Source organism: Doryrhamphus excisus, linkage group LG1, assembly GCF_037039965.1.
Source record: "Doryrhamphus excisus strain RoL-2023G ecotype Guam linkage group LG1, RoL_Dexc_Guam_v1.1, whole genome shotgun sequence".
NCBI classification, from domain to species: domain Eukaryota; kingdom Metazoa; phylum Chordata; class Actinopteri; order Syngnathiformes; family Syngnathidae; genus Doryrhamphus; species Doryrhamphus excisus.
The window spans coordinates 10,287,354-10,407,264 of record NC_136357.1 but is presented as its reverse complement, the minus strand read 5'-3'; the positions used below and the strand labels follow the sequence as shown (position 1 = coordinate 10,407,264).

The 119,911-nt window shown below is 41.0% G+C and overlaps 2 protein-coding genes across 12 annotated transcripts; both read right to left on the bottom strand.

Moving 5' to 3' along the window:
- Positions 1–270: 270 nt before the first annotated feature.
- mctp2a (multiple C2 domains, transmembrane 2a) lies at positions 271–41,549 on the bottom strand. Of its 2 annotated transcripts, XM_058075921.2 has the most exons (24): positions 41,489–41,549; positions 40,258–41,187; positions 39,470–39,529; positions 39,274–39,382; positions 36,474–36,616; positions 36,325–36,401; positions 35,765–35,879; positions 35,644–35,667; positions 31,286–31,456; positions 30,501–30,631; positions 30,226–30,412; positions 29,937–30,030; positions 29,756–29,858; positions 29,585–29,687; positions 29,388–29,489; positions 29,239–29,313; positions 28,967–29,086; positions 17,019–17,138; positions 14,830–14,871; positions 7,529–7,638; positions 7,338–7,447; positions 4,117–4,214; positions 877–929; positions 271–711 (listed from the first exon to the last, which is right to left on the bottom strand). In XM_058075921.2, the coding sequence occupies exons 2-24, from the start codon at positions 41,173–41,175 to the stop codon at positions 648–650; spliced, it is 3,129 nt and encodes a 1,042-aa protein (XP_057931904.2). In that variant the 5' UTR covers positions 41,176–41,187; positions 41,489–41,549; the 3' UTR covers positions 271–647. The 2 variants fall into 2 exon arrangements, with proteins under 2 accessions (XP_057931904.2, XP_078646021.1); XM_078789895.1 differs by lacking the exon at positions 17,019–17,138.
- Positions 41,550–44,918: 3,369 nt separating this feature from the next.
- mef2aa (myocyte enhancer factor 2aa) lies at positions 44,919–114,620 on the bottom strand. 10 transcript variants are annotated; one of them, XM_078789874.1, is made up of 13 exons: positions 110,650–110,823; positions 97,473–97,532; positions 89,850–90,053; positions 79,998–80,201; positions 62,702–62,833; positions 62,499–62,633; positions 60,875–61,073; positions 59,563–59,619; positions 54,204–54,388; positions 51,186–51,209; positions 49,377–49,506; positions 49,146–49,269; positions 44,919–48,288 (listed from the first exon to the last, which is right to left on the bottom strand). In XM_078789874.1, the coding sequence occupies exons 3-13, from the start codon at positions 89,901–89,903 to the stop codon at positions 47,943–47,945; spliced, it is 1,590 nt and encodes a 529-aa protein (XP_078646000.1). In that variant the 5' UTR covers positions 89,904–90,053; positions 97,473–97,532; positions 110,650–110,823; the 3' UTR covers positions 44,919–47,942. The 10 variants fall into 10 exon arrangements, with proteins under 10 accessions (XP_078646000.1, XP_057930696.2, XP_057930695.2 ...); XM_058074713.2 differs by lacking the exons at positions 97,473–97,532; positions 110,650–110,823 and adding an exon at positions 114,241–114,620; XM_058074712.2 differs by lacking the exon at positions 97,473–97,532.
- Positions 114,621–119,911: the final 5,291 nt, after the last annotated feature.

Below are 119,911 nucleotides of genomic sequence, written 5' to 3'. Positions count from 1 at the left end.
CTGTCAAAAAGAGATAGCCCGGGGCTCCACCGGGTCCCCCCCGAGCCAATCAAAGTCTTCACAAAGCACAGATGGATGCTCTTTCACCACTGTGCTACTGCTGAGGAGGGGGCTGATGTGCTGTCCCCCCCCACCACCACCCCATCAGATATAACCAAACGCACCATCTCACAGGGGGGGCAACGCTAAGATCAGCACTGAGTATGTTTATTTTATATTGTCATTTTTCTCTCTGATAGAAAAAATTGGTGTGACAATTTAGGACAAAAAAAATCAATTTAATATCAAACACAAAAACAAAATAAAACATATACAGCAAAAACAGTTTACAAGTGCATAATACTACATTTAAAAATCCTTACCAAAAAAGGACGGTAGTGCAAAAAATACATTCTTCGTGATTATAAAGGCGCCGCCATCTATGCCAACTTTTGGCTTATTATGATAACAGCACATGGATCAAAAGGAAAATATTGCCACAGTTTGTTTTCCATGAATTGTTAAGCTGGCATTAAATTTACCTTGGGGCAAATATCTGAAGCAAAAAAGCAAGCAAACCGGAGGAGATCTAAGGTAAGCCGATGCGCCTCATTCCTCCTCTAAATTACATCTAAAGATGAAGGCAAAGCCTCGCACTGCTTTTTTCTTTACCTCCCGGCTGCTGATTGACGGGGCCATGCACTGCCCTCCTCCTGCTGCTGCTCACACCTCCTGTCAGCCAGGGAGGCAAACACACGAGTCAGAGGGCGACTCCAAGGGTAGGGTGGCTGAGTTGGGGCACTACGGTGGGGGGCACGGGGTCGTGGGTTTGTCAGGTGGACAGGCTCAGACCCTGCCCAGGAAAGGGAGGCCAGCATCTTATCCGACTAAGCTTACTTTTTCTTGCGTGGCTGGCTCTGGCTGGGTGCTCTCAGTGCGCTGTACTGCACCTGTAAAAACAAACAGGAGTTTGGTGGGAGGCAGGTAATCCGAGCTCAGCGGAGCGCACGGTAATAGCTCCCTTGAGGAGAGCCAGTGCAGGGGAAAAAGCGAGGCGGCCTCGCATGTAATGAATCATTTTTTAAACACGGGAGCAGAGGGAATTAATCACACAGAGGAAGGATTGGAAGAGTCAAGGGTTTTGTACCAATGTTGCCCCCACACCTCCTCCTCCTCCTCACTCTGCACCCCGATCACAATATTGAAAACAGACATCAACTGCTGAGATGACCTGCCAGGCCAGGAAGGGATTTGCAAGCCGCAACTTTGCGGTCCCAATCCTGGCGAACTTTGCTCGAGTCCATGCAAACTTAAAGTCACTGTATTACTCCAGAGTTTCACACTTTGGATTTGACTTTGTTCTTAAACAGATGTTTGTGCCACATACAAATGTGCAACTTTCCAAATTGCATAGTTGCCAGCATTAAAATATTGGATTTGTATTTGTGAATTTATTAAGATTAAGTGAGCATTTTATTTTAATTAACAATTGCTCATTAATTTTTGAATGACAATTTTTTAGAACAAATATTTAAAATATTTTCTATTACTAAGAACTTTCCATCACTTCTATCACTACTGCAGTATTTTTCAGAAGCAGTTTACGACAGCAGGGCTGCACGGTGGCCGAGTTGTTGAGTCACAACTAGGAGACTCAGGTTCGATTCCACCCTCGGGCATCTCTGTGTGGACTTGGCATGTTCTCCCCCGTTTCCTCCCACATTCCAAAAACATGTTAATTGGCGACTCCAAATTGTCCATAGGTATGAATGAGAGTGTGAATGGTTGTTTGTCTATATGTTCCCTGTGATTGGCTGCCGACCAGTCCAGTGTGCACACTGCCTCTCACCCAAAGACAGCTGGGATAGGCTCCAGCACGCCTGCATCCCTCATTAGGATAAGCGGCATAGAAAATGAATTAATGAGTTTACAACAGCATTTTCTACCACATACTAAGAAATGGAACAATGTTCGATTGCAACAGTCCAGTTGTAATCGAATACCCTGAGCATACCTGAGCATGGCCTGGATGAATAAGAATATTCACAGTCATGGCACAATAAACATTTCACAACTCCCCTTTCATTGTTTTGTGACTTAGTTAAATAAAAACTTTTGTTTATTCAGTCATATATTTTTATGGTACTTTTCTTAATATGTTGAAATCTTGTCTTGTCTCGTTCTTGTGGAACCAATTTTGTGCATTGTCCCATCTTGTGAGTTGTGTGTCTACTGACACCCGTATTCATTACACAAGATGTGACCTGAGATTAGTTTTAGGGCAGAGTTGTTGCCTATATTGGCATGTGATTGATATCGTTATTGGACAATATGCTGGGATAGCATACATTGGTAAAAAATCAATATCAAGTGTTTCAATTTGTACATGTAATTCCTTTCCGAACTCTTATTCTATTGTACATGGGGGCGGTTACCATTAAGAAATGGAAGAAACAATTGTATTATATGACATGAATATATGTATTTTGAGCAGGGGAGTCCAATGTCCAGCCAGAGCGAAGAAGCTTAAATGTAATTAATACATAAAAATACAGTACATAAAAATATAAAAGTGGCCTCCCGCAGCCTTTGATTTTCAGTATGCAGCAAGGAATTCTGAACATGTGTCCAAAGGACCTTTTTTTGGAATGCCAAAGAACTACTTTTCATTCACTTGAGACGTGTTTGATTTAGTGGAAAAGTGTTCCTTCAGTTGGTTACACTTGAAACTACTTGAGAAAGTCATTCAAGTTGCCTTTTTGACAAATTCTTTTATGCGCTAAAGAAATTAAACCAAAATTAGTATTTTCTTGAGATTCATAGAATTCGATTCAATTGTGTAGATATTTCCTCAATCCAAAGGCAATGTGATCACAGGGCGAAGTGAAAAGGAGCGGGCTAAAATGTGCTAACTTGCTTTTGAAGTGTCGCGAGTGTGCGGCAAATCTGTTGAATAAAAGCTTGGGACTTATGCTAATGAGACGGGCACACCACTATTAGAAACAGGAGATGGAGTGTGGGAACAAAGTGGCAGCCTGGTGCATCACAACATGAAACTGTGCTCAGAACTGACAGATGCTTCTCATTTCAGTGTTGTCAGAAGTCCTCGTTTGAGGACGACTTTGTAGATTTGCACGGCCGCTAATTGCCAAGTCACATTTGCAAGAAGGACAGGAGTCTGTTTGCAGCCTTTGTGGTGTTTTTTTGTTTTGTTTTTTGCATCCGCACCTATCTGACGATTGTTCAACAAAAACAAAATATGTGCTTTTTTACTTGGGGTCTCCTGGGTATATGATGTTATTTTTTTCCCAAAGCAGCAATGAAACATACTTGGGATGAATGTTAAGGATGTTTTGTTTTGTCTTTTTTATGACTTGGAGCTGTTTTCAAGATGTACTTTCTCCTCTGCAGCACAGTAAAGTCCTGTTTCTTTCTGTGGTGTTTCAAAGCCCAAACATTGCATCCCGACGGGGAGGACGATGGACAAAGGGTTCGGAATCAAAATGCATCCGCCACCTTGTTTTGCCAACTCAAGTCGTCCAAATCTCAAACATGACAGACTCCCGGTGACATCACAGAGAAGTCAGCCTTTGTGTGCCGCAAGAGGACATCAAGAGTGCGGTGTCGGAACAGACACGGGCGAGAGAGTCTCTCTGCCTCCATATTGTCAGGAGTTCCGCGGGGGTGAGCTACCTACCTGGGAGATGAAGGCAGCTGTGTGGCACTTCATTTCCTGGCAGAGTAAATCTCTCCAGTCAGAGGAGCGCTTACTTACGGCACCCTGACAGCCTGGCCCAGCTCCGTGATGTCAAAGTCAATGACATTTCGGCCATGGTTAATGTGGAATCATCGTCACTACATTCATCGATTCTAACACCCTGCAGCCACTAAGGCCACGTCACAGTTTTCACTTGGCCACTTGAGTGCCGCAGCTCCTCGGCCAGATGGAGTAAATTGGTGGGGCTGCTGTCGACATCGGTGAGGCTGAGGATAATTGGGCGGAGGCGCTGGTCCATTAATAATCACACAAAAGCCAGTGAACATATTTCCAGCACACTTGGGAATTTTCGTACAGCAAATAATACAAACGTCTTGAGGGAGTTGCATCCCTTTATGTATGTAAAAATGGGCCCTTACCTTCTGAACATCAGAAGGCATCCTCTTGAGGAAATCCAGCACCTCATTATTGTCAATTGCATATGGGTTGCGCAGCTTCTTGGTAAATTTGTTAACGCCTGTGAAAACAAGAACACATTCCTAAATGGCTGAACAACATGCTTTTTCTCAGTGTATACAGTGTTATAAATACATACACTCAACAAAAATATATAAGCAACACTTTTGTTTTTGCTACCGTTTGAACACCAAGATCGTAACCTTTTTCTGTGTACACAAAAGGCCCATTTCTCTCTCAAATATTGTTCACAAATCTGTCTGAATCTGTGTTAGTGAGCATTCATAACTTATAGGTGTGGCATATCAAGATGCTTAGGGCCGTACAGTCGTTCCTTGTTTATTATGTTTATCATGTTTAACTGTTTATAGACCCAACTGGGGTAAGTGAATTTCCACAAAATAGGATTCAGTGTTAATAAATGGAATATTTGTGTACTGAGAGCATAGAAAACATTTTTATGACTGTAAATATGTTTGTTATTATTTGAGCCATCCATCCATTTTCTTATCCTAATGAGGGTCGTGGACATGCTGGAGCCTATCACAGCCGGTCACGACTCGCCAGCCAATCACAGGGCACATATAGACCATTCATATAGACAAACAACCATTCACACTCACATTCATACCTATGGACAATTTGGAGTCGCCAATTAACCTAGCATGTTTTTGGAATGTGGGCCATGTAGACATGAAATAACACTCCTATAGTAACCTTGACTCTCCTATTGTAAGGATTACAATCCCTATATGTAAGGATTAATAAATGTCTTGTGGCATAGCTGGTGCCTTGTGGCCAAAATACTATATGTAGTGTAAGTTGTATTTCAATATTTTTAAACTAATAATGGGCCATAGTCATAGTCAGTTTTTAACAAAGTTGTATGACTTCCCCATCAGCAGTCAACGACGACTTTCCCGTTTGTCCCGTGAGATGAGGTCTGGTCAGATTTCGGGGACATGGAAAGTAGTTCCGGTTAGTTGATGGGGCCACTTAGGTCAAAACTTTGGTTTCTCAAAACAACAAGTGTTCAAAAGAGTAATACATTTCCGTTGGTATCACTGCCCTCTACTGTCAGCTGTTGGCCACATTTCCATCATCTGTTTCACATTGTTTACTGCTAGGATAGTGAAAGTAAACATGTCTGACTACAAAACAAGTGATCGAAGAATTCCTTTTAGCACAAAGCAAAAGGGATACCTAACTTTGTCAGATGGAGTTACAACGGGCAGAGAGTGAGAGGAGGGACTATACTTTTTTCCATCTTATTTTGATTGCTTTCCAAAGGAGTATAACTACTTACCTGGAACAGCAGCGTGTAGGAAGGTAATCCCCCCCCCCGCCCCAAACAAACCGGAACTATTTTCCTTATCACTGAAATCTGACCAGAACACGGCTCACTGGACAGCATGGGGGAAAAGTCACTGTTGATGCAATAGACGTCCTAGAACAGATCACCTAAATTCCCATCACTTTATATGAACAAATTAGAGGTTCCAGTTTGTAATCTTATCACCGCCAGTACATGTCATCAACAAACTCCGTCCTTGTAGTGTACATATTTATAAGCATAATATAAAAACAGTGTATTGATTACATTTTTCAGACAAGCAACCCTCTGCTTATTCCAGTTTTATCATTTTCCAAGCGCATCTCTGTTTACGCTACACATGGCAATCCACAGTAAGCAAAAAATAAACCACATATCTCAAGGGTTTGGTAATGGGACCATTATACCCACAGCTTGCAACATGCACACAAAGAACCTGAGGACCCCAAAAATGTGCATGCAACTTGAAAGGGTTGCCTTGCAACCAAGGCGATGGGGGTTAACTGGGGGAGGCAGAGCAGTGTCTGAGTCTGCGTGTTTTTGTTTGATATGATAGAATTTTGCTATTGATCGGAAGTAGAACAAGCAGTTGTGGGCTTACAAGTTGGTGCAGGAGAGAGCCTGTTAAGGGTTACACATCTCCCTGACCATTGAGATGTCTATTCTGTATAGCTGCACTAGATAATGAGAGGCTAGACCAGGAACCTGAAGACCGCCCAAGGACATCTTGTGTTATATACAGCTCTACCGCTCGCCTTTGATTTCCCACAAACCCCGGGCCTTAGCCTATGCTGGGCTCCACCGTAGCCAGCCCACACGAAGCCCAGAACACCTCTGCAGACGACTGATCTCATACATGCGCTTGAGTGTCAGGTGTATGGTTGAGAACTTATAACAACTACACGTTATTAAAAGAAGGATGTAAAACTAGATACGCTCAGTAAAGATAAACAAGGACATTAAACACAGGAGGAGTTTGTTTTATAATATAATCTATTATGCTAGCTGATAACTATTTTATGTTGTGGTATGTGGAAACTAAAAATGTTTAAAGATAAACAAAGTTAACTTAGCAGTAACCAATGCCGCTTATTGTCACTAAGGTCGCGGGTATGCTGGAGCCAATCCCAACTGACTTCCGGGTTCTGGGTACACCCTGGACTGGTCAGTTTTAAAAATCTAATTTTCTTTATTTTTCTCAAGTTGCTCCCCTAAAGTGTTATAGTGTTTCCCAGGGAAGAGATACCTGACTGCTGATGTAGCGTATTCCAATAAACTATACATTTATATCACTGGAGAAAATTGAGAAAAGGTTACTACACTACCTTTGGACATTGGAACTTTTTGACAAAATGTAAAATTATTCAAATCTAACAATTTCTTGAAATATTTTTTTCACTTACAAATGAAACAAATGAAAACTCAGTTGACCTCAATATTTGTTATTGAATAATTGTGTAGTATTACTAGAAAAGAATGGCTCAGTTATAGTGTCAGTCGAGTGTGTAGAGTGTGTTTGTACAGGACTGTGCAAAAGTACTTTGTTGTGTTAACAATCTGCACTATAATCACAGCAGTCATTTTGACATGGTATAACAATAAATACAGTAAATAAAAAGACTCAGTAGGATTATGGCAAATACAAAACATTGTAGAGGTGTGTGGACCATGGGCCAAGGAACAAGCCCTTACAGTTGGTGAGGATCTGGATAAAGGTACAAATGCAGGGAAATGTTTTGCCTGTGTACTAATAAGTGACATTTAACAGATTTATTTGGTCATTGTATAACTGTTAAAACAGCAAATGTAATTGTGCCTTAGCCCATGTGCCTTTTTTACAGTACAACTTACCCCATATAAGCACTATATATCGCAGTGGGATGAAATACAATAGTGACGCGGCTGCAAACAGCACCAAGCAGGCTAGACAAGACATGAACGGAACAGACCAGTTGAATATGCTGTGAAGGAAGAATAAATAGCATTTGAGGTTGATATTGTCAAAACATTCTTCATGAATAACAATAAAAGGCTCAATTTACTTCTTTACTCGCTCCCCGATGTTTGCAATCTCTTCCAAAATGTTCTGAACGGCCAAGACCACTTCCTGCACCATGTGGATCTTCTCCATTATACCCTTTTTACCCGGTTCCTAAAAACAAAAACAAGAAATGCTATGATGAGGTAAACGATTGGGGTCATAGTCAGGCTGCATAGACAAAGACCTAAAATCCCATGTTTTTAGTGTATTTATAGCATATTGTACTTCCACATGAAGACTTCCGCAGTGTCCCTGAATACATCATGTAAATCGTGCCTGGCCAGCAAGGAGAACAAAGTGCTGAGAAAGGAGACGATTATGTAGGTGTCCGTTTGTGTGCCTTATACAAACCAAAGTGAGTTTAATGATGTTGTACATTTAGTGACAATGCTATTTTGACAGTCCTAGTTATTATATGACAATAATTATTATACACCAATACGATAATTTATATGTACAATGGACATGATGAGCAAACTCCACTACAGATGATGCTTCCGAGTCTGACACAGACAGATGATGCTTTTGAGTCAGAGGGACATACCATTCCAGCAGCTTCCATAAGCCGTGTGCCAATGTTTCTTTTTTTCATACAAATCTCCTCATCCCTTGTTTAATAACTTAAAAGTATCATAACACTCCCGTCGCATGAGAGATATGCTTTAGCCTTTGTCCAGTACCAGCCGCATCCATATGAATCGTGTCGCAGACGTTATTTACACACTGACATAATAATTGAGTGTGGCAAGGCAATAAGTCAACATGTGTGGGGGGTTGGAGGGTTTGTCTTTGTGATCACTTCAAGGCAAGAAATAACGACCAGTGTGAAGCCTTCCAGAAGGAGAGGAGTACACCGAGATAACTCGCAGCAACGCACACTAAAGAGCCTGAAAAGGCTGACATCAAAAGGAGGAAATAATGACAGGAATGATGACAGAGAGAGAGAAAGAGAGAGGGCGAGAGTATAAGGAGGGTAGCAGTGATGGAGGCTGGAGGATGTCTACAGTATACGTATGTTTATGATACAAGACATGTAAATTGACAGGGTCCAGGCAGGACGCCGCTATCAGACTCAATGAAGCCGCCCATGGGAACACAGTGTCTGAAGGAGGCAGAGACTCCCCACTGTCATGTCCAAGCAGGAAGAGAGCCATTCCCACACTAACACATCCTCCCCCGCCGGGCCTGGGATTGCAGCTAGACACTGGAGGCTCGCCACTGTCCAAAAATGGCAAAACGCATCACAAATGCGCTTTGTTTTGGATGAGTATCTCACATTCCCATCAATGGCACTCAGTGTATTTATTACCTTAAGACCAGTTTCCCAAATACTGTGCAGTCTGGTTCCCTGGTATAATATTTATTTTGTAAAGAGTACCAAATAAGCTAAATTACTACTACAGCAATTGTACCTAAACCACTGTACCTAAGGGAAATGTACTGTAGCTAAAAAATGGGAGTTTGACAAAGAGTTGTAACTAGAGTCATTCTGTTTATTGGTCATGTTCAAGGTGGTGGTTATTATTATAGGATAAGCGGTATCAAAAAAAATTATGAATTTTTTTATGTATTCCCATACAGTATCAGCATTTGGGAGCAAACATGAAGTGAAAGAAAATATATAAAAATACAATATAGTAGTCGATAGGTGTGAATTTCCATTGGAGGTGAATAAAGTATCTATTTGTGCAGCATGTGAGTCAGGGATGTTCAAAACAAGCATTAAGCTTTCAAAAACTGGGGGATTTCTAACAGTATATTACTTTTCAAGTCACCAACCACCAGCACAAGCCTGGACTTTACCTTTCAGAGAGTTTGTGTGCAGAACAAATTAGCACATTAGCACATTAGCTCTACAAGGTAATCAAATCATGCAGGTCAAAATGTATGAACGTAGAATGTAATTCATTCTTACTAAAAGAAAATAATAAGGAACTGATCTGCCAACCTTGAAAATAAACAGTATACAGTACAGTATATCATTTAGGTATATCTTTTATCATTCAACCATCATCATATCATTACCAATACAGTATTTAAAAGTTCTATTGTGACCCCTGAATTGATTAATTCTATTTCCAGTATTTCCTGTGGAGGAATTTATTATACAATTCTTCATTTCTTTTCATGTTTACTCTTCAACTTGTGACCCAATTACATAATTTAGGAGATGCGACACATAAATTACTTCCAATTTCAAATTTAGCAAGAAATACAACTCTGACAGACGGAGGGAAAAAAGGAGACACATTGGCTTTCATACTTGAAAGAAAGAAAACAGACAAATATATGCACTCTGAAGTATAAATAAATAGGCAGTGGACTGAAGATTATGATTATTATTTTTTTTTAAGTAAAATAAATCACAAACTGCTTCATTTCCTTGGTGACTAGGTATTTGCTGTATTTCTTTCCTGCTTCTATGGGTTACTACAGGAAAAAAACATACATAATAAAAGATTTGAAAAAAAACAAACCCTGGTGAACCATATTATCATCCATCTATTTTCTATGCCGCTTGTCGTCATTAGGGTCACAGGGGTATGCTGGAGCTATACTGACCTCACTGACTTTGGGCGAGAGGCAGAGTACACTCTGTACTGGTCCACTATAAGGTAAAATTATAAAAGGCTTGTGATCATGGAGACCCAATTTGATCCTCTGAACAGAAGCAACCACTCTAATTTAGACTCACTTTAATTACAATAAATGGTGCCAGATATGACTATAGGATTGCTGACAATAATTAGGAGTACATGCAAATGAAGACACAGCTATTTTGCAGGCTCCTCATCTCCTAAAGCAGCTAAAATGAGTGAAAATGTGCAGCAGTTCTGCAAGTATTGAATACTGCAGATGATGACAAGGACAGTCTGGCTGTGGTGCTCTAATGATGATTGTAGACTCTGGGCTGAGGGTGGAGCAACCCCCTGGCCCAGTCTAGCACCCCGACAACAACCCCCCCCCCCCCCCATCTCACTCCCCTCTGGGAGCAACTGGAGCCGAGACCAGCTCCGTAGGGCCGGGGGGCACGAATGAGCAGTTTCATCTTCCTTGTTCATTTCTATTGGAGATCTATGGACTTGTTTTGCCTCTCTGTTTCTTTCTGTTATGAATAAATACTGTCTGTGTGCACAATTGACATACCTAAGGCCAAAGGGAAGTCACTTTGCCCACACATAATTTGTAAGCTGATTCTTCCCACCCCGAGGACAGATTTGTTCACAGGCAGAGGATCTGTTCTATATTATCCTTCTGTAACACTGTGTTGCCTTTCGTCTCCCTTCAACATCATGCCTTCTCCGACTGCGGTTCACATATTTTCTTCCTCAAGGGGGAAAAAGAGGGAATAAAAAACATATTTGAGTGGTAATCGTAAACTCCTTACAGGGCTTGTATCCCGATGTGAAAGGGGGACTTTGAAGCCATCCAACTTAAAACCGATCACTCTTTAACCCCAAATATTTTAACGCAGACTTTGATAGGAGGTGTAAAGCTACACTTGCTTGATCTAACCGCATGATATCACGCTCTAGTGACAGCAGAGACCATAACACAACTTTCAAATAAGCCACTTTAAATTAAAGCTGACAGCTTAAAACAAACACGAGCGAATGCTTAATTAGTAAATGAAAGGAGATATTTCATTTTTCCCTTGGAGTGTGAAAGGGCTTAAGAGGCTCACGGAAAACATTTCAGAGAGCTTTAAGATGAGAGGGAGAATCTTGCATAGGCATTTCTTAAACTAAACTACAAAGTCCTTGATCAGAAATTGAGGTTCAAGGTGAAGATACGTAATAGTCTCTGAAGCATTGATATTACATTAATTGTGCTGCACTAAATGCTAGACAAACTATTTTTAGTGCCATGTTCTGGTTACTTTTTCTTCCACTGTGTATGTGCAGACATATCATGTGAGTTTCATCATCCTTGCTGACAGAATTTGGTGTCTGTGCCTGCATGTGTTTTTTTTTTCCCCCTCAAAGCCCCGGCGGTCATCACAACAGAATATATTGAGTGCATTATGGATATGAATCCTGGGTCTAGACATGCAGCACAAGGGTCAGCGCTCGCAGGCTTTGCGTTAGTTCCACACTTCATTGCCATAAAGCAATAATACACATCCCTGTTAACTGTCCCTTCCTTATAGAAAACTGGGGGATGAGTGTAATTGAATATGGTGTGCTTTTGGGTAGAGGCGCATATAATTTTTCCGTTTTAAGTTTTCAGAGACACTAATAAAGATGGTTTATGATTTTTTTCCACCAAGCTCGCAAGTCCTTTGGGCAAAATGTACAAGTTGCTCAGTTAGGTTGTTAATTTGTTGTGATAGTAAATATCATCCTCTACTATATTCTTTAGACAATAATGATACAAGATATAGCTACTCATTTATTCCTAAAAAAAAAAAAAAATCCTTAAACACCAAAAGAAAAGAATTGAATTTCGGCTTTTAAGGCCCTGTTTAGCCTATTCTGTATAAATGGCACTGAACCAAAAACGAGTGGAACAAAGACAATGTAGACAATTCCTGCTGTCCGAAAACTACTGTCTACAACACAGCAAAGGTCAATAATTGTTTGATTGTGTACAGGTTTGTCAAGCTTACTGTCATTCGTATTCAAATATCACATCACTTTTATTTTGCTATATATTGTTTACTCCTTCATGAATCACCAACCTATCATGGTGGCCAGAAAAGCCACATGGGATCTCCCACCAACGGTGCAAGCATAATTGTCCGATTCAATGTACAGTGGAAGGAGGGCACCTGGGCAACCTGGTCTTTGGTGGCTAAATCTGGTTCTTGGGACATTGAACTTCAGTTCTCGGGTAGGAACAGAGCCTGTGCAAGAGGTTGGGGCATTCTGACTAGACATTGTCAGACTCACCTCAACCCACAGTGAACGGCCTGCCTGATCTGAATCTGTGCGATATATGTTATTGGACTCCTGTGCGAAAAACACTATGTTCCAACATAAAAATGCCCACAAGAGCACTTGACACCAGGACACCCTATAGCAGAGGTAGGGAACCTATGGCTCGGGAGCCAGGTAGGGCTCTTTTGATGACTGTATCTGGCTCTCGAGCATTTCTTACCACAATAAAAATGTATTTTTGCTAACATTTTAAAGTAAACCTCACAGAAATGACTGTTAAAAATAATATTAAAAATCAACAACTTTTTTATGCATTTTAATTCGTCCATCTATTTTCTACTGCAATACGGCCGACCATATCCATCTTTCCTGATATTTTCCAGGTCAAACACCAAAACTCTATTATTACTGGGTAATGCGGTAGTCTACCTCGGTCATTGAGATGTCAACATGTAAATATAAACTTTTCTCCTTTAGTCAAATAGTCACCTAGCTAAAGCTGCAGAACCAAGCCTTCTGGCAAAGATGGCCAAAAGAATGAAATATACTGAGTATGGTGCAAAATTATGCAGCAGCAGAAGTTGTATTAATGGCAACAAGTATTTGATTTATTATTAGACACTGCGCTGCTCACGAAAGTGTGCTGGCCACACCCCATTGGCGTGGGGTAGTGTGCCTGGTCTACGCAATTAGAGCCCATTATCTAAAACTGTTGGTCTTACATAAAAATGCACACATTTTATTGCATTCAATGTTTAAAAAAATGTATATGGCTCTCACAGATACACATTTTAAAATATCTGGCCTTCATGGCTCTCTTAGCCAAAAAGGTTCCCGGCCCCTGCCCTATAGGCTGCAGGTCTATGATCAACTTTATAGTTGCATCATCAGACCTGCATGTTCTGGACACAGGTGAAGAGATGGGATGAGCTGGCAACTAATCGATGGTGGGGGGTGATGCTGGACAGACATGGGAGACCCAAATATGCAGTGAAGATGTGCTGGGAACGTCTGGCAAAGTCTCCTGTTGGTCGAGTCTTTAACTATCACCTTAGGCAGTGGTTCGCCTGCATCCCAAGGGAGGACAAGGATATCGGGTTCAAATAGGCCGAATTCCATGCCTCCATTGCTGAGGCAGCCGATCGAAACTGTGGCCTCAAAGTGCCAGTAGTGGAGGTAAGCCCTGAACCCATGCCACACCAGAGGTCAGGGCTGCCGCCAAGCTGAAGAAGGAGTCCTATTGAGCATGTTGAAGTTGAAGTTGTTGGGGACAGTACCTGTGTCGTGATACGTTGTGCAATAAATTACGTTGCGCCGAGCCGATGCAGGGAGGAAACAATGCTCGTTATCTAGTTCGCTGACAACAAAGATTATTTTGCTAGGTACTTTGATTTTAAACAAGAGTTGTTCACAATGTGAACTCTTCACATGGGAAAAAATTTTGTTCCTGTGGTGCATGGATCGTATGTTTGATACATCCAAAGTTAAATGTCCATTCATCCCTTTCATTTACCATTTATTTGAATTTTGCATTGTGCATGTAAATCTATAACTGCTGTTTTTCGGGTTAACATTTTGTCTGGAACGTGTTAACTGCATTTACATTGAAACACTGTCAAACAGTTTTTAGGCTGAGCCTTTGGAACAAATTCATTAATGAAAATCAATTACACTATCACATAAATTCATTCATTCATTCATTTTCTACCACTTTTTCCTCACGAGAGTCACGGGGGTGCTGGAGCCTATCCCAGCTGTCTTCGGGCGAGAGGCAGGGTACACCCTGGACTGGTCGCCATATAGACACACAACCATTCACACTCACATTCATTCCTATGGACAATTTGGAGTCCCCAATTAACCTAGCATGTTTTTGGAATGTGGGAGGAAACCGGAGTACCCGGAGAAAACCCACGCATGCATGAGGAGAACATGCAAACTCCACACAGAGATGGCCAAGGGTGGAATTGAACCCTGGTCTCCTAGCTGTGAGGTCTGCGTGCTAACCACTCGACCGTCGTGCCGCCCCCCCCTTTAACAAATAACAAATAAACAACAAAAACCGAGGTAATGTATTTACCCAGGTCCCATTCATATCATGAAGGGTGTGTCTGGAAGATTAAACAGTTTTTAAGTGTTTCTTTGCAAAACCAATGAATGGCCTTGCATGCACAATAAAGTGTTTTTAGTTGTTTTGGGGGCTTTGTGACATGAATATTGTTTTGAAAAAAAAATCCCTTTTTAACGATGTTGTTGTGTCAACAGACCTCGGGATAGTACGATAAGAATAATGTCCAAAAACTGAGAAAATAGTCTGGCTTTCAGGATAAACATTGAACAGACAAAAGAGATTTTAAAAGGCAGTACTTCCTACCAAAACACATTATCCCCTAAAACGTTAGACAGGGACAAGATAAAATACCTTCTCGTCGTCCTCTTCATCCTCACCTATGCTCATGTTCACCTAAGAGAAAATAAAAGGGTAGAGAAACATTCAACCGAATGGTGTATGTGGGCATTGGAGCATTTTTAACAAACACCTAGTAATGAAATTTTCTTTGAGTACATTCACCCCTATTGGGACATGGTTGTTTCCATAGAGACTGCATCACAGGGGTGACCTCGCACAAAAGGCGAGGTGAGAGAGGGCCTTCTTCACAAGAGCATGTCACACAAAAGCAATCTCATTTCTCCCCAACGCAAGCACACAGAAAAACATGAAGAAAACCACACACATACACACACACACACACACCACACATTTAATTTGGATGTTGTTGCCTATATCACTTTATATCAAGTCAGCCCTGACCCCACTGTGGCGCACACTGTGACATTGCCTGGGAACAGAGCTTTTGTCATTGCCAGCCAGAGGGTCACAAAAAGGGGGTGAGAGGGAGTCTCTGCACTGTGGAGGGTGAGCCCGGGCTTTAACATTGCCCAGGGATACAACTTCTGCCTGCAACCATACACAGACTCTTTGAAGAGGGGCATCACTTTGGGGAGAATGTGTGAGCCAGGCCAGGCTTGTGGCTGTACGGTGAGAAAGGGCGGGGGGTGGCAGTCGGAAGTGCGAACAGCATTAACCTTCATAGGCCCATGGAGGGCAAACATCAACTCCATAACAGTGGGCATTGTAGAGATAATGTTTTAGGCTACGTTGACACAACAACAAACTAGTGAAGAGCTTTTTTTGTACAGATGTCAAAATGATCACACAGACCAGACAAAATGTTTAAAAACATGGTGTCATGGCAAGACATTTTGTAAATGTCATTTTGTAAAGAAACGATGCGCACAAATTTTAAATATCCTTTGTTTACGCATACTTGGAAGTGATATGTAAATAAAGACTTCAGCAAGTAATGACTCCACTAGAGCACTGTAAATGTACATTTTGCTGGAGAAGCCTTTAGTGATGGTCATGAAAAATGACTTCCATGATGGACTGTGATGAAAATAAATCAAGGTTGCCCAAAGTCTGGCTTGGGTGCCATTTGTTGCCCGCAAGGCACTTTCTGTTTTGTCACCTGTAACACAAAGCTCAGATTTATGCCGTTTTTTTTTTCATTTATGCTCATATTCAGCTAATGACCATTTCTATGGACAGTTTTTAATCACACAAGGCCAATCCGTACCCAGTTCACACCTAAATCCCAGCACATTTGATTAGAGTGAGTGCACCGATTCGTGCCCAGCCATGGCCCACTTTAGGCAGGACAGGGCCAAGGACAAAGTCAGAGAAATGTAACATAACCAAGTCATACATGTAGAATAACAGGAATATGATTGCTCCTCACAGGTTACCCATGATAACAAACACAACCCAATCCACAATGTTTATGTGTGTGTCTATATGTATATATATATATATATACATACATAATATACATAATATATATATATATATATATATATATATATGAAATACAAAGACTCAAAATGATCCAAAAGTCCAAACCATAGGATGTGGAAATAAAGACCTGTTATGTAATTAATGCAGTCGCTCCTCTTGCAAGTAATTCACAATAGGTGGCACCTTCAACATTAGGAATAATCTGAATAACTCAAAATAAAACTGGAAATAATTTGCAGAGTTACAGAAATTGCAATAAAAGAGCAGAATTGAAGTGATGGGAGAAGTAAACTCGTCCATTCCAACAGGTGTTACTCAATGATTTATTCTGGTTTATGTTCAAAATGTACTTAAAAATGCCTGTTCTCTGTTCCAACAGAAACACAGATGAGTGATGACAATTTTTTATTTCTTTTAGTGCTTTTTCTCTGTTCATCAACTTACATAAGCCACCCTGCAAGCTTATTTTGAACTAGTTGCACTTCGTATGTTTTTGTGTGCCAACCACATGGAATTACTGACATCCCACACACATGATTGACACTTTCCCTACCCACACTATAATTTGAATAAATTGCCTCACACGTCTTTAGTCCTCTTTTTTTTTTTTTTTTTTTTTTTTTTTACATCGGACATTCGCATTGCCCTTATAAAGCTTAAATTACTACTTTATGGATATTAATGATAAGCTCACTATAGATTTGTGTATTATAAGTGGTATGAATTGGGCAAACTACAGAGTCAGTTTCACTCACCAGGTCCGGGTTTGACTTGCCGTTCCTTCCACTGAGCTGGAAGTAGTTCCAGCCAATAAGCAGGAGCAGGAAAAGGGGAAGCATGAAGAGCTCCCAGTGCCAAACTGTCACCACAAAGATCTGAGGAGACATGACATGACAGATTAAATGTGATACAGCTCATCACAGTCAAGTACCCTCAAATCCCAGCGGTCCTGTACCCAAAACAATCTATGAAATTGATTTAAGCACATTCTAAATCTCTTGAAAAGCACTACAGTCTGTAAAGCCTTTTGAGAGTTTGGCGAAAGATTATGTCTGAAATTTCAGGGACAACTTTTAATATCTTGAAAATCCTATTTATACACACACAGCAATAGCATTCCCTTCTTGCTGAACAGAAAGTATGACAGATAGGCGCGGTTTACTGTCTTTTTAACTAGCACATCAAATCCTCTTAGAATCAGAGGCGTTGAAGAGCTCTGACGAGGCACATATGGCAAACCGGAGGAGCATTTGCAACGTTTACCCCCTCCGTGGCGATGATACTGACCCCTGGTAGAAATAAGACAGATCATACTGAATGAGTAATCCCTTATAATTCTGTAAAGGAGTGGCGCTAAGCATGCTGCACAACACCGCTGCACTTCACAGCAGAGAACTAATTGGATGGCTGCTTTAAGCCCATTTAGTGACAATCTAATGAGGGTTGCCTCCAACCAAAATTCTCAGCAATGTGTGAAGATGATCACACCCAACGCTAGACAGGGACGAGATGGGAAAAAATATCCTACACATTAAGGTGAAGTCTATATCAGAGTGATGATGCTCCAACTTGTATACTGCAGATACAAATATATATTTGACTATTATTGCATTTTAACATGCATTTGCAATTGTGAACATTCATCCCTTTACTATACCGCTTATGCTCCAAAGGTCGCGAGGTATGCTGGAGCCTATCCCAGCTGTCTTCAGGCGAGAGGCGGGGTACACCCTGGACTGGTCGGCAGCCAATCATAGGGCATATATAGACAAACAACCATTCACACTCACATTCATACCTATGGACAATCTGGAGTCAGCAATTAACCTAGCATGCTTTTGGAATGTGGGAGGAAACCTGAGTCCCCGTAAAAAACACACGCGGAGAACATGCACGCGGAGAATCAAACCCAAGTCTTCCTGATCTCATGTGTGGCCTACATGGTAACTACTCGTTCACACTCATATTCATACCTATGGACAATTTGGAGTCACCAATTAACCTTTTGGAATGTGGGAGGAAACCGGAGTACCCGGAGGAAACCCATGCACGCACGGGGAGAACATGCAAACTCCACACAGAGATGGGGGGGGGGTATCTCCTAGCTGTGTGGCCTCTGCGCTAATCACTCGGCCAAATGTGAACATATTGAACACAACATAAATATAAATATTGCTTTTCCGCCAATACTTAATGAATTGAACTGAATTATGTAAGCTCACATACATGGAAAAAAATGGATTCCCATTGAAGCCAATCAGACTGTGAACTATGAATGATAATACAGTAATACGGAACCTGGCATTGCACGAGGCGTTATTAGAACCACACATTAAGTACTTCATGCACACCATAACCCTTGCTATCCAACCTACAGTACCTCGGTGTTCCCACTGTCAGCGTCAGTGTGGTGATGTGTGGTTGCTTTTTACATTAGAGCAGTGGCTTCAAACTGGGGGGGGATTCAAGTGTGACAAACATGCAAATACAGTCAACAAGGCAGACAGATTACTTCCCTGTTTGACATGGTTGCATGAATCACCAGCTTCACACAGCTCATTAAAAACAATGAAAGAATAAAGCCTCAAGGATCATTTACACACAACCACAGTTCAAATACTGCATAGTATAAATATAAGGAAAATAGCCTTTTGAAGATATTGGATTTTTGTAGTGTTCAAAGTAAAATGAAAACATTGTGGAACACATTACTGTCAACTGAGTGAGTAATATATTTATCGATATATTACTATATATATTTACAGTCTTCTTTCTCTTTTGGCTTTTACCTTCAGGGGTAAGCAATGCAAGCAATTCACACCGAGTTGGGAGCTCTTTTTAAACTTTATTGCCAACCTTAACACAAACAGTAGTACTCAATTTCTCTGTTGTTGTACACACCAACACACAAAACAACAATTTCCCATTATCAAGAGTAATCCACTGTCAAATAAATAAAAAAAAATAAATGTAAAAATATAGGGTACTACAACAGCTACTACATTTGTTTTTGTAGAAAAACCTTTTAGAAATAAGAATATATAAAATCAATACAAGAATAACTTTTTACATTTAATTAAGGGCAAATGGGAATAAGACAGTGTTATGATTACTAGTGAAACATTTGCAAAGATAAGTTTATTTCTAAGCCTCTATGTTAAACCCACGCAATCCTAGCACAGTGCATGCAAGGCTCAAAGAGCTGGAGGCTGCTCCAAGTACGAACAATATGTTTGCGTTAAACAGGATGTGAACCACTGCGCTTCAGGCCTCAATAGTGGGGCATGTAAACAGCAGATTGTTTGTGTCACACTATAACCACGCATGAGTGTGTGCACGTTTGCTCCTGGGGGGTCAGTCTACCTACTGCCACACCAATGAGTAATGCAGACAAATGCCCCGAGCTGTACCACTTACGGCACATACGGCATATACTGCACTTACGGCAACAAAGTAGCACAAGAGAAGGGTTAAAAAAAAAAGGTAAACAATGAATATGCATGATGTACAGAGGTAGCTGCAGCACATCCTCGTCTACGTTATGAATAACCTACGTCATTGTGTTGTCACCTCAGCTCCCATGAGGCGCTTCGAGAGCGATGCTCCCCTCACCCCTGAGGAATTCAGCTGGCTGGTGGACAGGTAGCTTGTCATATTGCACGTATTCTCAGAAAAAAAAGGAAAAGAAGAGGGAGGAAATGTGCAGAGAAACTGACACAAGCCCAGCAGGAATGTTGAACTTTCTTGCCCTCCCTACGAAAGCTGCTACATTAACCACTAAAAGTCTAATTGCCTGGTCTCCGTCTTCCTGCGCAAGTCAACAGAGGGAGCCAATTCATTTCCGCCCGAGGGAGTCGGCACAGCGAATCTGTCACAGGTATTCATAATCGCCCACTAATGCAAATTTCTGCTCGCCGTATTCTGGCTCAGTGGACAAGATAAAAGCCTACAGAAATACAATGCCTGGTGTCTAAAAGTGAATGCCTAAATGAGGGTAGAAACCAAAACTGTCAGAAATATCTTCTCAATTCCTCCCTCACGGTATGTCAGCCCATGTGTTCAGCATTTACACTTTTTTTTCACATCTAAAGACGACGCACAAAGTGAAACATCTGGAAAAAAAAACTCTTGGATTCTTTCACTAGGTTATACCAAAGTAATGAGCGGAGGCATAACAGTACTTCCCCCTTTCTCGTCACATCCTCTTCTTGCTAGAGAGGAGATTGGACTAATTCCCCAACTAAATTACTTACGTTTTATTAGCAACCAGCTGAGTGATTGCTGGACATATTGGACAAAGTGCACCTTAATCCGCATTTTTAATTGCCATCAAACATGATTTGGGGTTGCCTGCGCTTTTTTTACTCTTTTTCCTTCCATCAACAAATTACATCAGGTAGTAAGTAAACCTCGACCTTTCTAAACATGACAGATATTTCAAAAAAATGTATTTCAGTAAAATAATGCATAATGCAATTCACAAAAAACGCTCGGAGAAAAATGATGTACCTACGCACACAGCAGAACTGGATAACAAATGGCTTGTAATTGAACAAGTGTTAGTCTATATGTTAGGGGGAGGAGTGACTGTAATGCTGGAAAACCTCCCTTGACAAACACCATTTAGCTGAAAAATAGCAGTATGATTACACACAGGGTGCCGAGGGAAGCGAGAAACAATACATAAATAAAACTATTAGCACACATTGGTGTGTATATGATGGAGATGTACTCTGCTTAGCCACCTGTAAGCACTTGCAGAAGAGGCCAAGCCTGGGCAGATCTGCCAGCAGGGTTAAGAACAGCCTGACAGATTTGTTTTATAGTGCCATTAATATGATTCCACTAAATGCACCATGGAGCCACCTCCCCTTTTTCGGCCGGGGCAGCATCCGGCACCTAATAATAAACCACTCAGCGATTAAAAGTGTGAATAAAACAACTTAAAGCTGAGCAAGCACGGCAGCTCCTGCCCCCCCCCCACACTCTCCCAGGAGGGTGGATAAGAGATCGTAGCTGCAACAAAGGGACAAAGACATCCTCCGTAAGAGATTGTGACATCCTCTAAATTGATTAACAAGAGAAAGAGGAGGGAGGGAAGCTACCAGTTTAGCCACCCAAACTAGTGACTGGCAGGCGTAGAACCAGACTTGGCAAAGGCTTCCTTTTACACGGCTGACTAGAAGCAGTCACAGTAAAGGCAATAACATGCATATTGATATCAAGCGGATGAGACAAATGATAGCAACGTCAAAATACACTTAAAATATCTGCATTATGCACATGCGTAATCAAATATTTCAGTGGCACCCTGGCCAGGGCAGTGTAAAAAAAAAGAATGCTGCCTATGTGTAGGTACTTTGGATATACATCAAAACCACATTTCCTTTTGCATCGATTTTGAAAAAAATGTTTGCAGGAAAACTTGCGTCAAACAACCTTGAAATACACACACTAAAAATATTGTGCACAGTTTTTAGGTTTTGTTTTAGGTTAAAATTTGTCTTTCCAGGAGAGCCGTCCTTTTCTCGCTTCGCTGTCTGCATGTGGACAGAACCAACAAGCAATAAAATCAACCCACCAATATTCCACCATCTGGGACAATCTGAAAGCCAGAACAAGAGTGGGACATCATCGGTGTGAAAAGGAATAGCGGGAAGCTGGAACAAGGGTTTGCAGTTTAAAGGAAAGGAGGAAAACTGCCCTTTTTGGGGAATTTTGACATAATCTACAATCCGTATGTGAAACAAGAACACGCGTCTTTCTCTTTTCTGTGTGTTGTAAAGATATAAAAACAGATAAAAAAGAGGCAGCTTAATGCAATGGGAGACACACACATTACACCTATAAAGTCCGCTATTGAAAGACTGCCAAAAACCTGCCACAAGGTTTTAAGGTTTTATTTTGCCATACTTTGGCTAATATGAGCATTACCAAAACATTCTTCCTAGTCGCATTGATTTCACATAGTGTACAAATACTGCATACTATAACAAAATTACTGACACAAGAGTACACACTCTGGTAAAAAGTGTAAAGCGTACAAAACTGGATTTAAAAAAATGACAATGGAAAAAGTATCAAAACAAATTAAACTGAATTTGGGGGAAAAAATGAAAGGTATTTCATAGAGCCCTATAAATGGTTATTCTGCAAGGGCTCAGATGAGCGGATTTTGCTTCATTTCTGTGTTAAAGATGTAAGGGATGCTTGTAGTGTAGTTTTTCTTCAATTGAAATTTTGTGAACTCCAAGATTGGCGGGCAACAATTGAAAATAAATGATAAATAAATAAATGAGAACATCAACAATCAGTTTCTTTACAGATTTTTTGAATGTGTAAGAAGCTGTGACATCTTGGCTGTGATTTCATTTCTTCTTGTGCAATTCCACGCTGCTTGGAAAGCTAAACAAAGCGAGAAGAGCGTCGAGTGGCATTACGAGGGTCAGTCAGGGGCGGCGTGGCCGGGTGCCAGATTACGTGACTATATAGTGAAAGACTAACAAGGGTGTGTGAGGAAGTGGTGTAGATACAACTATATGTGTATGTGGATTGCATGGTGTTTGACAGAGTCAATAATACTTAATTAAATCACAAATCAAGTGAAATGCAAAAAGAAACAAATTAATAATGAATAAAATCAGCATGAACAGTAGCAGCTCTCAAAACAGATTCAATGGTGGAGGACTGGTGCCGGGGAAAGGAGAGCAGCGGGCTCTCGAGCAGCTGTAAACGCAGAGCAATGAGACATGTAATGTGTGTTGAGCTCGGGCCAACGCGGGGACAGGCTTTCGGAGGGGGGGTTGTCGGAGGCAGAGGAAGCGCAGATAAGATTTCTCTTCGGGGCAGGGTAGAGTGTGTGGGCAGCCATGCCGCTCTGAGCAAATTATTTCTGAATAAATATTTCACATACACCCAAGCTCAATTCGTATCGACTGAGGAGGAGGAGAAGGGAGAAAAACATATACAGTCGTAGAGAGACTAGTATATGAGACGAAGAAGAGGGCAGCTGCACTTGATGAGGAACAATTTAGAAATGAAAATTAATGAATGGGCTAATTTTGTATCAAATGGAAGGTTACTTTTCCTGCTAAATATGTTTCTTGTTGCATATCATGTTTAAATAAATGTCAACACAATCAATCCATGCCACATACCAAAAAAAGACAACAAACCAATTTGTCTGCAGAGAAGATAAGAAAATGCTCATAAGGACGTCTGCACGTCTCTTTATTGACACAATGAAGACAAGCAGACTTGCAAGGCAAAGCATTAGCATGTGCTCCCAAGGGCCAGATCTGGTAGTTGCCCCACCACCACCCCCCTGCCTGTCTGACACATGCCAGGGCCACAGAAGCATCAGTGTGCGCGCATGCAGCAGCGAGAGGGCCAGTCAGCAGGGGGCCCCTGTGGTGCCTGTCAGTGGTGGCTACACTGACCCTGCACTCCAGCACTGGCCACTAGTGTTTAATCCGTGTCGGGGACGTTAACACTGAGCGACCTCGCGGGTGACAGATCTGCCATGTGAGCCTTTTCCCCTGAAGGGGGAGAGGGAATGCTGGTGGTGGTAGTGGGTAGGGAGGGAGTGGCATGGACTAGCTGTCAGCTCGACTCACACGCACGTTAACACACCAGGGCATAGAGCGACCACAGCTAACACCTCCCATCCCTGAGCAGCCGCACACTGGGGGCAGTGGGGGGCGAGTCAGCGTTTCATCTGCCTGGGGAGAGACGTCCACTGTGACCAGTAAGGTGGCGAGTAAGTCATTAAAATACGACACATGAAGGGGGGGTTAAACATGGAGCATTCCTCGGTGATGGGGGGTACTTGTATAAAATTAAAACAACAAGAGGCTCTACTTTCTCTAGTGGGAGTGATAAAATCACTGTATTTCCTCAAATAGCGTCCCATGGTCCAATAGACTCTGCACCTCAAACAGACACTCCTTTTGTCATTTTTACGGGTGGTGCTGGTAGACGGCTGCAATTAACTTACTAAATGTTGCAGCAGACGTCTTTACCTCAACACACAATGCCTGCAGAGAGGAGGTGGCATCTGTAAAACTGACGTTCATGGTGCAAGTGCAACATAGAACACAATAACACCCTAATTTTTCCAGTTATTTTTGCAATTCAAGTTGTTCAAGTCCAATGAATAGTTTGAAATTGTGCAAAGGTAAGTGGTGAACTTCCAGAGGTTGAAAAAAGTGGGGAAAAAATCTTTCCCTACTCCTCCTCTGGAGTATTTTTTGGGGGGGAGGCATTCCAAAATTTTTACTGCAGAAATTAAAAATGATGTTACCTTTAAGCATAACTGAAGCTAACTTAGCAGGTTTGAAAAATGTTTTCTTCTTCATTTTTCTCAAGCTGCTGCACCTCTCCTGATGTTGTGCCACACTTGAGATCACAGTGATAGTAAAAATAAATTAAAATCAATTTAAAATTGCAATTAAGATTTGAGTCCTAACATGTGAATACTGAGATGGCACGAGCCCGAAAGGCGAGGAAAAACTCCGCCAATAAGGGGATGTGTTTCAAGGTTACATGCTGCATTCATCCAACCTCAAGAGCCAACACCTGACACCGTCGTGGAGGGTGGCGCCATCATAATGCTACCTTAAATCAGGAGTCGCTCACAGCCTGTCGTTAAATAATTAATAATTGCAGGCCCATGAATGCATACACTTCACCGTCACGGCCATCGTTTGTTCCCACTAGACATGTTCCCACCACGCAGGCTGTGAGAACTCCCACAGCCAGGGAGAAGAGAGAGTAGAGCGTAACCCCCACGGGAGTGAAGAGAGGGGCTCCTTTGAGGCCTCCAACTTTTTCAAAGAGAGAGAAAACAGACGCAAAGCAGAAACAAGGAGACGATTAACAGGCGTGCACGGTTCCCCTTCACAATGCAGCCGCACACAAACGGGCCCGACCTCAAGACTCACAAAAGCCTCTAGTTTTCAGGGACAGTGTTGACAAGAACAATTATGACAACTCTGATTACGTCTTTGATCTGGGCTGGGCTGGTGTGCTGGTTAATGGCTGCGGCTGCCAAGGTTCTGCACAGGTGGTCACCCGAGACCCCGGGAGCCCGAGCTGACCCTGCCCTTGCCTCATCGTGATTATATGGGCCCCTAGTTGCAGCTGCCAAGTGTGTTTACAGCTGCATCGCATCAAACATTCATCAAATGCCATCTTTACAGTGTGTGATGTGAGGCAATCAGCATTTCACAGGGTGTCAAAGTGACGTCTAAAACGGTCACTATGGCTGGCAGGGTCAAAGAGAAAACTCACAGAAGGTACACAGGTTTCTTTCCTGGCACATGAGGTACCTCACATGTTTAAATATTAATTCCACTTAAATACTTTAGGCGGTCTAATGACAGCTTAGCTCAAAAATCAGCTTTCATGTGTAAATGATCCCTTTTTCTCGTTTTAACTCTCACGCATTTCATCTCAATCAAAATTGTTCTCAACTTTAACTTCTGAAGCAGATTAATTTGCTTGGCTAATACATGCTAATTTAAGATTTCGTTTTTTTCATCATTTTGAAGAAGTAACTTGTGTGTTGTGGTGGTGATGTTTGGAATAGAACATCTTCCAGTGCAACTTGTTCTTAAGAAAGAGTCCTATTGGGGGGGGGAAAGTGTCATATTCCTATTTCTAGTGGTGCTATAGCTCCATCTACAGGCCGAAAACTCACATGCATGCAAAGAACTCTGTGTGACCCCTCTACAGTCGCTGCTGATGCATAGCACATTCATCTCACTCAGTCTTAGTGGGAAAAGCACATCTAAAGGATGTTATTTTATGAAGATTTTAGCTGTCATACTTCCTCACTCGGAAGAGGAGAACATGCTGTTGTTTGACTCTTGAAAAGCGCAAATTCGAGGCTCATTACTGCAGCATAAACAAACCGAGGGAGGAGGGGGGAAATAAAATTTTCTTCTTTGTATTTCTGTCCACTTATGAAAATGTTTAGGACCTTGCAGACTTTTTTTATGCATGAGAACTTTTTTTTTTTTTACCCCTGCAACATTACCTCATTAGCAAGCAGTGGGAAACTGAAAATTACTTTATTACAAACTTGAGACTACTTGAAAACAATATGAAAAACTCCACTAGCACATAGTATTATATCCAAGGAAACTCCTAAGATACAAGTTATTTGACAAAGTGACCAAATGGAATTTTCTCCTTTTCAAATTCCCATATTTGGATACCGGGAGTGATCACTCATGCAATAATTTGAATACCTTACACACCACACAGCAACGAGCACTTCATAATGCATACATGAATCTGCATAAACAGGATAAAAATGGAGGCTGCATGCTGTGCAGAGGTCAGAAAATTGCCCTGTGGGACTGAGTGATATAATGGCTAAGTATTCCTGGTAAAGCACTACGCGTTGAGCATCCCGCAGTCCCAGCAGAGGCTTCAGCAGTGGTAATGCATTACAGGATGTATGTGGTGTAAAAAAGGACTATAGCGCTGGTCTGTCGGCTTGATAAATAATGTATTGTAATGTATATTAAAGCGAGACCACAACCGCAGTGTTTCCTACCGGCGTACCCTGAGAAGCCGCCACGGAAAGGAACAGACACTAGTGGTATAATTATGCACATCGCAGAGGCAAGGAGAGGCCATCTGTCAATGTCTGAATCAGTTACCTTATTACCACTGCCTAAAGATATAAAGATAGGAGTGGGAGCTGCTTTCATTAAAACACACGGCCGTGTACTACTCTAGACAGATTCCAACACTAACTTAATTGCGAATGATGACTTGGAGGGCGGGTCACTGTGTGGAGGCCGGCCTCCGACTAGGCGGGGGCACCCAGAGAGGATAGTGTCATGGCACACTAAGGCCTAATCATTATCCTGAAAGCTTTGAGGGTTTTTCCCACAATATATTTTATGCATGTTTGGTAAAATAAAGTCGGACACTGATATTGATAAGACTGATAAGACTTTCTGCAATATTTCCGGGTGTTTGTGGAAATTATTGTCCATTCATTACAAGTGAAAATTTGTAAGGTCAGACGTCATTGATGGACCTGAGAGAAGACAATCTCAAGATGTTTTCTGGGATTAAGGCAAAGACGAAGTTCCAAATCTTTTCCACCAAGGGCTGCACACCATTCATTCATTCAATTTCTACCGCTTTTTCCTCACGAGGGTCGCGGGGGTGCTGGAGCCTATCCCAGCTGTCTTTGGGCGAGAGGCGGGGTACACCCTGGACTGGTCGCCAGCCAATCACAGGGCACATATAGACAAACAACCATTCACACTCACATTCATACCTATGGACAATTTGGAGTGGCCAATTAACCTAGCATGTTTTTGGAATGTGGGAGGAAACCGGAGTACCTGGAGAAAACCCACGCATGCACGGGGAGAACATGCAAACTCCACACAGAGATGGCCAAGGGTGGAATTGAACCCTGGTCTTCTAGCTGTGAGGTCTGCACACTAACCACTAGACCGCCGGGCTGCACACCAAAAATCATATATTTTAAAAACAGGAACAAGGAAATACAGCTGGAATAGGTGCAGATTCTGGAAGATCTACAAGATTTTCTATGCGGGTTATTGTGTGTAGCTGCTCTGTAGGAGTCCACAACTCAATACAAAGGGTCAAAAAATGAGCACAATAGGTATCCTTGAATTAAGAGTCTACGTATGTCCAGCTTGTATGAGTATTGCTAACTGTAGGTGGGGTAAAAGGTGGCGATTACAGTGTGCCAACACGTGCACAATTTAATTATACATGAGAGCATGAACGCCTCATGCTGCTGACCTGCCAGCCGATCCACATCCCTGCCTGCCTGTCTTTTGTTGCCTTCTTATATCGCAAACACATCTTCCTCCTTCAGTGTGCAAACTTTCTTTCCCAGACACAATGCCTCAATGCCTCCCACTCGATCCTTCTTATACAAACTCCCCGCATTGTTCTCTGCCTTCCTGTCTGTGCGTCCGCCCGCCTTCCGGTGCGTCTTGCTGCTCTAAAGGCTATGCATGATGGCCATAGCCGAGGGGGATTCGCTCCTCAGGATCAGTGTGAAGGGCTTATAGAATACACCAGGTACGCATGTCATCCAGAGACAGAGCAGACAGAAGAAAGGTGGTGAAAGGAGAGTTCTTCACAAATGCCCCATCTGTGACCGCCTCATCACCCTGACACCGCACTGGCAAGTGTACTCTTAATCATGACATTACGTGTGCTGCACCAAGGGGGATTCACAGGGGTGATTCAAGATTATTTTAGCTTAGCACCTCAGATCGCATAGCCTCATTAAAAACCGCTAAACACAGACATTTAAACATAAGTTCAAATCTCAGAGGCAGGCTGTCACTCCTCCAACGCAGCCAAGCTGAGATGGTGATCCTCCTTACACCATCCCTGGGGTTAGCAGGCTTTGCTCAGAAGTCAGACGCACAAATGCACAAACCTCGCCCCCTTCAAATTCACTCTAAAGTCATCAGAGCTGAAGGAAAGCCAAGCGGGGTGTGATTGAAGGATAAAGCACATCCATAGTCATACACGTGGGACCAAAACAGAAGGCGACCATTGTTTTTCATACGCCAAAAAAAAGGTGGGCAATGAGAGAACATGGCGAAACCACAGATTTTCTACAGCAAAGTGAAAAAATGCTACACCATGAGGTTCAAAGACAGTTCATTAACATGAGGCAATGACTTACCAAAAAGGCTATTAGACTCCGTAGGGTGTTCTCCCACTGAAAACAGCTTTTAATGTACTGTAATGTACATAGAACTGCTGTGCTGATTTTTCGAACTCTATATATGTTCTGGGCAAGAACCTAAAGGGGAACATTGGAAAAGAATGGTTTGTGTCATTAGATAGATGACGTGATGATGACTACTGATTAATACGGCAATTGAAATTTTGTGAAATTAAGCAATTTGAGTCTTGTTAGGAGTTTTACATAAAAACAGACAGTTACTGTGATACCTTTTTTGAGAACTTCACATTTTCCTCTGTAAATTTTTCCTCCTTTGGTTGAAAGGTTTGAATACCAGCCCGGACCTTGTAGAAGACAAAAAAACTATCATTTGCATGAAGTTATGTAAAACAACTTTCCAAATGTTTTTTGCTCTTACTTTGTTATATATAACCTCCAGCACCAGTGTGACAGTTCCTTTAGCTGCTCCACTCAAGTCCTCTTTCTTGAGGAATAGACAAATCTGCTGCTCGTTCTGAACCTTGTCAGACAATAATGAATACAATATAATACTATAAATACTTTATGTGGTTACATTTGGTATGACAAAACAAGTTAATTGTAATTGGAATTTACAGTCAGTAATGGAATGGCCACTTTGCCCAAAAAGTTTGGTGCTTTGTCTCCATTTTCATCCAGGATAGTCAGCTCAATCACATCATGAATGTCCTTAACTGGGCTGCAAAATGAGAGAAGCGCAAATGTTGATATATAAACCACACTAAAAGTCTTACAATATGTCCTTACAATGTGAGTGCTTTGTTCCACTCCGGATTGACAGTCTTGTAGACAGTATTGGTTTGAAGTTTACTGTTTCCAAGCTCAATGACACAAAATGGGTTGCTTTTTCCTGCAAATGACAAATTGTGTGTTCATTGCAAAGAAAAATGTGATTCTGAGAGTGAAGTGATGCACAGGCTCTAGTTACCATTGAGGTCTGAAGCAGGAAGCTCATTTGCTCTTAAAACTTTGACCTGAAGGAAACCAATTTCCCTTACATATTTATAGGAGTTCTTTAAGCTCTGAGGAGAAAATGGATTATGATTAATATCTGGAAATGTAAAACAAAAACAAGCAAGTGTTGCCTCAAGATTTGATCAATCCATGCAATCAATTCTCACATATGGACATAATTCCTAATGATCAATTACTATTTCCATCCCCACACTGAATTATACGACATTTGCTCTGACATTGGTGAAAATATTAATACTCACAAATTTCTCCACCACGCCGTCTCTCTCATCAACCTTCTCTAAAGGAGCCATTTCAATGTCAGAAACGGAGACCCCCCAGCACGGTCGCAGGGTGACCAAAAACACCAGCCTGCCCTTTCCCGGATCCAGCACATGAGTGTAGAGCTGCCGCTCATTAAAGGTAAGTCTGGATATGTCAACCTCAAACCTGCAACACAAAAGGGGAAATGGTTCCAATACCAACTCAAAGGGCTGCAGAGGGGCTGCATTCACATTACCCACCAGGAAATACTCACATTCCCCATGATTCCTCACCCTTCCTGCCTCTCTTCGAATACACCTCCACTTGCAGAGGTTCCTGGTTATCCGCAAACTGATTGAAGTCAAACTGCTCTCTCCACTGGGGATTGGCCTGAATGCAAAGGTTCTGAATACAATAAAAACACAGATTCACCTCATGGAAACACACACGCTAATGTGCATTTGACACATTATCAAACCGAACAGCACCTGAATGACATGTGAATTAAGCCATCATGCAGGACAACCGCAGAGACGCAAGAGAGGAAAAACCAAAGGTGCTTCTGCGCTTGTTTTTGTGTGTGCTTATACACTTCAGTAGCCACACTGGGATTGTAAACACTGACAGCTCCCAATTATAATCAGCTTTGTTCAGCAAACAAACAAACAAACAAGCTCAAAGGGGTGTACAAAGAAATGACACGACAACACGAGACAAGCGCAACACAGAATCCTCGGTTGAGAAGGGGAGGCAAACAAGTCCAGGTAGATGAACAGGGCCACGCTGGGTATGCAAATGAAGGCAATGAAGCCCAGCAGCCGAGACACCGGGAGAAAAGTGAGTGGCAGCCTCGCCTGGTCTAATGAGCTGCCTGTACCATGGCCCAGTGAGCCAAGGTGGAGGTGTGGCACTGACAGGAACCCGCTGAGGAGGAGAAGCTCCGGAAGAAAGACATGAAGTATAAAGAGCGTGTCATGAAGACACAAAAAGAGAGCGTGAGAAATAAGGAGCGAAAAGGCAGGAAAAAGGACTATGAGACTATGAGAAAGAAAGTCTAACCTTGCTTTTGTACTTCTGATCACCAAGACGAAAGCGGACATAGATGTCACCGTGGCCATACTGGGGGAGATCTTGTCCTTCCACCAGGGTGATGGCGAGAACCCCCGTCCACATACGGCTTTTCAGATGACTCCTCTGCATCTCGGCTGGGCTCTGGTACTGTGTGGCCTTCTGTTGAAGCATAGTCATTCCCCAAGCGTGAGAACAGTAATGTACTACAGTAGAACCTCAAAATAACTTTGAAACTACGAATCAGTTAATTGCCCATTAAGAACCGCGGTGAATAGAAATTACTTGCAATACAGGTAAAACTAAGCTAAAAAAAAGAAAAATGTGAACATGACCAAGACACTGTGAATATAACATTCAATGGTATGAAAATGTTTGGACACCCCTGATAATTTTCAAGATTTTAGAAATTCCTGGTTGTTGGAATCAGACATTTCAGTTAAATATATCATACAGCAGACGAACACAGTGATAGACGACAAGTGAAATTAAGTTTATGGGATTTACAGAAAGTGTGCAATAATTATTTAAAAAAAGGTAGGCAAGTCCCTAAATTTGGGCACCATTGTTGTTTTACTGATTTGAATACCTTCTAATTATTGAAACCCAAAATTTGTTTTTCGTAAGCTCACTGCCCTTGGCCTACATATGACCTGAGAGCAACGATTGTTCAACATCATGGTTTAGGGGCAGGATAAAAGAACGAGGTCAGAAATTTCAGCTGTTAGGTTCCACTCTGAGGAGCATAGTGAGGAAATCAAAAACCACGGGCAAGGCGAAGGATGGTCCGAACACTCAAAAACTCAACCCGCAGCATGATCTTGATGCAGATGGCATGACTGTGCATCATTCAACGATTCAGCTATTCTGGGATAGTCATGCGGAAGAAGCCTTTTCTGCACACATGCCACAAACTGAGTGACTTGAGGTATGCTAAAGCACATTTGGACAAGCCAGCTTCATTTTGGAATAAGGTGCTGTGGACTGATGAAACTAAAATAGAGTTATTTGGACATAACACGGGGCGGTATGCATGGTGGATGAAGAACACAGCATTCCAAGATAAACACTTGCTACCCACGGTAACATTTGGTGGTTCCATCATGGAGTGGGGCTGTGTGGCCAGTGCAGCTACTGGAGATCTTGTTCAAGTTGAAAGTCGCATGGATTCCAGTCAGTATCAGTAGATTCTTGCCAACAGTGTTCAAAAATCAGTGACAAAGTTGAAGTTGCGCTGGGGCTGGAGCCTATCCAACAAGTCAATGACTCTAAACAATGCTCAAATTATACTAAGGCACACATGCAGAGGAATAAGTACAACGTTCCGGAATGGCCAGCTCAGTCCCAGGACCGGATGTTGAAAATCTGTGATGTAAAGCGGGCTGCTCGGAAACCATCAAAACTGACTTAAACTCATTGGAAGTGAAAGAACGTTATTTTTTTCTGCAAAAGGAGGATCTACTAAATATCGATGATTTTCTGTTGGGGTGCATCTGCCTAATCCAATAAACTTTATTTCACTTCTCATCTATCACTATGTTCGTCTGATATATGATATATTTAACTGAAATGGCTGATCTCAACAACCACTGATTGCTTGAAAATTATCTTTTTCATACCACTGTATCACCAAAGTGGAAAGCGGTCTCTTACCTTGACAATATCAACCATACTGAAAGGACATTACACTGGAGTTACTGTAAGACTGTATGTGTATGGGTTTTAAGTTTTAAGATTAAGAGGTTACCTTTTTTATACTGGTATGACAGGTAAGAATATTAAAATGTCACCTATACAGTTAATGGAGGTTTTATGATGGCAAAAATTTGACTTTGGTTTTTATTTCCATTTTTATGGGATGAAATGGAGATCGATTATCACCCTATAACAGACTGTGATCACCCCAATGCTCACTCCCCTCTGTGTGTACATGCTCCTGTCTCAACCTGACACCTCCTCATGTTCATAAAGCGTCTTTAAGTAAGACGAGGGTTTACACTATAAAACACATTTCTGTTGGAGGACATTAACACATCTTTTTCTGACAGGCAAGCCACACCACAGAGGTTGGCAGAGGGAGAGAGAGACAGAGAGAGAGAGAGAGAGGAAGAGCGGGACGACAGCAAGCAGCCAGATGTCCCAGGCTGTGACAGTCCCACTCATCACTGGATTCCAGGCTGAGTGTTGGGAGTCAGGACACTTGGCACACTGCACTGGAGACAGCAGGCAGCAGTGAGTAATGATGCAAACTGCACAGCTCTCTCATCAGCATATTATGCAAAATGCAGTATGTATAGCCAGCATTACAGTGTGTTGTATGCTGGTATCTCCTATATACAGTACTCTCTATATGTTTGTGGAACCAGCATTTCCACTTTTGTTCAGGTAGTCACATGACCTTTCATTTCTGTCTTTGGAAAGGGACGATTTTCAATATGGATAAATGAAGAAACGTGTGATTATATGTGATTTGCATGGCAGTTATGAATTATAAAATATTACTTTAAACATACATACAGTTAAGAAAGATTTTCTAACATGCTCAACTGACATCACAGACTGGATCGTGTTCCGCTGTAAAGCATCCACTTTAACAAAATGTCCACTTTGGGTTTTTTACAAATGAAAAGGACCATATTGTCTCGTGCATTATTTTGGAGAACATGACAGAAAGAGAGGACAAGCCCAGCAAATGGACTTCTCCTGCCCTGTGCCACAGAGGGAGTGAGACAGAGCGGGCTTGATATGGTCCCTGTTAGAGTTCCCATGAGGCCGTGCGGAGATAGTCCAGAGCTGTAAAAACAAACAGTTGAGAGAGGTTGTGTCGGGCTGACAGTAATTAAAGAGCAGGGCTATCATCTGCTCTAACCTCTTTGATTGCCCAGATCCTTGGGCTGCCCCAGCTGACGCGACTTCAAACCGCCACGCGACTCCCTTGGCATTGCAGCCCCTCCCCTCACCACTACAAAGGTCACAACCCACATTGCCACCCAATCCGGAGGGGATCAAAGCCCATCTCTGGGACTTGAATTAACATGGCATAGCACAGGCCCAGCCCTATAAATACCCCCCTCCCCAAAACCCCCCAAAGAAGAAGAACAGAGGGAATGGAGGATATTAAACAGGCCTCAGCCAAGTCATCCCTGGTGTTTATCTTGGACACGTTTCTATCTCAGCGGCCAATAAAACAATTCCACTTAACTGTAAGTGGCCCCCGAAGAGAATCTATTCCTGTTCCTAAAAAGGGCCGCGCGATGGCTTCCATATGGTGGGACAGCATAGGGACAACCACAACGAGCTCAGACCAGGGTCCATTTGGCTGCTGCCTCGACACTGTCCGTCCACAGCTGTGATATTACCTCCTAACATCTGGGTTATTGCCCACTTTGCCTGGGAATTATCAGCTGTGCCGATCTTAGGCATCTTGCTCTGGCAGCATGCCTCCGACAGTACAACCTCCCTTCCCATTTTGAAACACCATCACGCAGTGGAGCTTTTACTCAGCCACTTGTCATCTCATGTCTCTGTGGTGGCAACACACAGGGAGAAAAACGATGTTTGGAAAGAGGGGGAACCGAGCTGTAAAAGCACAGATTCAGCACTTCCAGGATAGGTGTTAAATGTAATACGATATTGTCAAAAATGAAATGGGGACGAGGTGGTGGTGGGCATTGTTACATTGTCAAATTAGCACCACGACTTAGGCAGCAGAGTCCCATCACACATTTTTGTCTCCCTTTGAGTATCTTTAACCATCTGTAGTGCATGAAAATGGCTTCATTCTTTTGTCATCTCATTTCAAATTGAGATTGTCTGCTGGACCATCAAGAGACTGAACAGTGGCAGATGTAGAGACTACATAGGTGTGAATATAAACCCACTCAACTGCAGTGCCAGTCCCAAACAGCCGCCCAACTATTTCACTCTGAATCTAATTACAGCAGCAATATACTGAAACCCACTTGAGAATCGAAGGAACTTTGTTTACAACAAAACCAATTACTGCCCTGTAATACAGAGTTCTTTTTATTACTACACGTTTGGTCAACATAGTATTATGATTTTAGTTGTGATAAAAATCTTATATTGTATTTTTCTCTCTCTCTGCATTTCTCAGGGAAAATGATACTGCTGAAAATAGTATGCATTGCTAATAAGGATTCGCCAAAGCAATAGAATCCAAGGTTATACACAAGTGTGGAGGTCCACCTTGTTCTTTGTTGTATTATAGCACAGTGAGCTACTGCCCCCTAGCGTTCTTCTCTTAAACATATACAGTGCACTTCATACAGTTTAGTCAACACAGCATTTAATATATTTCAGTAATGCAAGTATAAGAAAATATTTACCTTATTCTTCTTTACTGGCCATCTCTATTAGATAAAAGAAAGACAATCACAGGGTTCAGTAAAATGGCCAGGAAGAGGTTTCTGGATCACCATATTCTTGTCATATCAAATAAATACTTACTGAATTTCGTTTGATGGTAGCATCCCGAAACATTAGACATACATCGACATTAATTACTCCCATGTTTTCCTCTTTGCTTTTAGGATCACTGAGACGCAACTCCATTTCATAGTTCCTGAAATAAAGAGATGACATTTGTTGACCTCTTGCACACTATCAATGGTTTGCAGCCTTTGATATACCCTGGACCCCAAGAATAGGGTTATTATGTTCTCAAACAATCTGAAAAAGTACAGCAATATCTCATTTACAGATATAACAAGCACTGGGGGACAGTCAATTGTTGCTATCCAGTGAAAACCCACTTTATTATTGAGCATTTTCCCATGAGATTATGAAGAGTATAGCTAAACAACCATTAAAAAGCAGTTTTATACATGTCACCTTTCTAATGAGTGGGCAAGCCATTGTTATGTTTCAGGTGCTAAAGTTGTCTAATAAGTAGATTTTTTTTTCTTGCTTCTGACAAAATGAAAATGTGACAAAATTGGAAACTCAAAATGTACTAAAAAAGAAAAACAAAGAAGGAAATAGATGAAGAAAAAAAGGATGCTACTTACTTGTAAAGTTCAAGATCTTTCAGTGCAATAGTGCTTGAACCCATGAATTCATCTGAGGTTCGATTTTTATCGTAGACCTGTAAGAAAAAAAATATATATTTTGAAGATGTTCTCGTTTGTGAAATAAATGCAAAAGAGTTTTGGCATACCCGAACTTCCACAACATGCTCTCTGTCCCTCAGAGGATAGGAGAAGAACTCGTTCCACCTGGGATTCAAGTTCTTATACACCACTTTGCTCTTGTAGAACTGCTTTCCTTCCAGTTTGAACTTCACATAAGGATCACTTGTACCTTCAAAATAAAATAACAAGCCACATATTAGTATAATGCACATAACGGGCGAAAGGTTGTTCATTTTTATTGGCTTGTAAAATACTGTCAGTAAGGTTTGTCGCAGTAAATGACCAATTGCTGTCTTCTATCTTATCAGATTCTTTATGTGTTGGTCTTATGGCAATACATGATATGTGTTTGGACCAGAGCTATATTTCTAATTTGTCTTGAGCTGACATAGTTTGGGATATTACAGATACTTTATTCTGGAATTGCAGTTATCTCATGCAGAACATGTTCTTCCACAACGACTTCATGAGGAGTAGGAGGAGGAGGAGTACCACACACATGGCGATGTAACCGTTTAATTGTGAAAGAGGCGGAGCACTCGCCAGCATGAGACAACCAGAAAGCAAAAATCTCGAAGCAACCAGTGTTAATCTCCCAAGCCTGTTAAGAAAGTCTGCTCGCAAGTGGGGTGAGGGTATGAGACTTCTTTGTTTCTGCAATTGCATGCAGACTGGCCAAAAAAAAAAAAGAAAGAAAGCCATTTTCATGCCTTCATTTGTGTAGGGGGGATAAAGGGGTGCTTGAGAGAGCCCGCAGGGATGCTTGAATCACATGACAAAGGCCCTGTGGGGATGGGCTGTCAGGCCTGTCAGCTCCCCACTCCAAATGAACATCTCGCAAAAGCAGGCAGGACCCACAGCAGCTCCACCCTGCCAGCCTGTGACAGGGAAACCTCCAGGCAACTTGACAGGAGGAGAATGTGGCAGCTCGATAGGAGAAAAGCTCTGGCACAAGTGAGAACGGTGACGATGGAAATTAATGGGAGAGGGTGAGAGGAAAAAAAAAAAACACAACAAGAACAAAACCTAAAGAGTGGAGGGGGGGCGGTGGTGGCATGGACCCTTTTTTAGAATATGTAATGACAATGTATGCCCTTGGTCAGCCTTTGGCACAGTGATTGTTGGGCAAACAAGGGTGAGGCATGGAACGTGTGTGGGTTGCATCATCGTGGCGCCATCTTCTCAGGGACGGTAAGGTCCTTACTAAACTCCCAATGCCCTTTGCTATTACTCAGAAGAATACAAAAGACAATGTCATATCAATTCATATCAGTGCATGAAATAAAATCACAATCCTGATTTCCTCTCTAAAAGACTCCACCCTGTTTGTCCTGTTAAAGGAAAACTGCACTTTTTTTTCAAATGTTCATTATTCCATTATTCACAATCCCCATGTACTAGACAAGAACACACATCTTTCTCTTTTGTGCGTTCTAGAGATGTACAAGCACATAAAAAGTGACAGCTCATAAGTGTATATAATGGAATATACTGTACCTATGCAGCCAACAAAGAACACTGTTAAAACACCCCCGAAAACAAGGTTTTATGCTTTTATCCAGATATACATGCTGAATAGATGATTCATGGATTATCCCATTAATCAACAACTATTTTGGTAAGTTTCATTTAAACTGTATAGTAATATAAATTGAAATATCCTGCTTTCAACCTCTCAAATGTGACCCAAAAGCAGACGTATTATATTTGTGTTTCAGGCAACAAGATCGTCACACACCTCAGCTGAAGTTTGGAAAAGAGCAATTGACATTTTTGCCTCTTTCTGATATCTTGCAAAGCAAAGCACTGCAGAGATGTGTGCACAGAGCATATATAAGAACATTCCATGCAACGGATGGGATTTATCCATTTGTACTTGTGCATAGAAAAATGCCTACATTTATGCAAAACTTTTCCCAATGGTACACACACCTTGTGGTAGAAGAGTTTAACTACAAATAGCTATGACTGTGCTTGTCCCGCACAGGCCATATCATCTTGCTTCACAACTTGGCACTGCCCTCGCTCCAGAGCAGACAAATAACCAGTCGCACTCACATTCATACCTATGGACAATTGGGAGTGGCCAATTAATTACTCTTACTGTAAATTGTGACACACTTAGCATTCTGTGTTATCTGAAAGGTGCTGTGAAAATAAATGTATATACTTTTTACAATTACACAGTGTTCAAGTCTAAATAACTATACATTTGCTGATTGTAGTTCCGATTAATACCTCTTGGGGTCGCTGCTTTTTACAACATCCCTTTCACAAGATTTCTGTAAAAGGGATCAAGAACCAGGATGTAAAGCAGACCATGACAAGTGATTGAAGTTACAAATTATCTGCCTCAGCCCAAAACAAACATCAAATTTGTATTAGTTGGAGATTATTCATACAATATTATGGAAGGCGAAAAGACAAAAAATATGACTTCAATGTCCGGGTGAACTGATTTCCTTATCACCTTATTTGTTCTCATACTGGTCTGACTGCATACTTCTGAAATGTGTCTGACTGCACACCACCATACCACAAGTATTACCTCAACAAATTTGCATCTTGCTTTCAACACATATGTCCCACTTTTGAATACAGATAAATGTGGTTCAAAAGTATGACAAAGTATAATTTTTGTATGAACATGTAGCTATTGTACAGTCCAAAATCAACCCATGAATGAGAATACAAGGAAATCACCTCACTTGAAAAAGACAATTAAGACAATTAAAGAAAATTAGGGAAACACTAAACATAATTTAGTCACAAGCCAGGAATAATGAAAAGGACAGTCTTTGCAACACATGCAGAGTATTGACCTACCGGAACGTTTGTCTCGGATCACCAGGTTCTGTCCTTGCTTTAAACTGATGCAAAGTAGGTACCTCTGGAGTGGGGCTGGTCCTTGGACCTCTGACCCTGCTGTCAGAACCTGCATTTGGGGATCATTTGCTTTTACATGGTGTCAACAACACGGTATTAAGTGAATGCCAAATCTAAGCAAAGAGTGGGACCTCACAGAGCATTCAGGTGGATCTGGTAGAATTTGCTCAAAGAAGTCACATGGTTCACTGGACATCTATATTGAGAGAAAAACAAATTGTTTCAGCCAACACAAACCCACTCCTAAAAAGTGATTTAACTAAATAGAGCTATTTATTTTTTCTGATTCATGGCATAGATCTGTACTTGCAGCTAGTGAAGGTTAGGTGGGTCTCATCTGCCAGTCCAGTATCCTTTTAAATCATTTCGGGTCACTGAGATTTGTTTAAAATGCCATCTTTTTGTTTGTTTGCTACAAACAGCAAATACCCTAAACACAGTTTAGATTATGTCAATACAACAAAGTTCTCCCAAAGCTTTCCCATGAGTCTTTACACTACATTGTATCGCTGTGGAGAAGCACACATCTCTGCAAACTGCATCCAAGATAAATGATGACACAGTAGTCTTAGTTTTGAGATTATAGCTAGATAATGTTGCTCATACAAAGGGTTCGAAGAGGATAAGAACAGACAGCTGGTCATTCATTTTCCCAAATGTTTTACAGGATGTGTCACTCACTTTGTGCTCTCAAACAATATCAACAATTTCCCCAAAAAACATCAATTTCCTTGTTTTTTTTTTTGTTATTCATTCATTCATTTCCATCCTTACGAGGGTCGCGAAAGGTGCTGGACCCTATCCCAGCTGTCTTCAGGCGAGAGGCAGGGTACACTCTGGACTGGTCGTCAGCCAATCACAGGGCACATTTAGACAAACAACCATGTATGATATATATCCAGTATTTATATAAACAATACTTGCCTCCATTTCTTCCATAGTCCCTCCTTCTAGTGAAGATTCCTCAATATTATAGTCACTTGTAATGGACGATAGGGTGGGTTCCTGATCCAGTGCCTCGATGTCTGTCAACCATGGAATAGCGATCTGGTCCTCGCTCGACCAACAGTATTCTGAGCTGCCATCCGTGCTGTCCAGTGGTTTACCGAGGTTGTCTAACATCACAGGTACCTTTTCTCTGAAAGGTGATGGACTCCCTTTCCGAGACAGGGGCCTGTCCTGCTTGAAGTGAACGACCCTCGCATGGGCACTTTGTTCTCCCAGAGAGTTTGCTCTTGCAAGCACTTCTGCTACAGCTCCTGGATTCGTGACAGCCTCAGGTGTCCAAGGTCTTTCGCCAAAATCTGTTGCAGAATCCGGTCTTGGTGAACTAATTTGCAAATTGGAAAAACTGGAACTTTGTGCAAGAACAGGATCGAAAGTAAAAGTAGGTCCTTTTTGGGGGGCTTTTTTGTCTACTTGTAAGATTCCTCCACTCACGTTCAGCTTTTTCTCTGAGCTGGACATGACCAAGTCAATTATTTCCTCATTGAAAGTTGTCGGTGAATATGCTCGATTGGAGGCTGCATCTTGGACATCTGTGGAAACTCTGACATTCATTGCCGACCCATCAGGGATCGAGCCACTTGCAGTAGAATCATTATCACTCAACATGGGGGAATTGGTGTAAAATACGGCCTCGGAGGCTGTCGATGGCACAGCGTTCTCCGGTGGAAAACCTTCTCCTGCTGCAATCCTTAAATCTGGTACAGATATACTGCGCCTGTAGGCAAGTTTCTTTCTCTGTTTGTCAGCTGCCTTTTTGCCTGGCTTCATCAGATTGACAAACTTATTTTTCACTCGGATATTGTCCAATAAGTTCTTCTTCTTCTTGGCTTCCATTTTTAGGGCTTCCTTTGGCAAAAAAAAACATGAATTAGTTATTAATGTGCACAAACATGCAAAGACGTGGTCTATATAATTACCAAGTTGTAGAAAACTACCAGTTATATGATTCAGATGATATTTTTAGCTGGTCTACATAAAAAGCATTGGAGGCCTTTTAGTCAAACCCAACAAAAATCTAGGTTAACCTACAATGGTAAAATTGTAAACAAAATATAGCGATAACATAGGTAGGCTTAAAAACAATCACGTTCAAGTCTTTAGCATAGTATTTCCCATTAACTGAATCATCGCAGTTCAAAAAACATACCTGCCCAGTTAAATTCTGCTACTACTACTTCCACAGACCAGTGAGTTCTGAGAGAGGCCGCCTAACCATTATGGCAAAAACATGTCACTCGACACACCTTCCCGATTGGAGGGTGGCCATTGGCGGAGTAACCTGACTGGAGTGAAACTAGCTATACCTGTCCTGCAAGGCGGGGTTCAACAACTGTGAGAATGAAACAGTCGCACTCCACAGCTGAGTCAGTCTGAAGGTTGAATTCCATCAAGACAATGATTCTATGACAATATAAAGAGGAACACATAATCAGTTTTTGAAAGAATGCAAATTGAAACATTCAATTCCGGACAATTACCACTAACACTATTAAGAACTGTACAGAAACATTTCTGTTGTAAAAGGTGCAACCAATATTACTATTATTATTATGAACCACTGCTAATAATTATACATTGAAGCAATAAGGTGTACCCACTAGGGTGGTTACGAGACACCCAACTCACTAGACGAGATGATACACGAACTGAGTGTGAACAGGACAACATTTTAACATTAACTTTAAGAAAAGTACAATGAAACAATGACTTTTTTTAATTCAGCGTCACAAAAGGGTTTGAAGTGCTTACTGTCCCACAGATTGTCGCTAAACAATATTATTGTTTACTCGAGATGCGCCATTCAAGGTGTTATGCTGAAGATTCCAATACAAGATGTTTTCCTTGTTGTGGGCCATAGTCCCAGTCAGAGTGCTAACGGCATTACCCACCACATCAATCATGATGGGCAGCTGCTGGCACAATGGACTGCTGTCTTCAGAATTCTGCGATACACCAGGTCTGTCCTGAATCCAGACAACAGACCTGTTATTATAGTAGTTAGGTAGATGTCTTCGATGTTCTCAATGGAAAAAAATCACCAGGCACAAGATGCTCCGCTTCACCCAAATGCCCATCATGTAACTGGCTATGAAAGTTTCGTCAGTGCAGAGAAGTTTCCTTGAACTCAAGCTTTTCGATGAAAGTATTTTTTGTCAATTGCGTGGCGAGACCAGTTGATCAATACCATACCAAGGCTCTTAAAAGTATGAGACAGGACTAAACGAGACGCAAGCAGGGAAGATCACCTTCGTCGAGAGTCTGCTGCAATCAGTCTGTGAGCATGATTATATGTTATTGTAATGCCCATTCACTTCAAATGGTCAAAGGTCATTAAGGACCATCACTGGGTCCAGACCCGGACCGAGGTCCACCATTTGATGATAGCTTCACCAAAGTTTCACAGTCTTCTTTTTTTATTGGCAATAGTGAGCAGCCAGGACGCATTTCTTCTGGTGGGCAAAGTGGGCATTGATGTGAACAATTCTGGACAAATCGCAATATCAGTCCTGATTCCCATCGATGCCCAACACAAGTCATAAGATATACTGCTTACAATATTTACAATACATCCAAGTTTCTGTGCGACATTTTGCCTGAAAATGTTTGAAGTTCAAATTGAGTGAGATTCAAATGTATTCACTTCTAGGGGAGCTTGAAATGTATTTTAGGGGCAATAGTTGTCGCCTGTATACTTGAAATGTGATTGTGCAGCCAATTGTGGATTTTTTTCTGATAGTAATTTCTTATTAGCCGAAAAATAAATAATACTATAATTCCACAAGAAAAAAAATGACCCTCCAAAATACCACTGATGGATTCAGCAACATGACTGAGGCATTTGAAATGTTGGCAAGTCTCATCAGCTGATCTCATCCTCCATTTCCAGCTCACATCAGGCCTTCCATCACATCAAACTCACATTCCTATCACGCATCCCCATACTCGTTTACGGCGCAGCGCGCTTTAGCCGAGGCACGTCACCAGTGTGCATTTGTATTTGCAAAGTATAAACTATGTCTTCCTGTCCACACAAAAGTTAATGCCACTGGTGTTCAACTGTGTCTCTCCTGGGTCTATGCCGCCTAACAGTGGAGACTGTATGACAACAGATGCGTTTGAGTCTGGGACCAATCTTGTTCAATATTTACCCGGGTCTTAGAGGGAGATCAGGCCCACACGAAAGAACCCCGACTTGGCTCCTGGTTGAAAGGCGGGATTGGAGGGGATTGTGAACAGGGCAAGCCCCTACGGCAGGTGGCCTGTAGCTCCCCTTCTCACACAAGTCAAACAAACCCAAAGCCTGCTTGGTTACTCTACACATGCACACTGGACCTCTTCCCACCTGCTGCACAGCTGCTCTGGAGGACGGTGAGCCAGGAACATGCACGTGCGGACATGAACTGTGATACATTCACACCTGATAGAAACAAAAAGAAAGTTGTTGTAACGTTCATTATGTTGGATACAAGATGCATTTAACTCACCAGAGGTGTCAAAATTCACTTTTTAGCCAACAGTGCCGGTCAAAACGAGGCGGTGTGTCACTGAAATTATCGTTAAGTGGCAATGTTACAAAACCCGTATTTCACATATTGCATTGTGGTTACTTTGGGTGAAAACGAATACACAGCGTGCTGCTGCACTGCCGTGTGAGGCATATACATGAAAACTTGTATACATGAATACTTTCACCTCTGGACTTTTGCATTATCAAAAAAAAATGTAAATGGATACTCTGTTGACTTTTAAAACAGATGTTCACAGTTATTGTATATTTTGCAGAACGGTGGTTGCGTGTAGGCCACAGAAAATGGATGGATGGTTGTACTTGCCAAGGTCAATGGGTCAATCACAGCTTTTGGCTTGACTCATGTTCAACTAGGACCAAATGCATTGTTTTCTGGTATAAAACTTATTTAATATTTGGGGTAGAGAGGTCCTGCTTTATCAGCTTGATTTTACACATTTCTGAAATTGTGTAACATTGCTAATTAAAAATGTAATCACCTTTGCTGTGAAGACATGAATGAAAAACGTGGGATATGTTTACTTACCGTTTTAAAACGTACATCAATTGCCACCGTATTTGTGGTGGTCCTGTGACAATGCTGTTGAATGTAAAGCACATGCAGTATATTATACTGACTAAATAAATAGTTTTAAGGCTTATAACTCCACTGAAGGTTTGCTAGTGACAAGACATGTACAGTACATGTGTATTATTCTTCTTCGTCGTCGTCGATGTCAAGCAAAAAGCTTAAATTGGTACATATTATTTATGCTGCCAAAGCGCCACTTGCCGGCCGGATGCTGGAACTACAACAAGTTACTTTTGGAATTCACCATTCATGACTTTGAATCTTTTTCTGCTTTGTCAACCGGATTATTTTAGCCTTACTATATTGTAGAGTACTTTCTAGTACTACCAACATATATTTTTACATGATTATTTCTATTTTAGTGTGTTTTGAAATTGCATATGACATGCCCTTAAAATCCATGAAAGTTTGGATTTTTTTTTCTTCCTTAATAACAAGCTTTATTTTAAAAGTGCATTTTGTGTTCACTGCTGTTTTCATTGAGTAATATTTAATTTTTTTGATTATCCGAAACATTTAAGTGCGACAAACATGCAAAAAAATAAGATATCAGAAAATAATCAAACACTTTTTCACACAAGTGTCCATCCAATGGAATATCAACGGCATTAATACACAAAATGATGGCTCTGGGGTTAATGAATTCATGGGCAGAGTCAAAAATGACTGAAAGATCAAGTCCATACACTGATGTGTTTAATCAAGTTTGCTACTGTGTGTGACTTCACAAGAGAACACATGTCTATGTCAGAGTTGTTTACTTCTTTCTTCTTTTTTGTATACAGAGTAAAGAGAGATAACGTAAATTACACATTAAAAGCCAATATTTGTACTTTTCTGAAAAATACAAATTTTGTACAACAATATCTAGCATAGTATCTTAATTGCTCCATAAAAAGTTCACTTGAATATTTAATATATGCTGAAAAATAAAATAGCACATTCGAGGGAATTAAAACGCAGATTAACTTAAAATCACCTTTTCAGCATTTTTTTCTTCTTCAACAAAACAAATAACTCCATTGTTGGCAACAAAGTCCAGCTTGTGCCGCCAAACGGTCTGAGCAGTCAAACCGAAAAAACAGCTTTGGAGTGAAAGTGAACTATCGACTACAAACACTTAGCAAACACATACTGTTCTGTTTATAAAAGCCATGAAGCGAAGCATGTGAACAAAAGTCCTTAACTACATTTCCTTTCCACATTCATCAGTTGTTTCCTGGCTGATCTAAAGAGGAGGAGGAGAGGGCATCACTGTGCATTGGCCGTGCGCTTCTTCTTCTGTGATCAAAGGAGGTGAGTGGTGTCATATTTCTTTGGGATAAGGCATTTCCTATGTGTGCATATAGAAACTACAAAATTCCCTGACATGTCATCAAGTGTGCTCAACTACGTACGAGGTGATGCTGTTTTGTTATAGTCACTTTGTTATTGCTTTAAAAAAATTACCTGCTGTTCTGTATTGGATTCTGTGGTTTATATTGTGTAAAGAATATCTATTAGGGTACAGTGGAACCTTCAAGTGGAACAAACAAATATTTTTTGGAAAATTTGCTGTCGTTTCTGCTCAGTGACTCCTTTTTTTTTGTTGGCTTTTTTGTGTTTAGGGTATCATTGATGGCAAGTGTGATGATTACCATAAACTGAAAATGGTAAAGGGCACAGGAAAGTGCAAAAGGTCTGTAATTCCAACAAAACCACTAGGAGGTGACTGTATCATTTGCTTCCTTCAGCATTCCATGTTGGCCAGGGTGAGTAATTTTACTGTATTTTACTTTTATTATACATTAGTTGACTTCTTTTTATACTTGGGTGCCTAAAATGTGATGCTGACACTCAAGATTTCCAATAAATATCCTCAATCATTTGTTCCAAATGACAAAAAATGACTGTCAGCTTCCTAAAGACTGACATAAAAATATTATACATTCATATTTTTTCATACACTTTAAACTCTTTCAATGCCTGATTGTTGCTACTGTATAACGCCACAGTTTAAGATTAAAAATTTAAACAAAATCCATGCGAAAAAAATTCAGGTGCTCAAAACAAGAAATGTTTGCTTCCCGCAAAACACTCTAAATATATACAAAATATTACTTTGTACTATTTTCAGTCATTTTAAGTCAGTTTTACTTTTTTGATTTTATGAAATATACATGTATACGGTATATTGTCACCAGGAACCTAATAAAAAAACAACAAATATATATATATATTCATATTATTTCCCCCTTTTAACAAGACTATTTAAAAAAAAATGTATGACTTCTGATTAAATAAAAATTTGGCGATTTTAAAAGTAATCCTTAAGTTAATAATTATGGCAACAGTTTAAGTTTGGAACAGAAAAATCCACTTTCTATTACAGTTTTGGCGGTTCCACTGTACATAAGTGTATATGGAAATGTGGACTTACCCAAGTAATCAAAACAATTCATGTAGCAGTGGCACTTACGAATAAAAGACTAACAGTCTACGTGCAGGCCTTTCTTAAGAATGCCTCCACCTGCATTGACATCATACATATCTGGATTAGTCATGTGATTTGGTGCTGCATAGATTATTATCACTATTGGGTGTGTCTGTACCATGGAGGTTGATAATGGGTGCAAAGAGTAGCGCAAAAGAGCAAGTGCAGACGGCCAAAGCAGAATGATACCTCCCGATCCATTTGTGAGGATGATCTTGCTGTGTGCTGATACAGAAGGGGAAAAGTCACCCATTACTCCACTCGATGATTCGTCAACGTGTGTTTGGCAATGTGTAGGCTGCAACAATAACACATTCACAACAAATGACAGCAGTGTAGCAACCCAACAGCATTGTTTCTAAAGAAAAAACATAGTTGCCACTATAATAAAAATCAAATTGGCCACCTGGCAGTAAAGTGATGTACTTTCAGGGTCTACACTTGTAAACTTGGCTGTCATCCACAAAAATATACGTCTTCTTTGTAGCACATTTCGAATGCGTGCCACAAACATTAAAGTGGCTATTTACATCATGAAAGATTCAAATGGCTTTAGAGATGTGGCGACTCTACGAGTGAAACAACAGAAGAAGCTTTGGCTTGTATTAACCGATGAAGATGATGGTTCTGTCACCTGTTCAACTGGGCAGGTTGACCTTCATTGCACATTTACTGCTCCTTTAATCTACATGAACACTGTCATTATTGCCATGAACTTCCTTACTGAATCAATAAATTAGAGGCCACAGGGAATAAAAGGTGTGTGTGTAGTTACAGCAATGATATCTGTCGGTCAAAAATCCTTCTCTGATTGCTTGCGAGCACAACAGCGAAACAGCAACGACATAATATAAGTGTCTAAAAACAATCTAGCGCCTATTGTAACCTCTGCAGACGTCATGTGAGTGGCAACTTGTGCCTGACAGTACCTGCTGAATGTACAAACTGAACTGGGGTTGAATAATGATATCATAGAGCACTCGGGACCTTTGCCGTCCCTGCCTTCATTCTAACCGGTCTCGTTTCCTCTATGTTACCCAAGTGTCCATGCGCAAGCGCTTGACAGAGGGGCTCTCCCTGTCGCTGGCTCCAGCGGCAGGGGGTCGACCCAAGCCAGTGAGAGACGAGTGGAAGTCCGCCCGGTGGTCCTCCCGATCGCTGCCATCGTAGGAGCTGCAGGAGGAGCTCAGGCTGTCGGCGGGTGACCGTCCCAGCCCCTCCTGCCGGCCTGAGCCTTGCTGAGGCGGCTGCTGTGGGGGGAAACCGGAGGGGGTGACTCGCTCCCGTGGCGGGGATATGGGCTCGGATTTTATGTTGATGCTCTGGCTGGTGTTGATGGAGAGGTTGGAACCCTGAGGTAGGTGGCCTCCACCGCTGCTGAGGAACAAATGGAACAAGTGTGAGACGTGGGATTCAGCATGTAGATACAAAAATAAAGATATGCTGCAAAAACAAAAATTGGAGCACCCTTTGGCCATTATAGAGCACACTGGAACAGTCGTTGGGTAAAAAATGCTGTCGGCATTGGAGAGAGCGGGGGAGAGGGAAAGCCTTCCGTGGAGCCTCCTCCACCCGCTGTCGGCAACCAGCAATGCTCCTTCTGCAGGTTCACCGACTTATTGAGAATTCCTCGCTGATGGGAAATAATTCCCAAACAACCCCCAATCCATATCACAAGTGTGTGATATGTGCAGGGTAGACACATGCTGACCCGCTCAGTGTGTCGCACGTGCAGACCCGAACGGACATGCAAGGGCATCACGGACCTGTTACTGGTCAATCTGGCGTGGCTGAACATCACTCTTCCTTCTAAGAAGTTAGACGCCGACCACACGGGGGCCGTGTAACAAGTTAGCCAACTGGCGTCTTGTTCGTTATCAGAATTAACCAGACAAATCGCTCCAGAATGGTCATGCATCACCACCCATAGAATCAAGAGCAACGATCTGTAAATACATTCCGTGTGGAGTCAAATTAAGCCGCAGGATCCACTTCTGGTGGTGCCCTTCTGTCAATTCCACATTAAGTTTGAGCTTTGCTACAATGCTCCCCGCTGAACCCAAATAACCCCCCCCTCTGGGTACTCCAGCTTCCTCCCATATTCCAAAAAACATGCATGTTAGGTTAATCGTCCATAGGTATGAATGAGAGTCTCAATGGTTGTTTGTCTATATGTGTCTTTTTTGGCTTGGACCGCCTACCCCCGTGTGTACCCTCCTTGTTCTACTCACACCAAAGAATTAAGTGCTGCCTGGCCAAGTTGATGCTGTTGCCATGCGGACATGGAGCCCAACGACAACCCAGGAGAGCCAAAGCCCTGCAGGGAGGAGATCTCTGCACTGCTTAGGGAATATTCTGCAAAAGAAACATAGTCGGAAGTCTCAATCTCACATTAAAGTTCCAACATTGTGCACTTTTATGTTCTCTTATGTTTCACATGAAGGCGCGGGGGTCAAACTTACCTGCAGGGTTGTAAGAGGTGGGCATGCCTGAGTAGACAAGGCCTTGTGGAGGTAAGCTGGGGGTGGTGACAGACACCACTGGAGTGGCCAGTGGCTGGGTGGACTGGGAGCTGCTTATCCTCTGTGTATTCTGCAGTAATAATAATAAACAAAATATAGAGTTATATGTGCCCTGTGATTGGCTTGCGACTCTCGTGATGATAAGCGGTAGAAAATGAATGAAAGAAAATGTAGAGTTTATATAATAGCAGTTCCCAAGTTCAATTCCACCCTTGGCCATCTCTGTTTTATCCCGGGACTCTGGTTTCCTCCCACATTCCAAAAACATGCTAGGTTAATTGGCGACTCCAAATCCTCCATAGGTATGAATGTGAGTGTGAATGGTTGTTTGTCTATATGTGCCCTGTGATTGGCTGGCGACCAGTCCAGGGTGTACCCCGCCTCTCGCCCAGGTGACAGTTGGGATAGGCTCCAGCACCCTCACAACCCTTGTGAGGATAAGCGGTAGAAAATGAATGAACAATAGCAGTTTATAGCCTTAAATGTTTTACAATTACATTTTTTAAAATAGTTTTGTTCATACTGTATGTGGAGAGAAATAGACTGTACTGTACATGAAAGTGCTAATTTAAATGACGACATTTCCGTCTTTCCCAAAATAAATCTTATCTGGAACAGATGAATAGGCATACCTGTAATTGTAAAGATAATAATTACCCAAACAAGAAAAAAAAATAAAATAAAATAAAAAAATATATATAGATATAGAAAATAGTATAATTGTAGATAAGTGTAATTGAGTTCTGATACTTCCCAAGGTATATGAATACTAATAAGAAGTATAAGAATATATTTGTGGCACCTTTGTGGCCCCTTGAGGACATTGTACAAAGAGTAAATAATGATAATAATAAATAAGAAATAATAAAATGACTCAAGAAATTAACTGTGGATATTTTTTTATTATCTATTAAACTGCCTAATAACTGTTTGTAAAAAAAAACTACAAAAACAAAATAGTATGCAGTAAATATAGTCTTGACCACAAGATGGTAGTACATGCCCACAGTTGGCTACTATGGGGGCTCTTGTTTATTGAATAACATTTCTGTAGCAATACAGTAACTTAAACTCTAAAACATTGATTGTGCCGCATCATTTTAAGTGACAAGTTTTGAATGTTCATTTCCATATTTACATTCATGAAATCAAGCAGTGTCATGCCGTCCACTCAAACACAGCATAGTCTGTCCATGCATCACACTTTGAACCACGCGGCGACAATCAATCGCAGACATTGTGTAGACCATAACATAGCAAACATCTGTGCAGCTGCCAGCGGCTGTGCTTGAGGCAGCATGGCCTCATCATCATCATCAACCTCATCCTCATGCTGACAGCTTCCTTGCATTGTTCCAGTACTCCGAGGCCAGATGACTTCAACATGTATCTGACAGAATTACCTCATTCAAGATGATGTCAGTGTCTTCGTTATAAAAATATATATAATAAATCACTGTGTGTTTTGTTTTCAGCATTCCCAAACACTTCAATGGCATTGTTTGTTTTTGAACGCATCTACAAAGCATCACACTACTAGAGTTGCCTACATGCATGTGTAGACAATGAGGAAGCCAAGTGAACAGGCTGAGGCAATTTTCACAAGCCAAAGCCAAAACATGCAATGACAAAAAGGCTTTCTCTGCATGTTATTACGGCAGGCATTTTTTTTTTTTTTTAAAAGCTAATAGTCAGTCTAGTATTGCATGTTCCATCATCGGAAGCACTTTTTCAACCCATATAACTCACCAAATCCATTTCCTCTTCCTCTGACTGGAAGGAAATGAAAAGTAGCATTACATGAACGAAGAGTTTATATTGTTTAGAAGTTCCATCATTTCTGGGCCTGCTGTTGTGCCATTCTGCTGCTAAACTAAAGTGCCAGATGTGTTCGTTTTTGTGTTTTGTGTTTATTTCACACATGTAGCTGCAGTACCCCAGCGATGTGTGATTGTGAAGTTTGCAAAGTTCTTAGGTGCTAAAAAAAAAGAAAAGAACGGAAGAACAGAACAACAGCAAAAGCAGGCAACATCCCAGCTAATATTACTTCACTGATAATATCATATTGACACAAATATAAGATGATCAATCTTTTTAAAGCCCTGTTTTCTTTTTAAAGCCCCCTCTTTTTGACATTAATGACTGGCAGACAACATTAAAAGATGTTCTGTTTGACCGTTTGATTGATGAAAATCACCTGCCTTTTCAAATTATTTACAAGTAAAAAAATTACTGTCTAACAGTACACGCAGGTTAGTAATGTACTCTGCCTCATTGTATATCCTCAAATAATGGCATCCACTCTGACAAATGCAATGTCTCTATTATTCATATTCGAGTATTGTTTCTATACCAGAAAGCAAAATCAAGGCAGACCACGCAAAAGATTAAAGGACTGCGTGAAGTCCAATATCAAATATCATTCCTCCCAAACAGCTGGAGCTGTATGCCATGGACAGACCAGGCTGGCGCCTGGCACACTTGTGTGCAGGCATGAGGGAGATACAGCTCAAATCCAGTCTATACATCGATAAACGGTTATTCATATATTGGTTGGTATGGTTATAGTATAATAAAAGTAAATATCGATATTTTAAAAATACCGATATATCGCCCAGCCCTAAGTAATTCATATACAGTTTCAAGACCATTAAACAGTTGCACAATTCCCATTGTGATAAGAATTTGGACAAAGAAAGGTCTCTCCTGAAATAAAGGTATCCTTCATATCCTGTATCTGTAGTAAAGTAAATAAACAAGCCACTATTTGGGGACATGACACGTCTATTTACACCACACTGGCTCTAATTCATTTATTTCTTTGCTAGTGGAAGATCCTTCGACCGGGCCAGGGCTGCCTTAATGCCCCACACTCAATCAATGGCGTCGGGAAGACGCGACAAGGGCGACAAGATATTATCTGGCTCACACCCTGGGCCCCTGATTAAGTCTTCATCTTCACTCCGTCACGCTGAGATGTGATTAATTTAATACCATTATGGTCTAATGACAGGCTGTCTGCAGACCTGCCACCACCGCCAACCTCCGCAGACTTGTGCCCGTCTGCAAAAGGTTTGCTCAGCTCACGCTAATCTGGGTCACTGCTCTCAAAAACAAAAACACAGTAGATGCTACATTATGATGGGCAAATAAAGTGTATACAAGTGTACTTGTGTAGTACACGAACTAAGTGTAGTGTAGCCCTAGGTGTTCATCGTGGTCAGAGTGCTTGATTATCATGATGAAGCCACATGTTTATGTGAATAATTTATAGAGCATTACAGTGCTTCGGCTGCAGATTATTGGTTTGATGGGGACTTAATACAAAAACAGCAGTGCTTTGTGTGCTAAAAACTTGGAAAGCTCTAAAAATCTACACGGAAATGTGACATTCCACTCAGTCTTGCCGCAGGCTGACACACACAGTGGACAAACGTCTTGGGACACAGCTTTGAAACCATTAATTCATCGATCAAAATGTGGTCACAAAAATGTGTTTACAAAATAGAAAGAGAACAGATTTTATCCAAGAGAAGACTGAGGACAAACGGTACCATTGAAGCAAAGTAGAGACTGTGGAGTACCGTATTATCTGGATGTGTTTTCATATTTTGGCTGTCAATCACCCATCCCTCCATTTCCTATGCCACTTATCCTCATTATGGTCGTGCGTATGCTGGCTAAGTTTGGGAGAGAAGCGGGGTGCACACTGGACTGATCGCCAGCCAATCACAGGGCACATATAGACAAACAACCATTCACACTCACATTCATACCTATGGACAATTTGGAGTCACCAATTAACCAATTAATAATGTTTTTGGAAAGCCAGAGTACCAGGAGAAAACCTGGTACAGCATGCTGAAAAGTGTGTGTGGCATGTGTGTTAGCACCTCACACCTAGGAGACCCGAGTTCAATTCCACCCTCGGCCATCTCTGTGTGGAGTTTGCATGTTCTCCCCGTGCATGCGTGGGCTTTCTCCGGGTACTCCGGTTTCCTCCCACATTCCCAAAACATGTCCATAGGTATGAATGTGAGTGTGAATGGTTGTTTGTCTATATGTGCCCTGTGATTGGCTGGCGACCAGTCCAGGGTGTACCCCGCCTCTCGTCCGAAGACAGCTCGGACACTCTGAACGAATGAATGGTAGAAGGTGGCAATTCGGGACTTGGTCATTTTGGCTGGCTGAACAATGCTCCTCTGGAGCAACATAGTCTGTAAAATACAGTAAATAGAAAATAGCAGCGTCCAGAGCTGAGGCGGGGTAAGGTAATATAGGATTCATGCTTGTTTTTGTTATTTTCAGGCCTGTATTTTCAAATGTTAAAATGACAAGGCAATGACCAATGACTTATACGGCTTCAGCAACCATACAGTATCGGCTTGTATAGGCTTGACATGCTGGAAACCACAGAATAATACACATAGTACCATAATACATATAGTATCAGGTAAAATTCCAAGTTTTGCCTCTGGACATGTGTGAAGTGGTACCGTGCTAACTCCCATGCCGAGTTAAATGTTCAAAGTTTGGGATAATTCTATGCTTGTATGTGGGAACAATTTGGGGAAGCCCCAAGGTCTATAAAGGCATGTTTGGAGGAACTTCTGACCTGCTTCCACCAGACTGAAATCTTATATCAAGACTTCCCTGAGGACTGTTCGCTCTTGTGGCTTTATTGTCAATTATTGTAGACGTAATAACCCAATACTTTTGTCCATATGGTGCATCTTAAGTGTGTGCAGCGGTGTGTGCGGTACTCACCAGCGGGGGCATCATCCCTTTGCTCGATGGAGGGATAACAACCCTTAGGTCTGGCTTGCGGCTTCCCATTCCCATGCTCCCTCCAGGGGGTGGTGGAGACTTGGTAGGCATGACTTTACCCAGACCGTTGCCACTGGGTGTGCTGAGGAGGCCCGGGGAGCCCCTGGGGTTAACAAAACCGTTCCCTGCAGAGGTGCACAGCAACAGGCACACATCATGAAACCACAAACTGTGACTGACAACAATCCCAGTCATCACCCTTGTCTATCACACACACACACACACACACACACAAACTCTTGTTGTTTTCTGGCATTCTGCAGCACACGGCTTTAAGTGTTTTCATCCCTCTGGGAAGTTTTAATAGATGTGCATAATTATCCCGAACAGTTACAAAAATAAAATGGCCATTTTAAAATTGATGAGCCTTTTGTTTTTTACTGTGAATGATTACATCCAAGTGCCTTTTTTGCACCTCCAGATACGGGGCAGTTCCCTGACAAATGTACTGTGACTACTTAAGAGAAATAGCTGAAACCATTATAGCTGGATGAAAACAATTAAAAAAGAAACAAAAATGTGAGTGATTTTGCAGAATGTACACATGCAATAACAACGTGCTGCAACGTTCACACACTGAATTGCACAGTCACTTCCTTTTGATTAAAGCGGTCAGCTACTAAGGTTCCATACCAGTCTCATGAACTATAAAAGGATGAATAATTTTGAACTTGTTGTGATTTTTTGTTGTGTGTCAATTAAATAGTTATTTTGAAATTACATAACATAATAGCAATATAGTATCCGTTTACAGTGGTTTATTTCAATTTACAGTCTAAAATAACTACTTTAAATTTTAAATGTAAGTTATCAATCTGCGCTTATTTATTTATACTTTTTATATCACGGTATTTTTGAATCATACATATATACATTGAACATTTATATTCTCTTAGTTAAAAACACATGTTAAAACACTAAAAAGAAGAGGAAGAAAGACTGAATGGTATCTGGCGGCGCATCAACAGATCAGTAACACTTCAACAAGTCGCTGACTTCTCTATTGTGTTCAGCGTGTCCGAGCGAAACAAAATGTGTGTGCACAACGAGGAGGCTCTTTGCGTAGGAACATAATAGAACAATAGCCGCACTGCCTGCAGATAAGCACGGGCAACAATTTACGGTCAAATAAACAGTTATGAAGCCCACAATAGTATCTCACAGCTGAATCAACAGTATATACACAAACATCCATCAGCTGTGACTTTGATCACATAAGAATTGACTGAAGTGTTTATGGTCTTCATAGTGGTGTATATGTCCATGGTCTTAAAATAGAGGTGCTGTTGTAAAGTAGAGAAGACAATATGGAATATGTATTGAAGGCAAAGCAGTGACCTACGTTCATTTTGACATTTCATCCAACTCATTCAATTGCTGCATTATCAGCAATTGATAAACTTGATTAACTAGTACTACATTGTCACATAATATGCAACTGCAGTATTAAATAAAATTCATATTGCTTCATCTACTCAGCTGCAGAGAGGGCCAGGCATAGGCTTAAGATAAGGTAGTACAAATGGATTTTCATAATATTAAATGTATTTATTTTAGTAATTTTTTTTACATTTTTAAATTATAAAACAGACTTTCAATTAACTTACAATATATCTGAAATATACTAGTGGATATATCACTCATAAATACCATCACTAATAAATGCAGAGGCTAATTTAGACATGAATTAACATTGACAACTTTAGGGAATGTGCATCCAACTGATTAAGATGTCACATGTCTCAGGATCCAGCATTTCCCTTGATGGGGGTTGCCAAGAGAGAATACTACTGACTACAATACAGATGTAGCTTTGACTTTTGACCCACTAAGCACAGCATCTCAATTGGATTTCCAGATGACTGCAACTCTATATATTTTTGTATGTTTTTGCCAGATATACACTGAATATATGTATACATTTGGACCAAATCTTGCACATATTTAAAGTTGACTTATGTTACTTATCTTAAGGGTTTGGCAATGTACAGTAATTGCATAAGTAAGCGCTTACTGTTAAAAAAAATGAGACACTTCAATGGGGTGTCTAATATTGGTGGATGTTTGTCTGAGCATTTTATGATGTTCATTTTCACTTTCATGATGATGGCTTTCCCTTTCTTTGGCGCACGGCTGCTTGGGAGACATAATGAAGTGGAAAACTCTAATATGTGATGTTGTACTTCATCAGTGTAGCTGCACAGGCACGCACCGTATTCTTCCTCCACACACTTGCGGCACACACATTGCATTCTTGCTGCGCACACTGCAAATTCTTCTGACGCGCACAATGTGACTGGCTCTTGTGTTTACAGACCAAAAAGTAATTTATGAGAGTGTTTGCAAGCACAAAATGTAACACAGAATATCATAAATTAAAGGACCAAAAATTAACATCATTGCTTGACTCGTTATATTATGCTTTTTCCCCCACTTTCAATGGTTCCTTCAATGGTAGGGTGTGTATATCTTGCAGGGGTATTGTATTGCAGACCATTCACCTGCTTATTCAATGCAACTTTCATTCTAAATACCTGCTGCCCATAAAGTGGTTGAGCATGGGGGTATTGGTATAAAATTAAAAGGCATGAGCAACACAGACCGAAGGCCTCACAGTCAGGAGACCAAGGGTTCTCTGTGTCTCTGCATCTCTGTGTGAATGTGAGTGTGTCTATATGTTTGTCTATATGTGCCTGTGATTGGCTAGTGACCAGTCCAAGGTGTAGCCCGCATCTCCTCTGAAGTCAGTTGGGACAGGCCTCAGGTCAACTGTGACCCGAATGAGGACAAACAGTGTAGAAAATGGATGGGTGCCTGAGGATGTAGCTATTAAGACAATAAAAACAGGAAATGTCCCCTGACATGACCATTAAAACAGCATGTGAGACAACTATGTGAGAAGAAAAATGACGCCCAACAATTAAATGAGTCACTCATTTCTTCACAGAGCAAACCAATGCCATAAAGTGTACATAAAATGTGCGTTAAAATCGACTGATGAGGAGAAAATGCCGATATCCACAAGGCAGACTCTCCATCTGGTAACTTTGAAAGGCTGTTGTGGTGGTCATATTACGAGTTGTAAAGCACATGTATATGTCAGGAATGGTCATTGGACAGCAAGCCTGGGGATCTTTCTCCATCCTGTGGTCTCTGCTGTTCCACACACTCGGTACAAACAACAGCTGCAAAACACTCACCCTGTGCCCACTGCCGGCTGCCTTTCGACACCAGACTGTGCCTTGACCACAGCACAAACAAGTACCAAGGTGGTCCATACCAAGTTATCAAAACACCTGACTTTTCAATCGTATTAAAAAACAGCATTTCTTTTATGATGATTTTCCTGTGAATGGACACAATTTTACTGGTTCATTCGTGTTGATGGGCCCACCGTGCTCATTATTAATATTCCATTTCGATTTGCAAGCATTTCTGTCCCTCCTAACTCTTATATCACATTGCTGCTCAAAAAGCTCCACTATTTTTGTTGTGTGTATGCCAGTGGCCCCGCCTCACCCCACAGAGACAGAAGCTGTACAAGGGGTGCCGTCATTCTAGGTAGGTGCTGAAACCAATACCAGAATAAACACTCTCCCCGTTTGTCTTGAAGCAAACAACAAGGAAAACACACATGCATATATGGAGGCCGGCAAAATTATCAACTTCGTTTTCATTTATCATTTAATTTATTTATTGTTGGGAGACAGCTTTTTTTTCAGAACGACAAATCTCATCACTTTTTAATCTTGCAAGACTGTAATAATTGCAAGAACCCCTAATAGGTATATACAGGATGTCCCCCACAAAAATGTATACACACTTCATAAAGTACAATTATAAACTACAGTAGGTGTCTATTATAATTTGTTAAATTGTCAAAATGTTGTATAATTTACATAATTGTATTATTTTGTCACCGTCTGAAGTCCGTCCTGGTCCAGACACTGTTGACAATGTATGTGTGAGGGCTGCCAAACGATTAAAGATTTTGATTACAAATTCACCATTTGCAAGTAGGTATGAAATATGCAGATTTTTATGGGATCGTATGAAAAGAAAGACAAATGACAAGACAAAATTATATATGTATGTATTAACAGCTCCAAATGGACCGAACATTTAAATCAAGCTAAACGATACCACATGTTTGAAAATGTGTTTGCTTAACAGTCGTCTCTTGAATAGTAGCAGATCATTTGAATCAAGCTTGAACTATGCTTTTTCCATTTTTCTGACCTATAAATGCAGTTGGAATGTTGTATTCTCGTGTTAAACAATGTCAAAGTTTCATATGAGGTTTTTGTATTTGGAAGTGAGCCCAAAAAGAAGTTTGGGATGGCTCAAATTGCTCTGTTTCAAAAGGCGTGGTAAAACTGCCTCTTTGTGATGTCACAGAGCGGCGGACTTCCTTTTATACAGCTCTGCTTTTCTGTTTACGAAACAAGCTCAGGCAGAAGTTATTGTATTTGGTGATTCCCAGCAAGAGAAAAATATGTTCATCTCTCAGCAGTATTAGACACAGGACTGTTTTTGTGAACATGAAATGTCGGTTATTGTGTGTAACTGCTCTACAGGAGTCCACAACTCAATACAGAGGGCTGAAAAATTAGCACAATAGGTCCCCTTTAACGATCTTCTCACAAATCATTTTAAACTAGCTAATGGTATTAAATATCACCCCATTTGGTAATAGGCGGCTGCTGTATAATGAGAGTGAGGAAAGAGTTAAAGGCCACCTGCCATCGCCTCTCACACAGCACATTGCAGCCATGGCAGGCTGTCCGGTCATTGTGTACTGAGGACTTAGTGGAATATCATGGCCTGAATACCTACAGGGTTATGCTGGTCTGGACATCGTAGCAGCCTTATAAGGGCTGCTACCATAGACAGGGGGACAGATGCACCTGTCAGTAGAGGGAAGGAAACACCGTGGGGCTACACGTGGTGGTGAGTTTAAAGGCAATGCTGCGTTTATTTGCCAGCCAGAGTCAGTCAGCCACCTCGCCTGGTTAGCCTTTTCAAGCACAATCACCGCACCGTGTAATGGACCTTTTCCAAACTTCCATGCATGTGTACAACAAGCATAATCACACATTTCCTGTGTTAATAGGGGGTCTGCATGTAAGCTATTAGCGTGCAGTGGATATATAGCCAAGCAAAGGCCCAATCAGCCACTGAGAGTGCACACTGTCTTGAACCAATCACAGATGGATACATAACTATCCAGCTCAAGTGCTAAGCAGGAGGTCTACTGGGCAGCGCAACAGAGAGCAAATAAATCTCTGGGAAGACTTACCCGCTGGGCTGGAGCCCACACCGCTTGGCACTGAGAGGTCTGTGGTATCCAGCATGCCTGAGATGCACAGAGGGATATGATTAACCATCTACATCCCTCTGCAAAACGAGCATTCGTGTGTGATGGGGGTGCCAGATCAGACGTGAATGTCTTGTAGATTTATCTTCACAACCCGTGAAATGGAAGCAAGTTCTCCCCCCAGAGTGTGCCCATGACAGGGACAAAAAAACATAAAACGGCATTCGTTTACAGGCAGCGAACACAGCTTTCCATCATGACGATGCACTTGCAGCCAGCCATCAATCATGCACTTGTAAGTTCAGGCTTTATCAAGGCCTCTCTTAAAGTTTTTATGATAGAGAGGACACATTATAAGCCATAAACTGAAATTAAAGCACACCAACAGAATCGAAATGAGAGTCCTTTTTTCGAATACACCAATTAAACTACAAAAACCAGTTTGCAAGACAACCATTATAAGAACTGCGAATAAGAAGGTGTCAGACACCTCTTGATATGAAGTCACATCTGAATGAGACATTTCACACCTTACCGCATGTACTTCTGTCATATGCAGTGTGTAGCTGCATCTTGCAAAAAGCCATCTGGGCTGATGGAATCAAACCAGTCATCCAAGTACTAGCACACATACACATCTTTTTTACCACAATGCTCGTACCGGGTACCTAAATAAGTTACAGCAGGGGTCTCAAACACACGCGGCCCGCAGGACACTAGTTTGAGGCCCCCGCCTTGATATGAAAGTTTAATGTTAGTGCGGCCCGCGCAAGTTTGCAATGGATTCTGTATGGTATCATGTACCCAGAAAAAATTATTACGTTTGATTAATGATTTATTTTGTGCAGGAAAATAAAAATTAATATATTTGAGAACAGTGGAATGTTTTATCAGAGCTGTTATTGTAGAAAATCGGAACCAAAGCACTGAAAAAGTTTGGATATTTTTCTGTTTTTAATAAATGCGTTTTTTTTTTTTTGGAAAACCAGATGCGGCCCAGCCTTGCCCAGACCCTAGCGCCAGTGGCCCCCAGGTAAACTGAGTTTGAGACCCCTGAGTTACAGGGTGAGCAGTGAATGTGGGGCATCAAATCAACAAACTGATGAATGAATATGACTTGATAGCTTGACCTTAGGTTCAGGTCACACTGGATACAATTTCGAAAATCAGTGTGTCTATTTTATCTCGTCGTGTAGTAGCGCAGAGGTGCTTATTTACTCAACTGTGGAGCGTATCAGTGCGTAAATGTGCAGTGCACTGACTGCGGGTGGCGTCCTCCAACCAACCAACTAACCTGCACTTGTGGGCCTCTGGGGGCCCCCACTGGAGCCCATGTTCCTATGCAAAGAGGCCTGTGGAGGGGACAGCATCCCATTGTCAGTCAGGGAGGCTGCGGCCACTGGTAAAGTCCCTCCTGGCTGGTACATGGTATTAGGATTGGACACCGGCACCGCCACATGCATGGAGAAGTTCTGCTGAGGCAAGGCTGTAGGCTGAAACAGGGACACATACACACAAATTTACACACAAATACAACCATCCAAGGTCTGATAATGATGATCAGCGGTTGTCATGGTATCAATTGAGAGCTATGCTGGAGAGTTTGCTTTAATAAAAAGGACACCGATTTAGAAAAAGGCAACTCTTTCACATTTCACACTGATAATAGAGCAGTATACACAATCATTTTGTAATGTACCTATTAATAGTGAATAACAGTTTGTGGTCATTATTCACATACTGGCCACATTAATTGTTGGGTATATGTCAGCTGGAAATGACAAGAGAATGTCAAACAATGTTTTATTTAAGATATTAAAGTTGCTGTCTGCCTTGGTTAGGTCCTCCATGGGGGGCACCAACCCTTGAATTGTGTATTCTGCCCTCTCCCTGCTCCAATGCTGCACAGCGATGTGCACAGCTATGTTTGTTGTCAGCTAATGATAATGATTGGTTTAGATTGTTTAGTTTACATGCTAATGTTAGCTATCATTGGTTGTCATAACCACATATAATGCCTCCAAAATGTCAGTCGCTTCACCCAGCCTGGTGTTGTGTGTGGGAAAATGGAAAAGATTGCATTCTTCAAAACTGTCAAGTAAGATCAAAATACTCAACATTTTAAGTCTTTTGTCACTTCCTTGTGTCATTCCCAGCTAAAAGATACCAACACAACAAATACAAAATTGACGTAAATTTCACAATTTAGCGAGGACATGGTACAAACGCTATAATAGACAGATCTTCAGTGCTGCTGCAGCACAAACAAATAACAGGAGAAAAATACACAAGTCCAAAAACATGCATTCAGGTGATCATCTGGCATTGCAGCGGTCAGCACAACAGGCGCACATTTTGTCTTTTGAAGCATCTGTGTGCATTTGTGCAGCGTAGCGAAAAGATGCATTACAGCAGCTACAAGAATCACATCCATTGAACCTTGTGCTGACTGTGCAAAGCGTGAATGAAAATGACACGTGTCAGTGATTAAAACAAAGTGTCATTACAGCCTTCATCCAGTGTGGTCAGTCTGTGTGTTATCGTGACTTTGTTAATGGCAAAGTAATGCTCTTCGTGTCAGGAACAGAGAGAATATGGCACGCATGATAAGATCACACAAGACTTGCGTCATAATTGGTGATGATGAAAATGTCCTGCCCCATTTATAAAGTAAGGTGATAAACGCACCACTCTTTCAATGCAGTATTTACTCCATTTTAATATCTTTGGCTTAAAAAATGTGATCTTATCAAGGTGTATTAAATATCACTTGCAAAAAAATTCAACACTCCAGAAGAGGAAAAGCATACTTTGAGAGTTTTGTGGGAGGTTAACGAAAAGAGAAACAAAAAATCCTTGTGGCACACAAAGCCAAGCAAAAAAAAAAAAAAAACTCAAACTGCATTTACAGTACTTACGATTTTATGATTTCTCATCATATTATCAAACTCCTCATTAATTTTTTTATACTTTTCTTCAGTGTGGGGAGTGAGGACATATGAGGCATCGGGGTCCGGGCTATCACAACCTCTGTGTTCTTTCTTGTTTAGCGCCTGCAGTGAACATCGACATAAAGACAACCATCAACACAAAACAGCAGGGGACGAAAGGAAGTACTTACACCGCAGCGCTTGTACATTAAATCACTCTCTTCGCTTAGTTTGCCGAAATGGTCATCCATGAGGGGGCTGTGCCCGAAACAGTCTTCAGGATCAGGGCTAGCACAGTCATTATGGCCTTTGTTTCTTAATTTCTGAAATGAAATTGCACAGTTGAAAATAAACAGAATACAAGATGTGTCTTCCTGCATCACGCTGAACAAGTCCTGTTACATTGAAATGGAATGAAATGACAACACAGTGGAGAGCAGCCTTTCCAAAGTTAGAGTGCAGAGTCACTAATAGATTATAATGCTTTTACTGGGCTTTTCAAAGTGTGAGGCACCAGAAGAATTCAGAGGAGGCACAGCAGCTTGAAAAGAATACATACAAACTTAAAAATATTTCATAGGGAGGAGTGGAGGCCCCAACCATAGAGGAGACTGACTGTGCCAAATTTTGAAAACAAATATTGTATTGACATTTCCTTAGGCATGGCTTTTTGACCTGTGTTGCATGCAATGCATCTGACGCAATGCATCATGTTTTATATTATGTATTACAGTTTGTTTATTTTTTCATTATTTTTGTTTGTTTTTATATTATTGTATTGACAGAAAGTTCTGAATACAAAATTATTCACACCGTTTCTCATGCCAGGCATATCCAATGTACAAGCTTGTTGTAAGTTTGTAGTGGAATAATCAATTAACTTCTTCACACATTGGAAGTTGGCATTAGGTTTACAAAACATTTTTTTTTTATTTTTATCCAGTCTCTCATGAAGTCTTCTAGGTTATATTAGTAGTTTCCAGGATCCTTTAAAAAGTGGCAAACTGTCCAATAATAGAGGATATGAATCATTTACCTTCTTGAATTCTTAAGAGTGATATGCCTTCTTGAAATCATAATTTTCGACTTAAGCGTATGATGTCTCAGCAATACATTTAATCTTGAGTTGCAAAAGTTTGTTCAGTCTTTTACCTTAACAGGATGTGCCAAAAAAAATTGTCCTTTTTCCTGCCTGCTTCTCGACCCCCCGCCACCACCTTCACCCACTCCGCTTCCTTCTTCTTTCAACAACTATGGGTTTGCATGTTATTATATTTCAGTAATCATAAGCAACCACTGCCGACTTAAGAAGATCCCATAGCAGAGTACTTAGAAGTTTTGCACTATTTAAATCAGCAGGGCTGCCATAGAAGGGATCTTATCAAGGTTAATCCATGCAAGGAATAAAGCAGATAATGGAATGCTGGTAAAGATTATTTCGGCGTGAAATTGTGCATTTCCACAGCAACCAGGCAACAGCAGCGCAGTACTGCAGCGTTATAAAGAGCCCACTCTCATGACAGTGAAACAAAGTCGTGAAAGAAATCAAGTAAAAGCTGTGTGCTGCTCACTGCTCCTCATTACCACTCTGAATAGCGGTGTTAACAAGGCTCGCTGACAGCATGTGACAGCTTGTGATATGGAGGCAGTGTACATCAAAACATGATTTATGGTGGGCTCTCAAGGCTCCTCTATCAGGTTGCTGCAGGCCCACAGTGGCACCCCGCTCATGTCTGCGGGTTGCTACAGAGGCCTGGCCTCTACAGGAAGGTCACTGACACCTGCGCATGTTGGGGTCACAGCGAGACCAACCTACACAGACTAATGAGACCTCATCCTCGTCTTCTTGTCTTTATCGTCCAACAAAATGAAACGATACCAGTGTGTGTATGCAAGGGAGAGAGACAGACAGACAGGATTTGGTGTTGTTTTGGGTGAGAGGGTGCAACTTCGGTGCGAGGATGTGGGAGGAGGGGGTGTCTATGTCTACAGAAATGTGACAGAATGGCTCATCGGTGCAGACGGTGCGGCTAAGCCAGTACCACTCGCCAAAACCTCACTTTTGGGAGCAAGTGTGGCTATGACTTAAAGAGATTCCTGACAAATATTGAAAACAGATTCCACAGAGCCTCTCGCAACTCTGTACTTGTGTGAGTGGATACAGGAAGTGAACACACAACTGTTAAAACAGCAGGTTTATACCACTGTAAATCACTGAAAGAATTCTATCATAATATGAGTTCTTTTCAGTTTTTATGTTACTATTTCAAAAGATTGCTTGAAAATGGTTAGAGATAAAAGCATACTGATGGGAGTGATGGGAGTAAATGTACTCAGGTAATGTGCACATTATGACATCGCCAGGCTCAGAATTTGCAAAAGATGTTAACTTTGCCCCAGAATTACTATGAACATGCAATTTGCCTATTTTCAACTGTTCAAAAGCCCCTCCACTTTTAGTCAAGCCCCAATTCCAGCTGACAAAAAAACAACAACTCTTATAGTGTACCTGCACACACCAGGGCTCGAACCCCACATCCCCACCAAATGAGAGTGAAGCAGCGCTGGCCAACGAGTTAAAAGCCCTGCGCTATGAACTCATTGTCCAGTGGCATCAGGAAGCGAGGTTTACTGAACAAACTATAGCACAGCCACACGAGGTGGTATGTGTTACACAAGCTCAAAACATGCGGCCACCACCATGTTCCACATGAGTATACTTTTCTTCTGGTGAAAAAACAACATTGCAGGATTGTATTCTCTTTCTACACCCATCCACTATACTTGTGAGTTGAGTCTTTGTGCATGCCACCCACTACAAACTCTAGTATCCACAGTGAGTGGTGAAGGAAGCGAACGAGAGACAACTCCTCTGGATAATGACTGGGTCACACTGAGCCACAGATGCATTGAGGCTACTGCGGTACAAAACGGTAACATTCCTCTCGTTCTATGAAAAAGCCTTGTGCCTGGTTCATTTCCTGTTTACCGAACATACGCTCTTTATAGTCCATTCAGGCCTGTGTTTTCTGGGCTTAAGAAATGCAATTTCTTCATCTATGAGCCAAAGGTCTGATATGAACCTGCAAATTTAAAGTTTATTCTAGTCATTATGGGGAATATGTCGGTCGCATTGGTCGGGCTCCTCTTTAACAACAATCCTGGGCCAGTATTTTGTCCACCCCGCCCACTGGGCCTGAGTCTCTTAGGAAGAAGTTGACAGCATGGTGGAAAAGCAGGATACAAGATGCACAGACAATCAACATACATACTGTAAGTCACTGCAATAGTGTATTCCCTTTAAAAAGGCTATTTAAAGCTGTGATTCAAGGTGATGCATATGCAAGACAGCTGGTGTACATTAGTTAATCAATGAAACAGCTCGAGTCATCTCTGAGGCATGCATAGAAGTGAGTGAAGGCCAGGGAGGGATAGAAGAAGAGCGTGCCTGTAAATCTTTGCTGAATGACTTGGCATGTTTTGGATGTCCCGCGGTGACCGCCCATGGTTCCCAGTAAATGGATCACTAAACCAGCACATGGCCGAACAGGTGTCTCTGCTCCGAACACCTGCCAGGACCTGGCACCCCATAACGCCCAATCAAAGTCAGCTATGCAGGGAGATGGCCATAGAAGGGACAACTTGCAGCACCCGTATGCTATCTGACCTCAAAAACAACCTCATGACACAATAAGAAATAAGATAACTCACCGTTAACATTGGAAAAGTTCCTTGTTGTAGCATCTCGAAAGTAATGAGGGTCGATCGCATATGGCATTAATAAAAAGATCAACATCAACATCATCCTCGCTATGACGTTTATTGCTTGATTGATATAGTATTCATGCCAGTCTGACATTAATCTGGTATCCATAGACATACACGCCGACAATACCGTTATATTGTGCAATGCTTATAAGCAGGCTACAGGATCTCTGAGGAGACAAGATACATTTTACTAATGTATATTGAACATATAACAACATTTATTAAACTTAAGAATGGGTTTGAAACTGAGTGAGCAAGTCAAACAAAATAATCAAACAAAACCATACCACTTCCAAATTTTTCTGAAATTTCTGAAAACATTTCTGAAAAAAAATGCGACAGAGTGAGGGAGCGATGTTTGAACTGCAATGTAGTGAGGGACGACTGTACTACTAATTTTGATATTTTTCCAATGGATAAGGCCTTGAAGCCCATCCATTTGCTATACTGCGTGTTCTCACGCGGGTATGCTGGAGCCTATCCCAACAGTCCTGTAATTTAGATTATTTTACTTATATTGATTAAATGAGACTGCCTTTTCCAACTACAGGGACAGTATTCAAGATTAAAAATAACACTGCAAAAAGCACCTTTTGCTTGAAAGCTACTTGAAGTGAAATGGGTCCAGCCTATTTACTCTCCTGTGTCTTGGAAGACCACTTCACCGAGATGCTCGCCCTCCCTGCTGACAAGAGAGCTTTTCTCTATGTAACTAATTCATGTACTGTATGTGACTGCATTGAAAGCAGTGAAAAGAGGAGAAAAAATAGGGTAGTTGGAGGGGGAGGTCACAAAAATGGAATATACAGGCGTGAGGAGGCTACTTTCTACAGCCTCTCAAAACAAACAAAAAAAAAACAGGTTGGTAATAATGAACCCTCGACAAACTGACATCAGTGTATGCATGTCCGCTCCATCTTTCTGTGGTACGCAAGCTAGATGACAAGAGGTTTCACTCTGCATGTGTCTGTGCGCATTGGCTCTATATGAAACACAAAAGAGAGTGAGCATCTCTCATCTATAAAGCCTCTTTGTAGAGGTGGGAGCTGCTAGCACAGAGTGAGGGCAGTTAGCAAGCAAATGCGAACATGAATGAGGGCACAAAGGAGATAATTTGTAAGTTCCAGCGTGCACAGGAAGCGGTGATGTCTTTAGTGTCCCTCCTAAGCTGCCATAGTGTTGTATTCAAGCATGTGTTATGACGTAAAAGGGTGGCTTCCATCTATCATATCCATTATCTTACACAGCTCATATATGACCTCCTATGATCGTTTAACAATATACTATATACTGTAACTGTGTGTGTAGGTTTTATTAAAGTGTTTTTTTTTTCTTAACATACACAATTTATATCGTAAGCTTGGGGCATACTGTTTCCCAGCATGCTTTGCAGTTTTTTTTTGTTCTTGGTAAATGGCTGGAAAGCACATGGTTACAGCTCACATACACATAGTAGTTGGTTAATATTCTGTACTATACGTTGGTAGTGTCTTGTCTGTTGTATTGTGTTGCTGTGTTTAGTTCTTTTGACACCACAACGTGTGTGAGCTGGTGACGCCCCGCGATTTGCAACTAATATCGTATGAGTCACACAGGTACACTACACTTGAGTACCATCTAGTGGCTTAAATGGGACATGACACAATGACCTTTGAATAATAATCTTAATGTTAAAATCGTAACATTTTTTTTTGCCAAGAATAATTTTTGTTTTTCTGCAGACCACCTTGGTGTGGGGGTCTATGCTGGACTGAGTGCCTTTCAAGTTTTTAGAGCATTCACTTACATACAGTACATAAAAGCAGTCATGCAACCACCTCATCCAAGCCTCATGCCACAGTCTTTTCACCCTGCGGTGCTGTGAATTGGCCCTTGTGCCCGCCGCTAGGATTCACAAAGGTTGCATGCTAATCCTCATGACATCACTATTGTGTCCATGCTGTTCCATCTAATGTGCTTATCAAAGAACTTCTTTGAATGTGAAGGCACTAGGAAATCAGCAGCTAGGGAGGCAGCTGATAGCAAGACTTTTATCTGCCAAGGAACATTCCTCTTCTTATATAACACCTTAAGAGACTTTCTCTATAACCATGTTCCAATTCCCTGGCGGTGCTGTTGTCTTCACTTTAGGGGAATAAAAAAAATCATTTTGGTTGGTTGGTCTTCAGGCCAAAGTGTGTAATGGCCAAATTTAACGTTCAAGTATTACACAACAACAAAAAAAACTATAAAGTCCCAGACATATCCGGTTGAATCTAGTGATTCAAAGACATTACAGAGTGAACTGATGACAGGATACGAGGCTGGAGTATATCCTTCCTTTAGCCCACGCTATTGTTGTAAGGACGAGTACAGGAAGGGGGTGCATTCACAACAGTTTGAATTTCATTTTGATGTCGTCTTTCACTTCTGAAAGACTCTCTGGGGCAAATAATTTGCACTTGGTCAAGCGACAGACACTTCAGCCAATGGTCGATTAGCACATCCCCCATGTAAGATGGGAAATAACACTTCTGTAGGGAAAAATAGTGTGAATATGTCATTCAAACCCCTCACAGATAGACTAAAATGGACCCAAGGTTAAAATCAGGGTTTTCCAAACTGAGGATTTAGACACAAAAATTAATCATGGGTAAATTTTTCTGTCAAAGTCAAAGAGCTTTGATTAAGGATTTGTTCGAAAAAATTATGATATTGTAAGTATGATATTGTTCCGACCTGGAAGTTTTATGTTGTGTCGTTATCTGACTGTTTAGTGTGGACGTGAACGCTTCAAGCATGTGTGGTTGTGTTTGGGTGTGTGTGGCATGCGGAGATGCGTGGAGACAGCCACATTCACAGATACTCTTTTGGCTATGTTTGCTGATATTCCTCAAGCTATGTTTGCTGACAACATTAAAGCACAGACATGGATGGATCAGAAATCTCCATAGGCGCTATCAGCAATTTCTGATGTGTATTACACTGGATCGAAAGATATGGAATCGGATCAACCCCATTCATTCCTATTGGATAAAAAGGTAAATGTTTACACCTTAAAAGTGTACTGGTGGTCCAGCAATCGCTGTGACACTGAGTGCCAGCTGCTGAAAAGTCATCTATGTGAACCACTAGACTACTAATGTCTCCCATAATACCATAGTATGTATATTGTGTATGATCAGCATTTGCACCAATTATGACTGTCCCATAGCCGGGGAGAATAATCACAAGATTGAATATTTTGAGTGTAGACGAGAGGGAAATCAAGCATAAATTGATGATAAAGACAAATTAATTCCATCACTAAGTACAGACAATACTGTACCAAAAGGGAAGTTGGTCAAAAATGATCATATTAATCTATAATCCCAACAAAGACATCTGAAATCTTGTACCACCACCTCTTTCTTCCCTTTCCGTGAGTGGATCATTAGCTGTCAGGGCCCTTGAAACCATACCCCCCACCCTGAACTCCCATCCTCGCTGGCCTCTAAAATATTCATAAGGACAATTAGGAGTTCCGATAAAGCTGGGGGTGGGCAGCAGTGAGGGCAGGGATATGCCAGTAGGACGTCTGTTCTGCAACACTCTACACCCTGACCACAGACCAGTCCTCATCAATCTCAGGCACAGCAACCTCCATCTTTGGCCCCGGTTCGACCAGGCTCCTGGGGGAAGATGGCACACTGCCAGCTACCCCCCCATCCCAGCAGGCTTTGCTCTGTCCTCGCCCCAGGGTAGGCGAGGTTGGCTGCACAGTATGAACAATGGGAGGGGTGGTGGTGGGGGGCACAAGGGCAAGCTGGTTGTTGCATGAGCTAAGTCAAAGAAGCACCTTTGTATTAAAAGCTAGGTCTCGCTGTAGCCATCCACCCCTCACTGAAGGTCACAGAAGAACACAAGGGCAGGCTGCTGCTTTAAATGATCTTTAACAATTCTAGTATCATTGCTTCTCCAAGACTAGTTCAAACCAAATTAGGACAGCCTGAACTTGACCCATTTCATAGGGTTCATACGACACAAATTTATTATGATTGGAGAAGGTATACAATTAATTCCTGCTGTCCAACACATTGCCAGGGGTTGGTGCTCTTTGCAGAGTGCAGTCAGAGTTCACTGGTTGCTTGTGTTGTACGTGTCCTGTGTTTCTGCTCTGTAAACAATCCTAAACTCAACCCATTGTCTTCATCACTGTATCCTGTTCAAGGTCACCTCAGAAGCAGGGTACACCCTAGATCAGGGGTTCTTTTTGACCGCTGGGACCAAATTTTCCTATACAATGTGGCCTGGGGCTCATTCAAATCTCCATCTAGCCATCTGTGGGAGGGGAAGAACCAACTCCTCCGCAATAGTGAATGTGATGTGCTACACATCTGGCTAGGTGGTAGCTGGTTTTCAAAGAACATTTGGAGTTGGTCACCACTGTCACAACAGACTTGTTTTGCATCTGTAGCCCATTTTCTTTTCGAATTCCACCAGCTTTCCCACAAGCGACGAATGGCAGTATTGCAAATAACACTTATATATGTACACTCTGTTAGCAGCATGCCAGCCTCAAAAAACTCTGAACACTGAATTATATGAAAATGTCCACGTACAAAAACCCAGGTTTGACTCTAATTATTTAGATAAGATAATTATTCATTCATTCATTTTCTACCACTTTTTCCTCTCGAGGGTCGCGGGGGTGCTGGAGCCTATCCCAGCTGTCTTCGGGCGAGAGGCGGGGTACACCCTGGACTGGTCGCCAGTCAATCACAGAGCACATATAGACAAACAACCATTCACACTCCCATTCATACCTATGGATAATTTGGAGTCGCCAATTAACCTAGCATGTTTTTGGAATGTGCGAGGAAACCGGAGTACCCAGAGAAAACCCACGCATGCACGGGGAGAACATGCAAACTCCACACAGAAATGCCCGAGGGTGGAATTGAACCCTGGTCTCCTAGCTGTGAGGTTTTTGCGCTAACCACTAGATCGCCATGCAGCCCATAAGATAATTAGATAATTACATTAAAGATATTATAGAGTAAATAGACAAGTTACAATAGCTTCATGTTGTATTTATATTTGCCACGTTAATTTATTCATTTCCCCCCGGACTGTCAACTTTTATGAATACGTACATTTAAAGAGTTGTGCTTTAGTGCTTGTTAATATAACCAAGCATTGAAGGTTGGCCACCGACTGTTCCCAAGTTGCGCATGAAATAGAGACAACATCCACGGCTGCAAGTAGCACTCCAATATCTAGCTCACTTAGCAATAGTCAAACACATTTCCACATGCCATATCAAATTAACAGAACATTTTTACGCACATTAAATGTGCACACATATTTTCTAATTTTGTTCATAAAACGGTGTCACTTTATAAAATAAGGTATAGGTTTGCCACTGATGTCTGCACGGTGGAGGAGTGGTTAGCGCACAGGCCACACAGCTAGGACACCTGTTTTCGATTCCTGCTCTGGCATCTGTGTGGAGTTTGCATGTATTCCCCTGTGATTGGCTGGCGACCAGGGTGTACCCCGCCTCTCGCCCGAAGACAGCTGGGATAGGCTCCGGCATGCCCACGACCCTAGTGAGGGTAAGCGGTATAGAAAATGGATGGATCTTTAATAGTAGTATTATTATGACAGATATCCTGGCCATTAGATCAATCATTACTGTATCGCCATATTGTGAGATAATCGTTATTGTGAGCCTTGAATCACGTATCGTATCGTGACGTATCCCTAGTGTACAGTTTTAGAAGACAAATTGGATGCCATGACGTTCTTATTTTGCTTTGTAAAGGAGAGTTTGGGGACATTATAGCATCTGCACCACACAAAGTATTAGCATACTTTGAATTAAAAATGTATATGTAAAAATGTAGACAGGAAACAGGTCTTCTATTTTACTACGATCAAAATGGAATGAGTTCTTCTAAAAGGTTTATTAGAAATAACTTATCTAGTAGCCAGATTCTGTTTGGTGGGTTGAGAGTGTTATTAGTTCCATATTTGGAGACAGAATACATCTCACACGAAGCATTAGCATCACCAGTAAGTAATGTTTCGAAAAATTGACTTGTGTTCCCTTTCATCCTGTGTTCTTGGAAGAGACTCTTCTGTGTGAAATGAGACATATGCAACATAGTTGAGAGGGTGGAAAAGAAGTGCTGACGTCAATGAAGCATGTTGTGTGCCAAAAGCAAAATTCTCTTGGCAGTAACCTGGTAACAAGAATCATACTAGAGAGCACCGAGATAATAAAAGAAGGAAATGGATGACAAGGTAAACGAAGATGAAAACTGAAGTGGGACTACAAAAAAAAAAAAAAAAAATTATATATATATATATATATAGCACAAAAAACTGCAGCTTAGCAATTACAAGAATGGCCGTATTTGTTCCTTTCTCAGAATGCTTTCTCATAGACCCACATGAACAATCCAATAACTGTTTCATTATGCTCAGATAACTACACGAGGGCTGATGAATCTTTTTCACTGAAACCCCACAGGAAAAAGAGTCCTTGTCCTATTAAAAGGGACACTTGAAAAACACAGCATTTGGCTCGCACCCATTTGCATGTCTTTAACCGTGGCAAAATAAAAAATAAAAAACATTTGCAGACAACGTAAAATATATTGTCACATAACCACTATGATAAGACTGTATGTGATATATTTAACGATTGGGCTAAAGAACACTTCTGTTTGGAATTGTGAGTGAGATCCAGTCATATGTATTGCACTTTATAGCTTTAATAGCCACTAACTGTACGGTAGACATAGTTGTCCGTTTTTCTACACATTCATGAGCGACCAGCCTAAAGTTACATAGCCAAGTTACGTGGACACGAAGTATTAGCCTGAGCAACCACTGAACATTGACACGTACTGTAGGAGCTTCAACTGTTACTAGTAATGAGTACATAGCAAACGTTTAGTTATTTATACACAATCATGACCCACTTGGTCACAATTAATTCCAGGTTACAGGTCGCTGTGGACACTGTCGTATGCACAGAACGCCAGTTTCGCTCCAGTAGAACTACTTTCTAATTGCATAATCCAAGTATGTTACTATGATTTTTTTTACACTAATTCATGCAATATATTTATTTATGTGCATTTAAACATTCAGACAGTAGCTACCACACTGTCATTTCAAAAAATACTATCAAAAGCTTACATGAGGTTAACAATAAAGTGTGTGTTGCAATAAAATATTCAAAAATCACAGGAGCCAGAAAGTGCACAGAAGATTAAAAAAAAATGTGAAGGCGGAAAATGTCCCATATATTGGAAAGGCCTACAACATCAACACAATAAGTCTATGTCAATATGGTGATATTTGATTCTGCTTAAAGATGGTTTCTCATCATTTATGCTTTTGACTTCTGTTGAAAGCACAAAATGGGAGAAATTCTAAAGCATGGTGATAAAGAATGGGTATAATTTATTAATTCATTGTTAAGAATGATTGTGCAATTGATCAATGACACCTTGAAGCAATTGAGACCAAATAAGAGTAATTGTGGCTACAACAATGCACCATAGGTACATCACAACTGTCTGTACAAGCTGTCCAAAAAAGACGTCATCTATGGGAAGCTGAGTTCCATCCATATTATGGGAACAATAAGACGAGTATCAAAACAGGAGTTCACAACCTCCAGGGAGAATGCAATTCTCGTTAAAGGTTTTTCAGCTCAATTCTTCCTCTCTGATACTACATTTTTCCTTGCCACACTCACACTCTTCAGCAGCAGCAGCAGAAGCAGCCTCCATTTCCGGCGAGCCACCAGCAGTAGGATAATTGATCAATCATGCTAATTGAAGAGCCCGGACAGCTAGCCCACCATAGCAGATGTGCCAATTTGCATTCATTAAGGTAGAAATGAGCCTTAATCACTGCAGTGTGCAGGATTTGATTGACAATCTAACTTACACCCCCCCCCCCCCCCCCCACCTCTATCACAACCCCTTATATCTCACAGTGCCCATTTCTTCCAACACTTTCTTCAAATAATGTATTGTATGTATGCCTTTAAAGACAATCTACATCAAACAATATTTGACTGTACTTTAATGAACAAACACATTTGCTATGTAAACGTAAACTTCTTTTTAATTAAACTGTTTTAATTATTTAACTTGTTTTCCAAAATTATAGTGAAAATGTTGGGTTTCGATGTTTTATAATAGGTCAATAATAAACGTGAGTCTACATTCGGCTCAGAGTTTTAGAAACACAAAATGTGATTGACATTCTGTAATGGTCAGAATTTACATATTGTATTGAAAGATTTATACACATCCATTCATAAAAAAAGAAAGTTGATAGCGATCGCAAAATGACACCTAATGGAAACAGCCTGATAATTATATGCTCATTTCCTCATACTGAAGAGGTCTTGTGAAAGGGAGTGTGTTATTTCATGAAAAGAGAAAGAATTGCCCGTTTATTCCCCTCCAAGTAACAATGGCAACCCCTATTTATTATGGGGAAGATAAGCCAAATTTCCCTATGAATGATCGCTGTTTGTTTAGTTTCACAATTCATCAGGATAAAAAGACATGCAAGCCAGTCTTTGAATGATACTGAAGGTCATTTATTTACTACCATAGATAGTTAGGTATTTGACTAAAGTTGCATCCCAATGTGGGGCCATGTCATATGCACCTTTATTGCATTAAAGTATGAATTTCTGTAACGTTACCAGCTGATTTTAAATCTCTCTCCTGGCGACAGGCAACATTCTTGTGTCAGAGAGAATGGTGTGAGGTTAAAGTGGAGCAAGAGCAAAATCTCATTAGCTCTGCACGGGAAGAGGGAAGGAAGAGTGAAGATTATTAGATTAATCTAATGACTAACTGCAGCATTTTCATTTGTGGTATAAAAAGAATTCAATAAGATACGCAATCGAAGCAATGCCATAAAACCTGTCATGAGGAACTGTGCAGCAACACAAAGTTGGCCCATTTGTGCATCGCCATTTTGTGACATGCAAATGTGTTACAAAAAGACAATACAAAGTGGTGGCACTTACATTTCAGTTGCTGTGATTTCAGGATATTCAGGATTTCTTCTGATCGATTTTTTTTCAATCAGTACACCATGGAAAACTGTTCTACATCACACTCTTGTGCTCATGTTTTGAAGAACACAGCGTTGAGATTGAATTAAGGCCCATCCACTAGCACTTGTTATGTGCACAATATGTTGCCGCCGTTTGAGAATTTAAGGTAAGTTTGAATAATTTATAGTAGTATTGTGTACATTAAATATTTTATTTTAATAAGAAAATGTGTTAGAAAATGCCAATTTTTCTTTCCAATATTCCCTTTTCACGCTTTTGGTACCCCTTTCAGGAGACAACCTAATCCCAAAATAGATCCCAAAGAACATAGCTCCAAATAGGTGAGGAAAAACATTGCCTTTAATTCAATGATCCAAACCTGACAGATATGTTTGCAGTTAGACATCGCTGGTAAGTTCAACGCTATTGGCACATCGTATATCACTTAATGTGTTTTGCTATACTGTCTACACAAGTAATAAGGAATGACCACAACATCAGCATTAGACAGTTATTGATTAATAACTCATATTTCTATTCATCCATTTTCTATACCATTTATCCTCACGAGGGTCGCGGGTATGCTGGAGCCTATCCCAGCAGTTTTCGGGTGAGAGGCGGGGTACACCCTGGCCAGCCAATCACAGGTCACATATAGACAAACAACCTTTCACACTCGCATTCATACCTATGGACAATTTGGAATCGCCAATAAACCCAACATGTTTTCGGAATGTGGGAGGAAACCAGAGTACCTGGAGAAAACCCACGCACGGGGAGAACATGCAAAATCCACACAGAGATGCCCAAGCAGAGAATCGAACCTGCTCTACTCACTGTGTGGCCAACATGCTAACCACTCCGGCACCATTCGCCCCACCGATGCAACACTCCTTAAAATTAGAATAATGCATAAACTCTGAATTGACACACTAGAAAACTATAAAGACAGCCTACAAACACAAGATAAGATTAACCATGATACTCGAAAGCCAAATATCAACAACTGGTGACTTCTGAGACAAGGCACATCTGCCAAATACAAATACAATCAAAATTTTAATGAATTGTTAAATTGGAATTATCTAGGATGTTGGAGCATGAATGAACATTCTCTTTCTCTCATGACACGCACAGTTAATCAGGCGGGACAATGCCAAGGCACATTCTGCTTATGTACTGTAAATACATTGTACTTTGTCACTAAGGCTGTGCTCACAAATGTTTGGTTGTAGTTTGTTCCATCAAATGTGAATGCCATCCTCCCAATCACGGTGGACACCAAATAGCAACAGTCCAAGACTGCTTGGAGTGGTGGTCCACATACCAGAGGTGTGGTATGAAAACTATTGACAAATACATTGACAGCGTCAGTCACTACTTGGTGCTGGTAAAGTTCCTGAAAAAAAAAAATCACATGCAAGTACACTCCATTATTGTTCACAAAGGAAAAAAAAAACCCTGAGCCGGCTGCTCTGCTTTGGACTGCGAGCCAAGTCTGAGACAAAGTCCACAGCCCTCCACTGGGTTATCAAACTGCAGGCCAGGCTTCCATCCATCTGGGGAAAACATGAAGACATGTTCTCCCACACTGTACAGCCCAGCCTTTATCTACAGATGGTACTAGTGAGCAGGAATGTGACCTTTGATTTAGTTTCTCACACAGGATGACCATCCCTGTGAAAAGTATGTGATCGTATTCAGTGGCCTCCCAAATGTGGACAAATAGGCACATGATTGTTTACATGGCATAAGATTGCTGTCACACAATTTAAACATTTCGGTATGTGTCCAGCAAAAGTGCCCTCATGTGAGGCTCATTTCTATTGATAAACTGGGGAAAGAGTGACCGCCTCCCATGATTGTAAGTGCCTTAAAAAGCCTGTAGAGGTTGTCTGCAAACGTGCAAAATACCATCTTTCTCTGAAGACACGATAGACGTCCAACAGATCATCAGCCACCTCTGACACTGACAACTAAAAGAGGTTGTGTGGTGATGCTCTGAAGTGGAATGGTCTGGTTATTTCTGCTCTGCTTCTTCACTTCTGAGCCTTCACCATGTAGCCTGCAGTAGGCAGAAGGGGGATTGTGCATACAGCAAAGATGCGGGGCGAGTAAACTGACACAACAGCACTTTTTGTGCAGCTTCCTTGAAAGTAGCCAGAAGGGAAGTGGTGTATTGGTGTTACATTATACACTATTATGCTGGATGTTGACTTGAAAAAAAAAACATACATTGGTTGACCACAGATAAGTCAAATAAAGGTGTGGTGAGAGTCAAACTTTTGGTGACTGTCCAAACAAGTGAAATCTCATTTGAGAGACACGGCATGAAGACATTTGTGGTCATCATTATGTAAGAAAGGAATGCATCCATTTATTTTTTATGCAGGTGAGCCCAAGCTTTTGCTACATGGGCCCCTGATGAAAGAGCAACTACACGAGTCGACTGCTTGCCAGAGCACTCTCCTGCAACTCTGCCAAGCAGGTAATTCACAAGCAGCAGCGGCATGAATAAAAGATAATGGGCCACAGCTGACTCTTCTAGGCTACATTTAATATTTCTAATTCCACCAAATAAAATATTTTTCTATTTTGATCAATCCCCTCCTCTGCAGCTGATATGTTACCTAGCTTTTGAGAATGATGGATGACAAAAATTTGACAACACGTGACAACCAAGAGCAGCACAATCATAGAGCAGCCTGGACATGGAGGCAACCAGCAACTGCATCGCTAATTTACATAAGAGACCAAGCCTTGTCCACACTAGCAGGGTACATTTAAAACTGCATATTTTTAAAACTACATAAAATAGTGTCCACACAACCTTGTATTGTATATATTATTCCTAAAATTCTATCCAATCAGAATCATCCTCTGTCATCCTGTCACTTCCCCAAACATAAAACGCAACTTGTTTGTGTGGACTGACGAGGCAGAATTACTTCTAAATGTTGTTTTAGAATACAAAGTCAACAAGACGCAAGAAAATGTTGATTGGGAATGTTGCCAAAGCAAATCGACGTCAGAGCCTGATACGAGGAGGACGCCTCAAACGGGAAATTGTTATTTGAAGATGGCCGACCTCAAAGTGTTTTCTTCGCCTCTGCTCTTTAAAGTGAAGCAATATTTGGGCTTGCAAATAAAAGCAAGCAAAAAGCGCTTGGAAACTAGCTATAACCAACACAGTCCTGAGGGCATCTTTGTTGTTTCTGATGTAAACACAGGATAAGAAAATTAATGAATGAATGATGATGATATACCCGCCTTCTGTGTGGACAGGGCCTTAGTTGCTGGGACTTAATTTGGTTAGTGGATTGGGTCCAGCAAGGTGGTCCGGTTATGTCAAAAACAGAACATTGCCTCTGCACATTTAGAACTGTTAAACCATAGCTAATTTTCCGCTATCCATTCCTTAATGTGTTCTTTATTTTTGATTTGATTTACTGTTGGTGATTAATACCCTGCGTTCTATGTAATGTATTTTTCCCAAGAATTGTGAGCAAACCAAATTGTACAACTTGAAGATAACTTTTCCAACAAGAGCTCACCTTCATTATTTTAATCTAACTTGCTTGCTTATGCTAATACTATTCCGGCATAACAAGCATTTGCATTCTTGTCCACTCAATGCAGGGCACACAGCTGCCAAAAACCTTTTACTGGTTTACAAACAAAACACTACTGAATGTCTACTGTACAATACAGCCAGCCTGATGACATGTATTATATCTTTGGGGAAACAGTGTCGTACTTAGTGGTCAGCAGCAACTGCACCAGCACAGATAGGTTTTCTTCTCCCGTCAGTGGACATGAGAGCGGCTGAACTTATCAGGGAGTGCAGACCTCCTGTGTTGTATCTGACTGGTGACTAAGAGTAAACTGTTACATGTGCCACTTGCCTACAGCAGTGGTTCCCAAACTCTTCAGACATTTTTGACTTGAAGTCTTGTCATATGTGTATTTTGCATGGTCGCTTTTTGATAATGTTTGACATAAGCACTGATAAATAAATAAGTCCTACATATCTTTTATTCCAGTTTGATGTTGGCATCCTTCCATTTGAATGGCGTTAATTTCAGCCTCACTATTTTCATCCACCTAGGATGGCTACAGTTTAGGTCTGCATATTCATTTAATACCAAATTGAAGGGGGAAGTTTGTCATGATGAAGCCAAATTTACAGAAAATATACATACAACCCACGACAAAGCCTCATTATCACAGTGCCGAGCTGTGTGGGGATTGGAACAGCAATTTAAACTAAATATTCACTCTTAATGCAATCATCAAACAATCATCAAACTTACTTAAGGTCTGTCTCCTTTGTGTACCGTTCTCCTGGCACTGTGAGGCGTTCAGGTGCACTCGTAATTGTGTTAGGTGCTAATTGATTTTAATTTATATTCACATACTCCCCATTACAATCAGCGTACCCCTGGGCGTACACATACCCAACTTTGGGGAACCTAGGTTCTATTGCATTGACAATGCTGTTTTTATAGTATTCTAAGGGTAATAATGACTGTTAATGAGGGTATATGCCCTGGCCTGCATCCAAATATAATTATTCCATACTAGATTTGATAATTTTTTTGTGTGCAACAGCGATGCGAGCATACAATTCACACACAAGGTCAGAGCCTGACACTCACCTCGACAATGTCAGAGTTGGTTCTGCTCTCATGGGGCTCGTTGTACTCTGTATACTTCAGCAGCACTTTGTCCATGTCTGTGCTGGCGTATTGGAACAGTTTGTTGGAGCTGTTGAAAATAATGAGGGCGATCTCGCAGTCGCACAGTACGCTCAGCTCATATGCTTTCTTCATCAATCCAAACTTCCTCTTTGTGAAGGTAACCTGAGGGGACAACGCAACATTGGATTGGTTATTAGGGGTGTCCCACAAGATCTCGTGTACCAAGAGCTTGCAAGATTAAAATGTGACAAAAAAAAATGTGGCCACCTGCCTGTGATAATAAATTCATTAATTAATCACACAACAATTTTTTTTTTTGCTGCAATATATTGCCATGTGTGTTGTCATTATCTTTCGTGCTATAAACATCTTGTCTTGTGACACACCTATTGGTTACACAAGAAACATTTGCTTGTTCAACAAGAAACGGGCAAATCAAATCCACACTCATGATGCATTCAATGGGAAATAAAATAATCATCTTTTAGTAGTAAAGGAGTATCTCTAATATTACAAAAACAATACAACTGGGAGGCTCGATTGAAAATAGATTATATTAAAATCAGATATTAGACATTTAATAAAATGCTACTAACTAGAAATTGATGTATTAAATGCAAAACAAATAAATGCTGCACCAAACCGAAAGCTTATTTTGTAGCTAATGGATTGTGGACTATATTTTTTTGTTTTTATTTGATAATTGTGTTTATTGGAGAATTACCTACCACCACATTTTAAAAATCATTAAAAACTAAATTTAAGCAGTTGTATGTTTTGCATTTTGTTCTATTATTGTACCAAAAACAAAACCATGGCCTTGATACTGAGGTACATACCATGAGGACGCAGTACCATTACGGCGCTAGTACTTTCTATTTTCCAATCAATGTGGAAAAAATTCATTTACATACACTTTAGTTTGTGTGTGTTTTATGTAGATAAGTTTTTAAAAGCAGTAAAAATCCTCTGAGATGTACACTTAATTGTAAATTTAACCAAAAGGTGCCGGAAAATGTGCCTCTAAAGTTGAACAAAACTTCAAATAACCTTCATTATGCTCTGTTTTGCTTTATTTGTTTCTATGGGGAAAAAAAAGTTTGACTGTACCATACTGCATGTTGCATTATATCCGCAATATCCGCCATTTATGAGAAAAGCCTGCAAATACAGAGTGCATGTCTACAACATGGTGTTAAGGGGTCAGGATATGATGCACAAGTCAGCGAGCTGAGTCAGAGCTTTGGCAACAACATGCGTCCATACATTACTGTAGCTAGTCACTGACTCCATATACGGAAAGTTATCTGTGTAGCGCAGCATAAGTCTTGTAACTTGAGCCGTGAGCTGGGACGTCAGGTCATACATCACTCTGGTAGTAATGCAACTCCCACAACTCAGCAAAGTGAGGTGACTTGATGTCCTGTATTTATGCAGTTCTGTTTATGTGGTCAGCCCAGTCTCATGCACATATTATGCTATGCCACCTTTTTACAGTATCATACACTCATTTATTAACATATAAAACATAATTTGAAAGGATGGTTTCTAAAAAAATCATATTTAAGTAGTAAATAGTCTATGTACTCCAGGGAAATAGCATACTATACAGTATGTATGCCTCGTGTAGGGACATCCCAATCTAATCTTCAAGATTGGGATCGGCAACCAATAGAATCGGCTTCTGCCACATATATGACGTTTGTCACTCTGGGCCATACACGGTAGATGCGGTAATGTTCCTAAAAACTGGTTGCAACTCAACTCCTGCCACCCACAAGAAGGATAAAACGCAACACCACCATGCAGAAATGTGCAGGTGTGCCGTGGTGAAGTTAGTTTCACTTTGGATGTTGGATATTTGGCTCCGTACCTTCAGCGTACCTACCTCTTCCTCACTGTGCCCGGTTAGTATTTTCCATTCTGATCATAAAAAGGTAATTGTTTTTTTTACTAGGGACCGTCAATAAATTACTATTGTATTGAAGGGGGTGTGTTTAAAAAAACAAAAAGTCAAAAATTCAAACTCACACCATAAATTGATCCATTGATCAAATGATTACTCCTACCCTAAATGTGTTTTGCACTCCCATGTCTTCCAATTTCATCTATTATTGGTTGGACTTTTATTGGATTAGGGACCTTGGCATGTTACAAAAGCCAAACCATGTAGGTGGTCCTGCTGTGTTAGTTTTAAAGCTTTTTTCATAACTGTATTCAATTCCACAATTCATGGTTGTAAACAAAAGGTTATTAACAAAAAAAAAAAAAAACATCAGTAACTGATTGTATCGAAAGTTTAAAAATGTGCATCGGAACATCCCCACCTTGTACCACACAAAGGAGGATGAGATGCACTTCTTCAGTTATACCCTTGTTTACGCTGGTATGAAAATGGTTATGGAAATGAAAGGTACAGTAGGTGCAACTCATTTCCAGGAACATGCGCACCCAAGTAGGAAAAAATTACATTGTGGCTTTGTTTATTGCCAATCTCAGACAAAACAAGCCGTAGAACTCTCATCCAATTAATGATCTGAATCCTGTAGGAAACACTGACTTTCTATTTCTTTCCTTGTTTAACATCTATCCATCCATTTTGTATACCGCTTGTCCTCACGAGGGTCCCAGGCTTGCCGGAGCCTAGCCCAGCTGTCTTCGGGCGAGAGGCGGGGTACACCCTGAACTGGTCACCAGCCAATCACAGGGTCCTTGTTTAACATTTAGTTTGTTCATTATGTATATACTTTAATTTACTTTCTGTTTTGCAGCAGCCTATTCTGGGACTATTTTCTTCTGGAAATGTACTCAAAAGTGATAGCATATTTGCTGTAAGTGTTTACTTTGTCAACGGAAAAAAAACAACTTCAGCAACACTCAAACTCAGCATAAACGTCCTGTATTCAGTAAGTCTAGCCATCCAAATAAAAGCATGCCAATACTACTGCACAGTTAAGCCACACATGCCATTCAGTCCACACTTGCTGCTTTAGCTTTGCAGCATGTTTTTCATTGCAGTCCTTTCCCATTCAAAAAAGGAAAAAAAAATCTCACCCAGATTCACCTTCAAATAAACCCTTTGGCTTGGTGTGTGGATGTGGTACTGCCCATTCGTTTCGCCGTGACATGGGTTAACAAGCAGCATTTAGCTCCCTTAACGCCACTGCACCAATAGCTATACGTAAGCCTATACTAAGCAACACGCTGTTAATGAATTGATTGGCTGCATGAGTAAATATGTGCAAACAGGAGCTTATCATTGGCTGGACAATGTTTGTCATTGTGTTATTGCCACTTGTTGCCTGTCACACATGGAGTTGCATTGCAAAATGGTATAGAATAAATGATTTTGCATATATTTTATTTACAGTTCATGTTGGATTAAATTTTTTGCGCTGCATAGTTTTGCTGTGCGCTGAGAACACCGGAGCACTTTACTTATTTCTAACCATCACAAAGGAATGCACACCTTCCTCATCAGCCTGTTTGCTTATCCAAGCGGAATGTGGGCAAGTGTCACGTGAGGAAAATGATTAACAAATTGTATGCTCTTTAGCAGATGAACATGGCTTTAGGCATGGAGATGTCAGATTGTTGGTGAGGGTTTTTTTTCAACAGGAAACATGCAGATTGAGATGCAGAGAGGGGACTTTGTTCCACCTGGATGGGTTGCAGAGTGCTGAGTGCACGGCTGCTGAGCCAGGCACTGCTCCATTTCAGCAGCACAATAAGCCACATCACACCAGAGATGACTTTACATTGGTGCTGGTTGTATATTTATCTTTAATTGATAGAGAGGAACATAATACACGGACTTGTACTGTCTATCTTGATTATGTCTGCTTGATGTTGTGTAAGTGTTCTTTGGAAGATGCTGTGTGATAACCTGCCACATGCTGTACAAGATGGTAAAATATACTGTATATATATTTTGTTAACCTAGTGGTTAACATGATGTCTACACAGTCAGGAGATTGGGAAGATTTGGATTATCTGGCTATCTATTATTTGGAAATATCTGTTTGGGCATCCCTGCATAGAGTTTGCATGTTCTCCATGCACTCCTGTTTCCTACCACAATCCAAAAATATGCTAGGTCAATTGGAGAGCCTAAATTGTCCATAGGTACGAATGTGAGAGTGAATAGAACTGAATAAGAATAGAATATGATAGAATAGAATAGAATAGCCCTTTATTTGTCACTTATACAAAGGTACAATGGTTGCGTGCCCTGCAATTGGCTGGCAACCAGGATGCACCCTGTGTCTCACCCAAAGCCAGCTGGGGAAGGCCCCAGTCTACCCCCGCGACCCTAGTGCTGATAAGCAGCATCAAAAATGGATGGATGGATAAATAGCAGGAAATAACCTTATCAAGCCGTTGAGTCAGTAGCGCAAACACAAACATCCTTAGGGTAAATTGGAGTCACATGTAACTTGAATCCACATTATTGAGCAAATTATGAAATAGATAGTACCTTATACAAATTAGTTGTTGTGCAATACCTTGCTGCAACCAGCAGAGACAACTAACAGAAACAGGAGTTCAGAACATTCTGACAGAAATTAAAAAAATATCCTATTATTCAATCCACAGTCAATCATGTTAATCTAGTGAACTGTTAACCCCCCAAAGTATACAGAGTGCATGCGTCAATCAAAGGCTCTATGTATGTCGTTCCTGAGGCAGAGGCGCCAAGACAACAAACAAGACATCTGGGTCCGCTAGTTCAGCTGTGACTAGAGCATGGCCAGGAGCTGCCCGTGTCGCACCTTCGAAGGGGTGAGCAGCTCGAAGCCTTATTAGAAAACCTAATGTCAACCCTGATGGCAGACATGAGAGGTTTGAGAGACAAGAGAGATCTGGCACCAGCTGGCAGAGTGACCCTGGCCCTCTGGCTCATGCACTGGCCATGCAGTGCATGGTCCATCGCCACTGTCTGTCCGGATCATCTCTCCCGGAGACAGCAAAGGGCCTCGGGATCTCCGTGTGGACAAATGACGGCGCAAAAGGTCTTGTCCCGGGTGGGAACGACCTTGAAATAATATCATGAACTCATCCTGAACCTAAATGAAGAGGATATCATGGTAATTTAGGAGAAGGGTTCAAGGGGAATAGTGGACCATGACATGTCACAAAGTAGGGAATGGTAGATAAAGGTAAAATATCATGTACAAGGATGAGGGCTGGAATAAAAAATGAGTTCAGTTTTTATTGCGGGATTTCATTGAACATCATCAGGCACACACATTTATTTGACAAAAGGCTCCCTCATTCATGATTTCTGTCAGAAATTAATGTCTGTTGTCTTCTTCATAATCATGTCAAAATGTGTTTTTTTCAAGGAAAAAAAACAAATATATTCTGAGATTTGCGCTGAAGAGGTTTGCTTTAGGAATTAACTTATTCTGTTATTCTTATTATGTTGGTGCTTTACAGATTGTTACATTCAATATGAAAAGATTGATGACACAGTACCAGTCTCTACATGTCCGTGGAAAAAAGGTTAGTCATAGTGAATACTATGAAAGAGAAAAATGAAGCATTGCAGGGACTGCTGTAGATGGTAGTTATCTAGCATTCAGTGGCAATCAGTGTGGCCATCTGGATGATGAGTGTGACAGTGTATTGTCGGCAGGACTGTCACACATGCAGGGTGTGCCTGCAAGAAGTGGCTGTTCCCTGTCCTACTATATGCATGATGACTGTACCTCTGCGGCCTTCAACACTCATTAAGTTCACATCGCTGAGCCACGCATCAAAACAAAAACCTCATATAAAGTAATAATAACAAACTGTGGTAGACTGTCTGCATTTATTGCATATGCTGCCATAGAGGGAAACTGGTGCTTTGGTAGTTTTTCCTTCCAGGATACTTCAACGTGACGAAAGAGGACACAGTGATCGAACATGCAGTCTTCAAGTTGCAAGATGAACATTCCGCCGTGTAATATGAACTGCCGCAAAAATACAAGGAGATCAATAAGAAGCTCGAGGCATAAAAAGCTACCTAAATTCAGTACCTGTCTAATGATGGCAATAAGAAATATCATTAACATTGACATGTTAACAACTTTCTATGAAGATGCTCATCTCCAAGTAGGGTTGGACATTGTTGGACAATTCTGGTTCCGATTCTGATTCCTCGTTTGGATTCTGGTTAGGGTAAGAGGTTTATGGGTTGCATGGTTTAAATGAGAGCGCTAACCAGAATCCCTTTTTCATTAAATGTCTGAATTTCTCTCCAACTTCTTGCTTTTGCATATTGTAGCTCTACTTAAAACCTCATTAAGGTCCAAATGTGAAAAATGCATATTCTTGCAATTTTTCAACAAGTCTTAAGATTTTGATCAGGTCCGTATTAAGGATGGGTACTGACCTAATGGAGGAAATCAATCACCCATATTTATTAGAGATGAGACATTCTCTATCTGCATCTTCTGAACAGTACATTACATTCTGTAATGTTGTTCTAGTAACAAGTTGTGCATTTATTTTAAGACACAATCAACAATACTGCAAAAAATTCCATTTTAAAACTTACATGGCAAGTGAAAATGGCCTACTTTGAAGGTGGACAGTGAGATGCACTTTACCCATATGCGCAAGCATTTTTAATGGTACCTAAACGTAATAAAAACAACTAAAGTTTGCGTGGTTGTACAGGATAGAGGCCATATGCTGACGTCTCATGTGTACACCTCTTCAGAGATCAGAAAAGGAAACAAAATCCAAAGAAAAAAAAATAATATCATCAAAGACCTGACCAATATGCATATGGGAATTTAACTTTTGTGCAATATTTTTTGATGAATGTACGACTTCAGGGCCATTTGACTTCAAAGGTTCCACTGTTCCTAGCAAGAGGTTTCATTTTAGTGCTTGGACTACGGCAGCAATAAAAGATAAGCTTCCCAACAATATAGACCATATGCTAATGGTTATTCCCCCTTTTGGTTAGAATGGTGCCAGAGGGAGATGGCAGTGTGTGCATCATGCCCTGGGGATAAAAAGAGAAAGACACATGCTCATACATCACTTCGTATCAGAAGATGTATTCTGCAGCAGCAGCCTTTTGTCATCGCTTGTTCACTGCTGAGCCAGCTAATGCAAGCTGCAGTATCTGTACACTGATGATAAACTACGCCAACAGTTTACATTCAAATCAAGAAAAAAATATCTTTACAGATCAACTCAACTCCAAAAGTAATCAGTTAATTTGCTTTCATGTTATTTACTCCTGTATTTTTTTCCACTCCTTTCACTCATACTCTAAACTAGCCTTTTGTTAACAGTTTGAGATACACCCACAAATGTGTGTTGCACTGTTAATTGGTTTCATAGCCTGTCACTTGACAGAACTGTCAATACCTAATTAGAATTTTGAGCTCACATGCAAAGATTGATTCTACAGAACAAGGAGGAAATAATTTTTTTTGGCTTAATTCTAACTGATGAAAAACATCCAGATGTGTGGATCAGTGGAAAATTGCCTACGTCAATACCTATACAACATAAAAGACAGTGAGACAAGGGGTAGACTGGACAGGATGATTGTGCGATGGAGGGGAAGGAAGGGGAACGACAAGCGGAGAGAAGAGGGGAATAAAATACAATCCTAAACTAAACGCCTATAAAAAAAGCACAATGAGGGACTGTTAAAGGGGACCTATTATGTTTTTTCCACTTTTCTGACCTATAAATGTAGGTAGAATGTTGTATTCTCGTACTCTTCCACAGGACCAAGAACGGAGTATTTTGAGCCATCCCAATCTCACATCCAAAAGCACAAACGTAATTATCTGAAAATTTGGCATCTAACACAAAAATACAACATTCTAACTACATATAGAGATAAGAAAACTGGAATGAAAGTATAATAGGTCCCCTTTAAGTCACATGCCTTCTTGGCAATGTCTGTCTTTTGTCAGATGCTCATTCAGGTAAACATATCAGCTTGCTTCTCTGAGATTTTGTGGGAGTTTGTTGGTGAACTCATGATAAAGACAGGTGTGGTGTTTTGTTCCGTGCAGTGGAATGCACGTCTCGATGTTGCTCTCATCAACATCCACCTCCTTTGATCAAAAAAAGTTGGCCACTTGTTGCTCTGGTTTTCCTCTTTTGACTGCCTGGCATAAGACCTGCATGTGGTGCTGAGCCCAGTCACAATCACATTGTTCATGTGCGTGCGCCGCTACATCTCAACCACCCTTCACTTCATTTACTGTATGACTTCTTCCCTCTCTTCTTCCTCTTCTTTTGAGAGCTTGATGCAGCACAGCGTTTTTCACCCTTAGATCCGTCATGTCAGCCTGGATTATGTTGTCATCGTCCAGACCCTTGACATGACTGTCAAGATTTAAACTTTCTTTATTGTGTTTCTCTATATCTTGCCATTGCTTAATCCACTCAGTTGGCTTTGACATACCTTTGCGATCATTATTCGTTGTGTAATCACCTCCAATTTTAGCACAAGTAGCAAATTAATTCAGCAAATCAATGGATTAATCCGCCTTTCTTTGAATTAGCTCGTCACTAAAACAGACTGTTCAGAATGTTCAGATGTTAGAGTTTATTTAGCAAAATATTCCAGCTCCCTGTGGCTACACCACACCAGAGTAGCCCAGAAGGATTCTTGGTCTCCTGCTGACCCACCCTGCAAAATGAGAGGGTGCTGCAGTGCCATAGCTGCTCGTAATTACTACCAAACAGCTGCAAACACATGGCAGCGACGGGGACCCGGCCACACTGCCAGGCTCGGCAAGGGAGGGGGGCTCTCTTCTGTGCTTGGAACTACCTGCTTCAGTCCACTCAAGACACACCATGAAGCTCAATGCCGCTCCGAACTCCTGCTACCTCATCAGGTTTCCTGGCCAAAATTGCCGGGTGGGAGGGGAACCGTGTCTGTAAATATGACTGCACTGACAAAGAAATGTCATGGTCCCTCTTTGGCCAGCTGCGACTTCCGGGAGGGAGGTATGTCTGTCTAGATCAATGCAAACAATGGCAGCTGCTATGGTAGATAGAAGGCAGGCGGGGAAAGCGGGCATGGTACACTGACAGATGCAGTTTGATGACAGTGATGTTTTGAAATCATATCAGTAGATTGTTAAATGCATTAAGAGCACTCAGAGACCGTAGATTCTGCAAAGACATTTCTCTCTCTGTACCTGCAAATTCTCGATAAACATTTACGTCCTTTTAGCTATTAAGACATTATACAAGCACAGCAAATTAAAACATGATGAGATTTTGAGCAATACAAGTTGTTACGCGCAAATCTAAAACATGGTGTAACAATTTAGTTTCCAAGTACCAATTCCCTGTGGCTAGACCAGACCAAAATAGCCCAGAAGGATGCTTTGTCTCCTGCTGACCCAATTCATTTGGGTCATTTGTTAATTTACAATCATTTTACAGGGTAATAACTATTAGGTATTTGTGTTTTTGCCCAATATTAAATAGGTTTCTATTCATTTTATTTTTGATCACATATTTTTAATTGGGCAATAATGAAGAAGCTGCAAACCTAAAAAACAGTGCAAATGAAAATACCCATTGGCCATCATCCAACTGTTTATGATACTCTAAATATATGAACCAAAAGAAACTGTTCACAGTCAGTGTCCACTAATAAGGCCAGAAAAAATTAATCTCCTATTTGACACTGTATATTTGCGAAAAATGCTACAACTTAGTCAAACACTGCAATACCCTTTATGACTCATGTCAAGATCTAGAAGTGATGTTACATGATCCAAATAAACAAACTACTATATATGAAACACATACAATATGTGTTTTACATACCTGTCTGTTCCTTTCATCCATAATCCTGGTAATCTGTATCTTCTTTCGACCCATGGCTCTCTTTTTCCCGTCTCTCTGACCCTCGGACGATATCAGACAAACACAAAACACTTCCGTCCACCGCTTCTCCTAGCACATTATGCGCAAGTTCTTCTTCTTGTAGTCTCAATACACCATATGCTCTTCAGCAGTTGCCGGCACAAGCTGCAAAACACACAAAAAAGAGACAGACAGACAGACATAGTGAGAGAAAGCCAGTTAACATGGCAGTCAGTAAATGTCTCCTTAGGCACTTCCAAGCACAAGAGTCTGAGAGTCTGTTCTCAATGTCATTTGAAGTATGAGACCCACATGTTGAGCCCTTCTCTCCTCATGTGAACTGCAGCTGAAGTCAATGAAAGATGGCACTTTGGCACTTGTGGAGCATTAACACACTATTGTATTGCATCCATGCAGTTTGCAACAACAAACAAATGCAATGATAGAAATTATCACATCATTATCTCTGGACTGAGGTAATGATGTTCATCATTCATTTCTGGGACAGATGGTGGTTGTGCAAAACTATCTTAAAATATTGTAATTTGTGTCCACTGACTCCTAATTATAAAGCAATCAGCAGGAATTTAATGGTCCAGTATGATCTCAAAATGTAAACACACTAACAACTTGAATTCATCAAAAACATTCAGGAATAAATGTGTCTCAATTGTGACACAAAAGCTTGGCGGTAAAAATGTCATCCTGTGGAACACCAATGTGGTTGACCACAAATTTCAGCCACTTGGTTTTAATACATTCATAAAATAGTGGTTAATATATTAAATGTAAATATGTTTCACTCGATATGTGAAGGACTACCATGAGCCATCGTCGCTCACATAGTTATGAAAAGTAAACTGCTACTAGCGCTAGCTATTAGGGTTAGCCCTTGCAATAATTACTTTCAAGAGTGTGAATGGTTGTTTGTCTATATGTGCCCTGTGATTGGCTGGCGACCAGTCCAGGGTGTACCCCGCCACCCGAGTGAGGATACGCGTTTATCATAACAAGGGTAACAGGTATGCTGGAGCCTATCCCAGCTGTCTTTGGGCAAGAGGCACCCTGGACTGGTCGCCAGCCAATCACAGGACACATATAGACAAACATTCACATCACACCACTATTCTATTCCATTTATGAAAAAATATATGGTTTAACAATCTTCTTCCTCTGCATTGGTGAAGTAAGCACGTCAAAAAAAATCTCATTTTTTGTAATTGAGGTACTCTAATAATTTCTTTTACTGTTGCCACCCTACATTATTTGTTATGAAGGAAAATGTATTATGAATTTAAAACAAATTGGAGGTCAGTCAGGTTCCAAAAACTGCGTTGGCTAGTAGGAGTTCTACTGTTTATAAATTTAGAATTCCTTATTAATTTAGAGCCCATTTCTAATTAAATTTGCAAGTGGAATTGCAAGCAAACAAACCAAATTGCAAAACAAACCTGATAGACATCAATACATAAGCGATGGGTTAATCTTAATGATTTCATGTTATCATTGACCTTAATTAACCTATCATCAATGGAGAAAGTTTATGATCCAGCTTGCAAACAGAAAACCTTGCCATCTAAATGACCTTCCTAAGCTGACCATGGTGCCAAATTTGCTCTTAAGATGATTAAGACAACACCAAGTCTGAAGTCAGCTGAGCTGGAAGGGACACTGGGGAGGTGAAAAAAAATCATGAGTATACAGTACATTCCCACATGGTGCTTGTAACCTGACTGCATGGTTCCCTGGGGAACATCCTTGTCCTATCTGTTTCTCCAAAAGAAGAATTATAGCCCCTGTCTTGGGGGTACAGTACATCTATCACTTACACAGAGCAAATAAAAATGTCTAAACAACTACATTCCCATACCCAAGTACAAATCTAGAAAGAACTCCAGCCATTAGATGCAGTTGTGAAACAAGGCAGCCAGAGGCAGAACTGGCATTGTAAATGAAAATGACCGGGTTCCAATGGCACACAGTTATTATGGGTTAAAGATGGTCTGGAATTATGGTGTCTGGCTTTCTGCATTGGGGCTCCACTGTGGGCGAACCTTACTGAGATCACCCAGTAACTGGCCACAAAAGTCTGACTAAGCTCGGACAGGAAAATCCTAAACCACATCAAAATAGACAGCAGAGAATGACGTCGCTCACAGAGACACGCATGGTAATATTACAATGTAAGGTTGTGTTCCGCGTTTGTCAAGCCTATAGATAAACTGTTGTTTTTAATGCCCAAATCCAGTCAAACACAGCTGTCACTAATACAGTATGTATTTGCCATCTTTACGTGGCCGAGCTGTCACAGCGGGACAGATCAAGTCTGGAGGCATAATGGACTGTGCTGGAAAATTTCTCTTATGCAGATGTGAAATGACAAGCTTGGAGGGAGTTCAGACAGCAGGTGTGCGACACTCTCAATTTATTGCACACGCAGAATAAAAGTTAGCTGAAAGCAAGAACGGTTTTCGGACACAAAAGCTCATGTCTCAGACATATCCACTTAAGGCATTTACAGATTGTCACTATGTTATCTATTTTACCTCATTCCAGTCAGTAACCTATACTGATAATCATCAAGTTTAGGCGCGACACTACATCTACTCACCTGATGACCCAGTTATTCATGTCACTAAACTAACTTCTAAACACGTCATCAGCTGATATCATTCAGGTTGCCTCACTGAGGCTAGGGTTCGTCTGTCTGTGTGATTCCACGGAATCCTCTAAATGAAAGCCACCTCCACCCTGGCACCTCCCTACTGTATAGACTGCATCTGACTCAATCATTGTCCTTCTAGTCGCTGTTGGTAAGTCATAGATTGAACCATTATGTGCTTGTGCATTACCCTGCTTTGTCAGAACCCGAAGAACCGGGGTAATGCTGCAACAGTGTGCACTGGGCAAGTTTAAAACTTCACACAAATGTGGAAAAAAAAAAAAATTGTGGAATACCCTTGCATACAGACATCTCAGGTGAAAGAAGCTAAAAAAACAGTTCAAATTCTGACAAACTGACCAGACTTCGTTAGTCCACTACAGAGTTTGTCGGCAGGATGTCAATAGTGCTGACCAATCAGCTTAACATTTACGTAGCTCCACATAAGAATACCGATGCCTACCACTGTCAGCACCACCACAGAGGGGTGCTGGATAGTGAACGTTTTGGGTCAGATATTTTGGGACTTTACCAAACGGCAAACAGAAGAACAGCAGCAACATTAATAAGAATTCTTGTAATGGACCTCTTCAGATTAGAGCAGTTTCATCCAAGGAAATGTCTAATGTTTAAAGCAAGTTCTGTAGTATGCATCAGTTGAATTCATAAGAACTGTAGCCAGTTCCCTGATCAGGTTGCAGTAGGATTGCACTGCTTATCCTCAAAATCCAATCATAGGCATAGTGTAGACAAGATTGCACTTCCTGCCCCTTCCACTTCCTGTTATTCTTCTGCACGTCTGCATGTACTCTGCGGGGCCGTCAAAAGGGGAAAGCTGGAGAGGAGGAAAGGGAGGGACAACCTCGGGGACACCCTTCCCATCTGATCTTTTCCCTTAGCACCATTGTGACTTTTTGTCCCAGACTAAACAACAAGGGGGGCTCATCTCTTGTGACTACACTTAGGTGGGCTTACTGGAAGGTTCATTTAACAGAATGGAAGACATGTACACACACTTTTTTTTGTCCAGCACTCCTCTGGTTACATAAGAATGAACCATTAATATACATTAACATGGAGATGATGCTGAAGTTACATTTCTAAAAGAACACAACTCTGAAAGCAACCATAGAAATATGTAAAGTGTAGTGTCACTATTCAACCCGGGGCTAAGAAACCTAAATCCATGGTTTTACCAATTTGCTTCAATGGAGCCTTGACACCAGAGTGGTAGAAAACGAGCATCCACACTCTTTGTTCTTTGTTTTCATCACGAGTTGTTGTACCTGTAAATGAGGCTGTTGGCCTGAGGGAAGTGGAGGTAAGCCAGCCCTTTCATGCCACACATTACCCCCCAACCCGGCTTCTCTCCAACTCCCCCTTTTTGTGAGCTTATCTCCCTCTCCAGTGGTGAAAGGCAGGATTGTGGGCCCTGCAGCATCACTAGTGTTAATGTCTCTTGATGATAATCTGGCATAGGGCTGATCCCTCCCAACAATAAACGCTTCCCTGGCCTTCTATTCAGATGTGATTTCATTGTTTAATTCTTTTGTCTACTTCCCTGTCTTCTTTCTTTCTTTTCTGTGAGCCAATGTTATACATCACCTCCGTTTCCATGGCAACTAATGAGACGCAATTAATAGGCGCCATCACAGCAGCACATGTGAGCTTAAAGTGAACAAGGAAGCAGTGAAAAATGGAGAGCACAAGGTGGATTTGTTACAAAATGGAGACTTTTAGCTAAGTATTGATTGGGTTCACAAAACATAACACTGCATACAGTATCCAGCAATCAAACTTATACATACATAAATCAGACAGCTACAGTTGTTTGAATGGAAAAGTGAGTCTCGGGTGTTATGCCTTTCTGTTCTATTTTCAATGTTCTTGTTGGTTGATTAATTCTACATTGTGCCGTGGGCTGCAGACGGCCAGCACTTTGGACACCCTTGTTCTAAAGGCTTCAAATTCAGGCTGGCTCTTGTTCTGTTATGTGAAAATCACATAACCAGGTAACGTGAAGGTCGTCACATATCTTCCCTGCCTTACTCAATAAAGTCACAGGATGAAGCAGATTGAGCCTAAAAGCATCAATCAAATGAGATATTAAAATTTACTGTTCGAAAGGAGAGCGTGACCTAAACTAGCAAGGAGAGCGCACACTGAAGCGCAGGAGCCAAGCAGACAGCGAGTGGTTAATCTGTCCTGATGACTGTAGCTCGCTTCAACTCTCCAATGACCCAGCTGTAATCCCTCACTGGATCAATGCAAGTTCAAACAATCCTCGATGCTGCTCGCACCTTGCACAGGGCTGTGGGGGTTGGGAGGGTGGTACTGTAAGACTGGGACCGGGAGACAGGAAGCTACTTATCACCTCCAAAATGACATCAAAAGGAAAGAAAACCCCACAGGACAAGAGTCTGTTCTCACTAAGAAAATGTCTCACTAGTGAGCAAATTACACCGCCATCTATGAGGGAAATGATGTGGATCTTCACATCATTTGCAAAATCTGAATGATGATGAGTGGATATAACAACCAATAACCAAAAGGACATCATGCGCTGGCAGCGCGAGCAGACAGACATCCTCCATCTCTCACTACTGTCAGGGGAAGGGAGGACTACGGAAGGTGACTTTGACTAAGTGCCCTGGGGTTTCATGAGAAAATGACACTACATTAATTTCATGTGTCTTTTTTAACTGGTGTTCCGAAAAAAGAAAAAAAAAACATTCAAGACACGTTGGCTTGAAAGCAGAAGCATGCAAAGGCCACCGCATTGACAAACATATGTTGAGATTAAGACGTGAAGTTTCCATTGCACGTCCCGTGTTTGATAGCAGGTGTTTGTTGGAAAGTGAAGAAAGCAAAACGTGAAAGTCAAAGTTGGAAGTGGACTTTTGACTGTGTTAGCTGCGGAAAACATGTGAGGGAAGAAACTGAACTATAAGCAGCATCCTGCACCCAACCCATCCTACCTCAGAGGTAGTGTGTGGCAGCAGTGTGGTAATATAATTACTGCTGGGACACTTCTATTCCCAATGATCCATTTGCGTCAGTCAGGTTCTCCAGCCTAGCCAATGAATGGATTCTCAGTTTCTCAAGGATAAAGAGATGACCCTATCTTAACGGTGATATCCATTTCATGTCGAAAAAGCGACTCTCGTTCTCAAGGTAAATCCCTCGATGCAAGTACGAGGGGAAACTTTCAAACTATGAAAACGATGACAACTTCTTTGATGTAAGGGTCGGGTGATGATTTATGGCTCATTAAAAAAATGAATGCAAATGAGTCACAGACGAAGCGTATAGTACGGCTTGTATAGTTCCCCACTTGCCCCACTTCCTTTCTCGTTCCTACCGCACTTGATTCACAAAGCTAAGCATCTGGTTTTCTGAACAACAAATGCCGGAGAATCTTAAATCGCCATATTCGTGTATCAACACAATACTCTTCGGTTTATCTTGATGACCGCTGGTTCCAATTATTGCACAATTACAGGGATTTTTCTCCCAAGTTGGATGTTTTAATACAAACAAAGAACCAAAAAGGAAGTTGTATGTTATGTATCGTGTTGTGATTTTAAAGTTATCAATTACCACATTACCTCAAAAAAGGTGGTCTGCCCTAATGAAAACATTTTAACCATCCTTGGTTAAAGTGTGAAAGTAATCTGTTTGCCGAACAGGTGACCAAAGAGAAGGAAATGACCAAGGAGGCACAGATCATGAGTGAGAGACAGTTGACCAAAGAGGGAGACGATGAGGCGCGGTCAAGGAGTGAGAGCATGGTGACAGTGGAGGTGCAGCAACTATTCTAAAGTTCTCTATTTTATTTTTCAAAATCAACTGAGTGGAAGCTGCCAGTCTTGCTAGGTTGTGTTTAAACATAATGGGAATTACCTACTGTATCATTGTGGTATAAATAGTTAAGTACACAGCCAAACCCCCCCCAATGGTAGAGCCATTCACCATGGCTATGGTGTAAGTCAGCATATTAATTAATTTTCACAATTTTGACACAGGAGTATCCAAAGAAAATGCATACAAGCTATGATTAAGCCTAACTTTCGGGGGAATCCCCACCATCAGTGACAGGTTTTCACCACTCCACTGTGAGTGGATTGGAACACTAATATGAATGAAATCTTCAACATGAAACACTTGTAGTGCACAAAATAATCACCAAACTTATATTATTCATATTATGCACACAGAGCATCTTTTTCATTGTGAGGCGTTCAGGTGAACTCATAATTGTGACTGTTGGGAGCCAATTGCTTTTCATATTTTGGATAAATACTTAGTTCAGATGAAATTGACATAAACACTAAGTTAATCTGACTGAACATTGTACAATGAATAGATGTTTTTTTTGCTTTCTTGCTTTAGTTCTATATTTTCCGCAATCGTTGCTGTGTGGCATTGACAGTCCAGGGTGTACCCTGTCTTTGACCGAAGTCAGCTGGGATAGGCTCCAGGCTCCAGATAGGCTCCCACATGAACCTAGTGATGACAAGCAGCATAGAAGATGGATGGATGGATGGATGGATGAAGTGCTGTATGGTAGTGATTCTTGTGTGTTGGGACACAAAAGTGGGTCACAAGGCCGTTTTCAGTGGGTATGAGTAGCCCCATGAGTAGCCCCTCACTCATATGCCTTGATAATTTTCCAAAAGTAGAATGTAACACGACTGTTATGTTTTTGGCACAGCTGTGCCACAGGTTTCGGTCTCCATCGGGGAACTAGTTGTATTGCACACCTTCCATTTTATTGTCTGGCTTAACATAAAATGACTGAGAATATGTACTTATCTTTGAAATAATTTGTTTCCATATAATAATACGCTTGGTAAGCTGGTGTTCTTGTGTTTTCTTTGTTGATCTCATCACCATCTTCAACATGGAGGCTGACATCTCACCGTCCATGGTGGTGATCTTCCTCCCGTCGGTGTCTCCTCCGTGTTCTCTTCGGATGTTGCCTGTGAAATGTGTTTTTTTTTTTAGGGCTTTTTCATGGTATTATTCACAGATTTTCGCCATTCTCTGGGGTCTTGGAACGCGTACCTCCTGGGGTACACCAATTGTAATAGGAGGTATATAAATAAAAATTTAAAACAATTAGCGTGTTACACTAAAAATTACAAGTGTACCTTAACACAAGGAGAAGAGAGCAGAAAAGAGAGAGCAAAAAGTTGTTCATTGCTCTGTGTGCATCATATGAACGGGAAGTTTGATGATTATTTTGTGCATTAAAAGTGTTAATTTTGAAGATTTCATTTATATCCAGGGCTCTACATTAAAAACCAAAATGACTTGCCCATCCTTAAGGTGAGAACTACTTGCCCGAACTTGCCCCATGTAAAATGAAAAGACTGCCATAATGTAATTTTTTGTGGCATCACATGAGAATCTCAAATAAATAAAATAATAAAATAAATAGTACTGTAGCGTTGCGTGTGTGTTGTATTCCGTGCTGTAGTTTCATGCATGGACGCTGGGGGGCAGTCATGTTCAGCTTGCGGTCTTGGAGCGGGCGTTTTGGGACCAAAGAAGAGGAACGAGAGGGAAAAAAGGAGAAGTTCGGTTACCGTGCGCCCAGCTAGTTAGTTAAGTCTGCAACAGGCCAGTGTTTTTCATGTTGCCTTGGAGAATAAAAACCATGCAACGATAGAGGTTCATCACTTTTTGCTGTTGGCAGCGACGCCATGATGGATGTTTTCGTAGTCAAACGATCGCTGATTGGTTGATCGCGAACAACGGGTGTGGGTAAAACGCGGACTGTGGATTACGGACCGCGGTCTAAATAAACGATTCTGATTGGTCCATTGCAAGGATTGCTTTGCAAATTACCACCGGAATTACGCAGTCCGTGTTTTACCAACACCCAACAAGAACCGCTTTAAAAAAACTTTTGGCAGTATGGCATGCCAAAGTGCACTTGCCCGACGGGAATATCACTGATTAGATTTACTTGCCCGAATTTTGTTTTAACTTGCCCCGGGCCATCGGTACATCGTTATTGTCGAGCCCTGATATCTGTGTTCCAATTCCTGCACGGCTTAGCAGCAAAAACTGAATGGCGTTTCCCCCCCAAAAAATGTTCGACTATATATGATATACTTGTCGCTGATTTGATTTACCCCTTTATGTAAGGTTGCATTGGTGCTGTGGCTGGCATGTTGATTTGCATGGTTGTCTATCATCATATGGACTCTTCATCGGGGAACAATGATAATGCCAAGGCCATGGGGAGCAATGGTGCCTCTATCCTCACAGGAAGCCTGCGAGCTGTGTTAAGTGCCGTGGCAGCCTTTTGATGTTGCGCAGACTGCAACAGAAAAATGGTAAACAGCTATGATGAACCAAGATCTTCCTCCGGGGGGACTCCACACTGTAAGGATATTAGGGATGTCATGCATAATATGTCTCAGCAGTTGTGGAGCATTTACCCCCATATCTCACAGCATCTTCTGAAAGACTCTCAAGATTAGACTCAGAGTTCTGATATTGGTTACTTCAATGGCGGGGAAACAATAACGTCAGTGGAAAGACAACAGTTGGTCTTATACATTTCAAGTGGTCCATACTAGGAAGGGATTTAAGTTTGCTTTTACCAAGGATGCCTGATTTTAAAGGACAAAAAAAAAATAAAAAGCTGAGAATAAATATTTGATTTTTGTCTTCCCATTTTTATCCTCCACTTCATGGCTCTTTCTTAACAGTGTTGCATAAAAGGTTTATGCAATGCAGGCAGTGAGGATGGCCATGAGTCACATCAGCAGTGAAAGGTACGAGCATTGATGGTGGTTCTTTGTTGCTTGATTTTTTTTTTTTAATTAAAAAAAACTGTTAAGGCAATCCATCCATCCATCCATTTTCTACGCCGCTTATCCTCACAAGGATTGTGGGCATGCTGGAGCCTATCCCAGCTGTCTTCGGGTGAGAGGCGGGGTACACACTGGACTGGTTGTGTAAAAGGCAATGTTAAGCAAAACTGTAACATTAAATTGACACAACCCTTAAATGAAAGCAACCACTACTGTAATGTCTAACATTAAACACTAACACGCGTGAAACACGTAAGATTTTCATCACAACAAAACGTTGTTGTGTCCTTTATACTGTACACAAAAAGGTAGAGTCCAAGAAGGTGAACAAAACAGAAAAAAACAGTAACAGCACGAGTTTGATGGTCATTTTTTTTGGCACCTTTAGGGCATTATTTTCTTGAAAATGTTGGTCCAAATGTAAAACTCAATTGTAAAATAATTTTTTTATGTTAACATTTATGAGTGTCCAGAATTGATTCAGTTACAGTACATTTCAGTTTGAGTCTGACCTTCTGGAATGGATGCTAACAGAGGTTGCACACATTTCATTGACTACCAACAATGTCATCACTTATGAAATACAATGACACACAAAGACTACAACATTAAAAACGGTATGTGGTATATTCCCTGTAATCAAGTTTTCATTTAAACATCCCAATCCACGAATGACAATTTGTCTCAACAGTTTAACGCGGCACTGCCTCAAATCCAACAACTGTGAATAGAATTCTTTTTTTGTCTGCTACAACTGTTTTTTCTCCTCCAAAATCAGATGATGCTATCTCACTGTCACATGAACACTGTGTCCAAACACCATGATAAAGAGAGAGTCGGAGTGAGACAGATTGAAGGAGAAAGAGAGACGGCGAGCGAGAGATACAACCACAGGCCCTGCTGCTCACTTCACCAAGAATTTTCTCAGTCAAGCTGTTTCCTGGTAGCCTCTGGTCTCAGCTCCCAGCGCCAAGCGCCAATGACTATTTGACATAATAAAAAAGCCAGTATTTGTTCGGAATATCCTGGCATTTGGTTCGGTGACGGAGGCAGAGACAACTGAGAATGCCATCTGATGTGATCGCAGGCTGCCGTAAGGCTCACTGGTGGAAAGCCTACACCATTTTCACCTCAATGTGTACAGATGGAAAAAGCAGAGAGGGCAGGCAGGCAAAGGCGCAATCAGCGGGCAGACTCAACACCTCGCACAGAATCACAGTCACACTGGAGCTGTGAGATACACCAAAGCACCCAGTCGAAGTCCAAACAGCCATCTCTAAATCAACCATGATGGCCAGTGGCAGTATAATAATGTAGAAAACATTAAATGGACTTGGTAATGATGGTCCGACTGTTTGTAGAAACTATAGCCAACAAAAAAAAAAAATAAAAAAAAAAAAGAAACTATAGCCAACTGACAAAACAGTCCGAAGACAACTTCTGAACTGCAAGTCAGACCCCTGCAGCCAGACTGGAGTGTGTTTGTGGGGGCGTCACTTCCCTTTGCTGTTGTGATGGCTGATGTGTGTTGCTGAATAATGCGAGGACTCTGCTTCCTCCCCTCCACCTCCAGCTGTTCACAGGCCGCCTCAGACAGACAAAATACAAGGATATTGCCGGGCTGGGGCCTCTTTTCCTGCCACTCAGGAGCTTAGAAATGCACCATGTATGTTAAAGCACCAAACCACAGGCATGAAGATAGCCTTATTCGAGCTGTGACATGTGAAACAAAGTTAATGACAACAGAGCATCTACTTTTTAATGTGTGGATAACACAATGTCAACATAAAGGACCGTAGCTGGTCATGAAGCCAACAAGTGATATTTTAAATCACTTCGATTAGCTATGTACAAGAATAAACAACTCCATCAGCCAGAACTTTGAAAAATCTTTGCACATAATTGGACTGTTTGTCTGTCTACAGTGGATCGAGTTTACCAACAGAATACAAAGCAAGAATTCAACTCTCCAGTGTGATGCGTTGCTTTTTAAGATCCACACAGCCAAGCATCAGGAATTCAATACAGCGGGGGTATATTAGTAACCAGGCGGATCTTTTGATCTAGTGAATTAGATTATAATATATTCCTTTGATTTATGTTTTTTTCAAGTCTCATTAAAATTCTGTTAAAATGCAACTCAGCGAATAGATGTCTCTTTTAACTCCCGCTCCGAGAGTAAGTTTCAACATGATATCACTTTATAACTCACAATATAACTTTATGTGTGCTGTGATATACAACAATGACAAACCAAACCGCAGCACAAACACATTTGCCTTGTCCGTCCTCTGAGTGAAGCCCACCTACTCTTAAAAATGACACATAATGTAACTGTGCGGTTTTACTTGCACCCCTGATAGCCAAAGTAGGTGGAGGTGACATCTCACCATCCTCTTAAATGACTTGACTTCTCAAAATCATCACCTCATACTTCCACAGTTTGCTCTAAAAACCACACAATGCACAAAAGAATGTAAGTGATGACAATAGAGAAAAACACAAAAGAGTCAATAAAGTCAATGCTTTATGGCGTTAGTATTTTATCAGTGCAAAAGGCTTGATCGACTAAAGCAGGGGTGAAATCCGGCCTGGGGGGGCATTTGCACTTTTATTTGGCTGCAACTGATTTTATATTGGCCCACAGCATAGACCAAACAGAGAATTAAACACAGATTTTTCCTTAAATACATTCAACTGCTTAGGATGTCTTCACACACATTGGATTTAGCATGAATGTGTCATTTTGATATCATATATTTTAAAACGAATCCATTTAGGTGAAGACATGCTAAGCCGTTTAATATAAAAATAAAAGCAAAAATTGAATAGAAGAGAAAAAAAATCATAAAAACAAAGTGATTGTAAATATGCTACTTCTGTATTACCCTAATCCTCCTTTTATGAAGATCTGATGCAACCATATTTAGTTTTTTTTTGGTTTGCTGTTTAATAGCAAATGCTACAGAACAATAAAATACAATCGGCATGCCGCAAATGGCCCCGTGATGAGTTTTTCAGCCCTCCTGTTGTACAATTTAAGGCTAGGGAAGAAACAAGTACCTGTACAAAACCCACGCACACACAGGGAGAACATGCAAACTACATGCTGATCGCTCACCACTGTGCAGCCTTTTTTTGGTTAAAAAAAAAAAAAAATCTTATGTGGACAGGGCATAAGTCAACTCTAAAGAGGATAAGCAGTGTAAAACCATTTCCTAATGTGTTTACTTTATGGCCACGACCAGAATGTACATTGACAGGGACACACATTTCTAAGAGTGAAAGCAGATTCAAAGCAGATTTATTAAAGGATGGTTTCTGCTTCAGGATCTTCCCCACCAAGAGCAGACATGTGGTCCAGGCAGGCAAACCTCCAGTCAGGATGGTTTAGGAGACTGCTGGGGACAGGAAAACTACAGTGCAGCCTTAGGTAAGCTGCTCTGCCCTGCTCAGCAGCACATGTGCTGAGTGAGCCAAACACGGTGGCTTACCACCAGAGGTCTCAGTCAAGGGCAGGACAGTTGAAAGGTCACTGCTTGCTGTCTTGCTATACAAACAGAGCCTCAATGAGTAATACATTCAACCTCTGAGCTTACATCAGACGATAACTACCAAGAGTTTCTGCTTGCATGTAGCAGTCACAGATCAGTTTTTTTTTTTTTATCCACTCCATTTTGATCTACAGTGTAGGAGTCAACACTATCACATGAAATACAACATTTTGCTTATTAACAGATTTATTGTATTTTATGCTGGTCCTTTTGAAAAGGTTTGTGTATAAAATATGCGAAAAATCATTATTTTATCACAAACCAAGGTGATGGCCGTGTATGCAAACTAAACAGAACAAGGGCCGGAGTTTGAACACTTGCTGTGAGATATCAAGCAAAGGCCAATCATGATTCATGATGATCACCTTAATACCAGGCAACCAAAAGTGTCAATTACAAACATGTCTACAATAAATGTTGTGAGTGTCTATCATACAACAGTGGGAATGATTCCAAATTATCTGATTTATTAGGGGCTTTTCCATCAGAGTCCAGTAAACTGCATTCTAAAACATTATCTGCTAGGCTCAAGATTCTGCAAGTGACCTCCAAGTCTCACAGGAGAATGCTGGAATCTCCATATTGATGATGGCGCTCTGATAAACAATGACTCATGTTACCAAATGCTTCTGTCAGTCAAACAGATGACAAAGCGTTGACTTGGTGAGATTGATATAATTTTTAGGATCCTGAGAAACTACACATACAGTACAAGTTAGGACACATCTTCCACCTTCTCATTCATCATGTTCACTTTATTATCATAACTATCTACATTGTACATTAGTAACCGTCTAAACCAACATATATATTTGTGTCTATATTAATTGTCCCATCACATCTGATGTCAGATCAAAGACGTGGGAACTCAACCTGACAGCAGCTGAAGTAAGATGCCAACTAATGAGTTCACATCTCTCAGCCAACCACGGCATCCGATACGTATATTCGACTTCTCTCATCTCATGAATGTCATTCAAAGACAAAAAACATTGTTCAATAAATGTAAGTCAGTGTCTTCAGGATTTGCCTGTGACTGCCCATATTTCTCCGTTTTAATCTTTGGTCTTAATGTGATCTGAAAAGATGAGGTACATTATTGCAAGGAGGATGAGATATTGGGAGAAAATATACCATAAAAGGTTCTCCCATTTGGTGGCCTGCTACTGTGTTTAATGTAATTGTCTCTTAATTTTGTACTCTTATTCATGACAGGAACAGATTACATTTGTCCCGCGAGGTGGTCCACGCGCAATGTGGCCTCTGATGAGCAGTCTGGTGGGCTTTTCACATTTAAAGGCAATGAGAGGCATTCATTTGGTTGGTTAAGATTACACTTGGCTGTGTTAAACCCTCTCCACCTTCTCTTCTCCCTCTTTGCCACTTGTGCCAGTGGCGCCAGACTGTGCCAGATTGCACCATTCACAAAAATTGCAAAGTGCCCTGGCCACACCCGCTTGGCATGGCCTAGGCAGGGGGCCTGCACCTGGTATACAAAATAGAGCCCTAAATATGTGTTCTCTCAATAAGCTTCATGATGTAGTCACCTGTAATGGTTTCCTTTTCAGGGTTACTTAGTGTAAATTCTCGCCTTATTAATGACTTTGTATTGTGTGTGTCCCTCCTTCTGGCCTGTACTGTATATGAGGAATGCGGTTCGGATTAGTCATTTTACATATTACTCCAGACTATTACAGTATGCATAAATTTAACGACAAATGACGCTGTAATACAAAATGTCAATGGAATTTATATATTCTAAAATGCATAAATAATAAAAACAAATTGACACCACCTTTGACAGCAAGTGAATAAAAGAAAAGCAGTTAAGGTAGTTGGCATAACATGAGCAAGTCCCACTAATGGACTTCAGAGTGACATACACTGTTTTGTAAAAATAAGTTAACCACTGTTGCATAATAAAACAATTAGGTTTAACTTTCTTGACCAATGACAAAAATGTAACATGTCGCTGATGTACCTCACTCCTCTCTCTGTTTAACATACACAATTGTCACACAAGTGTAAAAAGAAGTTAACCACTCAACCATACCCATGTATATTCTTCTTAGCTTCTCATGTTCTTCTCTTAACATCCCTTGTTGAAAATAAGCTTGGCCAAAAAAAAGTCACAAAAGCCAATGAAAAGCAGTTTACGCAAGTGCATCCTTTGATGTTCACTGAAATGAAAAACTTTTGAGGTCTCCAGCTATAGGCTCACGTCCCTCAGTATGTTATGCAAATTTAGTGTCACAACTTTCAAATGGTCCAATTAAGAAAAAAATCACTTCAGAAGAAGTATCAATAACCATTACCCCCAGAAAATCACTGCTGCTCTCCATATTCTGTAGGTGTTTTTAGCAAATACAGTAAACAATATGATGGCCATTGATATTCTGTTGCTATAGAAGGAATCCTCTGTATTTATTGACTTCCTGATTCTCTTGTCTTGTTTTTTTTTTTTTTTAGGTCCTTCTTGGAATCCAACATCCTAACAGAGGGAGAGTGGTAGGAGCAGGCCTTTTCACTCAGTGATTCAGAGATACGGTGTAAACGCCAGGTTTCTCTTTCTGACGAGCGGCGTTAATTGCAGATCCGACTCGCCCACACGCTCCACATTTGTTGGTGGAAGGAGAAGCTGAGACACAGAGATTAAAGTGGGATGGAGAGTGCGGTAAAAGATGGTGCAGCTGCCCATTCCTCACATACTGTACAGTATCTCCCTCTCCCACTCACAACTTGTGCTAAGACGTTGACATACACTAAAGGATACCACCAGAGTCAGGTGGGACATACAGTACAAACAAAAACTGTACTATTCTATGCTTCACTTTAAATTATACAATCAGGGATATCAAATTCATACAGTGCATCCGGAAAGTATTCACAGCGCTTCACTTTTTCTACATTTTGTCATGTTACAGCCTCATTCCAAACTGTATTAAATTAATCTCTTACCTCAAAATTCTACACAAAATACTCCATTATGACAATGGGAAAAAAGTTTTTTTTTGACATGTTTTGAATTTATTAAAAATAGAAAACAAAAAAAAATACATTTACATAAGTATTCACAGCCTTTGCCATGAAGCTCAAAATTGAGCTCAGGTGCATCTTTTTTCCACTGATCATCCTTGAGATCTTTCTACAGCTTAATTGGAGTCCACCTGCAGTAAATTCAGTTGATTGGACATGATTTGGAAATATAATAACTGTCTATATAAGGTCCCACAGTTGACTGTGCATGTCAGAGCACAAACACCAAGCATGAAGTCAAAAGAACTGTCTGTAGACCTGCGAGACAGGATTGTCTTGAGGCACAAATCTGGGGAAGGATACAGAAAAAATTCTGCTGCTTTGAAGGTCCCAATGAGCACAGTGGCCTCCATTATTCGTAAATGGAAGACGTTTGGAACCACCAGGACTCTTCCTAGAGCTGGCCGGCCTTCTAAACTGAGCGATCGGGGAAGAAGGGCCTTAGTCAGGGAGGTGACCAAGGCCCCGATGGTCACTCTGTCAGAGCTCCAGCGTTCCTCTGTGGAGAGAGGAGAGCCTTCCAGAAGGACAACCATCTCTGCAGCAATCCACCAATCAGGCCTGTATGGTAGAGTGGCCAGACGAAAGCCACTCCTTAGTAAAAGGAACATGGCAGCCCGTCTGGAATTTGCCAAAAAGCACCTGAATGACTCTGACCATGAGAAACAAAATTCTCTGGTCTGATGAGACAAAGATTGAACTCTTTGGTGTGAATGCCAGGTGCCATGTTTGGAGGAAACCAGGCACTGCTCATCACCAGGCCAATACCATCCCTACAGTGAAGCATGGTGGTGGCAGCATCATGCTGTGGGGATGTTTTTCAGCAGCAGGAACTGGCAGACTAGTCAGGATAGAAGGAAAAATGAATGCAGCAATATATAGAGATATCCTGGATGAAAACCTGCTCCAGAGCGCTCTTGACCTCAGTAGACTGGTCATGTACCTTGACCATATAGACAGTAGACATTAGCACACAGCCAAGATCTCAAAAGATTGGCTTCAGAACCACTCCGTGAATCCTGGAGTGGCCCAGCCAGAGTCCAGACTTGAATCCGATCGAACATCTCTGGAGAGATCTGAAAATGGCTGTGCACAGACGTCTCCTATCCAACCTGATGGAGCTTGAGACTTATTGCAAAGAAGAATGGGCACGTGATGAGGATCATGTACAACATTACTGCCAGGAGCGCACAAGCTAATGACTGCAGATTGGAAAGTTGCTTCACTGCTTTGCTATCACAACCAGCAAATATCACATCCTTTGCGAATACATCTTTGAGGGCCAACTTTTTTTTTTTTTTTACAGTTTTCAGTCGCTTCAACTTTTTTTTTTTACTTCAGAAATGAGGAGCAGCCTCAACGACGAGTGTGAAGAGATATTGAATGTGTGAATATTAGATGAATATACAAATTGCACTGATATTACACTTTGTTCTCTCTGTGCATGTGTGGGTTTTCTCCGGGTACTCCGGTTTCCCCCCACATTCCAAAAACATGCTAGGTTAATTGGTGACTCCAAATTGTCCATAGGTATGAATATGAGTGTGAATGGTTGTTTATATGTGCCCTGTGATTGGCTGGTGACCAGTCCAGGGTGTACCCCACCTCTCGCCCGAAGACAGCTGGGATAGGCTCCAGCACCCCCGTGACCCTCGTGAGGATAAGCAGTAGAAAATGAATGAATGTTACCAACAGTGGTTAACTTATTTTTATCTGTATTTGCCATGTTAAAATGTTCACTGAAAAATTGCCTGTAATGATGGCGACACCAAATTCACCAGACAGAATGACAGCCAATTAAATGCTCATTTATTCACCTTAAAATTGTATTGATTCTGATAGTTATAGTCATACTGAAAACTAGCATTACTTCCTGAGACCACAGCTTTAAATCCAAGTAATAGCCATTAAATTTGCTGACTTTAAGGAAATTAGTAATAAGCCCAAGACTGCGTTTTACTGAAAACTATGTACTTACAGTTGGCTGCTCCTCCCATGTAGCATGACTAAACAACAACAAGAACAACTAGAACACTGCAGGGGAACCTAACCACAAACTGTGGCAACAACACGTGTATGAAATAGGAAAAAAAAAAACAGGTGCTGCCATGGAGACTACCCATGTTAAAAGAAAGTTAACATTTAGTATTAGGTCTGAAGCAGTCAACATTGACAGTTTTTTTTCTTTGGCTTTTGGTGGCATTTACTCTACAAGGACAAACCACCAACTGTTGTGTCAACTTGCCTGTAAAGAAAAAGCAGATGCTGCCATGGTTAGCTTCTTTTTACACTTGTTTGACAGCTGGCTTTTTTCTTTGGCTTGTGGCATTTTATTCCAAAAGAGTGGACCAGTCTTAAGGTGTAAGAAGAGAATACAGTGAAGAAAATAAGTATTTGAACACCCTGCTATTTTGCTATTTCTCCCACTTAGAAATCATGGAGGGGTCTGAAATTTTCATCGTAGGTGCATGTCCACTGTGAGAGAGATAAACTAAAAAGAAAAATCCAGAAATCACAATGCATGATTTTTTAACAATTTATTTGTGTGATACAGCTGCTAATAAGTATTTGAACACCTGAGAAAATGAATGTTAATATTTGGTACAGTAGCCTTTGTTTGCTATTACAGAGGTCAAACGTTTCCTGTAGTTTTTCACCAGGTTTGCACACACTGCAGGAGGGATCTTGGCCCACTCCTCCACACAGATCTTCTCTAGATCAGTCAGGTTTCTGGGCTGTCGCTGAGAAACACGGAGTTTGAGCTCCCTCCAAAGATTTTCGATTGGGTTCAGGTCTGGAGACTGGCTGGGCCATGCTAGAACCTTGATAAGCTTCTTACGGAGCCACTCCTTGGTTTTCCTGGCTGTGTGCTTCGGGTCGTTGTCGTGTTGGAAGACCCAGCCACGACCCATCTTCAATGCTCTGACAGAGGGAAGGAGGTTGTTCCCCAAAATCTCACAATACACGGCCCCAGTCATCCTCTCTTTAATGCAGTGCACTCGTCCTGTCCCATGTGCAGAAAAACACCCCCAAAGCATGATGCTACCACCCCCATGCTTCACAGTAGGGATGGTGTTCTTCGGATTGTACTCTTCATTCTTCTTCCTCCAAACACGCTTATTGGAATTATGACCAAAAAGTTCTATTTTGGTCTCATCTGACCATAAAACTTTCTCCCATGACTCCTCTGTATCATCCAAATGGTCATATGCAAACTTAAGACGGGCCTTGACATGTGCTGGTTTAAGCAGGGGAACCTTTCGTGCCATGCATGATTTCACATCATGACGTCTTAGTGTATTACCTACAGTAACCTTGGAAACGGTGGTCCCAGCTCTTTTCAGGTCATTGACCAAGTCCTGTCGTGTAGTTCTGGGCTGATTCCTCACCTTTCTTAGAATCATTGAGACCCCACGAGGTGATATCTTGCATGGGGCTCCACTCCGATTGAGATTGACCGTCATGTTTAGCTTCTTCCATTTTCTAATGATAGCTCCAACAGTGGACCTTTTTTCACCAAGCTGCTTGGTAATTGCTCCGTAGCCCTTTCCAGCCTTGTGGAGGTGTACAATTTTGTCTCTGGTGTCTTTGGACAGCTCTTTGGTCTTCGCCATGTTACAAGTTAAAGTCTTACTGATTGTATGGGGTGGACAGGTGTCTTTATGCAGCTAACAACCTCAAACAGGTGCATCTGATTCAGGATGATACATGGAGTGCAGGTGGACTTCTAATGGGCAGACTAACAGGTCTTTCAGGGTCAGAATTCTAGATGATACACAGGTGTTCAAATACTTATTTGCAGCTGTATCACACAAATAAATTGTTAAAAAATCATGCATTGTGATTTCTGGATTTTTCTTTTTAGTTTATCTCTCTCACAGTGGACATGCACCTACGATGAAAATTTCAGACCCCTCCATGATTTCTAAGTGGGAGAAATAGCAAAATAGCAGGGTGTTCAAATACTTATTTTCTTCACTGTATATAACATTTAAGGACACTTCTTGTTGAGTTAACTATGCTTCTAATGCAGTTAATGCCCTTTACACTTGTTTGACAATTGCTTTTTCTTTAGCTTGTGGTTTGTTTTGTAAGAACCAAAGAATGTTGAATGAAAGACTATACATAAATTAATGTAGTGTTTTGTTTTGTTTTGTTTTTAATTTAAACGTTACGTAAAGTGGTGAACAAAAAAGCAAGTCCCAGTGACAGACAAGCCACCAACTGAGATGTCAACTTGTGCTTAATTCTGATCTTAAACTAAGTTAATGATGATTAATCACCACTCAGTTGTCAATTAGTAGAGTAAGAGCAACAATGTGAAAACATCGTCAAATCCCAGCAGCTTTCACATATTAAACAGTAAAAGGTGAGTGTCTCTCTCTCCCGTAAAAAATAGCTTTTGGATCAAATGCGTAAAAGTTTCCCCACAATTACCCGTGCGTTTAGTTGCATCCTTGACTATAAACACTATATATTGTTACACAGCAAATTTGTTACACAATCTGCGTCGATGCGAAAAAGTGGAGACCCCGAGAAAGATCGGAGCCCCGGTGTACTTTTTTAATGCCTCCCAATCTGACAAATCCACTGTACGCCTCCCTCTGGCGCTTTTCTGACGTTACTCCCATGTCGCTCCGGCTGCCTCAACAACAACGTTTCTATTTGCGCTCACTCACCTTTAGTCCCGGGCCAGTCTGTTACTGCTGCGCGTGGACACTCTATATTAGTGCTCTCCGCTGGATAAACGTAATTTCACTTCACATTTACACGCGGGTTGCTATTTTAGGTGGGAGGGGGGGAAGCTGACAAACTCAGAAAAAGCCAGTCTCCCTCTTGACAGCAAGACTCCTCCCACTCATGTGACGTCACCGCCCCCGCTCTCTCTCGCTCTCTCCCTCTCTCTCTCACACACACACACAACAGAAATGAATAATTATAATAACAATAATGAAAGTGTTTATGTCAGAAGGTTGGCACACATTTAACATTGAGCATCTCCTAACATTGATTAAAATGTGGTGGTGATGCAGGAGCGGTTCTCTTTAGAATAAACAAAATGAAAGCAATGCTAAACTTTGCAGAAAAAGTGAAAATAATATATATAAAATACTCCAACCTCAAGCCTGACTTTTGCTTTTACTTTCCCAAATGACTACTTCCCTTCCATTGACGTCACATCTCTAAGACAACAGCAAACAGTTTGAGTGTCAACCAGTCACAGCACGCAGCGTCTGCATAGCAGCCAATCAGAACGGGAGGGCGGGATGTGTTTCTCTCAGACAGGAACATGTGACGCGTTTGTATGAGGCACGATTTGAGGAGGAGGAGGAGGTGTGGCGCCGGCCTGCCTACTTGCCATGACAGCATGTTTGTACCTTCCTGGCTTTTGGGGGGGAGCAGGTGTGTTACATGAAACAGCTGTGATCAAGCTTAGATATGAGCACACACCTCAGACATTACATGGTGTGGAGTGCATCTGTGCATCTAGTACAACGAAGATGCACTTTAACATGTCTTTCAGCGCAGGGACGATTGTGTGTATGATTTCACTTTAAGGGCACATCATCACATCAAACAAAATTAATGGAAAATTGCATATTGTTATTTACTATAGACTGTTGACCATGTCATAAGAAATGCTACAATGATAAAATCTACAATAATAAACATTCACCTTTTGATATGCATTGATAGTACATCGTACATCAATTATTTTTATATTGTCATTATCTTGTTGCTCCAAATTTGTTCCAAAACATCAGACACTGAAGTTATATCTACCTAGAGGGAAAGGCATGTAATTTTATACATGACTGACACAGGATTCAGTCCCATACGTCATAGGGGTATTTTAGCAAGAAGCAGTATAGAGACCATCATTAAAGGGGAACTGTACTTTCTTTTTTATTTTGGCCATCATTCATTCATTCCTTTCCCTTTTCTGTGCATTATAGCACGGGAAAATGACTTTGCTAACAATGGACGTCGTAGGAAATATCTATTTTGATGCTAAGCCCTCACAAAAAAACAGCAACAGTGTTCCATTTACAGAATAATTTATCAAATAATTTCAATAGCGATATTGTTATTGTGGCAGCTAACACGAAAAACTGTAAGTATCTAGCAGACTAACATGACACCTCGCTAGACGTTTGTGTCAGCATCACTCACAGGATACGGAGCTCTGAATTTCGCTACAAAGACTCAACAAGATGCTCATCAGTGGTTTTACCTGAGGACTGGAGAACACAGCCACCCTAAATCGATGTGAAATCAATGCGAGAGGAAAGTATCAGTAATGTTTTAAATCATTAAAATACAGCAAGATACTGTAAGTATTACATGATATCAAACGTACTTGTTCTTGCATAATCACAGCATGTATATCACACAATAAATGCTTTTTGAGTGCTTCATCGTTGAAATACATGTGTCCCAATGACGTGCTTTGTTAGCCAATTCATATTAACTAGTTTTCTGGCATTACAATGCACAGAAAAGGGAAATAAATATGTGTTCAGTTTGTGAATTTAATTGAATTTGTGAACGTTAATTGAATTTATGAATTGATTGTGAATGATGGTCAAAATAAATAAAAAGTGCAGTTCCCCTTTAAATTTGGGAATGTACTGTCAGGATAAATATGCAAACAAAATCCCTTTACATTGTTATCTTGTCCATAAGGACCATATCAAGTCTTCCTTTGGCTTTATAGACTTCACAGGGATCACATCCAAAAATCCAGAGATGAAGTTTGTATGCGGTATAGAAATGGCCATAAATTAGGTCTTAAAAGGCCTGTTTCACATATGGACTTAGGGGCAGCAGTGGGTCAGTATCATATAACATTGGAGAAGAGTCACGGTGAAAATGAGCAGTGTAGAACCATTTTGGACTAACTGTCCGTAAGCGCATTGTTCTGCTCTTGGCTTATGGCCATGCACCCGTCCAGGTTAAATGAGAGTGTGCTTTATGGCCAGAACTGGGTGAGGCAGACTGGCTCTTCCTGCAGTTTTTCTTCATCCTTTTTTGCTTTGCTGTGCAAACTCAGGCTGCGCAAGGACAATATTATGGCAAGCAAGAAATTCCATGTGTCAGGTATTAAATGAGCAGTACATACACAGTATTACATTCCATATGTCAATTAAAAGGTTCCAAAAACTACACTCGGTTTGCCATGTGTTTCACTTGTGTCTTATCAACTTATAAATCTAAATCATATTTCTGTACAAACTGCACCAAGGCTTACCAAAAGCGAGCAGCATTCTTATTGTATCTTAAAGCATTATTGCATTCTACATTTTAATTCCTTGTAAATATCCAGAACTAAGTCAGAGTGATAAACCCATTTCCACTCTGCAGTTTAGTCCACTTTTCCATTGTACACGTTTTTTTTTTCCCCATGAAAGTGAATGGTACTGATCTATACCTTAACACGTATTGCAACCTTTCCATTGAGGTACCAACCAGAGTGGCATTCTTTCTAAACGGTGAAACTTGACGCACTGAAGTTCACAAGTCGGTTGATCGATTTCAAATTCAAGAGAACGTGATCATATCTATTCATTTATATCTGTACTCTACAGACTAAACGTGGAACCGAAACCAGGAAAATGCAACAAAATGGAGAGCATAGGCTTACTCAAGAGTCCAATTGCATGTTGAGTACTATAAAATTTGTGGGTAGATCTGCATTAAAATGAAAGGCTCTCACACCCCCATGACAGTTCCCCGCATCCCCCCAGGGATCCCGCCCCACTATTTGAGAAGCACTGCATTATCCACATAGCTGACACAGCCTTTGCTATCTGGCCAATATACAGTCCTCCCTTGTTACATTGTGGTTCAAACATTGTTCCCTGTCCGATATTACATTGATAAACACTTCTCTCCTTCCGTGTGGAAGTGGCAAGTTTATTTATTTCTTACTCCACAACAGTATAGGTCTGTATAGACGTCTCTACTGTAAGGACACCAATTTTATTCAAGAGGAGATTAAGGGCAACAAGGAAAGGTGCCACTGCATCAAAGTGGAGAAACCAAAGCAGATCCACTGCAACAAAGTTTTGTATTTTGTTATGATTAACAGTTGAAAGCCTGAATTGCTTTGCCAATGACAAAGCACAACTGTGAGCACAACCGTGCCAAGCCAAGTTGGTATCATGCAATGAAAAATGGGCAATGGAACATAGAATAACCGCTTTTTAGTAAACAGGTACATCTGAATGATCACACAATAAATCTTCTCAAACATTGATAAACTTTACCCTTGCTTGGCATCCAATCCTGTGTTATGGAGTCGTTTCAAGTTTTTCTGACACCTGTGATCTTGCTTGTTGCCACACAAATTCCTTCACAGAACCTGCTGTTCCAGTCTCCACTTGACTGTCTTTTATTCCCTTGCATCTATTAAACTTCTTCCTGTTCGTTTCCCTCGTCCCATCGATTTAGTTCAAAGCCAGACCAGCTGGCTTTGAACGCTGAACCCTGCAAGCCCAAAGAGGCCCAAACTCTCACCCTGTTCCTCTTGTATGTGTCTGCACAGAGCCATTGCTTGAACCCCTCCTAGATGTAGACTTTCCGGGTATGCGATGGCATGTGGTTCTGTGGACCAGTCACAACTGTCAATCATGATTCCAGCAGTACCTCTTGTACTCACGGTGGATTAAAAAAATAGTAATCTGTGGTTGTCTGTTTTGAATTACAAATTTCATTAAAGTGTTCATTAATGTAACTAGAGAAATGCTAATTCTTGACATAACTTATATTTACAGAGTAGTCAAAACTGTATGTACAATATGGCTTAGTAATTGCAATGCAACAATTTGCATGGAGCTTGCCAAATGACGCTTCATTCCAGCAGTGCCTTGATGTGTGACAGCTGGCATTTTCAACATTGCGCCACACCACAAATAGACCCAGACACTTTCCCTCCAATTAAAAAAAGAGCCCCAAAACACATGTCTCATGCGGAGAGCTTTATTAGGCTTTGTAAGCCAAGTGTGGTCTGCTGTACAAGTGCAAGGAAAAAAGTAGACTTCTTTTGCTTTGTAAATGAAAAAAAAAAAAAATCAATGCGTCACAAAGTTTCTTCTGAAAAAGCATGCTTTTAGGTAACACTTAATTATCTTGGTCTTTCTGAGAAAGCCCTCCGGGCCCCTGTGGCAACCTTGCTCATTGTCAGTGCTGTGTTTACCTTCCATTACATATAGTATGCCTGCAATTAACCACTAATTGGCTTTAATCAAATACTTGTGCATGTTGTTACAAGTTAAGCTAAATTTACTGGTAATTACTTCGAAGGGTCTTACTGATTCACTGTTATTTCATGAAGCATTCCAAGAAAGCTGATCGAATTAAAAATCTTCTCTGCCTCACTGTCTATGCCTCTCCTGTCGTTCCCCATGATAATGGAAATTAACAAAGGCCTGAGAGCTCTGAATAACACACAACTGCTAATTTGAAGGAATGACAATCAATACTCTGACACCAAGGGATGGCCATTTCACAAATTGTATTAGTTCCTGTTCCAGAAATATGAATAAGTCAATATACTGTAAACTCTAGCCCATTTTCACACTGCCGCCATTTTCCCCAGTCACTATCCTTTTTAAGTAGCACTAACATGGAATGGGGTGTGATGAAGTTACACCTGTGTGTAAGGTTAACCTGCAACCCAACGAGGCTGTAAAGTTTAACACACAGGACTTACCTTGTACCTTGTTGTGTTGAAGGTAGAGGTGGATACACCGGATCTACCCTTTTAGATTAACAGTGCCAACTTAGAGAGGATCTTTGCCTCCTTGGAGGCGAAACTTGGTAATTTAGAGGAGCAGCTCCACACTGTGGAAAGATATCACTTTCCTATGCTAGTTAGCCACCACTGATGACGCCTTGCAGGGTCATCAGGGTTAGGTACCGCTAGCATACACACAGCAAAACAGCAGCGCCTAGCGAGAAGCAATGCAAGGTAACATGCAGTAATAGAAATTAAGAGGGAAAACAATGCTTGCAAAGCCAAGTGGTAGCAACATAAAAGGCAACAAAATGAACTTGCACACCTTATCACATCGAAATGTAAGTTTAGTCGGTAAATGCAAACAAAACAACCCAAGTGTGTGTGTTGACAGAAAGTCATTGCAAAAGAAAATCACAGCTCTATATTTGGCTATTTCAAGAAATGCTGCAAACCTCTAACAGAGCATGAATTGCCTGTGAAAAAATGTTACTATAATTAGCAACTTTTGGAGTTGTGGTCTCCTATAGAGCAGCTACACAAAATAACCCACACAGAAAACGTTTTAATTTTGCGGTCAGTTTTAATTTATTCCACCCACGGCACGCCTCCGGGCATGCCCACTCCGCTGTGATTGTTCGAACACCACAAGTGCTTGCTAACTATGAACCATATGAAGGAAGTCTGCCACTCTGACATCACAAAGGCACGGTTTTACCACGCCTTTTCAAACTGGGCTCCCTTTCAAATGTGCAAACCTCATTATCTGAAACTTTGGCATCATTTAACATGAGAATACAACATTCTATCTACATTTATGAGTCAGAAAAGTGAACAAAAGCATAATAGGTCATAAAGCATAAAAGTATGTTTGTACAGTCATATTTTCTCAGGTTTGGGACAACCTGTGCTTTGTCTGCATAGATGTAGCCCTTAACTTCGCTTCATATTGTTCTTAGAGCACAAACTACTTCAGACTTAATAGTCAATAGCGCCTCTGCCGTTTATAGCCAAGTAGTGCACTCTATTAAGTCATCTATACTGGCAACAGCAGACAGAGGTATTGGGACACAGAAGAAATATGGAACTGGTGCAGCTATAAACAGCTTCCATCCTACTTGATAGACCTTCTACAAAATTTTGGAATGGAATTTTCTTTCTATTTCTCTTAGTTTGTCCAAAATGTCTTTGTATGATTATTTAAAATTCAGGTATATATATATAACAGACTGGTTTGACTTGCAACAACTTTGATACAGTAGGTTTTGCATAGCTTCTCCCGATGAACTGATGATCTCTCCAGATACACAAGCCTCTCGTGTTCCTTAATATATTCATCCGTGGTCATCACACTGTTCTAATGCTTATCAACTTGCCAAGCTCGAGTAGTCCAAACACACCCATCCTTTCTCGTTTACTAGACAAGGTCTTATTTTCCAGCAGATGTACAAAGATCTAGATAATAAGACACCCTCTTTAATTATCTGCAGTATTCACACGAGGCTGTAGCTCCATTTATAAAAATGTAGTCTCCATTGTACTGAGCTCATTAAAAATTGAACAAGGTCAGGAATGAAACTGCTCTTACCATTATTCATTTTATCCCTAATTCCAACGAGTATTTAATTAATCACCTGGAATGAGTGAAATAATTCACATTGTCATGAGTTGCTCATAGCATTTTTACATACGTCTAACTGACAGGAACAAGATCCCAAGCTCTAAATGCCTGAAACAAAACTTAAGGATTCCTTTTCCGGTAATCAAATGCTGCTATTGCCGAATTTCTCTATATATCTGACAAAATGATTGCATCAGGGGCCATCCGAATATGTGACAACAGGCAGCATACGCCACCACTGTTAATCTCCATTATTTACAGCATTAAAAACAACAAGAGGACAAGCACGATTAGGGGAATATGCCCAGAAGAAAGATGTGGGAGGGCCTAATTTCTTCCTTTTAAGCTCATCTCCATGATATTTAGTTCATTTTCCACATCAAGTTAATACACTGTAATGTACTTTGTCAGACTGTTTGGCAACAAAGCAGAGTACAATCACAATACATTAAGAGTGTTCCACACTCCAAATGATGCCTTTTTTTGTCATGGTCATTAGTGTTGTGCAATGCCACTGACTTCCGTTCTGATCCAATCAGTAAAAAAACACTTTATATTCCATATATTCTACAATTCCACTAGGACAGTACATAAATGTAAACAGTTTTGTGGTGATGGATGTCATAGTTTTCTTTTAAAAATAATGTCAGTCTTTCATTCTTACTTTTCACCGCCAAAAAATTGAAATGAACTGAACTTCTGAACTAGTTCACAATTGAAATGGTGAACTATGAACGTGAAGTATTCATATTTATACTGTGTAAACTGAACTTTGAGGTAGTTCATGAACTTGCACAACACTGGTAAGTATATAAAAACAAGTTAGCAAGTAAACAGTTATCTACTTAGTGGCCAACTTTAGCAGTTACCCAACTACCACATCAATGCTAGCACATCAAGGTGAGACAGAAAAAAAGCCCTAAACTAAATGAGTTATGTTGGAAAGTCGTATTTTAAGTGTCTACATTGTCACTGAAGTGTAAAAGCAAGTTAACCCCCGTTATACATATACAATACCAAAAAAAAAAAAACAACCACAAAACATTGTGTAAGAAATGTCAGTGCACCCACTTCAAGGAACATCCAATGTTTTTTTCTTCTCTGTCGCTCAATCTTCACTTTTTCATCCCTGTGGGCTATTATTTTGCAGGAAGTTTGCAGTGTCGATGTTTCATGTTATGTCATGCATGCAATTACTGCAGTGACTTTAGGGAGGTATTTTTACATAGAAAATGAAAGTTAAAAACTGCAATTGTGGGTAAGCATATTGACTTGCAGCAAACGTTTGGTGCCGCTACCCCGACTACAATTCACAAGAGATCATTCACTATTCATGTTTTACAAATGTGCTTAGGAAAAATCCCTAAGTCTTTTTTGGCAAGTCAGCAAAGTCGCACAAGCATGTCATCCACGGTGAAAAAAAAAGGTTTTGAGAAAAACAGGGCTTTGTCTCCTCCCAATTCAGCTGTCGTCAGATTTCTTTGTTGCAGACTTTGTCTCTACAGCATCCTAGTGGTTTCTTCAAAGGTAAATACTGGCCTGACTGTCAGCCAATCGCAGTTTTCCCTAACAACAGGTAATAAATTTGCATGTCAGGCCTGCGTGTCAGAGATTAAACACGCTTTGTTTAGGATGATTTATAGTGGCGATGCTGGGTGTATTTGGCTGTGAGGAGCTCAGGGTTTGATGGTTGGTTGGTGTGGGGCTGGTAGCAGGTGGGTTTGGCGAGTGTCAGATTTGTCTTACAGGAAGACTGATCTGTAGCTGCTCCGGGGGTGTCCGGTGCGCCGCACACCTACATCATCAATCATGACTGCGTTTTGGCCTTCCTCCCCTGCGATCACAAGAAAAGCTTTACAAACAACTGAGGATCATGATCATGCACCATCTGAGACTAGATGGTTGAAGTTCTACAATTCAAAATATCTTGGTTGTCCTGGTTATGTGATGTAACAAAATTTTGTACACAATATGAACAGCACGTTTGACTTAGTGACAAACTGACCATTTGTCTAATGGTGTGTCCTATTTCTTTCAGGGGAAAAAAAAAAAAAAAAAAGAGTGGAAAAAATAAGTAGAAATGGTTTTTTTGAGTCAACACACAAAACACTATAATATAATACAACTAATAATCCTCTTAGATGGGCATTTATTCATATATATATATATATATATTTTCTCATCAATGTGATCCTCTGCTCACTGAATCAATCACATTTTATGCGGAAATGTACATTTTCCTCCCACAGAAATATGGCATCATTGCTACAGTACCCTCAACATCTCATAAACAGTTCATTTTGGAATAAAATAACCCTAGGTGGTCAGGAAAGGGGAATAACGATGTGTCAAAAATCAAGCCCAGATCCACAAAGCATGCTTTCAGTGTGCACAACCAGTTATGTCAAGTATATAATTGCATGCGCTGTTTCACATTTATTACATTCAGTTCAGTTTGTTTATCATTACATACTGGGAAAACAGTGCTAATGTGTGCCCAGGCAAATATTTGCAGCACTATATCAAACTCGGTCGACAAATTAGGGATATCAGAGAGGCCAAATAAGGCCGTGTATGAAAT

Coding starts and splice junctions, on each gene's coding strand:
- mctp2a (XM_058075921.2), bottom strand. CDS start 41,175: ATGGAAGCCAAGAAGAAGAAGAACTTATTGGACAATATCCGAGTGAAA. Junction 29,490..29,584: donor TGGCCATTCCATTACTGACT/GTAAATTCCAAT, acceptor TTGTCTGACAAG/GTTCAGAACGAGCAGCAGAT. Junction 4,215..7,337: donor ATATATAGTGCTTATATGGG/GTAAGTTGTACT, acceptor TTGTTTTCACAG/GCGTTAACAAATTTACCAAG.
- mef2aa (XM_058074713.2), bottom strand. CDS start 89,903: ATGGGTCGAAAGAAGATACAGATTACCAGGATTATGGATGAAAGGAAC. Junction 80,202..89,849: donor TGGATGAAAGGAACAGACAG/GTATGTAAAACA, acceptor TTGTCCCCTCAG/GTTACCTTCACAAAGAGGAA. Junction 61,074..62,498: donor TGATGAGAAATCATAAAATC/GTAAGTACTGTA, acceptor TCCCTGTTTCAG/CCTACAGCCTTGCCTCAGCA.